The sequence below is a fragment of the Macaca fascicularis genome, chromosome 1 (genome assembly GCF_037993035.2).
Source record: "Macaca fascicularis isolate 582-1 chromosome 1, T2T-MFA8v1.1".
Taxonomy (NCBI): domain Eukaryota; kingdom Metazoa; phylum Chordata; class Mammalia; order Primates; family Cercopithecidae; genus Macaca; species Macaca fascicularis.
In genome coordinates, this window is record NC_088375.1 from 233,652,127 (window position 1) to 233,774,342 (window position 122,216).

General features: G+C 61.0%; 6 protein-coding genes across 52 annotated transcripts; 2 read left to right on the forward strand and 4 right to left on the reverse strand.

Moving 5' to 3' along the window:
- Nucleotides 1-12,251: 12,251 nt before the first annotated feature.
- C1H1orf159 (chromosome 1 C1orf159 homolog) lies at nt 12,252-44,259 on the forward strand. Of its 10 annotated transcripts, none has more exons than XR_012427751.1 (12): nt 12,252-12,292; nt 14,283-14,793; nt 32,696-32,808; nt 33,304-33,397; nt 34,443-34,518; nt 37,785-37,880; nt 38,177-38,242; nt 39,863-40,064; nt 40,192-40,326; nt 41,556-41,581; nt 41,679-41,709; nt 43,049-44,259. XR_012427751.1 is itself a non-coding variant. In XM_074023980.1 (11 exons), the coding sequence occupies exons 4-11, from the start codon at nt 33,326-33,328 to the stop codon at nt 43,144-43,146; spliced, it is 600 nt and encodes a 199-aa protein (XP_073880081.1). In that variant the 5' UTR covers nt 12,252-12,292; nt 14,283-14,793; nt 32,696-32,808; nt 33,304-33,325; the 3' UTR covers nt 43,147-44,259. The 10 variants fall into 10 exon arrangements, 4 of the variants coding, with proteins under 4 accessions (XP_073880081.1, XP_073880073.1, XP_073880075.1 ...); XR_012427749.1 differs by lacking the exon at nt 14,283-14,793 and adding an exon at nt 41,941-42,128 and having other exon boundaries at nt 37,785-38,049; XR_012427752.1 differs by lacking the exon at nt 14,283-14,793 and adding an exon at nt 41,941-42,128.
- Nucleotides 44,260-48,649: 4,390 nt separating this feature from the next.
- On the forward strand, nt 48,650-51,954 carry RNF223 (ring finger protein 223). Its single transcript, XM_045382358.3, has 2 exons — nt 48,650-48,941; nt 50,347-51,954. The coding sequence occupies exon 2, from the start codon at nt 50,356-50,358 to the stop codon at nt 51,103-51,105; it is 750 nt and encodes a 249-aa protein (XP_045238293.2). The 5' UTR covers nt 48,650-48,941; nt 50,347-50,355; the 3' UTR covers nt 51,106-51,954.
- A 790-nt stretch (nt 51,955-52,744) lies between these two features.
- On the reverse strand, nt 52,745-55,701 carry LOC102116832 (tyrosine-protein phosphatase non-receptor type 6-like). The gene is made up of 6 exons (XM_065521315.2): nt 55,648-55,701; nt 54,956-55,051; nt 53,904-54,235; nt 53,732-53,798; nt 53,333-53,430; nt 52,745-53,244 (listed from the first exon to the last, which is right to left on the reverse strand). Exons 1-6 carry the CDS (start codon nt 55,699-55,701, stop codon nt 53,199-53,201), a joined length of 693 nt encoding a protein of 230 aa, XP_065377387.1. The 3' UTR covers nt 52,745-53,198.
- A 220-nt stretch (nt 55,702-55,921) lies between these two features.
- Nucleotides 55,922-66,102, reverse strand: LOC135967647 (tyrosine-protein phosphatase non-receptor type 11-like). Of its 30 annotated transcripts, none has more exons than XR_012427791.1 (7): nt 66,035-66,102; nt 61,492-61,608; nt 57,965-58,111; nt 57,608-57,803; nt 57,422-57,527; nt 56,798-56,911; nt 55,922-56,453 (listed from the first exon to the last, which is right to left on the reverse strand). XR_012427791.1 is itself a non-coding variant. In XM_065531269.2 (4 exons), exons 1-4 carry the CDS (start codon nt 66,046-66,048, stop codon nt 56,279-56,281), a joined length of 288 nt encoding a protein of 95 aa, XP_065387341.1. In that variant the 5' UTR covers nt 66,049-66,102; the 3' UTR covers nt 55,922-56,278. The 30 variants fall into 30 exon arrangements, 1 of the variants encoding a protein (XP_065387341.1); XR_012427776.1 differs by having other exon boundaries at nt 56,535-56,911; XR_012427794.1 differs by lacking the exon at nt 57,965-58,111 and having other exon boundaries at nt 61,492-61,605.
- A 2,942-nt stretch (nt 66,103-69,044) lies between these two features.
- On the reverse strand, nt 69,045-105,068 carry AGRN (agrin). 8 transcript variants are annotated; one of them, XM_005545133.4, is made up of 39 exons: nt 104,818-105,068; nt 102,723-102,984; nt 89,564-89,611; nt 83,860-84,075; nt 83,436-83,660; nt 83,131-83,355; nt 82,484-82,690; nt 81,167-81,385; nt 80,891-81,085; nt 80,600-80,800; nt 80,366-80,514; nt 80,185-80,290; nt 79,329-79,445; nt 79,083-79,247; nt 78,728-78,871; nt 78,516-78,640; nt 78,339-78,444; nt 77,870-78,208; nt 77,646-77,783; nt 77,150-77,277; nt 76,916-77,030; nt 76,708-76,827; nt 76,240-76,593; nt 75,552-75,744; nt 75,164-75,379; nt 74,826-75,055; nt 74,590-74,724; nt 74,297-74,393; nt 74,038-74,202; nt 73,791-73,902; nt 73,585-73,596; nt 73,258-73,374; nt 72,984-73,176; nt 72,815-72,902; nt 72,636-72,659; nt 71,683-71,715; nt 71,198-71,422; nt 70,624-70,727; nt 69,045-70,335 (listed from the first exon to the last, which is right to left on the reverse strand). In XM_005545133.4, exons 1-39 carry the CDS (start codon nt 105,013-105,015, stop codon nt 70,178-70,180), a joined length of 6,204 nt encoding a protein of 2,067 aa, XP_005545190.3. In that variant the 5' UTR covers nt 105,016-105,068; the 3' UTR covers nt 69,045-70,177. The 8 variants fall into 8 exon arrangements, with proteins under 8 accessions (XP_005545190.3, XP_005545191.3, XP_065387345.1 ...); XM_005545134.5 differs by lacking the exon at nt 73,585-73,596; XM_065531273.2 differs by lacking the exon at nt 72,636-72,659.
- Nucleotides 105,069-107,818: 2,750 nt separating this feature from the next.
- ISG15 (ISG15 ubiquitin like modifier) lies at nt 107,819-108,963 on the reverse strand. Of its 2 annotated transcripts, none has more exons than XM_005545139.4 (2): nt 108,891-108,963; nt 107,819-108,372 (listed from the first exon to the last, which is right to left on the reverse strand). In XM_005545139.4, the coding sequence occupies exons 1-2, from the start codon at nt 108,891-108,893 to the stop codon at nt 107,878-107,880; spliced, it is 498 nt and encodes a 165-aa protein (XP_005545196.3). In that variant the 5' UTR covers nt 108,894-108,963; the 3' UTR covers nt 107,819-107,877. The 2 variants fall into 2 exon arrangements, with proteins under 2 accessions (XP_005545196.3, XP_065387368.1); XM_065531296.2 differs by lacking the exon at nt 108,891-108,963 and adding an exon at nt 108,790-108,807.
- Between the last annotated feature and the right edge of the window lie 13,253 nt (nt 108,964-122,216).

The window sequence follows — 122,216 nt, forward strand, 5'->3', positions numbered from 1 at the left end:
GGCAGACACACACCCTCCCTTGTCCCCACCCCACTCCTCTGAGCTCCTGTCTCCACCACGGTCCTCTGAGCTCCTCTGGGTCCCAGGCCTCGAGGCAGACACACACCCTCCCCTGTCCCCGTCCCGGTCCTCTGAGCTCCGGGGCCCACTCCTGTGATGGGGGCGGGCAGCTGTGCTGGGCCCTGAGACCAAGCACTTCCCTGCGGGGTCAAAGGCCACCTCGCTGTCTGAGTGCCACCCTGGGGTGTCTTTCTGTGCCACAGCCCCGGGAGCCGGGAGCTCCTCCAGCACCATGGCCTTCCCTATCGTCTCATCAGCACAGAGAGAGCAGGCACAGGGACTGTCCTGTGCCACACAAGCCAGGCTCCAGCAGCCGGGGCTCCCACCGTCCCCAAACTGAGCTGGGGACCCACAGTCAGAGGCCCCCCTTTCCCCACATCCATCCTGCCTCTGCCAAGTGGACAGACTCCTCGGCCTCCATGGCCGCTCAGGGGCCACCCTGGGGAAAGCCTTCCATGGCCTTCGTCCTGGTGAGCCCTTATTTGTCAAATAAATATTTGCGCAGGGTGGTGCTTGCTGCTCAGGGTCAGGCATTAAATGAGCCTAAAGTCCGAAGAGCCTGCAGCAGCACGGTGGCCCAGGCCAACAACAAGCGAGGGGGAGGCTGGACCAGGGGGCTCTGCCTGACCTGGACGCGTCTTCCAGCACTGAGCTCCTGACTCACATAAACTCTACAAGGCCAAGGGGTTCTCGGGGTTTGGAGAACATGGAGACCCCGGAGCTGATGCGAGGCAGTCACCCCCTGGGTGGGGCAGTGGGTGGTGAAGGGCCACACCCTCAGCCTGTGAGGCTCCTTCCAAAGAGAACCTGCGGTGCCTGCCCTGCCAGTGCCCACGGGGCTGCAGTTTCCAACAGTACAGAGGCCGAGGGAACCTGAGAATGTGAGGTCTCAGAGGCAGCAACCCCACGCCTGTGGCAGCCCCAAGCAGCGAGCAGACTCCGTGCAGGAGGAGGCCCCAACAACGCCCGGAATTCACATGGTTTCCTGCATGAGTTAGGTGCTGCCTTGTAACGAGTGACCCCACACGCAGTGGCTGCAACATAGACGTTTATCACGTTTGCTTCCGGGGCTCAGGAACTCAGACCTGTGGACATAGCAGGAGGCACAATTGTGATGTGGACAGGGCTGTGGTTTGTCAGAGCTCAACTGCAGGGTGTGTGTATGCATAGGTGCATGTTCAGGTATGTGTGCAGGAGTGTGCACAGGTGTGTGCTCAGGTGTGTGTGCAGCCGTGTGCTCAGGCATGTGCTCAGGTGTGTGCTCAGGCGTGTGTGCAGGCGTGTGCTCAGGTGTGTGCTCAGGTGTGTCCTAGGTGTGTGCAGGAGTGTGCTCAGGTGTGTGCAGGCGTGTGCTCAGGTGTGTGCAGGAGTGTGCTCAGGTGTGTGCTCAGGAGTGTGCTCAGGTGTGTGCTCAGGTGTGTGTGCAGGTGTGTGCTCAGGAGTGTGCTCAGCAGTGTGCTCAGGTGTGTGCAGGCGTGTGCTCAGGTGTGTGCTCAGGTGTGTGCGCAGGTGTGTGCAGGAGTGTGCTCAGCTGTATGTGCAGGTGTGTGCTCAGGTGTGCACGCAGGTGTGTGCTCAAGTGTGCGTGCAGGAGTGTGCACAGGTGTGTGCAGGAGTGTGCACAGGTGTGTGCAGGAGTGTGCTCAGGTGTGTGCGCAGGTGTGTGCACAGGTGTGTGTAGGTGTGTGCACAGGTGTGTGCTCAGGAGTGCACGCAGGTGTGTGCTTAGGTGTGTGCTCAGGTGTGAGTGCAGGTGTGCATGCAGGTGTGTGCTCAGGTGTGTGCACAGGTGTGTGCAGGAGTGTGCTCAGCTGTATGTGCAGGTGTGTGCTCAGGTGTGCACGCAGGTGTGTGCTCAAGTGTGCGTGCAGGAGTGTGCACAGGTGTGTGCAGGAGTGTGCACAGGTGTGTGCAGGAGTGTGCTCAGGTGTGTGCGCAGGTGTGTGCACAGGTGTGTGTAGGTGTGTGCACAGGTGTGTGCTCAGGAGTGCACGCAGGTGTGTGCTTAGGTGTGTGCTCAGGTGTGAGTGCAGGTGTGCATGCAGGTGTGTGCTCAGGTGTGTGCACAGGTGTGTGCACAGGTGTGTTTGCAGGAGTGTGCTGAGGTGTGTGCACAGGTGTGTGCAGGTGTATGCTCAGGTGTGTGTGCAGGAGTGTGCTCAGGTGTGTGCTCAGGTGTGTGCAGGTGTATGCTCAGGTGTGTGTGCAGGAGTGTGTGCAGGTGTGTGCAGGTGTGTGCTCAGGTATGTGCAAGTGTATGCTCAGGTGTGTGTGCAGGAGTGCGCAGGTGTATGCTCAGGTGTGTGTGCAGGAGTGTGTGCAGGTGTGTGCAGGTGTGTGCTCAGGTATGTGCAAGTGTATGCTCAGGAGTGTGTGCAGGAGTGTGTGCAGGTGTGTGCCCAGGTGTGTGTACAGGTGTGTGCACAGGTGTGTTTGCAAGAGTGTGCTGAGGTGTGTGCGCAGGTGTGTGCAGGTGTATGCTCAGGTGTGTGTGCAGTAGTGTGCGCAGGTGTGTGCTCAGGTGTGTGCGCAGGTGTGTGCTCAGGTGTGCTCAGGTGGGTGCTCAGGTGTGTGTGCAGGTGTGTGCAGGTGTGTGCAGGTGTGTGCTCAGGTGTGTGCAGGTGTGTGCAGTTGTGTGCAGGTGTGTGCTCAGGTGTGTGCGCAGGTGTGTGCTCAGGTGTGTGCGCAGGTGTGTGCTCAGGTGTGCTCAGGTGTGTGTGCAGGTGTGTGCAGGTGTGTGCACAGGTGTGTGCAGGTGTGTGCACAGGTGTGTGCAAGTGTATGCTCAGGTGTGTGTGCAGGAGTGTGTGCAGGAGTGTGCGCAGGTGTGTGCTCAGGTGTGTGCACAGGTGTGTGCTCAGGTGTGTGCTCAGGTGTGCTCAGGTGTGTGCACAGGTGTGTGCGCAGGTGTGTGCTCAGGTGTGTGCTCAGGTGTGTGCGCAGGTTTGTGCTCAGGTGTGTGCACAGGTGTGTGCGCAGGTGTGTGCTCAGGTGTATGCTCAGGTGTGTGTGCAGGAGTGTGTGCAGGTGTGTGCAGGTGTGTGCACAGGTGTGTGCGCAGGTGTGTGCTCAGGTGTGTGCAGGAGTGTGCGCAGGTGTGTGCTCAGGTGTGTGTGCAGGTGTGTGCTCAGGTGTGTGCTCAGGTGTGCTCAGGTGTGTGCTCAGGTGTGTGCACAGGTGTGTGCGCAGGTGTGTGCTCAGGTGTGTGCGCAGGGTTGTGCTCAGGTGTGTGCACAGGTGTGTGCGCAGGTGTGTGCTCAGGTGTGTGCTCAGGTGTGTGCAAGTGTGTGCTCAGGTGTGTGCTCAGGTGTGTGTGCAGGTGTGTGCTCAGGTGTGTGCTCAGGTGTGCTCAGGTGTGTGCTCAGGTGTGTGCACAGGTGTGTGCGCAGGTGTGTGCTCAGGTGTGTGCGCAGGGTTGTGCTCAGGTGTGTGCACAGGTGTGTGCGCAGGTGTGTGCTCAGGTGTGTGCTCAGGTGTGTGCAAGTGTGTGCTCAGGTGTGTGCTCAGGTGTGTGCACAGGTGTGTGCGCAGGTGTGTGCAGGTGTATGCTCAGGTGTGTGCAAGTGTATGCTCAGGTGTGTGTGCAGGAGTGTGCGCAGGTGTTTGCACAGGTGTGCGCAGGTGTGTGCTCAGGTGTGCGCAGGTGTGTGCGCAGGTGTGTGCAGGTGTGTGTGCAGGTGTATGCTCAGGTGTGTGTGCAGGAGTGTGTGCAGGTGTGTGCAGGTGTGTGCTCAGGTGTGTGTGGCATGAGCTTCCGTACTTGCTCCTGTGCTGCTCACTGTCTAAGGCTGGCACCCAGGGCGAGCCATTCCAGGCGGAGCACATAGGACGCAGCCTTTTCAGCCTCATCTGGAGAGCACCATCCCCACTTCTGCCTTTGTCCACAGGAGAGGGGCTTGCGCGGGGGACCAGCAAGCGCTGCCTGCCGGAGGCCCCGGATGTAGAGCGGCCGCGGCCAGGACCCTCGCCGGGTGGGTTTGGTGTTGCTGTTTTCCTGGAAGCTGCTGCGTCCCATCCGCGGGTTTGCTGGCACCGGTGGTGGGTTCATGGAATGAAGTAGAGCAGTCTTGAGAAGATCTGCATTTTGTTTTAGCTTCATGCAGGCACACGCGGGCGCACACGGCCCTGCGGGGGCCAGGAGAGCAATTGCAGAGAAGGGTGTGCCGAGGCTGCAGAGCTGAGGCCAACAGCAACCCCAGAAGTGTGGGGCTTGTCCTCACGCCACTCCTCAAAGCATTCCTCTTCATCTTCACAGACACAGCTCCGTGTCTGGCAGTTATTTCACCGTTTATATCATATTTAAACTGCATCCTTGCACAACCAAAGCTCTGGCCCGAGTCTGAGTGACTGGCGTCCCTACGGTGAACCAGGGTTTCCTGTGTGGATGCAGGACTTTGGTGCATAGAGAACCCCGTGGGGCAGAGGGGCTGGTGGATGGGGCCCCAGGTGGGTGTCTGGGGTTCGAGGCCGGGGTGACTGCCCCACGATGGCCCCAAGGGTGTTGGTCACAGGCCTCACCTCCCCGCGGGCGAGGGGCCCCCTTTGATTCAGGAGGTAGAATTTGGCACCAGAGGGAGGCGCCATGGGCACGGGAAGACGTCCCCACCTCGCTCAGTGGCTGGCAATAGGAATGGGGGGGCATGAGGCACGGGGGGCCGTCGGGGATGTGAGGAGCACGGCTGGGGTCTGAGCTTCGAGGGGCCTTAGCTTCACTTCCAAGGGAGCTGGCCTCACAGGCCGAGGCAGGGACCCTCTGCCACCCACCCAGCCCGGCGGGGCTGCCTCCCATCAGCTCCGGGGATCCCCCAGATCCCGAGAACCCCTGCTCGGGGTCTCCTGAGGAAGGTCCCAGCCACACTGCCGGACTTCCTGGACAGGAGTCAGAGCAGCTGGGACGGCAATGCCGGTGCAGTGCCCAGGTTGGGCCCGGTGCCCGCGGGGGAGGGATGCCACCTGCAGGCGGGCTCAGGGACCTGGCACTGGGGAGACCAGGGTCCACGGACGCCCCAGCCTGTGCTCCCAGGGCCCCATGACCCAACCCAAGAGTCTCTGCCCGGGTGCCAGGCCCACTGAGGCCACAGCGGAGGGTGGAGGGCGGGGTCCCACGGAGGCCATGGCCGGACAGAGGCCCCCAGCCACCTGCTCAGCCGGGCAGCCGAGCTCCAAAGGCAGCTGTAACTATGGTCATCTCAGCCCTGGCGAGGGCAAGGCTGTCTCACAGCCGCTGGAGGCCCTTTAGCGAGTGCAGGACAGTTTCTGGGGAGGAGATGCCCACCCACACGGAGCGTTCCTGAAGCTCTGAGGAGGGAGCAGCCACAGCCCAGCCCACTGGTCTCCACGTCTCCTGGTCATCCATCAGCCGAGAGCCCAGTGAGCATCAGGGCCAGCAGCTCAGCCTGGGAGGCTCCAGGACCTCAGGGCCGGCACCCCTCTGCCCAGAGCAAGGAAGGCCCCTCCCCACCCACAGAGCAGGCACCACGTGGGGCTGGCCTCACCCCTGGGCCTGCTGTGGCTGCTGTAGGGGCAGGAGTCCCAGAGGAGGCGGGGGGGAATTCCAGGGGGCAACAGGGGGAGAGGTAGCGTGGGCACCAAGAGGGGCTGGGGTGGCCACAGCCCTGTCCTGCACAGGAGAACACAGGGTCTACCGCCACAGACCAGGAGGCTTTGGCCTCCTTGCAGGGCAGCAGTCTGGCTGGGGAGGAGGTAGGGCCGGGAACAGCACTTGCCTCCTCTGATTAGGGGATTAACTGTGTGCTGATAATTGAGCCGCCCCCAGCACCTGCCTGTTTGGAAGCGCTCACACCTCTGCTCACACCTCTGCCCGCTCACACCTCTGCCTGCTCACACCTCTGCCCGCTCACACCTCTGCCCGCTAACACCTCCACCTGCTAACACCTCCACCTGCTAACACCTCTGCCCACTCACACCTCCACCCGCTCACACCTCCGCCCGCTCACACCTGCTCACACCTCCACCCGCTCACACCTCCATCTGCTCACACCTCCACCTGCTAACACCTCCACCCACTCACACCTCTGCCCGCTCACACCTGCTCACACCTCCACCCACTCACATCTCCACCTGCTCACACCTCCACCTGCTAACACCTCCGCCCACTCACACCTCAGCCTGCTCACACCTCCACCCACTCACACCTGCTCACACCTCCACCTGCTCACACCTCCACCTGCTCACACCTCCGCTTGCTCACACCTCCGCCCGCTCACACCTCCACCCGCTCACACCTCCACCTGCTCACACCTCTGCCTGCTCACACTTCTGCCTGCTCACACCTCCACCTGCCTGTTTGGAAGCGCTAACACCTCCACCTGCTCACACCTCCACCTGCTCACACCTCTGCCCGCTCACACCTCTGCTCACACCTCCACCTGCTCACACCTCCCCCCGCTCACACCTCCACCCACTCACACCTCCACCCACTCACACCTCCACCCACTCACACCTGCTCAAACCTCCACCCGCTCACACCTCCACCTGCTAACACCTCTGCCTGCTCACACCTCCGTCCACTCGCACCTGCTCACACCTCCACCCGCTCACACCTCCACCCGCTCACACCTCCACCTGCTCACACCTCTGCCCACTCACACCTCCACCTGCTCATACCTCCGCCTGCTCACACCTCTGCCCGCTCACACTTCCACCTGCTCCTCCCTTGGGCAGGGAGGCCTCTGGGCCCTCCATGTCAGTGTGGGGGGAGGGGTGGACAAGGTGCCAAGACTCTGCACTGCTAGGGGTATGGGGCACCCAGCTGCAGTTCTGAGCCTACCTCGTCCACACACGTCCTGGTGTAGCTGTGTGGGGGCCAAGCCCCTTCCCCGTGAGCTGAAGAACACCCTCCATCAGGGAGGCATGGCCCAGCTGCTGGGAAGAGCAGCCCTTCTGGGAATGGCCTGTGGATAATTGGGGTCCCAGTGCAACGGGAAGCCAGCAAGCTTTGGCACGCCAACCCCAGGGACCGCAGAGAGGTGACGCAACAGAAACTGCACCCCACCGAGGCCTCCAAAACCGAGCCCCACTGAGGCCCCCAAAACCGAGCCTCACTGAGGTCCCCGGGAGCCCTCAGGAGGAGCTGCTGTTTGGCATGGCTGGGAGCTCCACCTCAGTTTCCCCTCTTTCCGAAGTCATCTCTTAGGGGTTGTTTTGTTTGTTTTTGAGACAGAGTCTTGCTCTGTCACCCAGGCTGGAGTGCAGTGGTGTGATCTCGGCTCACTGCAACCTCCACCTCCCGGGTTCAAGAGATTCTTCTGCCTCAGCCTCCCAAGTAGCTGGGATTACAGATGCCCGCCACCACGCCTGGCTAATTTTTGTATTTTTTAGTAGAGACAGGGTTTCACCAGGCTGGTCTCGAACTCCTGACCTCAGGTGATCCGCCTGCTCAGCCTCCCAAAGTGCTGGGATTACAGGCGTGAGTCACCGCGCCCAGCATCATCTAGGGGTTTTGAACTCTTTGTCCAAACAGCCATGTTCTAGAATAAAGGACAAAGTCAAGGCCAAAAGACCGTCAAGCCCAGTCAGGGCCGAGGAGCTCAGGGACCCCCAACCCCAACCCTGCTTCCCCTAGCAGAACGGCAGAAGAAGAAGGCAGTGTCACGACCAGGAGGCATCTGGGCCCACGTGAGTGGTCCAACCTTCTGGACCCCTGGGGCGCCCGCCCCACCCCTGCTCACCGCCGTGATCTGTGATCCAGCTCCACCGTTTTACCCTTTAAGAGCTGTCGAACCAGGCACAGCGAGAGGCAGGCAGGTCGAGCCAGGGAGTTCCAGACCAGTCCGGTCAACACAGCAAGGCTGTCTCTGCTTAAAAAAATGTTTAAGAGGGAATGGTAGACCGTGGAATCACAGAGCATGCACCCTTTGGAGTCAGGGTTTTCTCACCAGCCAAGGCCCTTGAAGTTGTGCGGGTTGCCTACACACGGATGCTACCTCCTTTTTTTTTCTTTTTTTTTTTGAAGATGGAGTCTCATTCTGTGGCCCAAGCTGGAGTGCAGTGGCATGATCTCGGTTCACTGCAATCTCTGTCTCCTGGGTTCAAGTGATTCTCATGCCTCAGCCTCCTGAGTAACTGGAATTACAGGTGTGTGTCACCACACCCAGCTAATTTTTGTATTTTGAACGGAGACGTGTTTTCACCATGGTCGCCAGGCCTGTCTCAAACTCCTGACTTCAAGTGATCCGCCCGCTTCGGCCCTCACGGTGCTGGGATTCCAGGTGTGAGCCACCGCGCCCAGCCGGATCCTGGCCTCTTCACGGTGCTTGCTCCTCAGGCTGTCTGCACGGGGTGGGCTCACCACCCACCTGGGGGGAGAGCGTTGTTTCAGGTGTGGAACTACTAAAATGAAGCTGCCAGCGAGTGTGTGAAGTATTTATTTCTCTGCGATGGACGCCCCAGAATGCGACTGCTGCCTTCCATAGCACCTGCATGTTCCAATTTTTAAGGAACTGCCAAGGGCTCTCTAGGGGCCGCACCACTCCACACCCCCAGCAGTGCATGAGGGACCAGCTGTGGCTGTCAAATCCTGGTCATCTGGACAGACAGTGGCATCTCCTGGTGCTCTGAATCCACAGCCCACTAGCCAACATTGCACACTGTATTTACAAATGCATATGTTCTAACTCCTTTGCAAACACTTTGAATTAACAAAATCTTCCCCACTAAATCACTGGTATACCTCCAGACTCATTAAAAGTATAGTTTATTCCTAAAATCTCTTAAGTTTTTCAAGACCCTACATAAATGTAGTAAGATTCCACTTCAACTACAGAGCCTAAATAATTTCCTCATTTGAACGATGATTCAGCAGCAAAGCCGCCTCTCTCTCAGGACAAGTTCTCTTCAGCACTATGAATGCTGGGCTGGGCACGGCAGCTCACACCTGTGGTCCCAAGGCAGGAGGAGGATCCTTGAGCCCGGGAGGTCGAGGCTGCAGCGAGCTATGATGGCACCGCCACACTCCTGCCTGGACGACAGAGCAAGTCCTCATCTCAAAAACACACCCGCCCCTACAAAACCCCACACATTACAAACATAAAATAGGTTATATTTTAATACAAACAATACTAGTGCACAACTTAGTTCCCCAACCCTCCCATACCGAATTTGAAATCTCCAGGGAGGAAACTCCTGTTCAGGGACACAAACAGCCCAGTCGGCAGAGGTGGGTGCCCTCAGCCCCAAGACGTCTGTGGGGTCTCTGGTGTGATCTGTGGGCACCTGCGACTTACGATGCTTCCCTGTGGCCTTCAGACCTAGCATCCCCGCTATAACCTGAGTATGGCATTCAGCCCAAGCGGCCCTTAGGGTAGTAAACGTCCTTTCTGTTTTAGTCTAGAGATTGTCGTTCAACTTGATGCGACCCTAAGATGTCCTTACGTTTCCACCTGGCCTACTGGAATCCTGCACCCTTTCATGTTCTCGGGAACGTGCACCCCGTGGGGTTCCTCAGGAGACTCCAGGGACATCTCGTGTGGCCTCATCTCCCTTCCCCAGGGAGAGGACTAGCTATCCACTGCCCGCCTGGCAGACGAGGGAATGCCCAGTGCCCAGGCAGCTGCTGTCAGGTTGGCCCAGGCCTGTAGGGGCTCTGCTCCCAGAGGTCGGGTGGGTGCCAGTCTCAGAGCACAGTTTGGCAGGTGCAGGGCGGGCCCTGTTGGGGCCTGCAGCCCAGGCCCAAGGCACACACGCCCATGCACTGCACAGCTTCCTGCAGCCCCAGGGCTTTGCCCTCTTCCCCCTGACAGGGGCCAACGTGTGGAGAGGTGCAGACCACCGTGAGTGATGGAACAAGGGGCGGGGACACTCGTGCACCAAGCTCCAGCATAAGGACGCGGTCACCCAGGGTCACAGTCCCAGGCCAAGCCAAGGGGTAGGGACCTTTTTTTTTTTTTTTTTTTTTTTTTTTTTGAGACGGAGTCTCCCTCAGTGGCCCAGGCTGGAGTGCAGTGGCTGGATCTCAGCTCACTGCAAGCTCCGCCTCCTGGGTTCACGCCATTCTCCTGCCTCAGCCTCCCAAGTAGCTGGGACTACAGGCGCCCGCCACCTCACCCGGCTAGTTTTTTCTATTTTTTAGTAGAGACGGGGTTTCACCGTGTTAGCCAGGATGGTCTCGATCTCCTGACCTCGTGATCCACCCGTCTCGGCCTCCCAAAGTGCTGGGATTACAGGCTTGAGCCACCGCGCCCGGCCGGGGTAGGGACTTGAAACTGACACAGCAGCTTCTGCACCTGTGAAGTGAGCTGGGAAATGCTGGTCTTCAGGAAATAGTCAAGAAAGTGGACGCCAGGCATGGTGGCTCACGCCTGTAATCTCAGCACTTTGGGAGGGCCAGGCGGGAGGACTGCTTGAGCCCAGGAGTTTGTGACCAGCCTGGGCAAAACAGACTCGTCTCTACAAAAAATAAAGAAATATGTGCCAGGCATGGTGGCAAACACCCGTGGTCCCAACTACTCTGGAGGCTGAGGTGGAGGATCACTTGAGCCCAGGAGGTCCGGGCTGCAGTGAGCCTCGATCACACCACTGCATCCAGCCTGGGTGACAGCGTGACACCCTGTCTCAAACACACACACACAAAAAGGAAGTGGAAACACTGGCTCAGCTCCACGATAAGGTGCCGCAGACGACAAGAGCCCGTGGCACAGACTCGACTCCGAGAAGGGGACCGCGACTGTGTCCTCCCCGTGGTCCTCAAACGTCGCCCAGGACAGGTTCCTCTTAATGGGGCCGACACACAGAAGCTGCACATCCGCGGGCGCATGGCCGGAAACCCTGCAGCTGTCAGCGAAGCCCTAGTGCTGGGCGCCCACGCCCAGGCGTCCCACGGCCAGAGGCACTGGTGGTATCAACTCCTCCACAGAGGCCCCGAGGGAACCCTGGGATGGACCCTCAGACAAACATTGTCCTTCTAAAGAGAAGATATAAGCGTGGCTTCCCCACCTGTCCCCAATACTCCTGTTTAGAAAACATCCTCACGCTGTTAAGATGGGAGCTTTATTTCCATTGAAATCTCTGGCATTTAAACTTGGGAGGGAATCCGGAAGCGGCGTCCACCAACGGGGAACAACCCCAGAGAGCACGCAGGGTGGGCCTAGGAGCTCCCGGGAGCCAAGGGAGCTGGAGGGTCTGGGGGTTTGGGGGGTCTGAGGGGTTGGGGGATCTGGGGGGGTCCTAGGGGGTTGGGGGGTCTGGGGAGGTTGGGGGCCCCGGGACACCTGCAGCGCCCCCCAACCCTGTGCGCTGGCCCAGCCAGGAGAGGGCCCGGGGACACCGACAGGACCCAAGCCTTTGATGAGCGGACGGACGCCCCCAGTTCCTTCGGGGAGCTCCTTTAAAGGTGTTCGCCGAAAGCTGCGAGAGCCGCGGGACGCACAAAGCGGTCCTTTTCCTCCGAGGGTGGCTCAGAGGCAGAGTCCCGGAGAAACCCACGCGCCCGGCCTGTGCGGCAGCGACGCCACCCGGACCCCGGGACAGCCGAGACTCACGGGGGAGCGTCCTGAGGCCGCAGGGCCCTGGCCCGTCCGAGATGCGGAGCCCCGGGAGCCCTCCGGGTCCCAGCCGTCCTAGCCCCGCACCCGAGCCGGGGTCTCTCCCGCCGCGCTCCGACCCCGGCAGCCGAGGTCCCAGCACAGGCGCCGGCCGCGGACCTCGGGCGCATTTGGCGGCGGCTCGCGAGGCGCTCGGGGCGCTCCGTGGGTCTGGAGGGCGGGGGCTCCGCGCGCCCGCGGCCAAACCTGGTGCAGACGAAGCCGAAGCCGAAGCCGAAGCCGAAGCCACCGCCCCGGCCGCCCCCAAACGCTCCGCCTCCGCCTAAACCTGCGGAACACTAAGGACGCCGACTGTTGGACCGTCGCCCGGGAGACCCCGACGACGCCCCGCCCCGTCTCCCGGCAACGCCAAGCAGCCGGCGCGCGAGGAATCCTGGGGAATGTAGTCCCTCCCTATCGGGGAGGGTGGCCCGAATCGTACGCCGGGTCTTCCAGGACTACATTTCCCAGGGCGCTCCGCGCCCCGCCCCGGCACCCCACCCACGGCCTCGCGCGACGGTACCACCGGGCGAGGGCGGCTCTCGCGCGGACCTCCGGGAGTTGTAGTTTTCTGTGGGAGCTGCGGGGCCTGGCGCCGGGGCCGGGGCGGAAGAAAGACTACAAGTCCCAGGGGGCGCGGCGCCGCCGCCTGAGGGCGGGGTGTACGAAAGAGAAACTCGGAGGCCGCCCGGGTGAGTGAGGGGCTGGGGGCGGGCGTGAAGGCAGCGGGTGGGGGCGCCGGGGTGCGTCTGGGCGGCTGGGTCGGCGCAGGGAGCGCGAGAGGCAGACAAAGGTCGGCGGCCCCGGCCCGGCCCGAGGGACGCCCCCTGCACGTCCCCCATCGTTCAGCGCGCGGAGAAGCCGTCCGCGCCTGGGCCCGCGTCCTCGTCGCCGCCTCCCAGCAAGCCTGGCCGCGTCCTGTTTGGGAGAGGCGCCCAGGCCGAGCGGGACGCCTGGGGAGGGGAAGGGGCGTCTGAGGAGGGAAGGGGGAGCCCAGGGAGGGGCGGGGAGGGGGTCCCGGGACAGGGGAGGGGGTCCCTGGGGAGGGGAGGGGCTCCCGGGACAGGGGAAGGGGTCCCTGGGGAGGGGACAGGACGGGCCCCCGGGAGAAGAAAGGAGGCGCGCTCGCCTCTCCTTCCCCGCAGCCGGGAGTGGGGGCCCCGGCGGTCCCCGGTGTCCTAGAAGTCGGCCACGATTCGGGTCTTTTTTCCGCGAGGCTTTGGGATTTGTTTTTGTCCGTTTGTCACCTGCAGTAGCCGAGGGCTAGTGGGTGGGCTGTCTTTCAGGAGCGCGTCGTTGCGGTGGCAGCGAGTCGATGTTTGAGTGTAATTTAAGCCCAGGTGTTCGGGTGCATTTGTTACCACGTTTCAAAGCAAACGCGGCTTCTTCCCTGGGAAACTACTTTGTGACTGAATTCTTACCCGCCTCGTCCTGTTAAATTTCAGGATGTCAAACTTGGCACCCTGTTTCTGGTTTTCGTTTTTCTTAGTATTACCACAGTGTGCAGAGAAGGCAGAGCTGCGTCTTCCTCTTTTATTTTTCCGTAGGTTACTGCTCAGGTGGTTTGGTTACATGGGTAAGCTTTTTAGTGGTGATTTTTGAGAGATTTTGGTGAACCCATCACCCGAGCAGTACAAACTGCAACCTATTTGTAGTTTTTTATTCTTCGCCCCCTCCCACCCTTTCCTCCAGAGTCCATTGTATCATTCTTAGGCGTCTTCCCGTTTCCTGATGGCTTAACCTGGGAAACCGTCGTCCTCGCAGAGGGTGCCGGTACCGAGCCCCGGAGTAGGGGCAGCCGCCCGGGATGTTCAGTGAAGAGCCCAATTACTCAGGTTTCCGTTCCCCGTTTGCGTTCAGCCAGGATGCGTCATGGCCACGTTGTTTTTAACATACATGTTTATGAATTATACAGAAACGTTCTTTTCCTGACACACACACATCCTGCTCCCAGTACTCCTCCTAAAAGCCGGTCAGGCAGGTGTCTCCACGCACAGTCACCTCAGCGCTGGGGTCCACGGGCAGCATCCCGGGAACCCCCGAGATACTTCCCAGCCCCTCCCTGCCTTGCCGCTGCTCTCCACCTTAGCTTTGACTTATTGGGTAGCTCATTTAAAGAACAGCTGTAGGTGCTGGGGTGTGAGATCGCTTGAGACCAGCCTGGGCAACATAGGGAGACCCCGTCTCTATAAAAAATACAAAATATTATCCAGGCATGGTGGCAAGCGCCTGTGGCCCGTTAAAGTAGGTTGCTAGTCAGACATGAGCAGGGCAGAAGAGGGCCCCTCTACCAGGGACATTTGGCTGGTCAGTGAAGGCGGCCTTGGCTGGGCGTGGTGGCTCACACCTGTAATCCCAGCACTTTGGGAGGCCGGGGGGGTGGTGGTGGGCGGGTCACAAGGCGAGGAGTTCGAGACCAGTCTGGCCAATATGGTGAAACCCCGTCTCTAATAAAAATACAAAAATTAGCTGGGCGTGGTGGCCTTCGCCTGTAGTCCCAGCTACTCGGGAGACTAAGGCAGGAGGGAATTGCTTGAACCCGGGAGGGGTAGGTTGCAGTGAGCCGAGATCGCGCCATTGCACTGCAGTCTGGGTGACAGAGCGAGACTCTGTCTCAAAAAAGAAGGCCTAGAGGGAGCGTGGGCACAACTCCAGTAAACTCTGCGCATACTTCCTCCCAAGTGCTGGCAGCCGTGCGTGAGGATGGCCTACCCCGAGGGAAGAACTGGGAGAAGTAACACACCCCGGAAGCCTGCCGGTAGAAGACGCGAAGTCAAAGGTCAAACCACGCACTTGATCTCTCAGGTCCCCCGCCTGGCCCTCTTCCAAGGGTGCTTTACTTCCTGTCATTCCTGCTCCAAAGCTTCTTCATCAACTGTTGCTCCTGTTGTAAAACTGCCTGGCTCTCTTCTGCCTCCTGCCGCTCAAATTCTTTCTTCCGAGGAGGGAAGAATTGAGATTCACTGCTGCTAGCGTGCTTTGGTGTCAGAAGTGGGATATGTTCTGCCACTAACAGTCCCAGCTACTCGAGGGACTGAGGCAGGAGGATCACTTGAGCCCCGGAGGTGGAGACTGCAGTGAGCTGAGATCACAACGATGCACTCCAGCCTGTTTCACAAAGAAAAGAAAGAGCCACCGCTTCTCACCACTCCGGCTGAGGATTGTGTGTGCTGAGATGGAGCATGGAGCTCAGGTGAGCCCGCAGAGCTCTGTTACCTGCAGAATGTATCTGAGTCGCGGCCCCAAAGTATGTCAGCGGTGGCCTCAAATCTCGCCGCTTCAGAAGAAAAAATTCGGTGGGGCCGGGCGCGGTGGCTCAAGCCTGTAATCCCAGCCCTTTGGGAGGCCGAGACGGGCGGATCACGAGGTCAGGAGATCGAGACCATCCTGGTTAATACGGTGAAACCCCGTCTCTACTAAAAAGTACAAAAAACTAGCCGAGCGAGGTGGCGGGCGCCTGTAGTCCCAGCTACTCGGGAGGCTGAGGCAGGAGAATGGCGTGAACCCAGGAGGCGGAGCTTGCAGTGAGCTGAGATCTGGCCACTGCACTCCAGCCTGGGCGACAGAGCCAGACTCCGTCTCAAAAAAAAAAAAAAAGAAAAAATTCGGTGGAAGGACATGAGGCAGAAGGAGAGACTGAGGCAAGTTTTAGAGCAGGAGTGAAAGTTGAAGCTTTAGAGCAGGAATGAAAGGAAGTACCCTTGGAAGAGGGCCAGGCTGGCACTGTGAGAGATCAGGTGCGTGGTTTCACCTTTTGACTTAGGGTTTTATACGCTGGCAGGCGTCTAGGGTCTTGCACCCCTTCTTCCCTGATCCTTCCTCAGGGTGGGCTGTCCACCCACGCAGCAGCCTGCTGCACGTGGGAGGGAGCATGCGCGGTGTGGTCACTGGAGGGAGGGAGCATGCCCTGTGTGGTCCCTGGAGGGAGGGAGCATGCCCGGTGTGGTCCCTGGAGGGAGGGAGCATGCGCGGTGTGGTCCCTGGAGGGAGGGAGCATGCGCCGTGTGTTCACTGGTGGGAGGGAGCATGCGCGGTGTGTTCACTGGAGGGAAGGAGCATGCGCCGTGTGCGCCCTGCGGGAGGGAGCGTGCGCGGCGTGGGCCCTGGAGGGAGGGAGCGTGCGCGGCGTGGGCCCTGGAGGGAGGGAGCGTGCGCGGCGTGGGCCCTGGAGGGAGGGAGCGTGCGCGGCGTGGGCCCTGGAGGGAGGGAGCGTGCGCGGCGTGGGCCCTGGAGGGAGGGAGCGTGCGCGGCGTGGGCCCTGGAGGGAGGGAGCGTGCGCGGCGTGGGCCCTGGAGGGAGGGAGCGTGCGCGGCGTGGGCCCTGGAGGGAGGGAGCGTGCGCGGCGTGGGCCCTGGAGGGAGGGAGCGTGCGCGGCGTGGGCCCTGGAGGGAGGGAGCGTGCGTGGTGTGGGCCCTGGAGGGAGGGAGCGTGCGCGTTGTTCCTGGAGGGAAGGAGCGTGCGCCTTGTGTTCACTGGTGGGAGGGAGCATGGGCGGTGTGTTCACTGGCGGGAGGGAGCATGCGCCGTGTGTGCCCTGCCGGAGGGAGACTGCCTCGTGTGCGCCCTGCGGGAGGGAGCATGCGCCGTGTGGTCCTTGGCGGGAGGGAGCATGCTCGGTGTGGTCCCTGGAGGGAGGGAGCATGCGCTTTGTGGTCACTGGTGGGAGGGAGCATGCGCGGTGTGTTCACTGGAGGGAGGGAGCATATGCCGTGTGCGCCCTGCTGGAGGGAGAATGCGCCGTGTGCGCCCTGCGGGAGGGAGCATGCGCCGTGTGTTCACTGGAGTAGTGCCCATGCTCACCTGAGGCGTTCTTCCCTTGCCTGTCAAACGTCCCTGGAAGGTCATAGACCAGTTACATGCCGCCATTTTGCCTCTCAGTGCACACGCTACCAGTTTCGGGTGTTTTCTAGCTATTGGGAGCTGCCTTTCCCTGGCGCTGGCTGCAACCAGTTCTTTTGGAGAGACAGTTAACAGCCACCTGACCATCACCTGATGCTGGCCTGACTTTCCTGGTGGGGGGTGGGCCCGATCCTGCCCTGCTCCACCTACGACAACAGCCCGACTGGGTGTGCTGAGCCCACGGGTAGGTGGGCAGCGTCTACCGTGCACCTCAACAAAGGGGGATGTCTCCTTCACAGCCCATCAAGGGGTTCGCGGTATTTGTTTCTATCAAAGCAGGAGAGGGGATCTTTAGATAGAGAGGCCTGCGTTTAAGGCTCCCAGACAGTTCTCACTGGGCCCTTAAAGCTACATTTCACGTTGGCTCCCTTTGCTTGCTCTGAAGATGACCAGCATTAGCTACACGGGTGCAGCGGAAGCTCCAGCCGGCCCTTGGTGCTGTGTTTACCGGGGTTCGGCAGCGTGAGAAGCCCGCCAGCGGGCCCTCCCGCCTCCCTGTGCAGTGACTGCTGCCGGGAGGCTGGCGTTACGGTGAGCGTGGGTGTGGTCTACCCACTGCCCCAGCCGGTGGTTGCTTTTACAGGGTGGTTTTGCAAGATGATACTTACTTAAAATCACAGTGACCTGAGCCATCATTTTTTCATTGAAACGAATTCTTTTTTGTTGTTGAGACGGGGTCTGGCTCTGTCGCCCAGGTAGAGTGCAGTGGTGCCATCGTGGCTCACTGTAGCCTTGACCTCCGGGGCTCAAGAGAGGCTTTCACCTCAGCCTCCCAAATAGCTGGGACCACGGGTATGTGCCACCAAGCCCAGCTATTTTTTTTTTTTTTTTTTTGGTAGAGATGAGATCTCACTTCCAGGTTGGTCTTGAACTCCTGGGCTCAAGCGATCCTCCCACCTCGGCCTCCCAGAATGCTGGGATTACAGGCCGGAGTCACCACACCTGCCCTGAAACCAGTTCTTCTAAGGGAAAATAAGGGTGGTGAAACAGTGTATAGCACAATTTAAATTCTCACTAACTTTTACATTGACTTGTAGAAATTTTCACCCCATTATGTAGCTTTGTGGCTCCAATGAGATTTTCAAAATAGAAAATGCTTTTATTTAGTTACTGAGGCATAATTTATATGCAGTGAAACACACAGAGCTTGTGTCCAGTTAACTTGTTTTGACAAAGGAGTCACCTGCGTAACCCAGACTCCTGTCGTGATGGAGAATCTGCCTGAGACCCGCGGAGGCCGGCTCGCAGGCTGTTCCAGTGCCTGCCTGCCGCGCAGGACCAGAGCGCTGACTCTGAGTGTTAGGAGTCACATGTGTGGGCGGTTTTGCGTCTGCCACGGTTCACACAGAGAACCGTTTTGGAGTTTCCTCTGAGGCGCTGCACGAGGAACTGCTGTGGGACGCGCTGTTGCGGGCTCGTGGTCTCTGAGGGCGCTCCGGTGGGTTTCCAGCGTCTGAAGACCTTGGGCCTATTTTTGTGCACATGTTTGGTGGGCAGGTGGTGTTTTTCTTGGGAACGTGCCCAGGGGATTCCTTTTCTCTAGCAGTTAAGCAGGCACTGGCCTGAGATGAGCGGAATGGAAACAGTGATGGCTTGCTGCCAGGAGCTGACTGACTCCCTGTTTCCCGGCCATAACTACAGCATCACTGTCGGTAACTTCCTCCTGGTAAGACACCGCTGACCATGGACTGGTTCTGAAGGTCCATAGAGGATGTGACTGGCGTGACTTCCAGGCCCCGCCTCACCTTTGGCCATACAGGGCCTCATTGTCTTACATGTAAATGTCTCACCTCTCAGTGAACATGGGTCCTATGTTACACGCGTGTTTATCCAGTGTACATGCATTAAGACACGCAGGAGAGAGGAGCGCTTGGGCCCAGGAGTTCAAGACCAGCCTGGGAAACAGCAAGGCACCCTTTTTACCAAAAAATAAAAATAAAATTAGCCAGATGTGGTGGCAGGCATGTAGTCCTAGCTACTTGGGAGGCTGAGGCGGGAGAGTTGCTTGAGCCCAGGAGTTCAAGATGGCAGTGAGCTGCGATCGCACCACTGCACTCCAGCCTGGGCAACAGCAAACCCCTGTCTCTAAAAGAAAGAAAGAAAGACATTTTAAAAAGGAAGAAAGGAAAGGAAACTGTTCCCATTAAACACCAACTCCCCGTTCCTCCCTGCCCCTAACCCCTGGTAACCACCATTGTCTTTTCTGTCTCCATGAATTTGACAGACGACCCTGGGAACCTCATGAGTAGAATCATACGGTATTTCTCCTATTGTGATGAGCTGCTTTCACTTAGCATAGTGTTTTCAAGGTTCATCCTTGTTGTAGCATGCATCCAAAGTTTCTTTTCAGGACTATAGAATATTCTACTGTGTGTATAGACCACGTTTGGTTTATCCATTCATCTGTGGGTGGACACTTGCCCCCACCTTTTGGCTGTGGTGAACAATGCTGCTGCAGACGTGGTGGCCGTGGTGGACCATGCTGCAGGCGTGGCCATGGTGGACCATGCTGCAGACGTGCTGGCCGTGGTGGACCATGCTGCAGACGTGGTGGCCGTGGTGGGCCATGCTGCAGACGTGGTGGCCGTGGTGGGCCATGCTGCAGACGTGGTGGCCGTGGTGGGCCATGCTGCAGACGTGGTGGCCGTGGTGGACCATGCTGCAGACGTGGTGGCCGTGGTGGACCATGCTGCAGACGTGGTGGCCGTGGTGGGCCATGCTGCAGACGTGGTGGCCGTGGTGGGCCATGCTGCAGGCGTGGTGGCTGTGGTGAACAGTGCTGCTAAGACATGGTTGTACAGACATCTCTTGGAGTCCTGGTTTTCAGTTCTTTGGGGTGTAGACCCACAAGTAAAGTACCTGGGTCATAGAGTAATTCTGTGTTTAATTCTGTGTGTGTGTTTAGTTTTTGAGAAACTGACATACCGTTTTTCACACCATTTTATATTCTCAGCAGCGTGCACAAGGGTTCCATTCTCTCCGCATGCTTTCGCCAACATTTATTTCTGTATTTTTGGTAATAGCCATTCTCATGGGTATGGAGTAGTATTTCATTTTGGTTTTGGTTTGCATTTCCCTAATAGTTAGTGACGTTAATCGATACTTTTTAATTGAAGATTTAGCCATTTGTATTTAATGCCGATATTAGAGTGTTTGGGTTGGAGTCCCCCATCTTTATGTTCGATTTTATTTTTCCACCTACTTTTCCCTGCTCCTCCTTTTTCCTTCCTTTTTTGTAGGTGAATTGAGTTGTGTTTTTTAATCCAATTTTATCTCTTCTGCTGACTTTTTAGTTCTGCCTCTTTGTGTTGTTTTTTAAGTGGTTCCTCTGGAGATTAAATATGCACGTTTAGCTTATTGTAATCCATCTTTAAAAATATTCCTGTGCTTCACAGAACCTTAGCGAACAGACTCCAGTTACACTCCGTGCTCTCGTCGGCATACATTTCACTTCTAGGTATGCTGGAAAATTCTGCAACACACTTACTATTATTATTTATTTTATTTTATTTATGTATTTTGAGATGGAGTCTTGCTGTGTCGCCCAGGCTGGAGTGCAGTGGTATGATTTCGGCTCACTGCAACCTCCACCTTCCTGGGTTCATGCCATTCTCCTGCCTCAGCCTCCCAAGTAACTGGGAGTACAGGCGCCCGCCACCACGCCCGGCTAATTTTTTTTGTATTTTTAGTAGAGACGGGGTTTCACCGTGTTAGCCAGGATGGTCTTGATCTCCCTACCTCGTGATCCGCCCACCTCAGCCTTCCAAAATGCTGGGATTACAGGCATGAGCCACCGTGCCCGGCCCACACTTATTATTTTTACTTTAGTTAATAGTCTAATATTAAGGATTTATTTATTTTTTAAATCCAATGCGTTTACTTTTTTTTTTTTTGAGATGTCTTGCTCTGTCATCCAGGCTGGGGTGTGGTGGCGCGATCATGGCTCACTACAGCCTCAACCTCCTGGACTCAAGCTATCCTCCCACCTCCCTCCCGCGTAGCTGGGACCACAGGCGAGTGCCAGCGTCTGGCTGATCTCTGTAAAGGTTTCGCCGTGTTGCCCAGGCTGGTCTCAAAACTGCTGCCTTCGATCCTCCAGCCTCAGCCTGCCAAAGTGCTGGAATTCCAAGTGTGAGCCACTGCTCCTGGCCTTTACTTCTTAAATTGAGAATTTCTATACAATTTTACGGTAGTTGGCCAGACATGCTGAACATATTTGCTGAACGTTGCAGTTGAAAACTGTCAGACACCAGTTTATTCTGGAGTCAGAGGGCCTGGCCTGGGCCTATCCGTGCCGCCTACTCACTGTGTGGTCTTGTTCAAGTCTTTTCCTTATCTTTAAAGTGGGGCGATAAGAGGCATCGTTGACATTAGTGAAGACAGATCCCTTTGCGTGGGGTCTGGCACGTGGCAGGTGCTCTGTAAGTGTTGATTGCTGCTGTTGTTGGACAGTGAACAGGTTTACATCCCTTGGAGACCCAGGATCTGTAGCACAAAGAGACTCGTCCTTTCAGCCCGTGCTCTCCACGTTCTGTGCTGCCAAAGCTTTTTTGTCTCCTTTGAGACAGGGCCTCGCTCTGTTGCCCAGGATGGAGTGCAGCTGCATTCCTGGCTCGACCAGCTTGAATGCACCTGCACTGTGGCTTCGAACTCCTGGCCTGAAGCAGTCCCCTCGCATCAGCCTCCCAGGCAGCTGATATTCCAGGTGTGAGCCACCATGTCCAGACCGCAGGCTTGTTACTGCCCAGAGCTGAGCCCCTGGGAAGCAACACCAGTGCCCACCGTCTGGAAACTTTTGGTTTCTGGATACAGAAAGCCATACGATGGGGTTTTTCTTCCAGTGCGAAAGAATAAACTTCTAACAGAGTGACCCTGCCATGGCGCAACTACAACCCTGGACAGAGTATGAGAAACGGCTCCCTGAGGGCTGTGGAGAGGGGCAAATTTTGGAGGCAAGTTTAGACTTGAAGGAAGCAGCCAGCACAGTTTCCTGTTTTTGCATCTTTGCCCTGAGAGCAGCCACAGTCCCCACATGATAGTGTGAGGTGACTAATGCACTGACAGAAAGTCTGCTATCTCGGCCTGGCGCAGTGGCTCATGCCTGTAATCCCAACACTTCAGGAGACTGAGGCAGGCGGATCGTGAGGTCAGGAGTTGGAGACCAGCCTGGCCAACATGGTGAAACCCCGTCTCTACTAAAAATACAAAACATTAGCCAGGCGTGGTGGCGGGCTCCTGTAATCCCAGCTACTCATGAGGCCGAGGCCGGAGAATCGCGTGAGCCTGGGAGGCAGAGGCTTCAGTGAGCTGAGATCTTGCCACCACACTCCAGCCTGGGTGACAGAGCGAGACTCTGTCTCAAAAAAAAAAAAAAGTAAAAAGTCTACTATCTGGCCGGGCAGCTCACTCCTGTAATCCCAGGATTTTGGGAGGCTGAGACGGGAGAATTACTTGAGGCCAGGTGTTCAGGACCAGCCTGGGCAACACAGTGTCTACAAAAGACTAGAACATTACCTGATTCCCAACTATTCAGGAGGCCGGGGTGAGAGGATCGCTGCCACTGCATTCCTGCCCGGGCAACAAGGCAGAATGTGTCTCCGAAAAACAAACAAACAAAAAAGAAAGTACGCTACCTTCCTCGTTCCAGGAGCAGGCAGGGGAAGGAGCGAGGCACCCATAGCCACTCGAAAATGAGAGTAGAAGCCCCAGAAGGAATCAGAGAGGAGGAGTCCTGTGTGTAGATGCCACTCGTTTCTGGCAAACCCCTGACCCCTGCATGCACCCCGTGCCATGCAGTGACCTGAGCCACCCCTCACCGCAGGTGTGACAGCGTTTGCAGTTTGAATCTAATGAAATTAATTGCCTGCTAAGTAGAAACATGGATTCTCTTCAGAGGAATATCTCAGAATCCGGTGTCTCCACAATGTGACGTTTGCAATGTGTGGGATGCAGTTCAAACTAACATATGAAGAGCCGGGAAAATGTGCGCCCTTCTCGAAGGGAAAGACGACAGACATGAATCGTGCTCTGACCTAGCTGCTGGGGTCATCAGAAAAGCACTTTGGAGCAGGCTTAGGGACTGTGCTCAGTGAAGAAAGGGGAAATGCACGCAGAATGAACAAAGTGCCGGAAATCTCAGCAGAGGAAACATGTTTAAATGAGCCAAATGGGAATTTTAGGTTAAACAAATACAAGATCTGGCTGGGCGTGGTAGCTCACACCTGTAATCCCAGCACTTTGGGAGGCCGAGGCAAAGAATCGCTTGAGCCCAGGAGGTGGAGGTTGCAGTGAGCCGAGACTGTGCCACTGCACTCCAGCCTGGGGACAAAAGCGAAACTGTCTCAAAAACAAAAACAACAACAAACAAAAAAACCAAGATCTGAAATTTTATTTTGTTTATTTATTTATTTATTTATTTTATTTTATTTTATTTTTTTTTGAGACAGGGTCTTACTCTGTCACCCAGGCTGGAGTGAAGTGGTGTGATCTCGGCTCACTGCAACTTCCGCCTCCCGGGTTCAAGTGATTCTCCTGCCTCAGCTTCCTGAGTAGCTGGGACTACAGGCACTTGCCACCACGGCCGGCGATTTTTTTTTTTTTTAAGTAGAGAGGGGGTTCACTATGTTGGCCAGGATTGTCTCAAACTCCTGACATCAGGTGATCCACCTGCCTCAGCCTCCCAAAGTGCTGGGATTACAGGTGTGAGCCACTGCACCCAGCCAAGATCTGAAATTTTAAAATTCACCAAATGAATATAACAGAAGAGAAATAACAGAGAAAATAGGCAGAGTCCTCAAAGACAGAGGAATAGAAATTGTCCAATCTGTGAAAAAAAAAAAAAAAAGAGAGAGAGAGGGTGGAAGTGATTGGAGGAAAAAAACAAAACAAAACCATGAACAGAGCCTCAGGGACCTGTAGGGCAATATCGATGAAATGTCTAACACTTCAGGGACCTGTAGGGAGATATGGACATGTCTTAACATGCAGGTAATTACAGAAGTCCAGGAGAGGAGAGGCACAGCTGACAGAAGAAATACTTGAAGAAACAGTAACCAGAAACTTTCAAATTTGGTGAAAGACATAAGTTTATAGTTTTAAGAATCTCAAACAGTATAAATGTGAATAAAACCATACCTGGACCCATCACTTCAAAAATTTTTTTTTTTTTTTTTTTTTGAGATGGAGTTTTGCTCTCGTCGCCCAGGCTGGAGTGCAGTGGTGCGATCTCGGCTCACTGCAACCTCCACCTCCTGGTTCAAGTGATTCTCCTGCCTCAGCCTCCCGTGTAGCTGGGACTATAGGCCCACACCACCACACCCAATTAATTTTTGTATTTTTAGTAGATAACGGGGTTTCTCCTTGTTGGCCAGGCTAGTCTCGAACTCCTGACCTCAGGTGATCCACCTGCTTTGGCCTCCCAACGTGCTGGGATTACAGGTGTGAGCCACCATGCCCAGCCCCAAAACGATTAAAAACTAAAGATTAACTTTTAAAATCTTTTTTTTTTTTTTTTTTTTTTGAGACGGAGTCTCGCTCTGCCGCCCAGGCTGGAGTGCAGTGGCCGGATCTCAGCTCACTGCAAGCTCCGCCTCCCGGGTTCACGCCATTCTCCTGCCTCAGCCTCCCAAGTAGCTGGGACTACAGGCGCCCGCCACCTCGCCCGGCTAGTTTTTTGTATTTTTTAGTAGAGACGGGGTTTCACCGTGTTAACCAGGATGGTCTCGATCTCCTGACCTCGTGATCCGCCCGTCTCGGCCTCCCAAAGTGCTGGGATTACAGGCTTGAGCCACCGCGCCCGGCCTTAACTTTTAAAATCTTGAAAGCAGCCAGAGAAAAATAACAGATCACACACAGCACAGCACTGTCAAGACTGTGAGCTGATTGATAAACCGTGAGCTGACAGACCCTGGGCCGACAGAGCCTGATCCTACAGAGCCTGGGTGGACAGAGCCTGGGCCGACAGAACCTGAGCCGACACAGCCTGAGCCGACACAGCCTGGGCCGACAGAGCCTGGGCGGACAGAGCCTGGGCCGACAGAGCCTGGGCCGACAGACCCTGGGCCGATAGACCGTGAACTGATAGACTGAGTCTGTGAGATTTAAAAAAAAAATTTTTTTTTGATACAGAGTCTCTGGGATTAGCGGCGTGTGCCATCACACCCAGCTAAAAGATACACTTTAAATATAAAAAACACAGGTAGGCTGAAAGTGACTGCAAAAACCACAAACACACACACATATACATATATACATATACACACATATATACACGTGTATGTGTATATATATAATCAGGCTGGAGTGGCTTTTGTTGTTGTTGTTTGAGATGGAGTCTCGCTCTGTCTCCAAGGCTGGAGTACAATGGCTTGATCTCGGCTCACTGCTACCTCCATTTCCTGAGTTGAAGCGATTCTCCCACCTCAGCCTGCCAAGGAGCTGGGACAACAGGCACGCACCACTTTACCCAGCTAATTATTGTATTTTTAGTAGAGATGGGGTTTCACCACATTGGCCAGGCTGGTCTTGAACTCCTGACCTCAAATTACCCGCCTGCCTTGGCCTCCCATATTGCTGGGATTACAGGCATGAGCCACCGCACCCAGCCTGGAGTGGCTATATTTATGTAACACGAAATCAGTTTCAAGATACAGAGTGTTACCAGAGGGAAAGCAGGGGAGGGAAGACATCAGTTATGAATGTGCCTAATAACAGAGCCTCAAAATACATGAAGCAAATCCAACAGAATTAAAGGGAGAAATAGACAATCCCACAATCATAGGAGGAGATTTTAATCTCTCTCTCTCTCCAATTCTTAGAACAGTAGACCAGAAACATCTGAAGACATGGAGGATCTGAATAACGCTATCATCATCTTGACTTAAGTGGTATTTATAGTAACATATCAGGCTGCACGTGGTGGCTCACACTTGTAATTCAGGCACTTTGGGAGACCGAGGCAGGTGGATCACCTGAGGTCAGTAGTTCAAGACCGACCTGGCCAACATGGTGAAACCCCATCTCTACTAAAAACACAAAAATTAGCTGGGTGTGGTGACGGGCACCTGTTATCCCAGCTACTTGGGAGGCTGAGGCAGGAGAATGGCGTGAACCCAGGAGGTGGAGCTTGCAGTGAGCCGAGATCACACCATTGCACTCCAGCCTGGGCAAGAAGAACAAAACTCTTCTCAAAAAAAACAAAAACCAAAAGTTACACATAGTAAATAACCAAAGTGCACATGGTACGTTTTCCAGCACAGACCAACTGCTGTGTCCTAAAACAAGTTCCAACCAATTTTAAAAGAATCATACGGCCAGGCACGGTGGCTCAAGCCTGTAATCCCAGCACTTTGGGAGGCCGAGATGGGCGGATCATGAGGTCAGGAGATCGAGACCATCCTGGCTAACACGGTGAAACCCCGTCTCTACTAAGAAATACAAAAAAAAAAAAAAAAACTAGCCGGGCGCGGTTGTGGGCGCCTGTAGTCCCAGCTACTCGGGAGGCTGAGGCAGGAGAATGGCGTGAACCCGGGAGGCGGAGCTTGCAGTGAGCTGAGATCTGGCCACTGCACTCCAGCCTGGGCTACAGAGCAAGACTCTGTCTCAAAAAAAAAAAAAGAATCATACAAAGTACACTTTCTGAGCACAAAGGAATTAGAAATCAACAACAAATAAAACAGGAAAAACTCAAATGTTTGGAAATGAACCCACTTTTGAATAAACCCTGGGTCAAAGAAGAACTCAAATGGGAAATTAGAGAATATTTCCAGGCTGGGGCCAGGCGCGGTGTCTCACACCTGTAATCCCAGCACTTTGGGAGGTTGAGGCGGGTGGATCACAAGGTCAGGAGTTCAAGACCAGCCTGGCCAGCATGGTGAAACCCCATCTCTACTAAAAATACAAAAAATTAGCTGGGCGTGGTGGCGCACACTTGTAATCCCAGCTACTCGGGAGGCTGGGGCAGAGAACTGCTTAAAAACCCGAGAGGCGGAGCTTGCAGTGAGCCCAGATTGTACCACTGCACTCCAGCCTGGGCGACAGAGCGAGACTCTGTTTAAAAAAAAAAAAAAATTTCCAACTCGGGTGGGGAAAAAACAGAAGAAAATATATTTCCAACTGAATGATAATGAAAATATAACATCAGAATTGCTGATGTAGCTGAAGCAGTACTTAGAACTCTACAGCTGTAAGTGCATATAAAGGCATGAAAGCAGAGACCTGAGATTCACTTCCGGAAGCTAGGAAAAGAAAGAAACCCAAAGCCAAAAAAGGGGGCCAGGCGGCCGAGCGCGGTGGCTCACGCCTGTAATCCCAGCACTTTGGGAGGCCGAGGCGGGTGGATCACGAGGTCAGGAGATCGAGACCATCCTCCTGGCTGACACGGTGAAACCCCGTTTCTACTAAAAATACAAGAAATTAGCCGGGCATGGTGGCGGGCGCCTGTAGTCCCAGCTACTCGGAGGCTGAGGCAGGTGAATGGCGAGAACCCGGGAGGCGGAGCTTGCAGTGAGGCAAGATCGCGCCACCGCACTCCAGCCTGGGCGACAAAGCGAGACTCCGTCTCAAAAAAAAAACAAAAACAAAAAGGGAAATAAAGAAAAATACAGAAATCAATGGCATCACAAGCATGAAAGAAAAAATGGAAAAACTTAACAATATGAAAAGCTGATTTTTTCCCTAAAAGATTGGAAAGATTGACAAACCTCTACCAAGAATGGTCAATTTTAAGAAATGAGAGCCAGGTGAGGTGGGTCACACCTGTAATCCCAGCGCTTTGGGAGGCATAGGCGGGAGGACTGCTTGAACCCAGGAGTTTGAGACCAGGCTGGGAATTATAAGGAGACCCCATCTCTACAAAAAAGAAAAAAAAAAAAAGAATTTAATGAGCTGGGCGTGGTGGCTCGAGCCTGTAGTCCCAGCTACTCAGAAGGCTGAGGTGGGAGGATCGCTTGAGCCCAGGAGGTTGAGGCTGCAGTGAGCTGTGATCGCACCACTGCACTCCAGCCTGGGCGACAGAGAGAGACCTGTCTGAAAAGCAAACAAATAGAAAGATAGGCCGGGCGCAGTGGCTCATGCCTGTAATCCCAGCACTTTGGGAGACCGAGGCAGGAGGATTGTTTGAGCCCAGGAGTTCAAGACCAGCCCTGGCAACATTGTACTTCAGTTTTATTTCATAGTGAGACCCTGTCCCTACAAAAAAAAATCAAAAAATTAGCCAGGTGTGGCAGCACTTGCCTGTGTTCCCAGCTACTTGGGAGGCCGAGGTGGGAGGATGACCTGGGCCTGGGAGACTGAGGCCGTGGTGAGCTGAGGTCACACCACTGTGCTCCAGCCTGGGTGACAGAGGGAGACCATGTTTCAAAATACTAGGTGACTATTATGACCGATTTTAGGCCAGTAAATGTAGCAATTTCAATGCAATGGATAAACTCTTGGAAGAATGTAACTGGTCAAAAGTGATGGAAATCTGCATGGCCCTCTTTCTGTTCAGGAAATTGAATTCATTACCAGAGAACCTACCTACCAAGAAAACTCCTGGCATACATACATGGTTTCCTGGTGAATTCTAGCCAACATTCAAAGAAGAAATCACAATATTCTTACACAATCTTTCAGGAAATAAAAGAGGAGAGGGAATGGGTGCTGTGACTCCTCCCTGTAACCCCAGCACTTTGGGAGGCTGAGGTGGGAGGATCCCTTGATTGCAGGAGTTCAAGGCTGCAGTGAGCTATGACAGCACCACTATACTCCAGCCTGGCAACAGAGTGAGACCCTGTCTCTCTTTAAAAAAGGAGGGCATATTTCCCAGCTGGTTTTATGAGGCAATATAACCCAATACCAAAACCTGACAAAGACATCTAAAAAAAAAAAAAAAAAAAATTATAGACCACTATCCTTCATGAACACAGGCAAAAATCCTTAAGAAGGCCGGGCGCGGTGGCTCAAGCCTGTAATCCCAGCACTTTGGGAGGCCGAGACGGGCGGATCACGAGGTTAGGAGATCGAGACCATCCTGGCTAATACGGTGAAACCCCGTCTCTACTAAAAAAAAAAATACAAAAAACTAGCCGGGCGAGGTGGCGGGCACCTGTAGTCCCAGCTACTCGGGAGGCTGAGGCAGGAGAATGGCGCAAACCCGGGAGGCGGAGCTTGCAGTGAGCTGAGATCCGGCCACTGCACTCCAGCCTGGGTGACAAAGCGAGACTCTATCTCAACAACAACAACAAAAAAATCCTTAAGAAGGTATTGGCAGGTGAAATCCAACAATAGCCTAAGAGGGCAGCACACCTCGGCCAAGCATGGTTTATCCCAGTGATACAAGGTTGTTTTGATTCATAAATCAATCTTTGTCACCACCATGTCACTAGAATAAAGAAGGGAAGGACGAACAGTGAAATAGGTGCAGAAAAGACATTTGGAAACATTTATACCTGTCTTATGATTTTTTAAAATAAACCTCAGCAAACTAAGACTAGAAGGAAACTCCCTGAGTCTGATACACAGACATCTATGACAAACCGACACTAGACATTGTACTTTTAGTGCCGAAATATTGAGCAGTTTATCCCTAAAATCAAGAACAAGGATGACACCCATTCTCACTCTTCTGTCCAACATTATACTCAAAGTCCCAGCCACTGCGATAAGGTAAGAAAAAAGGCAAATTGAAGTCACAAGGATTAGAAAGGAAGAAGTAAAACTGTATTTATTTGTAGATGACATGATTATTTATGTAGAGGACCCTAAGAAAGCTACAGAGAATTGCTAGAACTATTAAGTGAATTTGGCAAGATTCCAGAAATCAAGGTTAATGTGCAAAATTTTATCATTATATAGTAGCAGCAAACTATTGGAAAATGAAATCAGAAATTCCATTCCATTTGTAATAACAAAAAGTAAAATACTTAGTAATTACCTTGATAAAAGATACATAAGACCTGTTCACTGAAAACTATAAACACTGCTGAGACACACTGAAGACGACGTGGAGGGATGAAGAGACAGCATGTCCCTGAAGAAAAGACTCAATCCTGTTCACACCTCAGCTCTCCCGTCAAAATCGCAGTAGGCTTTTTTGTAGGAATTGAAACAATGAGTCTAAAATAGGAAACACATGTGACCTAGAACTGCCAGAGCAATTAAGGAAAGCAGAGCCGATTTCAAAGTTTCTGTTCGAATTACTGCGTCAGTAATCCAGTCAGCCACGGTATCTCTGAAGAGGAGACACACAGGTGAGTGGAACCGAATAGAAAGCCCAGAAATAGACCTCACATCTGTAGTCCAATGATTTTCAATAAAGATATCAACATAATTCCACATGGAAAGAAGTCTTTTTAGCAACTGTTTATATATAAGGAAAGAAATGACGTTTGACCTGCATTTCACCATACACAAAGGTGACTCAAAATGCAAAAACTAAAACCGTAACACTTCTGGAAGAAAGCAGTAAATCTTAGTGACCGTGAGGTCAAGGCAGAGATTTCTTAGGACACAAAAAACAAGAACCACAAAAGGAAAAATGGATGCATTCAATTTTATTAAAACTTTCATTAAAATTAAAAATGTTTGCACTTCAGAAGATGTCCATAAGAAAATGATAAGACGGGGGCCGGGCGCAGTGGCTCAAGCCTGTAATCCCAGCACTTTGGGAGGCCGAAACGGGTGGATCACGAGGTCAGGAGATCGAGACCATCCTGGCGAACACGGTGAAACCCTGTCTCTACTAAAAAATACAAAAAACTAACCGGGCGAGGTGGCGGGCGCCTGTAGTCCCAGCTACTCGGGAGGCTGAGGCAGGAGAATGGCGTGAACCCGGGAGGCGGAGCTTGCAGTGAGCCGAGATTGCGCCACTGCACTCCAGCCCGGGCGACAGAGCGAGACTCCGTCTCAAAAAAGAAAAAAAAATGGTAAGACAAACCACAGGATGGAAGAAAATATTTGCAATACATAAATCTGATGAAGAACATGTGTTTTAGCCGAGCGCGGTGGTGACGCACACCTATAGTCTCAGCTGCTCGGGAGGCTGAGGTAGGAGCATCGCCTGAGCCCCGGAGGTCAAGGCTGCAGTGAGCCACGATGGCGCCACTGCACTCCAGCCTGGGCGACAGAGTGAGGCCCTATCCGCCACCCCACCCCACCCCACCAAAAAAGTGTATGTTACAACTCCACCCGATTAAACAAAATGGGCAGAAGATATGAGCAGACACTTCAGAAAAGAAGATGTATAAGTGGCTAATAAGCACATGGAAAGATGCCATCGTTAGTCTTCGGGGAAATGCAAACAACACAGACTCCCGCATGTGCATGACACCCAGCGTGCACCCGCACTGCCAGTGGGAGGGCAAAGATCCCGCACGTGCATGGCACCCTGTGTGCACCCGCACTGCCAGTGGGAGGGCAAACAGCACAGCCCCTGTGGAAGATGGCTACAGTTTCTCAGAAAGTTAAATGTGCACCTTCCTGTGGGCCAGCCACTCTGCTCCCAAGAGAAATGAAGACAGACGTCCACATGAGGACATGTGCCAGGGCCTCTGCCGCAGCTTCATCCAGTCACCAGGAACTGGGAGCAGCCCAGGCACCCACCGGCAGGCGATGGGTAATGGTGGCGATGTTTGGCCACACGGTGGAAAAATCCTTCGGCTGTGGAAAGGAAGAAAGTGCAGATAAAACAACATGGAAGGATCTGAAGGTCAGTGTGTGCAGCCCCTTTGTATAAGACTCTAGAAGATACGGCTGCAGTCCCGTCAACTCCTGGGCGCTGGGAGCCCAGGCTTTTGGGGGCCGCAGCGAGCGCTGGTAGCTGCGTGGGACCAGGCGCCGTCCCAGTTGTGGTGGCAGCTTCAAGGGGGTGGTCACCCTCACCCGCTTGTGTACTGACATGGATGTGGTTTATTGTATGTAAAGTACACCTCTGTAGAGTTGACTCAATAGCAGATGAAAGTGTTGGTTGAAATCTTGGTCTTCTGGTTGCTGAATCAAAATGATGTTTTGTGACTTAATGTGGTACTCAGGACACCCTTTAACCAGAGAGGGAGCAGAAGGGTCTGTGATGTCTGGAGTTTTCCACCAAGCAGAGGAAGACGGACTCTGCCGGGCAAATGTTAAAGGGACAAAAGGAAAAACAGACTTGATCACACTCTGTGGGTGGGGCGAGCAGCATGTCTGTGACTTTAACACGTTCCATCTGAAGGATTTCACGTCAGAGAGAGGAGGAGCTGAATTAGAGAAAAGCATGCTTTTTTTTTTTTTTTTTTTTGAGATGGAGTTTGCCTTGCACAGGCTGGAGTGCAGTGGTGCAGTCTCGGTTCACTGCAGCCTCCACCCCTGGGCTCAGGTGATCCTTCCACCTCAGCCTCCTGAGTAGCTGGGACCTCAGGCTCCCGCTACCAGGCCCAACTAATTTTAAACTTTTTGTAAACTTTAACGGGGTCTGGCCGTGTTGCCCAGGCTGGTCTCCAACTCCTGAGTTCAAAAATTCCGACCACCCCCACCTCCCAGAGTCCTCCAGCAGGCTCACACCTAGGCAGCCTGGTCAGTTTGTGAGGCCATGACCTGAATCCAGCATGGAGTGGGGGACAGAGTGGAACATCCCTGTGGCAGGGATTGGGTCTGTGTCCTCCAGGGCCTCAGTCTCCCTGCTGCTCACAGCCCTTGTCCAAGGACCCCTGGCCTAGGCCATCAAGAGGAGCTCCACAGGCCTGGCTTGGCCTCAGCCCCTCTCAGGGTAACTTGCCAGGGAGGCCCCTGAGCCAGTGCAGTGATACCACTTGAGGGTTTGTGCGCCTGGCAGGCGTCTCCTCCCTTTACTTAGGAAGGCAGGGCCATGGCGCCAGGTCCTGTGGCTGGCAAGTGCGGGAGAGAGGGGTTTGTGCGGGAGGACCGGTGCCCACTGCGTGCAGCCTGGGCCACTGAGTTCCGTGCTTGCTCCCTGAGCAAAGGCCAGGCCAAGGGCCTGTATCCCAGGCACTCTCACCCGCAGGAGGCCAGCAGGCCAGCTCGGGGGAAATGCTCGTGGAGACAGCCCTGCCAAGGCCCCCACAGCCCAGGGACGGCCCCTCCAGGACGTTCTGCTCGACAGCCAGGGACCAGCAAGGGTGTAGACAGAGGCCCAGACTGGACCCAGACCCCGCACTGTAGGCCACAGCCCACATGGGTTGCCCTCGAGTGACCACGGTCTCACCTGCTGCCTTCATCTGCAGGACTGGGCCCGGGTCTGCACGGCTCAGCTGAACCCATGAGCTCCCAGAGCTAACCCCTGACCACCAGGGCAGGCAAAGGGCTGATGTCGGTATCCCCCATCCTGGAGGGGCAGGTAAGGCCCCGCCTACACCTCGCCCCACCCGTGCCTCCAAAGGCCCCAAGCCCTCCCTCTTTCGTCCCACCTCCATTTGGCCCCGCCCTCTCCATCATGGCCCTGGACCCCTGCCATGGCCCTGCCCCATCTCCATTTGACTCAGCCATCTGCCTCTGCCACAGCCCCACCCACTTCCATTTGGCCCCGCCCTCCTCACCACGGCCCCGCCCTCCTCACCACGGCCCCGCCCTCATCACCACAGCCCCGCCCATCTCCATTTGGCCCCACCCTCCCTGCCTCAGCCCCAGCCCATCTCCACTTAGCCCCACCCTCTGTGCCACAGCCCCACCCACTTCCATTTGGCCCCGCCCTCCCCACCACAGCCCCGCTCATCTCCATTTGGCTCCGCCCTCCTTGCCTCGGCCCGCCCCGCCAACATCTCTGTTTGGCCCCACCCCCGCTGCCCCGGCCCCACCCCATGTCTTTGGCTCTGCGCGCTCCTCACTGTTGCAGGCCTTGCGCATCCGCTCCTGGCATGGCGCTGCGGCACCTCGCCTTCCTGGCTGGCCTTCTGGTGGGAGTTGCGAGCAAGTCCATGGAGAACATGGTAGGTGCCCCCGTCACGTGTCCACGCGGCCTAAGCCAGGGCCTCTGAGGAGGGCGGTGGGCCCTTCCCCTAGGGGTCTAACCCTTCAACCTTCAGGACACTGATGTCCCAGTCCCAGAGGTGCTGACCGGGGCCACTGCTGGGGTCAGAGGGGCCTGTGCCTCGCAGAGGGGAGCCCTGCACTGCCTGCTTGGTGAGCACCTGCTCAGGAATGGCTGGGTCTGGCGGGGCCCCCATGGTGAGGCATCGTGACCCGCACTGGGAGCAGCTCTGCCAGCGGTGACGGCACAGCCCGCCGCACGTTGCTATCCGGGAGTGTAGCTGCAGCGGTTCCCGACTCCCAGTCGGAGTGGTGGGGGGTGGGGACCCCTTGCCAACCTGGCTGGGGCGTTTGAGGGACTGGACCTGGACCTCTCCCTGGCGGTGTGGATTCTCTCCCGTACTCCACCGTCACCCCTGGACGCCCTCACCGTTCACTGCATTCAGGTCACGAGCAACAGCACAGCTGTGATCAACACACAAGCTGAGGGCAGCCTGAGCCCCCCAGGCCTGTCCAGCCTGCCTGTGGTTAAGGAATGGGCCCTCACACACACCGTAAATGCCAGCACCCAGTGCACCTGTGCAGCACCTGGGCACCCAGGCGTGAATTCGTCCCCTGAAATGCCAGCCAGGCCCAGGCACTTCCTCTGTGGGGTCAGGCTGGAAACCTGTGATGGAGGGGTGTCCAGAGAATTGCAGAGAATGTCGGTGGCACTGCCACGGCCTGCGGGTGCCACCTCGTGGGGGTGGTTTACTCTGTTCCAGGCCCAGCTTTTCCTTGGAGACCGCCCACCCAGGGTCCCACAGGGATGTGCACTGTGGCCATGAGTCCCCTCCTTGCTCCCAGGCCCACAGGGGACAGAGGGCCACCCGATGCTGACTCCAGAAGAGGCTGGAGCTGTGGATGTCGAGATGTGCTCACACGGCACCCCTCAGCCACTGCTGCTCTGGGCACGAGCCTGCCTGGCAGGTGCGTCCTGGAGTTTCACTTCTGTGTCCCTTCCAGGCCCAGCTGCCCGAGTGCTGTGTGGATGTGGTGGGCGTCAACGCCAGCTGCCCAGGCGCAAGCCTGTGTGGCCCAGGTAAGCGACTTTGTCCCAAACAGAATCCAGACCAGCCACTGAGCCACTGGCGTGTGTGCCGAGGTCCCTCCCCTCGGTGACAAGGACAGTGCTCATCTGCTCTGCGGGGCCAGGGGGAGTGGATGGGACGGTGAGGACTGCGGAGCTTGGGGAAGGACAGCTGAGCCTCCTTCCTGGCGGGCAGCCTTGAGCATTGGCCCAGTGAGGAGACTGGCCCGGCAGAGGGCTGGGAGCAGAGGCAGGAGCTGAGAACAGAAAGGTGCTGGGGGAAGGGTCTGGGGGAGCGGCCCATGAGCTCAGCCATTCTCATGGGGGCAGTGCTGGCTCTAGAGGCCTTTGGCAAAGCCCGAGACATTTTTGCCTGTCCGTGCTCGGGCAGAGGTGCTGCTGGCCCCTGTACGTGGAGTGGGATGCTGCCAGAGGATGCCTGTGTCAGTGCGCCACGGGCAGGCCCTGTTCATTGGAGGTTCTTGGAGCCTGCAGAAGGGAATACCTGGGGGCAGCTGGACGTCGGGAGGTCGAGGCTGGTGGGGGCAGCCAGTGGGAGCAGCCAGGGGAGGGGAGGACAGAGTGAGAAGGTGCACGGGCCTCTCCTTGGCAGCCCTTGGGGTGGTCTCCAGTGGGGCTGTGGTGGACTTGGGGCTGAGATGTCCAGGCTGTCCCTCCAAGGGCCTTGGCACTCTCATCCTGGGGGTCCAGCCCTCCCATGATGGAAGAACCCAGAGGGGCTGCTCCTGGGGACCCAGGGGCCTTGTGAGGAGGGCATGGCCAAGATGGAGGCTGAGGCAGCCAGTGAGGCTGGGTGTGGGGGTCCGAGGCTGGGCGTGGGGGTCTGAGGCTGGGTGTGGGAGTTGGGGAGGCTGCAGGAAGGCAGTGACATCTGAGGTGCAAGCGGGGTAGGAGGAGGAGGGGGGCACCGCTCTGAGGGAGAACAGAGAGACTGGGAGGAAACTGAGCACCTTGGGGCCCGTCATGCTCTGAGGCTGAAGCCCTGGTGGCCAGGTGGAAACCACCCCACTCACCCCCATGGCAGCAGGAGTGCTGGGGGCTGGCGTCTCCCGTGAGGGATCGTGCACCCCAGGCACTGCGTGGGCGCAGGCAACTATGCAGCAGTCACGGTGCCCATGGAGGGGCCGGGCCAGCGGGTCGTGAGGTCCAAGGGCCGAGGTGGCCCCATGTACGGGCTCAGGGTGGGAACCATCAGGCGCATGTGGAGAGGGGCCAGGCCTCGGTGTTGGATGCACTTCTCCCTGCGTACGGCCCCGCCATTGGCAGCTCATAGAGAAGTCCGGTCACGTGTCTGCTCGGGGAGGCAGTGGGCACTTCTGGGGACAGCGCAGAGCTGGTGTTGGGCTCCCTGCCGTGGACTCCATTCCTCGGCCTCCGGGGCAAGAGACTCTCAGGTCAGAGTGAGCCTCACTGAGGTCCGCCCGAGCCCTGTGCCAGGAAATGCCGGGAGACAGAGGCTACCCCAGCGCTGGGAGAACGCGGCTCCGCCCCGGGAGGACTGAGTGGGTGGGCTTCCATTCTCCCAAGAGGTGCATCCGCGGAGCGGCCCCTGTCACAACCGCGCGGGGCCACCGTGTCGCCACGGCCCGTCCGTATTCAGGTCAGTCTGTGAGGAAGGGTCGAGGCGTGTGGTCCACCCGTGGCCCACACCAGCATCAGCACTGTAGTCAGCATCCAGCGTGTGTCTGCTCAGCTCTGGGCTAAGTGTTGGAGATACTTAGAAAGTCGAGGGGTAAGAGTCAAGTCCTGTCCTTAAAGGCACCCTGGCCGGTGGGCAGAAATGAGGCTTCGGGGCAGCATCGGCCTGGGGTGGGAATGAGGCTTGGTTTTGCAGGATCCCCCAGGAGAGACCCCGGGGAGGGCGCCAGGGTGTGGAGGTGACAGACAGACTGAGGGTCAGGATCAGCTTGGGGCAGGAGGCTGTGCTGCTGGGGGTGGGCCCGTCCTGCCTGGGCCGCTAGAGGGAACACGGCATTCGAGGCAGCGGCTCCAGGCATTGCAGGTGGGGGTCCTGGGGAGGCCGTGGGGGGGTCCTGGGGAGGCCATCGGGGTGTCCTGGGGGAGGCCGTGGGGGGGGTCCTGGGGAGGTTGTGGGGGGTCCTGGGGAGGTTGTGGGGGAGTCCTGGGGGGAGGCCGTGGGGGGGTCCTGGGGAGGCTGTGGGGGGTCCTGGGGAGGCCATCGGGGGGTCCTGGGGGAGGCCGTGGGGGGGTCCTGGGGAGGTTGTGGGGCGTCCTGGGGAGGCCGTGGGGGGGGTCCTGGGGAGGCCGTGGGGGGGTCCTGGGGAGGCCATCGGGGGGTCCTGGGGGAGGCCGTGGGGGGGTCCTGGGGAGGTTGTGGGGCGTCCTGGGGAGGCCGTGGGGGGGGTCCTGGGGAGGCCATCGGGGGGTCCTGGGGGAGGCCGTGGGGGGGTCCTGGGGAGGCTGTGGGGGGTCCTGGGGAGGTCGTGGGGAGGTCGTGGGGGGAGTCCTGGGGGAGGCCGTGGGGGGGTCCTGGGGAGCTTGTGGGGGGGTCCTGGGGGAGGCCATGGGGGGGGTCCTGGGGAGGCCATGGGGGGGTCCTGGGGAGGTTGTGGGGCGTCCTGGGGAGGTTGTGGGGGGGTCCTGGGGGAGGCCGTGGGGGGGTCCTGGGGAGGCCGTGGGGGGGTCCTGGGGAGGTTGTGGGGGGGTCCTGGTGGAGGCCATGTGGAGTCCTGGGGAGGCCGTGAGGGGAGTCCTGGGGAGGCCGTGGGGGGGTCCTGGGGGAGGCCGTGGGGGTGTCCTGGGGGAGGCCGTGGGGGGGTCCTGGGGAGGCCGTGGGGGGTCCTGGGGGAGGCCGTGGGGGGTCCTGGGGGAGGCCGTGGGGGGTCCTGGGGAGGCCGTGGGGGGTCCTGGGGGAGGCCATGGGGCAGGCGTTGCAGTGGGGGTTCTTGAAGAGTCTGTGGGGCGAGGGCTGGGTGGTGGAAGCTGGGCCCAGCCTCCAGTCCTTCAGAGCACAAGCCCCTGCCACAGGCCTGTTAATTCTGGATGCTGCCGCCTACCACTTTCTGGAGCGCGCAGTGTGGAGTGCTCAGGGCCAGGGTGCTCTGTGTGGAGCGCACAGTGTGGAGTGCTCAGGGCCCTGCCACGCTCCCTGGGGGTGTCCTTGTCTACCGTCTGCCCACCCTCCAGAACACGTTCGTGTTAGTGTCCGGAGTGGAAGTTACCAGAGAATCATTCCCAAAGACCGAGCTGGTGTGGATTTCGCGTTGGCTGACATGCCTGTTCTCTGCCCCACACAGGCTGCTACAGGCACTGGAATGCGGACGGGAGCGCCAGCTGTGTCCGCTGCGGGAACGGAACCCTCCCAGCCTACAATGGCTCCGAGTGTAGAAGCTGTAGGTCTGCCCGGCTGCCCCGGCTTCCTTCTCACAGCTCCAGCTGTGGGAGAAACTGTGGGAGTTGCTGTCTGTGTCCCCACCTTGCCCCAGAGCCACTGTCCACTGGGGGAACAGCCCCGGGACCCCCTCTTCTCGAGTCCTCTGGCCCATTTGGGACAGCTCTGTGGTGAGGGCTGCTCCACCCCCTCAGCCCCTTGCCTTCGTATTTCCGGCCTGAGATCCCCTCAGGGTGCTCGTGGGTGTCCCTGTGGGCTGCATGCTCACAGGCTTCCCACGGCTCTGCTCTCCTACAGTCGCTGGCCGGGGTGCGCCATTCCCCATGAACAGAAGCTCAGGGACCCCCGGGCGACCACATCCCGGTAAGTCTCAGCAGGCCATGGCCACCTCTCCCAGTGTCCTGGGGACTGGGGCTGTCAGAGCCAGTGCAGACCCTGACCACTGACGCGGCCACAGCAGGCTCAGGGTCTGCAAAACAGGACCAGAGAAGAGTGCGGCAGCCCCTGCAACTTGGGGTCAGCTGAAGTGGGTGGGTATGTGGGAACGTCACCAGGGCTCCACCACATCTCCAAAGGGCCGTAGTTAGGGGAAGCCATCACGGCCACACCGCACCCTCTCGGGGTCACGCGGCTCACAGCCACACGCTCTCAGGTTCACACTCACAGCTCACGGCCACACCGCACCCTCTCAGGTTCACACTCACAGCTCATGGACACACCACATGCTCTCAGGTTCACACTCACGGCCACACCACATGCTCTCAGGCTCACACTCATGACTCACAGCCACACCGCACACTCTCAGGTTCACACTCACGGCTCACGGCCACACCACACACGCTCAGGTTCACGCTCACGGCTCATGGACACACCACATGCTCTCAGGTTCACACTCACGGCCACACCGCACACTCTCAGGTTCACACTCACGGCTCACGGCCACACCACACACGCTCAGGTTCACGCTCACGGCTCATGGACACACCACATGCTCTCAGGCTCACACGGCCACACCACACACAGTCTCAGGGGCACGCTCACAGCTTGGTCCTGCCTCTGCCTCGCCCCAAACCCACCCCAGCCTGCGGTCACAGTCCCAGGAACCAGGAGGAGCAGGTGCTCTGAGGTCTCTGCTAACCATGCCTAGCAACTCTTCCAGGGTTTGTGGCCCCAGGAGACGCAGACACGCAGGCTGGACAGGAATAGCTGCCACACTGCCTGGGCCTGGGGCCACCAACACCTGATCCTCAGGAGGACACAGGGCCCGTCTCCCAGACGGACTCGTCTCCTGGGCCTCTGAACCCACCTGAGATGTGGGTGTGGCTTGCAGACCCTCATCCTTCAGCAGAGAAGGACGTGCTGGACCTGGGGCCGGGGCTGAGGGCTGTGTTCTGAGACGGCAAAACCCTCATGTCTTTAGAGCATGGACCCGGGCCCTGAGCTGGCCTGCGTCCATTGCTGACCTGAGTGGCGTGCTTTAGGGTAGGGTTGGCCTAGATGGGCTCCTGGCCTCCTGTGGCTCTGTGCTGGGGTCGGAAGGAGCAAGGCCCCCAAGCATGGCAAACACGCCTGTGTCTCCGGGTTGGGAAGTCCCCCACCTAGCATCTCAGAGCACACCCAGCAGCCATCGCCAACTTTCCTGAGCCCCAGGCCAGCAGCCCCGGCCCGTCCTGGCCCAGGCAGGTGGAGGTGAGTGGGGAGGTCCTGGCCCAGGCAGGTGGAGGTGAGTGGGGAGGTCCTGGCCCAGGCAGGTGGAGGTGAGTGGGGAGGTCCTGGCCCAGGCAGGTGGAGGTGAGTGGGGAGGTCCTGGCCCAGGCAGGTGGAGGTGAGTGGGTAGGTCCTGGCCCAGGCAGGTGGAGGTGAGTGGGGAGCAGGAGCACCTGCTGCCAGCTTGAGCCTCTGCCCTGTGTGGGGGCCCCAGGGCCTGTGCTGACTCCCGAGGAAGGAACAAGGCTGAGAATCCCCTGGTCCCCCGGTTTTCAGGGGCAACTGGAATCGGAGAGGCGTTTCTGCAGAGCCTGGCCAGGGCCAGATCCTGTAATGCTCCCAACATCCGAGCTCCTGCGAGAAGCCGAGGCCGGGGCAGGTGGTCACTTTCCCAGACCCTGCAGCCAGATGTCCAGGCATGGCTGAGCCTGCAGGGATGACCCAAGGCCAAGTGCAGAGCCCTCGGCACCCACAGCCGGTCCGTGAGACTCAGGCGTGTTCAGGGAGCAGAGTCTGCCGTGCGCTGGTGGCTCTGGGGGCCAGGCGAGGAGGCAAGAAGCCAGGGCCGCCGTCCTTCCTGCCCGCTCAGCGGTGTCTGTCTGCAGGGGCTCCGCGTGTGGCCGCCTCCCTCTTCCTGGGCACCTTCTTCATCAGCTCCGGACTCATCCTCTCTGTAGCTGGGTTCTTCTACCTCAAGCGCTCCAGTAAACTCCCCAGGGTCTTCTACAGAAGAAGCAAAGGTATCTCCTGGACCAGCGCGTGCCCCACAGGAGGCCACAGGCAGGCGGGACCCAGCTGTGGGGATGGGGTGCCCCAGGGTCTGCCACGTGGCTTTTGGGTCCCGTGAGAAGAGCCGTCACTTCCTGGAAATGGCTGTGTGTGGATTTGATGGTCGAAGCACCAAGGGGCCTTCCTCGTGCCCAGAGCCTCCGCTGGAACCCTCTTCCGGCAGAGGCGGCTCCCGGGGCCCTCAGGGCATGACGAGGGGCGAGTGGAGCGGGGCCAGGTGGCTCTCGGCAGCTTGGACTTGCTGGGACTCCTCTGGCAGCCACGGCCCCTCCCTCCCCTCTCCTGGGGTCAGGGCCGGCCAGGCTGGTGCAGGGCCCACACCCCAGGCTACACCATGCTGTACCCATGGTCACCCCAGGCCTGGGCACTGACCCCTCCCACCGAGAGACCTTGTGGTGCCTGTGGTGGCTTCAGGTGGGGGCGAGTTCTGAGCAGGGTCCATGGTGCCCTCATTGTCCAGGCCGGCCCTTGCGGGGTCCCTGCCAGGCAGATGGTCCAGCCGGCAGATCGGACCCCGAGGTGAGCACTTGGCCAGGCTGTCATAGCCGAGCTGGGGCCTCCTCCCAGGTCTCTGGGCAGCGCCACCTGGCTGCTGTGAGACCCCGTCCACCCCTCTCAACCTCTCTTGGGGTCCCAGGGCTCAGCCTCCAGTCAGGAGCCCGCTGCCAGGGGCTGCTGCACAGCCAGGCACCGAGAGGCCCCGGCCTGCTCAGCGTCTCTGCCTGTGGGCATCCTCGGAGCAGGGCAGGGCTCAGGGCTTGGTCAGCCCTGGTGGCCACGGGACAAGGAGAAGCCAGGTTGACCACGATGCCACGGCACTGCCACCGTGGGGGCACCATGGAGGCAGAAGCCCATGGCCCTGGGGCTCCTCCTGGGAGGGTGGGAGGGCAGCCCTTCCCCTGGGACCCTGGAGCCTAGGGAAGCGCTTCTCATGAGGGTGACTCGTCCCCTCTGCTGAGGCGGGAAGGTGGGTCTGGGGAGAGGGGACTCGCCTGGGGTGCTAGGGAGGCCCCCGCACCCCTGAGTTCCCTGGAGGAATGTGGCACTGCGGGGAGAGGTGGGGTGAGACCAGCCTGACCCCACAGCCCCGGGGGCCTCTGCTGCTCCGCGGACTCCGCACTGGGCTGATGCTGAGGCAGCTCCTCGGCTCCAGGATGACTGTCCGCTTTCTTCCCCACAGCCCCAGCCCTGCAGCCTGGCGAAGCCGTAAGTAACCCGTGTCATCTGGGCTGAGCGTCCCCGGCCGCGTGTGTCTGTGCCGGGCCATCCCAAGTCCTCACTCTGCCTTTCTCTCCTTTTCAAGGCTGCAATGATCCCCCCGCCACAGTCCTCAGGTAACAGCAGCATCTTCCCGTGGGGTTTCCCATCTCTAGGCCAGACCCAGGGTGCTCGTGGGTGTGTCCCCAAACAAATGGGTTTGCCTGGCTCTGGATCTCGGCCGCCCCTGCCCAGGTCCCCAGAGAGACCCACGAGGCTGGGCCAGGGCCGGATTTGGCTGGCACCCCCTGCTCCGGATCTCAGCCAGATCTGGCCAACACACCCTGTCCGCCCCCTTTGATCCCCAGGACTTCCATGCCCTTTCCTGTTCCTGAGACGTGGGGTCTGCAGGAAAGGAGGACCCACCACAGGGCAGACCCCCAATGCCTGCCCCTCCTTCAAGTCCAGCTCCGCCCAAGGACGGACGCAGCTGGCCTCCGCCAGGCCCTCCTGAGCAGCCGTCGCTTCAGTGGCGCTGGGTCAGGTGGACCCAAGGGTCAGCCTGGTTAGGACCCGTTTTATAGGCGGGGCCACAGACACAGAGGCTGAGTGACTGGCCCCCAGCCACAAGCTCTAAGGCCATGAGCAGGGCTCCCCCAGCCTCCGTCCCCTGTGCAGGGGTCTCTCATGGGGGCAGGTGACAGTGCCTTAGGGGACAGACAGTTCTCCATCAAGGCTGGACCTGCCCCGTCCCTAAAGCAGCTGTGTCCGCAAGGGCCCAGCAGACCACAGGGTGCCCAAGTGCCCCGGGCCTGCCAGCTTCAACAGCAGACCTTTAATCTGACTGTCCTAGAGTTCAGAGTCCAAAACCAAGGGGCAGGCGAGGCCACATGCTTCCCGAGGTTCCAGGGGAGGACCCTGCCTGCCTCCCCAGCCCCTGCCCGCTCAGGCATCTGGCCGCGTTGCCCGTCTCTGCCCCCCCGGTCCCACGGTGTGTCCCCTGCCTCTGCATCTATCTCTCTCCGCCTCCCTCTCAGGTGGGCACTGGCCATTGATTCAGGGCCTGCCCCAGGAACCCTGGGCGATCACGCCTGAGACCCTGACGTTAATCCCTTGCAAAGCCCCTTCTAAATAGGGTCACATTTGAGGTCTCGGGGCTGGGGCCTGCTTGTCGCCCCGAGGTACATGGTGCTCTGTGACCCACATCTTTGTCTTCAGGGATAGCCTGGCCCTCGTCCCGGCCCCGGGGCCCAGGGTGTGAACGAGAGGATGCAGCGGCGCAGGAGGAAGCCGGCCCTTTGAGCTCTGAGGGCACCTTCGGGGCAGGGGGCATCTGGGTTCCCATCTGGTCAGCGTAAACAGCCCCGGGCGCCTGTGCCATGCCCGCTCCCGAGAGCCTCCGGTAGGGGCTGAGGCCTGCACTGTCCCTGCTGTCCAGGTCCCACTCTGACCCTGCCTGTCTCTGACCCATTTCAGTACGGAAGCCGCGCTACGTCAGGCGGGAGCGGCCCCTGGACAGGGCCATGGACCCCGCTGCCTTCTCCTCGGCGGAGGCCCGTATCAGCAACGTCTGACCTGGAGGCCGAGACCACGCCATGCGCTTGGCAGCAGGGACCCGGAGGCTGACCCCTTGGCGGGAGCCCGGCACAAAGGGTTGGCATCGCCCAGCGCCTGGGACAGGCCTGGGCACAGCCCTGGCTCTGAGTCCCTCTGTCTCCCAGCGACAGACACCGAGGGGTCCCGGGCCGCCTGAGGCTCCTTCACACCACAGCGGTCGGCTTTATGGGACCAGGAGCAGGCATCCGTGAGACCTCAGAGCATCAGATCGAGGCCCTGGGGGGTCTGGGCCCCCCAGGAAACATGATGAGGCCCCAGCACCTGCAGCCGAGATGCAGGCCTGGCTCAGGCAGCCAAAGCTGGTGTGATCTACGGGGCAGGCACCGCTCTGCCTAGAAAAGCCAGGGGCTCTGCTGCGATGCCCTCCGGAGCCCACGATGGGCAGGACTCCTCCAGCACCACCGCACCAAGACCCCTGAGAACAGTGAGGCCTGTCCTCGTGCCATTGCAGCCGATGCCGGGCCAGTGGGGAGGACGCAGCCTGGGAACCAGCTGCCTGAGACTGGGGCGCCTCTGGGCCGTCCTCCCGTGCGGCAGAGACCCCAAGCACACGGCCACCCATTTCCGGGGATGCAGGATGCTTCCTCTTCATCTCTTTCTGTATCGAAGCAGAAATTCGTGTGCGGGAAAGTCCTCCAGAGCTCTGCAGCCCCGCTCGGACCCCCTGGGCCCCCGGGCCTGGACCCCGTGCCTGGACCCCCTGCCTGGGCCCCGGGCCCGGCTGATCCCTGCCCACGCGGGGCAGCCCACATCTAACCCCCACAAGTCACCGCCTCGCTGGACCTGCCAGGCGGCCCCGGCGCTGTCTGAGTCCCGGGGTCCCTCTGGGGTTCCTGGGAGAAAGGCGCGTTTGTGGCCGCCCCCTGCACGCCAGGCTCGGGCTCCACTGTGGTCTCAGATGCACTGTCTGCTTTAGCATCGGGCCCCCATCTGAGGGGCGGCCTGGCCTTCGGGGCCCCACGCTCCTCTGTGAAGTCCCCTGTGGGTGTCGCCATGGTCCCCGGGACCTGGGCCAGCGGGAACGTGGGGGCGCTGGTGCTGATATAAAGTCAGCGTTCCGAGCTGCCCTCTCCCGTAGCATCCTCTGTTCTCTAAGTGCAGGTCGGGGAGCAAAGCCCCCGCCAGGCTGGCCCACGCACTCACCACCGTGTGCTGGGGACCAGGAGGCGGGACGGGGGTGGAGGAGAGTTGAGCCCCCACCTGCTGCCTGGTTGGGGCCCTGAGAGCTACGAGCACAGGGTGCCCCCACCCCCCGCACCCGCACATTTTCTGCCACAGGCCTATTCCCTGAATACAACCTGTGCAGGTGGGACCTGCGGCCCCCGACCCCCCAGCTCGGACCTGAGGTGGGACAGAGTGCGGACGTGCGTTTCCATGGGCCGGCCGGGCTGCATGGGGCTGTGGACACGGGCCCGGGAGGGCTGCCGGGGGCCATTAGGGGCAACAGTGGGGGCGTGTTTGCTGACGGTGGTGGGCCTGGCCAGAGAGGGCTGAGCTGGGGCAGGACAGGCCTTGAGGGGCAGAGGGCCTGGGCATCAGGACGCCAGAGCGCTGCCCCTGCTCGTAACTGTGCCCCCACCCAGGCAGAAACGTCCCCTGCCTGGAGGGCTGTGTCTTTAGACACCTGCCTCCCTGTCCCTGAAACCCCCAGCCTGAGGTTTGCAGCCAGGGAGCACCTGGGGGAGCATCGGCTCTGCCCTGGGCCCTGGCCCAAGAAGTGTCCTGAGGCTGGGAGGGTCACCTGGTCCTAGGGAGAAAGGGAGGGACTGGACAGCCCAAGGCTACTCTGAGCCCAGCACCGGCAGCCTCACCTGACGGAGAGCAGGGTGAAGGGAAGGATCCAGACTGAGAGGAGTGGGGTGGAGGGAAGGAGACAGGGACGGAGGTGGGGATGGAGGGAAGGAGACCAAGAGTGGGGTGGAGGAAAGGAGCCGGACTGAGAGCGGGGTGGAGGGAAGGAGCCGGATGGAGAGCGAGGTGAAGGGAAGGAGCGGGACCTAGGGGAGTGGGGTGGAGGGAAGGAGACAGGGATGGAGGTGGGGATGGAGGGAAGGAGCCAGATGGAGGGAAGGAGCCGGACCGAGAGCGGGGTGGAGGGAAGGAGCGGGACCGAGAGGAGTGGGGTGGAGGGAAGGAGCCGGACCGAGGACCGAGAGCTGGGTAGAGGGAAGGAGCCAGACTGAGAGGAGCGGGGTGGAGGGAAGGAGTCCACGCCCCGCTGGAAACTCCACTCCTGCATTTGCACCAGGCTGGGCGTCTGGTTTGGAGGATAAAATCAGAAACAGGCACGGACAGCAGGTTCAGCCGGGTAGGCTCTGGAGGCCGGGCCAGACACAGGCACCGTCCCAGCCCACCCTCTGAGTAGCCCCCCAGGTCCCATCTCTCAATTCTGGGTCCCCTTCCTCTCTCCCACCCAGTGGCCCAAACCAAAACCCCAGGGTCCTGCTGCCACCTCCGTATATCCCCCTCAGCTGGCTCCCCGCGTCCCCCACCTGCGCACTTGTGATTGGCCCCTGGTGGGCAGCACGCGGTCAGCCAGGACCTGTGGCAGCGAGGGACGCACCCTCCTCACTAGGTATGGGAGGGACTTACTGGCTGGGCCTAGGGTTGGCCCAGCACGTCCCAGAGCCCTACTCCCCGATACCAGCCTCCCCTCTGCACATCTGGGCTCCTAGGAAAGAAGTCCAGCCCCAGAACCAACAGAGCTGCTGCATTTGAGCCAATGGCCCAGCATGGGGCAGGGTGGGGTGGGGCGAGGCTGGGGGGCCCCAGAGCAGCCCAGGCCCGGAAGGCCCCTCCCCACGCCGGCCACACCGCGTCCCAAGGCCTGGCAGTGCTGGGTCTGACCTGTAATCCAGGGGCCTGGAGGGGAAGGAGTCCCTGAGAGGGCGTGAGGAGACCGAAAGTGAAGGAGGTGAGGGGTCAGGCGCTCACGCCAGCATGCAGGCCTCAAGCATGCACACGTGTGATCACACACACGCCCACAGGCTCACCCAGCTGCCTGCCCACTGGCTGCGATGGAGGGGACCAGGCGGGCCCACCCCATGCCCTGGACACAGCCAGCCAAGCTGCTCCGCTGCCATCCCGAGCCCCCCGAGAGCCCAGCACCCCGACCCCGGCCTGGTCTGAGCTGGGAGAGGTGGAGCTGCTGGCTCCTCTCCTACACAGGGAGGCCTGGCCTGGCCCCGAGACCACACATTCCTCCGGCCTTCCCTCACCTTCGCCGCCAGCACGAGTGTCAGCCGGGAGCCCAGAGTGACCTCAGTGCCCAGATATTCCCAGGAGCTGTCGGGAGGACGTTCCCAGAGCTGCAGGGGCCCGGGCGCTTCCTGGAGGCGGCATGTGACCCGAGTCACGGCCCTCAGGAAGCAGGAGCGTCCAGTGAGCGCTTTCCGGGCTGGGCCTCGCAGTGGCTCCCCACACGGAGTCCCCATAGCCTCCGCCACCCTGGACCCCTTCACAGAGCTCCCATCCCTCCCCAGCTCTGAGCATCCACTCCTCCCTCTCTGAACCCCCAGCCCTCGCCCCACTCTCCGAGCATTCACCCCTCCCTGTCTGAGCTCCGACCCCCTGCTGAGCCCCCCAGCCCCCCACTGAGAGTCCTCATGGGACTGGCAGGGGTCCTGCCCTTCCTGAGCCCAAGCCCCATCATCCTCCTCCTCCACGGGGCATTGCCCGGCCTCTGCAGTCTTGATTCCCACTTCCCAGCATCCCTTGGGCTCCAGGATGCTTACGGCAGCACTAGGGGAGCCTCTGGGTCCTCACTGAGGGGTCAGCGGGCACCTGCGGGGGAGTTGCCTGAGGGCAGCCTGTGGGGTGGCCTGGCCAGCTCTCCCACTAGGGTGGGCCCCTCACTCCCAGCCCCACCCAGTGTGACACCCCCCAGGCTGGTGTGTGCGGTCCCAGCTCAGGTCCAGCCCAGGCCTCACGGCAGGGATGGGGCTGTGGCACCCAGGTCAGACCTGCCCTTGCATGAGGTCCACTGGGCTGGGGGAGAGACGCCTCAGTGAGGTGGGGAGCCAGCAGTTGGACAGCCTGGGGGTGCAGCTCTATACCAGGCCCTCGGGCAAGCAGCAGAGTGTGCAGGGGGGTGGGGGCAGCCCATGCCACTGGCTGCTCCTCTGGGCCTCTCACACCCTCCATCCCAGCCCCCCGGCTCTCATCAGCTCCAGCCCTGGTCTTTGCACAGACCAGTTCTGTAGTCTGCTGGGGCATGTGGACACGGCATGTGTGTGAGAGCGTGTGAACACAGCATGTGTGTGAATGTGTGGACACGGCATGTGTGAGCATCTGGACATGGCATGTGAGAGCGTGTGGACATGGCACGTGTGAGAGCATGTGAACATGGCATGTGCGAGAGTGTGTGGACACAGCACGTGTGTGAATGTGTGGACACAGCATATGTGAGCATCTGAACATGGCATGTGAATGTGGACAGCACATGTGTGAGAACGTGTGGACACAGCATGTGAGCATCTGGACATGGCACAAGTGTGAGCGTGTGGACATGGCACGTGTGTGACAGCATGTGGATATGGCGTGGTGAGTGGACATGGCACGTGTGATAGCATGTGGACGTGTGTGTGAGAGCATGTGGACACAGCATGTGTGAGGGTCTGGACATGGCACATGTGTGAGAGCATGTGGACATGGCATGTGTGTCTGTACATGGCATGTGTGTGAGAGAGTGTGGACACGGCAACTGTGAGAGCGTGTAGACGCATGAGAGCATGTGGACACGGCACGTGTGGGAGCATGTGGACATGGCATATGTGAGCGTCGACATGGCATGTGTGTGAGAACGTGTGGACATGGCACGTGCGGGAGTGTGTGGACACAGCACGTGTGAGAGCGTGTGGACATGGCATGTGTGATTGGACACAGCGTGAGATCGTGGACACGGCACATATGTGAGCATGTGGACACGGGATGAGTTGTGTGGACACGAGGGGCATGTGTGTGACAGCGTGTGGACACACAGCCCATGTGTGAGAACAACTACGTTTGTGTGTGGATGAGGCAGGTGAGCACATGGGTGGGTATGGGCAGGGAGGTGGCAGGAATGGGCTGTGAGGTGAGGCAGCCATGAGCAAAGGGCAGGGGCAGGCTGGGCATAGGTTGTGGGGGGCTCAGGGGAGGGCCCTGCTGGGAGCCCACCTAGGAGCTCGGGGGCCACAGGGACCTGGAACCCGGCGGAGCGGCTTCCAGCGGTTGCTCCAGCCTCCTGGGGCTATAGGGAGACAGGGCTTGGTCCAAGCACACACCCCAACCCAGACCCGCCCAGACAGCAGCGAATGTGCTGACCCCCACCTGGCTCCGACCCTCACCCCACTCCCTGCCCTCCAGCTGCCTGGCCTGCCAAGGAGAGGATGAAGCCAGCCAATCCCTGAGGCTTGTGGCCACACCCTGGGCCAGCACGACCCACAGGGTATAAATAGACCTGCTTGGGAGCCCACACCCGGCAACTCACACCTGCCTCAGACCAGAGCTCTGCGCGGGCGAGGGCACACACGTTCCCTGTGTCCCCACCTGTCTTGGACGCAGCAGAAGCCACACCTGCCAGACCAGTGCCACCGGGACAGCTACTGGTGATTGGCCCCGGGAGGGATACCTGCCAGGTGAAGCACAGGCCGGGCTGGGCCCGGAGACGAGGAAGCAAACTCTGCCAGGGCAGGGCAGCCCAGGGCCTTGGAGCCCAGCCGTGGCCAGTGAGGAGGACCATGCCCAGGACCCGCTGATCCCCGGCCACCAGGTAAGGCCAGCTCAGCCTGTGTTCACCCCTTACCTGCACAGGCTCAGGGTGGGGCACCATCGTGGAGGGGTGGGGCCTGGTGCCAAGGAACCGGTTCTGTGGGGTGCACAGGCCACAGAGCACAGTCCCCAGGTCCCAGTGCCTGGGGCACTCACGGCCTCACCGTGATGGTGCGTGACTCAGATGGTCACAGTGGCCTGTGTCATCCTGCCAGCCTGTCTGGGACTCACTGGCAAGTCATGGGCGGGCCAGGGCAGTGCCAGGAGTCACTTCTGGGGCATCCTCCTGGGCCCCAAGGAGATGCACAGCCAGGCCCTTGAGGCTCACTGTCACCCTTGCCCACTTCCCTCCAGCTGGGACCCCTGCAGGGGATCCTGGGTGCAGGAGAGGGGCGGGAGGTGGAGCCGGGTCCCAGGTCAGCTGAGATGCCCACCTGAGCCACACCCAGGGGCAGAGCAGTGTCCCCCAGTGTCCATCCCCCAGGGCCCCTGCCATGAAGTGGGAGTGGGTCAGGGAGAAGAAACACCCACTCAGTGGGCGGCTGAGGGTGCCCTGACCATCACCTGACCATCAGGCAGTGGGCCCAGAGGGAATGGCTGGGCTTATCCAAGTCCCAGTCCTCCGCCGTGCACATCAGACCCTCAGCAGCCAGACAAGCTGGCCCTGCAGGCCCCAGGTTGTGCCTGACACTCACCTTCCTTGGGCACTGATCCCTGTCCCTGTTGTCCCAAAGCCCCCCGGGGCTCAGCCCGGTCCCCAGACCCAGAGACCCCCACACGCCACCCTCATATAGCTGCCTGCAAATCGGGCCTGCACCGCCCAAGCCAGGCACCCATCCTGGGATCCGAATTCAAACTCACTTCACTTGACTTGGAGCCCCTGGCCTGCCTGAGAGCCATATCCTCCAGGGTCCAGGGCCTGCTGGCTCCCTTGGGGTGGCCCTGGCTGAGTCACCCATGCTCTGGGCAGCCTTTTCCACACTGTGAGTCCCCTGACGTGGGCCCAGCCTTGCAGAGCCCTGACATAAACAGTGACCACTGTGGCTATCGTCATCCTCACCATTATTTCTGCCCAGGCAGAATATTGTCGGCCAGCCAGGTGAGGCAGGGCCGACAGGAGGTGTCTGCCGAGCAGTCGGCGAGACCCCCGTGCACACGGCCTGCATTCCCGGAGACGGCCTGGGGTCCCGTGGGAGGCTCACCCGGTGCAGCCGTGTGATGGGGCGGAGAGGGCAGGATTGCACGTGGGGCAGAATGACCTCCGGGGCACCGAAGGAACTTTCTGGAGTGGCGCACGGGGAACAGAGCCCTTCCCTGGGATCTCCGGGCAAGAGAGGGGAGGGGGAGGTAAAAGACCACCAGAAAGGGGCAGCCTGTGGTTGCTCAGCACGGTCCCTGTCCCACAGCTCCGAGACATGTCGTCCGGCCAGCAGGTGTGGCACACGGCCGTGCCCCCCCATCGCCGGAGCAGCTCCACAGCCTCGATGCCCAGGTCCCCCAGCTCGGCTGGCAGCCCCAGGTCCCCTGGCACCCCTGGCTCGGAGAAGGTGGCCTCCCCCCTGGAGTGCTCCATCTGCTTCTCAGGCTATGACAACATCTTCAAGATGCCCAAGGAGCTCTCCTGCACCCACGTCTTCTGCCTGGAGTGCCTGGCCCGGCTGGCGGCTGCTCAGCCTGTGGGCCGCCCCGGCGGTGAGGCTGTACCTTGCCCCTTCTGCAGGCAGCCCACGACCGTGCCGCCTGCCGGAGCTCCCGCACTGCGCACCAGCCGCCAGTTGCAGGCCCGGATGCCAGCGCATTTGCGGCGCGAGGAGCCCGTGTGGCTGGAGGGCACCAAGCTGTGCTGCCAACCACTGCCCACCACACCTGGCCACAAGCCCAGCTTTGTATGTGTGGACGTGGGTTTGAGCAAGCCTGCCGAGCCGCCCGCACCCGCCCAGGACCCTGCCCCCCGCCGGGGCCGCCTGGCCCGCTGCTGGATGCGCTGCAGGGACTGGAGGCGCATGGCACTGGTCTCTGCCCTGCTGCTGGTGCTCTTCTGCGTGGCACTCTGGCCGGTGCAGTGCGCGATCAAGACTGGGAACCTGCGCTGCCTGCCGCTGCCCCCCCGGCCCCCGGCCCCCACCACAGCCGCCTCCCCCCGCGGGCCTCTGACTGACAACTAGGGCCACCGGCCTTTGCACAGGTCAGCCGCCCTCACCCAGCTCCACGGGTGGGTCCCCCACTGGGGGGCTCAAAGGCGCAGCAGCCACTGGAAGTCGATCCCCGAGGATGCAAAAGGAGCCTGGTGTCTCTGAAGACTCCTTCTGGGCCCCACCAAGACCAGGCTCCATTTAGCTTGTCCACCCCTCACTCTCCAGGCTGGGTCCTCACGGGGTGGACAAGAGGGTCCCCAAAGCCTCCGGGAACCACAGGTTGACCGGGCGCGGTGGCTCATGCCTGTCATCTCAGCACTTTGGGAGGCTGAGGCGGGAGGATCACTTGAGGTCGGGAGTTCAACACCAGCCTGGCCAACGTGGTGAAACCCTGTCTCTACTAAAAATACAAAAATTAGCTGGGCGTTGTGGCAGGCGTCTCTTAGCTACTCGGGAGGCTAAGGCAGGAGAATTGCTTGAACCCAGGGGGTGGAGGTTGTAGTGAGCCAAGATTGCACCACTGCATCCAGCCTGGGTGAAACAGCGGGACCCTATCTCAAATTGAAAAAAACAAAAACAAAAATAAAAAACCAGGCTCCTACAGGAAGCGCCCAGGAGAGAAGCTGGTCAGCGCTCCTGCCACCCACACACAGTGTGACTTGCCTGCCAGGGAAGCCCCTTGCCAAGAAGGAAGGGGCCTTGCCATGCTTCGACTCATGCCGACACGTCCCCCTCAGGGCTGGCCCCACCGTTGGGTGGGGATGCCAGTCTTGCCCTCTGACTGTGGGGAGAGAGTGGAGGCAGGGCAGCCCCCAGTGCAAGGTAACCGCAGAAACCTCCAGCTGCCCTTGTACATTTTAAAATAAATTATTTGTATCCATCTTTGGTAAGAGGGCCTCACCTTGGGTGCGCCTGCTGCAGCCTCAACCCAGATGATACCCTGACAGGATTAGACTCCTGGCAGACACTGGGACAGGTGGGCCCAAGGTTTCAGGGGGTCCAACTCCCAGCCCCTCTGGCTACGGACAGGCTGGGGGTTTCTGGAGTTGGCTGGAGACTCACCGGTGTGAGGCTCCCCGGGGACGCTTGGGGCCTGACCAGGGGGAGGGCGTCAGCTTGGCTCAGAGCCCAGTGGCTGACAAAGGGGGCCTTTCTCTTCCCCATCCCCCACTGTGGCCATACTAGGCCACACCTCCAGGATTTCATGCCCATGGCCCTGCCAGCGTCCCTGACTGGAGAGCCACAGAACCCATGACCCCTGTGGGAACCGAGAAGCAAAGGTAACAGCCGGCAGTCTGCAGATCCACAGACCCTCCGGCAACTCCCGGGCCAGCCTGGCTGGGGAAGGGCAGAGTGCAGCTTCGTGAGGCCTCGGCAGGAGGCTTGCCAACCCCAGCCCTACCCCGTCTGTCATCAGCCCCAGGAATCCTGCACCACCAGGCAGGCACGGCCAGGAGGGCCCAGGCCAGTTCCAGCTCACGCAGGCCTCCTCAGCCTTCTCATCCCTGACCCCAGAGCCCAGATACTTCCTGCTCCAACCAGCTGGGCCTCTGATCCAAGATGGGGAGGGCTCAGGAAGGCCCCACAGAAGCTGACTCCGGCTGTGGGCACCACACCCACCCTTGCCCCAGGTCCCAACAAAGACACAGAAGGGAGAACACAGCACTTCACAGGAAGGCCACAAAGCCGGTGATGTGGGGAGTGCAGCCACGGGTCACAGCGACATCACTCTGTGTCACACACACGGTCATGCCCACGTAGGCCCACACCCTTGTCATCGGCAGGGCCAGGCGCGTGACGCTGCACGGGTGGCCACATGAATATGTCACACCCACCTCACTCCACAAACATCCACCTTGTGACTGATGGGGCCACATCCCAGACCACGGGAGCAGGCAGGGCCGGCAGACGGGAGCTGCGGTGAGGGCAGCCTGGTGTCCTGGCCGCTCAGACCCGCACTGAGTGGCTGAGCTGGTGGCGCACACGGGTTCACACGTGGTCACGGGTGGGCTTCGCTGCCTGCCGCTCCCTCTGCCGCCCCTGGGCCTCCCTGAGCTGGGGACAGCTTGTGGCTCCGTCCCGGACACAGTGCCGGCCCGCGGCTCCGGCCCCACGCGGGCTCCTCAAACACCCGTGGCTCTGCAGGTTCGCGTCCAGGGCTGCGGGGTCCTGCGCGCGGAGCAGCGGCTCAGCCCGGCGCCCCGCACGTCCCAGTCCCTCCCGGAGGACCCCGGCCCGGCCCCGGCTCTCCACTCACACTGCGGGCGCCCGGGGAGACGCGGGCCGGGGGCTGCAACCCGATTCGCGGGGGGCGGTGCCCACTTTTTGGTTCTCGCGCTCCTGGGGCGGCTCGAGCTGTGGGGAGGGGCCGCCGGTCACCATGGCGACGCCCGCGAGGCCCCGCCCCGCAAGGCCCCGCCCCCGCCTGCTCGCGCAGGCGCAGTCGCCCGCCCTGGATGTATCGCTGCAGCGCCAGGTGCACGAGCTTGTCCTGAGCCTCCCTCTGCACCATCCCCGAGCGCTGCCGCCGAACCAGCTGGATAGGGACGTCGATCTCGCGGTCCAGCCCTGGGAACACGCGCGCTTAGGGAGGGGCTACGGATGAGGGGCGGGGCTTGCCGGGCAGGGTGGAGGCACCCAGGGAGGAGGAGCTCACCTGCCTGCGGATGACGTCTGCCAGGATGTCAATCACGATGATGGTGCCGGTGCGTCCGATGCCCGCGCTGAGGACAAACCAGGCGGCCTTCGATGGGAGTGGGGGGCGGGGGCGCCCCGCGCCACCCGATGGCTCCGCCCGCATCGTCCCGCGTGGCCCCGCCCCGCCGCACCTGAAGGGCACCGCCACGGGCCCGGTCCCCCGCTCGCTGCTCTGGGCCCGGTTCACCTCGTCCCGGAAGCCGAGGACGCCGTAGTCCGGCCAGCCGAAGTACTGGAAGTGCCGCGCCCTGTGCGGTGGCTCCTCCGGGCGGAGCAGGCGTTGAGTGCGACCCCCCGGGGGAGATGGGCGGGGGGAGGACGAGGCTGAGGCACAGCTGGGTTTGCCGGGAGTGCCCAGGTGGAGGGACTGCGGGGGCCACGTGGAGCAGGAGGAGGGAGGAAACGGGGAGGGGCGCCGAGATGGCCCCAGGTGGCTCAGGTGCCTGGGGAAGGCAAGAGGAAGCTGGGGCAGGGGAAGCAGGCTGTGAGGACAGTGATTCTATAAGGAAAAACCAAATGCGAGGGCTCCATGGCGGCCTGGGGGACCCCTCACACACACTGGCGGGGGCTGGGGGGAGCAGGAGGGAATCTGCCTGGGACAGAAATGGGCGCCGCTGGTGTGCAACGGAGACCAAAGCTGCAGTTTTGAGAGGTGTGTGGGGGGAGTGGCCGCCAGCCTCGGGCTGAGAATGTGGCCACCTCAGTGACCCCTGTCCAGGCTTGAACTGCACCTCCTGGGTTGAGGGGCGTGGAAGTCCCCAAAGGCGGTGGGGTTGGATGCAGGCAGGTGTGGGGGTCTCCCAGTGCAGGTCCATGGTAGGCACGCTCCCCTGCTGCCAGGCTCACCTGGCCCGGCCGCCACACCTGCAGCTCCTGCACGCAGTAGCCCCGGGCCTGGCCCTCACCCAGGATGCCCACATGCACCCAGCCAAACTCTGGGCCAGTCCCGGAAACACTTGTTCTGGGGGGAGTGGTTCGCATCAGCCTTCCCGGCAGCCCCCCAGCACCCTGCCCCTGCGCCCTGCAGAGATGCAGGCGTGTACGTGCAGCCATGGGGCTCTGTGGGAGCCTCCCCACTCCCACAGCGTCCCACAGGCTCCTTGGCCTGGTCGGGAAGGGCCTTGGGCAGCTGAAGATGCACAGGGTGGGATGGGCACTGGGAGTGCTGGCACCGCGCCCCTACCCGGCCTCGCTCCACCTCCCTGCTGGTGGTGACAATGCCACGCGTGTTCTCCTGGTGCACCACGGCCTGCAGACAGCCCTGCGTGGCAATGTACACCTGCCATGGCCTGGCTCCTCCTCAGGGTCAGTCTGAAAGGGGATGAGGCCAACTGCTGCTGTTTCCAGAGGACAAACAAGTCCATGCAAATGTTATGCAAATATTATGCAAATACTAAGCAAAGGAGCTCTGGTGGCTCAAAAACACTCCTCACTCTAGGCCAGCAAGGGGCTGAGGACCTATGCCCGTCCAGCCTCTCTGAGGACCCCTTGGGGACTGCTGCCCACCCCTCCCCTGGGGACCCTGGTTCTTCCTGGGCCCCCCAGGAGCAATGGGCCCAGGCCCCACCTCCTGCGCACACCCACCCTGATGTAGTCGGCTCCAGGCCCACTGTCATCCTTGTCGAGCAAGATGACTCAGGTGGTGTCAACTGGGAAGGGAGGTGCCGCTCAGTTCTCCAGGGCAGAGCTCGTGGGCCCAACCCTGCCTCTTTGCCTGCAGACCCCGTGGTGAGCAGAGATGGAGGGTCCAGGGTGTGGGAGGGGAAGCCTCAGGTCCGTGGTGGCAGATGCTTGGCTTGCCCCCGACCTTCCCCAGGCCCGACGGGTGACGCCCTGGCCTCTGCCCTCACAGTGATTCTTGGGCTTGTTCTCTACCCTCTGCCCCTCCTTTCCAGGGTACAGGAACCAGCATTCCTGCTGCTGCAGCATCTGGAGGTGATGGAGCCTTCAGTTCACAGCCCAGGCTCCTTCCCAGAGCCCTAGATGGCCAATCCCACCTTGTCCTGTGTGGGCAGAAGAGAACCTAGGTGCTGAGGCAACAGACTGAAGGCACAAACTGTTTCAGTATAATAAAGAAAATAGAGTAAGAATAGTCATAATACAAATTAGATATAGAGATGATCACGGGCAATTATCAATCATTATTATAAACATTATTAATCATTAGCTTTTAATATTACTCCTTGTTGCATTACTAATATAACCTAGGAATAACGGGTGGGTGTAGGGTCAGGTGCTGAAGGGACATTGTGAGAAGTGACGAAGAAGACAAGAGGTGAGCCCTCTGTCACGCCCACGTAAGGGCCGCTTGAGGGCTCCTTGGTCAAGCGATAACGCCAGTGTCTGGGAAGGCACCCGTTACTTAGCAGACCGCGAAAGGGAGTCTCCTTTGCTTGGAGGAGTCAGGGAACGCTCTGCTCCACCAGCTTCTTGTGGGAGGCTGGATATCATCCAGGGCTGCCCGCAGTCATCCGGAGGCCAAAACCCCTCCCTGTGGTGCTGTGCTTCAACGGTCACACTCCTCGTCCACCTTCATGCTCCTCCCGTACTCCTGGTTCCTCTTTGAAGTGCGTAGTAGACAGCGATAGAACACATAGTGAAAGTCTTAAAGCCTTTGATCTCTCTTGTAAGTGCAGAGAAGAAAACGCTGAGGTATGCTGCCTTCGCTCTGCTTCTGATACCTAAAAGGGAAGGGCCCCCTGTCCCGTGATCACGTGACTTGCTTCACCTTGTCAATCACTTAGAAGATTCACCCTCCTTACCCTGCCCCCTTGTCTTGTATCCATTAAATATCAGCGCCCCCAGCCGTTCGGGGCCACGACCGGTCTCCGTGTCTTGATGGCAGTGGTTCCCTGGGCCCAGCTGCTTTCTCTTTATCGCTGTCTTGTGTCTTTATTACAATCTCTCGTCTCCGCACACGGGGAGAACGCCCGCTAAGCCCCGCAGGGCTGGACCCTACAGTCCCGGACCCTGTGCTCCCAGCCCCAGGGGACAGAGTCTGAGGGTCGCAGAGGTCAGGACACACCTCGAACTCCACCCAGAAGCCCTGCCTGGCCTTCCCGCTGGCATCGGTGGCCCTGCTAAGCTCCTGCACACAGCGCTCCAGGCTCCGAGCACTGATCCTTGTGGCCTTGAGGGGCTGCCAGGGAGAGGCCTGCATCTAAGTTCAGGGGGACCCAGGGCCCCGCAGACCCCACAACACTTCAGGGCCCCGCAGACTCCACCACAGCCCCCTGGGGCCCTGCAGACCCCACCACAACCACTGAGAGTCCTACAGACTCCACCACAGCCCCCCGGGGCCCTGCGGCCCCCACCACAGCACCCCCCACCGAGGGCAGCTGCCCCAGGCCCCCCCCCCAAGAATCTGGCCACCCTGGCCCAGCCCCGCACCCCTGCGTCTGGTCACCCTGCCCTGGGCCCTGTGCCCCTGCACGTGGCCACCCTGGCCTGCTCCTGCACCCTCATCGGGTCACGGAGGTCGCCACGTGCCAGGAGGACACACAGAGGGATTTGCAGGTTCTCCTTCCCATGGCCATTCAGGCGCCTGGGGGCTCCCCTGGTAGAGGGTCGTCCCTGACCCCAGTGGACCCCCAGCTGCCTTCCTGGGTGAGGCTGTGCCCTCGGCTCTGGTGCCTGTGCAGGGGCCTACCTGCTTGAGGTGCACCACAGCCCCCGCCTTCTCCATCGTCGGGCTCCACTGGGTCTCCGAGGGTATCCAAGTGCTCCCTGTCTCCCACGTCGTACTTCTCATCTGGCTGTGGGGGCGGCGGTGAGGGGCCTGGCCAAGGCTGCCTGCCCTTCCCAGAGGCCGCCCCAGCCCACCGCCGCCTCCCACCTGGAAGCAAATCAAGATGTGGGTGACCCGTGGCTGGCAGCCCACGCCCTGCGCCTTGTCCCACTCCTGCGTCAGCACTGACAGCGGCAAGTCCCCAGGACTGCTCTGGCTCTCGTGCACCAGGAAGCTGCCCGGACGCCCCTTCTGCAGCAGCAGTTTCTCAGCCTCCTTGCCAGACAAGCTCCCGTGGTACTACCTGGCCCAGGCAAAGGGGAGCTCAGGTGAGGCTGGAGGCCACGGCCTGGCCAGGTGAGGGGGAGAGACCCACACAGATGGGGCAGAAGGCTCAGTGAGACATACGCAGACCTTGGGGTCCAGGCAGCGCCCCCACCCAGGCCCCAGAGCTGCTCTGCCCACCTTTCTGGCCCTTGCCCACCCAGGAGCCTGCAGGAGGCAGGCGGGCGCTGCAGGGGTGGGCGGCCACCAGGTGGCAGCCTGGTCCTCAGCAAGGAGGGGCCGGGCGGCCTCCCCAGACCAGGCCTCCTTCCCTGTAGATGCAGGACCCTGCAGTGGGGAAACCGAGGCTGGAGGAACTGGCTCAGCCCAGGGCAACAGCCAGGAGGGCAGGGATGGGGCCAGGGCAGGCACTGGCTCCCCTGAGTCACCCTGGACTCCAGTGCCTGAGACCTGAAGGAAGGAGGCCTGGGGGAGGCAGGTGCAGGACCCTGCACCCTCTGCTTTGCTGCAGCCATGCCCTGAACCAGTGCTTAGCAGACGCCATCCCTCAGGATGCAGGCACGTGCACTCACACACATGCACACTCACACACGAACACACACAAACACATGCATAAACACACACACACGAACACATGAACACACGACACACGCACACACATGAACACATGAGCACACATAAACACATGCGTACCCAAACACACATGAACACACGAACACACGACCACACACATGAACACACGACACACGAACATGCACACATGCACATGCACGTGTGTGCACCCGAACATACGCACACATATGAACACACACAAACACACACAAACACTTGAACACACGAACACACACATGCGTGCTGACAGACACATGGATGCTGGGCCAGGGCTCACCACTCTGACGTGGGGTCCTGGCAGCCCAGCAGGCACCGGAGCTGCACCCCCAGGCTCTGGCAACACAGTCACAGCCCCGGAAGCCCTGCCTGTCCCCAGGCCCCTCACAGGGCAGGAAAGGGTCCTGCGGAGCCCCTGACTCAATGAGGCCTCCCCAAAGGCCTCTCTAAATAGTTCCTTCCCGCCCAGAGGCCGCCCAGCACCACGTCCAACTCTCACAACCTTCCCAGCGCGTCGGCCCCCTGCACCAAGGCCTTGTGTCCAGGAAGCTGCCCACCGGCCCTCCAGGAGGACCCAGGTGTGAATTGCCCCAGGCCCCCAGCTGAGGACGTCCAGACCCCACAAGGCCTTCAACCAGAGCCTGTCCATGCCCTGACGGACACCATGAAGCCCCCGGGGCTGCTCTCGCTGGGCCTGGCAAGGAAGTTCCCACACTGACCCCTGGAGAGGAACAGCTGCTCCGCCTCCACCCCGCGGACCTCGGGGTGGAGCCACCCGGAGTGGGGAGAGCAGGTCAGTGCCCAGAGGAGGAGTCTGGCCCCACACAAACCTTCCTCACTGTTTCCATGGTAACACCCACGATGGTGGCTTGAGGCCACTGTGCTCAAAGCCAGGAATGGTCACTGGCCAGGGGCTGTGGGGTCCCAGGGACACGGACGGGCTGGAATTCTCCCCCAAGTGGCAGGGCCTGGGGCCAGTGGGGCTCCCTCCTTCTCCACATGCCCCCGAGGCTCTCAGCAGCTCCATCCACTCCACCCTGCAACCTCCACGGCCAGGATCTCGGACTTCCAGCCTCCAGAGCTGAGGGAAGGAGCTGCCTGCCTGCCCAGCTTATGGTCACTGTTTCAGCAACCCAGCTGCCTGACGACAGGTTCTCATCTCCCGGAGGACAGAAGCTGTTCCCCGCACTGCAGCGTCCCAGGTCCGTAACACTGGGACTGAGACACTCGACAGAGGGACGGGGCCGTAACACTGGGACTGAGACACTCGACAGAGGGACGGGGCCGTAACACTGGGACTGAGACACTCGACAGAGGGACGGGGCCGTAACACTGGGGCTGAGACACTCGACAGAGGGACGGGGCCGTAACACTGGGGCTGAGACACTTGACAGAGGGACGGGGCCGTAACACTGGGGCTGAGACACTCGACAGAGGGACGGGGCCGTAACACTGGGACTGAGACACTCGACAGAGGGACGGGTGGGTGCACAGGGAGGGGGGCGAGAGGCCAGCAGATGCCTGTGCAGCCCCAGGGAGCCTCGCTCTGTGTCTCAGGCGGGGCAGGTCAGGAAGCTTGGGGGTGTCACTGAGGAGCTGGACTTTGGCTCTGCAAACCTCGGGGCCCCACGCAGGCAGAGGCTGGTGCTGCCAGCACCTGGAGGGGAGGCTGAGGCTGCAGCCCTGCCCCTTCCTGGTGAACAGCCACCCTGTTCCCAGGACCCTCCTCGTCCACAGCCCCCCACGAGGTCAGGGCTGCCCTGGAGCCCACGTCCGAGATCACAACTGCCCCTTACTTTCGAGGCACAGGACTCCAGAGCCCAGGACTACATTGTACTCGGGTGGCAGCCCCAGAGGCCAGAATGTCAGCAAAAAAGAGTGAGTGACTGAGGGAGGGAGGGAGGGAGGGAGGGGTGGAGGGAAGGAGGGGATGGAGGGAAGCGGGGAGGGAGGGAGGGAAGGGGAGGGAAAGAGGGGCAGAAGGGGGGAAGGAGGGAAGGGGGGCGAGGGAGGGAGGGAAGGGGATAGGAGGGACCCCATCCCCGGCTCCAGCCCACCCTGGCCAGGTCCCTCTCCTGGGGCCCCAGCTCCTCCTCCTCCTTCGGGCCCTGCCTCTACTCCTTGCAGCTCCTGTCCCTCTGCTCCCCTCTGAGCACAGCTTCTCTCGGAAGAAGCATGTACGGCTGTGTGATTTGTAAATGTGAATGAATTAAAATTCATGGCCGGTGCGGTGGCTCACGCCTGAAATCCCAGCACTTCGGGAGGCCGAGGCGGGCAGATCACCTGAGGTCAGGAGTTCGAGACGAGCCTGGCCAACATGGTGAAACCCCGTCTCTACTAAAAACACAAAATTAGCCGGGCGTGATGGTGCCTGTAGTCCCAGCTACTCGGGAGGCTGAGGCAGGAGAATCACGTGAACCTGAGAGGCAGAGGTTGCGGTGAGCCGAGATCGCGCCACCGCACTCCAGCCTGGGCAACAACAGCAAAACTCCGTCTCAAAAAATAAAAATAAATGAAATAATAATAATAAAATTCAGCAACAGCAACTTTGCCGCCACTCAGGAACACTGTGGTGCTGGTCAGCACGGCCAGTCCTCTCCCGTGTCTCCAGAGCTGTGTCCCGCCCTCCAAGCCCACAGAGGACGTGGCTCTCAGGGTCCCCATGGACCTTGGGGCCCAGCCGGTCCTCAGCAGCCTCCAAGGCCATCCGTGCCACCTCCTTCCAACGGCGCCTTCTCCGCGTGGCTGTGCGGAGGCTGCGTTTCCCGGCTTCCCACCTTGCCCTGGCCAGGGCCCTTTGTCCTCCTCCTCCTCGATGGGAGCCCACAGGCCCTGGCTCTTCTGTCTGCGCAGAGCCTCAGCCCGTCCAGCGCCACCTCTGCTCTGAGCTCCAAACTCAGACACCTGGTTTCAGCAGCTTCGTTTGGAAAAAGCAGCACCTCGTTCCCACCATCTTCAAAACCCAAAGCTCCTGGTCTTGTCCCCGCCCCCCACACCCCGTTCTTCATCTTCCCCACGCGGGCAAGGGTGGCGGCCCTGCCTCCGGCCCCCCTTGGCACTCCCCACCGGCTCCGATCCATCAGTTCCTCTCGTCCTACCTTCAAAAGGTGCCCAGAGGCCACACGCAGTGGCTCACGCCTGTAATCCCAGCAGGGTGGATCACGAGGTCAGGAGTTCAAGACCAGTCTGGCCAACATAGTGAAACTCCGTCTCTACTAAAAATACAAAAATTAGCCAGGCGTGGTGGCACACACCTGTAATCCCAGCTACTCTGGAGGCTGAGGCAGGAGAATCGCGTGAACCCGGGCGGGGGCGGAGGTTGCAGTGAGCCGAGATCACGCCACTGCACTAGAGCCTGGGCAACACAGCGAGACTCCATCTCAAAAAAAAAAAAAAAAAAAAGGGTGCCCAGAGCTGACCACTTCTCCCCTGACCGCCTCGGCCTGCCGAGACTATTGGTTCCGTTCTGCCTGACTCTGACCCCACAGCCACGCCACGGCTCTCGGGAAACGCAAAATTCTGTCCACCCGGGCCTGGCCAGCCTGCTGGGCCTGCCCCATGAGGTACGGCACACACCTCCAGAGGGGCCCTCCCGGGCTGGCCCTGCAGCCCCATCCCTGTCCCTGCTTCTGCATTCAGCGCTGATGATGGCAGGCAGCACCCACATTTGCGTTCACTCTCTCCCTGTGTCTTCGCCTCTAGACAAGAGCCCGTGAGGTCAGCCCCCTTCCAGCCTCATGGCGCCCCAGGGCCTGCACACTGGTTCAGGGAGGCTCAGGAGCTCAGATGATCTGTGCAGGGCCACCCAGCAGTGAGCAACACCTCCATCTACACCTGGCCTGTGGGGAAGGGGGGATCGCCCGCCAGGCACGTCCTGGGCACTTGCTGGGCCTGGCACCCTAAGCTCCTTCCCATGAAACTGGCTCCATGGGGGAGCCAGACCTGGGGGCAGTTCCCACTGAGTGGCCATGGGGGAGGCTACCAGGGAAGGCTTCCTGGAGGAGGAGTGCCACGTGGTGACTTCCAGGGCCAGTCACAGGAGAGCAGGTGAGGCCACTGGGAAAGGGTAAGCGCATCCCCGGGCCGGCACTGAAATGCTGCGGGGCCAGGGGAACGGACGGGAACCCAGGAGGCAGCTTCCAGCCCCGGCCTGGGCTGCCCACTCTGCTGAACCACATCCCACACCTGCTGCCCCTCCCCAGCCCCACAGCCTCAGCCTCCACCCCAAGATGGGCGACGCCCAGGGTGTGGAGGCAGGGACAGGGGTGGAGACACAGAGCCGGGGAGGGACCTCATGTGACTCCTCCATCACACTTTCCAACCCCTCCTCCTGCCCGAAAGCCGCCACCAAGTCTGTCGCGTGGAAATCTCCAGGGGCGGGGCCCCGAGGCTGCAGCAGATCACACCACCGCCCCCAGCATCACCGCATCCCCACTCCCCGCTCCCGGCCAGCCCAGTGCAATCCCAGGCTGAGCGTGGGCCTCACACCTGGGCCTGGAGGTGGAGCTGGGTGCCCAGCAGGCGTGGGGGAAGAGGGCGCGGCCCAGGTTCCCAGCTCCCATCCCTCCCTCTCGTGGCGCTGCTCAGGCAGGAGAGGTTTGGAAGGCCTGGACCCTCTCTAGAGGGCCCAGGGTCACCTCTGTGCCGAAGGGGTCCTGGCTCCACGGTGGGCCAGTGGCTCAGCTCTACCCTGGTGACAGGGCCCACAGCGGGAGGGGCGAGGGGACTGGCCGTGGGCAGGACACACTGGGTTTCAGACCCCCAAGGTCCCCCAATAGGTCTAATGACACCAGACAGATGAGGTCACCCAAGAGGTCACCCTGACCCAGACCGGCCACCGGCTGCTGCAGCTCCCTGCATGGCCCTGGTCTTCGTGTCTCATCCGTAGTGGGGACGGCTCCAGCCCTGGGACACTGGGACTCCCCCTGAGGAGAAGTGTGGGTTGCAGGGTTCGTGAATGGCTTGTCAATGTACATACACACACACACACACAGACACATACACACACACACAGACACACACACACACACACACACACATATAAACACACATACACACCCAGTATGGGGGCGGCATACACACACACACACACACACCCGGTATGGGGGCAGCATACACACACATAAACACACACAAACACACACACACACAAACACGCATACACACAAACACACACAAACACACATACACAAATACACACACATACACACACACACACACACCTGGTATGGGGGCAGCATACACACACATAAACACACACACACACACACACACACAAACACGCATACACACAAACACACACATACAAACACACATACACAAATACACACACATACACACACAAAAACACACACGGTATGGGGTGGCATACACACATAAACACACACACACAAACACACACACACGCCTGGTATGGGGCGGCATTACACACACACACACACAAACACACACACACATACACACCCGGTATGGGGGCGGCATACACACACACACACACACACACACACAAACACACATACACACAAACACACATACAAACACACATACACAAATACACACATACACGGTATGGGGTGGCATACACACATAAACACACACACACAAACACACACACACACACATACACACACAAACACACACAAACACACACATATACAAACACACACACATACACACATAAAACACACACATGGTATGGGGGCTGCAAACACACACACACACATATACACCCACAAACACACAAGTACACACACACACCATATGGGGGCTGCTTTCCCCCACGCTGGGGCCTGGCCACACCTGCATCTTGATGGTGCCAGGTGTGCAGACCGGGGAGAGGGTCTCAGAGCACGGGAAGTGCCCGTTCCACCTCCCTCCCTAGAACCTCCAGGTCTCTCCCGCAGCCCCCAGGGCTGACCCCTCAGGACCCAGAGGAACCACAACCAGGGTGGGCTCTGCCCCCGACACCAGCCACAGTCACGATTCCCTCCCCAGCCCCCGAAGCACAGGAAACCCAGGAGCTCGGTGGGTCCACCCCCGAGGGACCCAGGACCCAGACACCATCATTGCCGCAAGACACGCACGGGGCACAACCCTGCCAGCCCCGCCGCGCTGCACAGGAGCCCCAGGGCCGAGTGGTGTCCACAGAGGTGATGCTGACGTGGCAGACCACGAGGAGGGGGCTGGGGGCAGCATGGTGGATCTACCCCGGGATTTGGCTGGGACTGCCCAGGCCTGATAGGGCTGTGGGCAGGGTCTCAGGGGCCAGAGGACTGACAGTCCAAGTGGCCGTCCCAGCGCGGGGCGCGGAGGGGGTGGCCAGGTTGCGGCGGAGTCCAGCCCCGGGCTTTCCCAGGCAGGCCCCGGGTCACAGGCCGATGACAGGCACATGGCTCTCCCTGGGCACCAGCACTCTGCCCAGGGGTCCTGCCAACCAGTGCCTGAAACGGACAGTACACAGGTAGCCGCCTCCTTCCTGGGCTCCAGCTGGACGCCGAACATGACAGGCACGGGGCTTTGGGCGGACAGATTCTCAGTGATCCAACTCAGTCCACTGTTCCCACGCCTGAGAAGCCCAAGACCGTGCTGGAGGCTGCCTGGTCCCCCCACACACCTGGGCCTCTGCCCTAGCGATCCAGGCCCCTGACTGCTGGGGCACTGCTGGGCAGGGTGGGTCAAGGGTCTCTACTTTGGGTTATGGACCTTGAGCTCAGGCTGGGAGAAGACCTGTGAGCCCTGTTGGTTCCTTCATGGACCTGGGGGTCACTCAGGGTCACAGAGCAACTGAGGTGAGCTCCAGGTTCACCAAGCCTCAAGCTCCAGAGGAGGGGCTCTGGGTGCTGCGCCTGGAGCTGGGAAGCGGTGACAAGTGGCTGTCACCTCCGAAGCTCCCGGCTGACCGCCAATGCACGCTGCAGGGTGAGCCTGCATGTGGGCACGCGGAGGGTGCAGGGGTCAAGCAGAAAGGGCAGGAAGTGCCCGGCTGCCGTACACGTACCACCCCCTCTCTGGAGGCAGGAAGCAGGCCCGACCTGCCGCCCGTCCCAGCTCCGACGCACCCCCGGCCCTGAGCCCCGCGACCAGACAGGGATCCACCCTCTACACTGGGCCCCGGGGGGTCTGGAAGGGAAGTGAGTCCTCCAGAGAGAACCGGGTCCTGGTAGGTGGGCAGGCCACGCCTGGGTGGGGAGGGCAGAGGGCTTCACCTCCAGGATCCCCTGGTGTTGCTGCCTCAGTTTCAGGACTAGGAAAAGCGGGGTGCCCCCCAACAGACTGCATCCCCGGTGGCCAAAAAGGGAGTCTGGAGCAGGGCACGGGGTAAGAGGACAGAGGGAGAGGCTGTGCCCGCCACCCGCAAGGCACCTTCCCCCGGGTAGGGGTGCTGCTGACCCTCACCTAGGCCCAACCTCTGCAGCCCTTTCCACCCGCCTGAGTCAGGCCAGGCCTGGCGGGCCAGGGACCAGAGCGTCCCGGCAGGGCCTGAGGGTGGAGGACGGCAGGAGTCCGGGACCCCAGGTCTGAGGGGCGACCCAGCTGGGAGCGCGAGGAGGTCCCGGGTGGCATCTCGCCACGCCCACCCGTCGAGGCCGTAGGCGCTTTTCCTGGGGTCCAGGATTCTGGGCCGCCGCGCGCCAGACTCACCGGCACGAGGCCATGTCTCACCGCGCCGCTCGCGGGCGCACTGGGGCCGCACCTTCCGGCAGCTTCGCGAAGGCCCCGCCCGGGCCCCGCCCCTGAAGCCCCGCCCCGGGCCACGCCCCCGGCTTCCTTAAAGGGTCCCCGCCAGCCAGTCTTGCCGGGCGCCTGGGAGGTTGGGCTGCGGGCGGAAGCTCCGGTCGTCCCCGCTTCAGAGCCGGGTCGCGGGTCGCGGTTCGCGGGTCGCGGACGCTGTTGCCGGCTCCGTCCCGCGCTCCCTTCCAAGACTCTCTGGCTTTTCCGGGGCCGTCTCCTCTGCGGACGGGGGCCGGGGCTCCAGGCTGGCGGGCGTGGCGGGGCGGGGCCCGCGGGACCGGCCCCCCCGGCTGTGCCGCGTCCGCCCCCGCGCAGGTCCCAGCCTCAGGCCCGCCGGTTTCGCGAGTCTGGCTCCCACCGCGGCCGGTCCCGGACGCGGGTGCCTCTCCCTGGCGTGCGCTCAGCTGCCCTCGTTTTCAGGCGTGGCCCGGGCTGCCCTGGGCTTCCGAAGCCTCTCAGACCCGCAGCCTCCAGCCTGGGACCCACCAGCGCCTCTCCGCCCGCGCGGCTTTCCTCCTCTTCACCCCCGGCCACGATGGCGTCGTCACCCTCCAGGTCCCCTTTGAGTCCTCTGGGTCCTGCGCGCTCCGCAGCGGTTGTTCCCCCAAACTCCGTCTCCTGGTTCTGCGCCTCCTCTTCCTCCCCTCCGAGGTCCTCCTCCCTCCTTCATTTCTGGCGTCGGAGCTTTTTCTCCCCTGCTAGGCAACACCCAGCAGGGGCACCTGCGCCAGGCTTCAGCCCAGCCTCTCCCTGCCTGGCACCCCTCGGCCCCCTGGACCCCACTCAGGGGACCCTAGCTTCCCCAGCGCGGCCCTCCCTCCAGACGCATCAGGGCGAGTCCACCCAAAGCTTCGGTGCCTCCAGCTCCATCTCCACCTCCCTGAGCGCCTCTTCTCACCCCCCTCGACCCACCCATTCTCCCTCAAATCCCTCCCTCTGCTCCCCCTGCAGCCGAGCACCCTGTCCCAGCCAGCGGCGTCCTCGTGAATTCTGGTGTTCTCCTGCTTGGAGCCCTCCGGGAGCCTCCCACATCTCATCAGGCAGCGCCCCCAGCCCTCTTCCCCAGGCCCACGCAGCCCCACTGGACCTGCCCTGCCCATCTGCGTCCAGCCCCTGCCGCTCTGATCTGTGGCCTCTGTCCTGCACGCTGGCCTCTGGCCACTCCTACGCCTCCGCTTCTGCTGAAAGCTCCCTTCGTCAAGACACAGGGCCCTGCACACCATCCAATGGACCCACACCACATGCCCCACCTCGCGCCTCCTCACCTGCCCTTCCCCGCACATGCTTGGGGTCTGGGTTTGGGCATGTTTTCCCTGGACCTTTCCGGGAGCCCAAAGTTGGTCTGCCCCCACCCTGGCCCCCCACCGTCAGCGACCTGTGTGTGGCCACCACTCCGGGACTCTGTCCTCCCTGACCCCCAGTGCCTGACACCTGCCAGGCACACAGGGTCGCTCAGCGCATCCCCAGAGGACCGAGTGAGGAAAGGCTCAGAAAACAAACACCCAGACTCGTGGGACCACCTGGGTGTGGAGCTTATGGGCATTATCTTCTTTTTCTTTTTTTTGAAATGGAGTCACGCTCTGTCGCCCACGATGGAGTGCAGTGGCGCGATCTCAGCTCACTGCAACCTCCGCCTCCCGGGTTCAAGCGATTCTCGTGCCTCAGCTTCCCGAGTAGCTGGGATTACAGGCATGCGCCACCACGCTCGGCTAATTTTTGTGTTTTTAGTAGAGATGGGGTTTCACCATGTTGGCCAGGCTGGTCTTGAACTCCTGACCTCAGGTGATCCACCCGCCTTGGCCTCCCAAAGTGCTAGGATTACAAGGTGTGAGCCACCACACCCGGCCTTTTTTTTTTTTAAATCATTAATACAAAATAGAAAAGTACACTTCGTGATTTTTCATAAGAGCCAGCACTTTGCAAAGGCCACCCAGCTGGTCACACACCCCACCCCTTCTTCCCCTGCTTCTCCCCAGGGCTCACATCTGCTGGTGCTGGATGCCAGCTCTTTGTTTTTTAGACAGGTTCTTGCTCTGTCACCCAGGCTGGAGTGCAGTGGTGCAATCACAGCTCACTGCTGCCTCAACCTCCTGGATTCAAGTGATCCTCCTGCCTCAGCCTCCCGAGTAGCTGGAGCTATAGGTGTGTACCACCATGCCTGGCTAATTAAAGAAAATTTTTTGCAGAGATGTGGTCTCACTATGTTGCCCAAGCTGGTCTCAAACTCCTGGCCTCAAGCAATCCTCCAGCCTCAGCCTCCCAAAGTGCTAGGATTACAGGTGTGAGCCACGGCGCCCTTCGCTGAGGTTCAGCCTCTGCAGTGCTCTCACCCACACACTAATTTAGGAAGCAGGTTAGAGGGAGTCCAGGAGCCCAACTACGCTGGGGGTTACAGGCTGCCAGCAGTGCCAAGGGTTGGCGCTGCACATCTGGGCCAGTGAAAAGGCTGCCCAGCAGCCCCACACACCCTGGCTCCCCCCAGGCCCTTCCAGCCCTGGGTGCAGCCTCCTTCCAACCCTGTGCCCTGACACAGACGTGGGCCAATTACGTGTGCAGGCACACACACCCACACGTGCACGCTGGAGAGCCTCCTGCCTCCACGGCCCCGCCCCCCACGGTGCTCCACGTTGTGTGCTCCCCACTCAGGGCCTCATCAGCCACAAGGAGCCCCTGTGCAGGGCCTGGCTCCATCCAGGGCCACCCAAGGAAGCTCCAAGTCTGCGCTCCCACCACAAAGCTGAGCAAGAAGCCGCCAGGCCAGGGCGCTGGTGAGGACGGACACAAGCCAGGCCAGGGCGCTGGTGAGGACGGACACAAGCCAGGCCAGGGCGCTGGTGAGGACGGACACAAGCCAGGCCAGGGCGCTGGTGAGGACGGACACAAGCCAGGCCAGGGCGCTGGTGAGGACGGACACAAGCAATGCTTTCAAAGTTTTCAGACTTTATTTCACAGCGATCGACACAGAAATGTACTAGAGTTAGTAACAGGGCGCCCAGCCTCCCCGCCGCCCGCTTCATTGGGTGCTGCTCCTAGGAGGACTGGGCGAGGGCTGGGGCTGGGGGTGGGGATGGGATGGGGGTGAGGAAGGGATGGGACGTTGCAGTTTAAGGCATTTCTGGCTTCGGAGCCATCCCTGCCACCCCTGCACCTGCCCCTTGACCTTGGTCAGACACTGGCTGGCCCCTGGTCGTTCTGAGACAAGGATGACCGTCACTGATGCTGTGGGGAGGGTTTGCAGTGAGGCAGCCCTCAGCTGCTCTCAGGCGAGACGGGAAAGATGAGACCCACCACTCCAGGGGTCAAATAAAATCAATACACGAAGAACACGGCCGGTGGCCAGACCCAGATACCCAGGCAGGCAGCAGAGGTCAACTGCACCCCACAGTGAGCTCCCCTCGATAGCCCCTGGGGTGTGGCAGAGGGACACAGCCGCATCCAGGGTGGCTGGGCAGGGCCAGCTGAGGGTCAGGGCACCTAGACCGGCCCTGGTCTGGCCTCTGCTTCTCAGCAGCCTGGGGCTGGTTCAGGCAGCACGGGGAGGGACGCAGAGCTGCCCAGCAGTAACATTGTTTCGAAGTCACAGTATTGGCATAGGAGGCCAAGGCAGGGCCCAGAGCACACACAGGAAGGAGCAGCTCAAATGAGGGCTTGGAAAGGCCCTGTGGGGGCACCCAGAGGAAGGGCCCCCTCAGACCTCAGCAGCCCCTTCCTCTCCAGGACGCAAGCCCCACCTGACAGAGCGAGGGTGATTCAGGGGCCGGGGCTGCTTCCTGGCGGGGACACCGTGGGGGAGGCGCAGTGCAAGGGGGGGCTCAGCGCCCTGAGGCAGAGGTGTGTGTCCTGAGGCTGCCATCCATGCCAAGCCCTCCACGCTGCCACCTCGCCTGTCAGTCCCTCGGCACCAGGTCTGTCTGCAGTGCGGCTGCCTGGACGGAAGGGAGGCCGGGCCAGCAGTCCCTCCGGCCAACACTCAGGCAAGAAAATCATATCAAAAAGCGACAAGTTTACAAAAATAGAAAATAATTACAGCGGGCGTGGGGCTCTGGTGCCAGCTCATGGGGCGGGGCAGGGCCGCAGCTCTGGTTTGGCGATGGCGTCCTCCAGTAGGTGCAGCGGGCGCTGGCCCACCACCACGTCCCGCAGGCAGCCCACGAAGCCCGTGCCGTAGGCCTTGGGCAGTGCTGGGCCCACGGGCAGCTCCGGCAGGCCCCCTGCAGCACAGACAGTAGGAGTCACCCGGCTGTGACTCAGTGATGCTGATGGGCAGAGGGACTCACGGGCACCCCAACAAGCAGGTGACCAGCAGGGGGACCACACCTGGGCCCCCGCCTCCTGGCCCCACGGCACTGGGAACTGCAGGGGCTACAGCGGGAGAAGAGAGAGCCCAGCCCACCAACTCACATGCACCCTGACTCAAGGTGGGCCCTGGGGGGTGAAGTCTGTCCCTTGATATTATGAGACCCTTGGGTATCCCTCCCTAGTCTCCCCAAAACACTCACCAAGCCACAGGGCTCCATCAGTGTCCAGCTGCGTGGCACCCAGCGGGGAGGAGCCGGTCACAGGGGCCTCATTACCCACCTGCAGGGAACCTTCCCTCTGCTCCCTGGGGGTACGGGGAGGGGGAGACCATCAGGGCCCAGAGCTCCCTCTGCCTCCTCTAGACTGTAAACCCTGCATCCTTCCTATGCCCTGCAGGTGCCTCAGCCTGGGGGACCCCCCAGGTGTCACCCCTGGGGGCAAGGATGGGCTGGCCTTGACCCCAAGGAGAGCACTAGGAGCCAAGGCGGGGGACATTCCCGCAGCTCAAGCTTTGCTGGAGGTGATGGCCAGGCTCGGACCAGAGCAACCCCCAGCAGGCTCTGGGCAGGGCTGGGATGCCTTTCAGGCCTGGAAGCTGATCACTGCTTCTCCTGCATCTTCTCGGCCCTTCCTCCTCCCACTGGCAGCGACCTCGGCTCAGGCAGCAAGGCTTGTCCTCCCTGACCCCCGGCCATAAGTGGCTGGACACAGCCCAGCTGGGCAAGTGTGGGCAGCCCTCACCACTATTCTCGGCATGCTGGGTTCCCTACTCACCTATGTGCCACGACCCGCAACCAGCGGTTGGTGTTGACGGGCACGGTGGAACGCAGCACCACGGGCTGGGAGCCCAGGTTGTAGCTCAGCTGCAGGTGGCCGTCCACAATGGCCAGTGCCACGTAGTCCGCCCGCTCCGTGGCCTTGCCACTCCAGAGCACCAGCCCCTGCGTGGCCTCGGTGCGCAAGCTCAGTTCAAAATGGTTGCTCTGCAGTGCCTTCTCGCTGGAAGGCAGAGGGCAGGTCAGGGCCTCTAGGAAGGTGGCAACAGGACAGGGTGGGGGAGGTGGGAGGACAAGGGCTCTGGCGGCAGAGGCCACAAGGGCTGGTGACGGGACCCAGGGGTGGCTGGTGGGCAGACACCGACAGTGGGAGGGAGAAGAGGGATGGAGACGGGGGCAGCTTGGCAGAGAGAGATCAGAGAGAGAGGTGCGAGGACAGATGGGCCAGCCGGGGATCTGCAGGCGCTGCTGCCACGTGCTCACCTGTGAAGGGCCCCGGACTCCAGAGTTTCGGGGCTTAGAAGCAGGAAGAGAGGGAGGCAGATGAGCAGGGGACAGGCGCGCCAATGCAAACCCTCCCCAACACTGTGGGCTGCAAGGAGCAGGCGCCCACAGAAGACACACGTGACCTCGAGGATCATAGGCCTGCCCACCAAAGAGCCCCAGCAAGGACACTTAAACATGCATGTGCGGACACGCGAGGGCACAGACACCCACGTGCAGACAGCAGGAGCACGGCCAAGGCTGGGCACAGAGATCAAGGAGGTAGGCGTAGGGTGGCATGAAATGGAGACCAGGGGCTCAGATGCCCCGGTACACACACGCGTCTGTGCATGCATGCAGATCTACACACGGACACACGCACCTGCATGTCCACACACATACACACGTGTACATGAACACACACAGACACACCTGAATGCTCCCCACTTACACCTGTTCACACACACACACATCTACATATACCCCCATATATACACGCACATACACGGACCCATGCACACACAGACACACACAGACACAAAGCTGCATGTCTCCCCCACACACACACATATACATGGGGCCATGCACACACGGCTATATATTCACACACGTACACCTGCACATCCACCCCATATACATAGACACGCACCTACAGACACCTGCATGTTCACACACACGGACGTGCACACGGACACAGACACGCATGCATGTGCGCACACATGTGTGTAGCCTCCGTGGTGGGGGCTGGCTGTGGGGCAACCCTCGGCCTGTGCCCTGGGAGGGGCGACTGCACTTCTGAGGCAGGAAACAGCCTCTTGCCACAAAACAGCGCCGGACCCCCATCCTCCACCACGGGGGACGGACTGGGGGGCTCAGGACTGTGCTCCCCACCAGGAAGGATGGAGGGAGGGGTGGGAGTGAGAGGGAGCAGGCGGGGGCCGAGCTCTACTCACACGGGGATCTCATTGGCCAGTTCGCTTGGAAACAAAGAGACAGACAGTGAGAGGTGGGAGGACAGAGGTGGCAGCGCCGGGCCGCCCCTCCTGGCCTCGGAGCGAAGGCGTGTGGGGGTCTGGTGTCCCGCCCCGAGGGCACAGACGGGACCAGCGGCCAGCAGAGGATGGCACGTTACCTCTCGGTCACAGCGTTGAGGTACTCGACAAAGGTCCGCCCGTCAAAGGCCAGGGTATCCACGTCCCCTGCCGACTTCTCCACCAGCCCTGTGAGACAGGCAGGTGAGGGTGGGCCTCGTGGGCTCTGGGCCCGTCCAGCCTCTACCCCCTGCCCTGTGCCAGGCTCACCGTTCTCGCAGTGTGGCCCTGAGAATCCCCCGGGACACAGGCACACATAGGCAGCCTCCCTCGGGACACAGGAGGCCCCGTTGAGGCAGGGGTGGCCTGAGGCCCGGGTGCAGGGGTGATCTGCGAAGGATGTGACGTCCACCTGCCGCAGCACGTGCTCCGGGGTCAGCAGCTGGCGGCCTCCCAGGGAGACCTGCGGGGCAGAGTCAGAGCCTTGTCCCGCCTGCCACCCCGCCCACCCTGGAGGCCGGTGGGACGCCCCACCCCCACATACCAGCTGGATGGCACCGTTGAAGCCAGAGGACACGGCAGCAGCATGGGCCAGCTTGCTGAAGTCAGGAGCTCCCCCTACATAGAGCGGCTCCTTCAGGTTGAGGACAGTGTGTGGAACCTGCGGGGACAGCGGGTGAGGGGCTGTGCAGAGCCCACCCACGGTGCAGACCCAGGGCCCAGGCAGTTGCACGCACCCTCCTACCCAGCCGCCCATTGCCTATCTAGGGGGCAGTGTTAATCACACAGAAATGGCAGGGTCCTTAGTGGGAAGGAGCTACCCCGGGGGTGGAGGCGCCAGAGATGTGAGCGGATGAGAGGCCGACAGTACCTTACGGGACTTCTGGCCTCCGAAGAGTGGGTGGGGTTGCAGAGCGAGAGCAGAGAGCAGGGAGGCAGAGGAGGCAGAGGACAGGGCAGGCGGCCAAGAGAACAGGACAGAAAAACAGCTCCGTGAGCGCCGGCAGGGGCGGGGCTGCCGCCCGAGGAGGAAGAGCAGGCAGCAGCGGGAGTCCCCTCACAGCCCAGAGCACTCACCGGGGACTCCCCCAACACGCGAGGGCCGTCGCCCACACGCATAGCACCCTTGCGGCCGTTTCGCTCCAGTGAGACCCTGGTCCAGGCTCCCAGGGTGACTGGCTCCTTGCTCCTGGTGAGGAGGGGTCAGTGTGAGTGGGCTCTGGCCGCCACCGGCCGCCTGACCCCCCAGGGCCCGAGCGACCTGTTGGTGCTCCAGCCCCAGGCCAGTGCCCCAGGCCTCCCACAGCCACCCTTGCCGGCCCACCTGATGACCGCCGCCCCCTTGCCCAGGTCGTAGCGGAACTCCAGGCGGCGGTCCTGCAGTGCCAGCGACACGAAGTCTCCCTTGCCGTCCGTCTTTTGCCCGTTGTAGAGCAGAAGGCCACTGGGGCCTCGTGCCAGGAACACGACCTCCAGCGCCATCTTCTCCCTGGGGTCATGGGGAGTTGGGGTGTCTCGCTGTCCTCTCCCCACGGGATAGACAGAGATGGAGGCCGGCCCTTCCCCGCTCCTGCCCCACCGACCCCAGGTCCCGTGCAAACGTGTGCAGGCCTCTCAACTCCAGATGGGAGAAGCCGTTGAAGTCAGCCACGAAGGGCCCAGAGCCGTCCTGCCCCGAGGCTGTAGGGAGAGTCACCAAGGCTTCAGTCCTGACCCCCAGGGCCTCCTGCACCCCATGCCAGCAGCGTGCAGAGCCTAACTCAAAACCCAAACTAGACTGAGCCGCATCCTAACTGCAATGCTACCTAGAACCCGTACCCACCCAAACGTTTGACCCCACCCCTACCCCCTGCCCTGAGAGCTCCACACCCCCGACCTGTCTGACAGAGGGTGCCCCCACGCCCCAGGGGGCACTCGCACTGGGCACCACCCTCGGGCAGCACACGGCAGGGCGCCGCCCCGTGGCAGGGGTTGGGCTGGCAGGGGCTCTTCTCATCGGCACAGGTTGGTCCTGGATGGAGGAAGACAAGACCAAGGTCCCAGGAGGTGTCGGTTGGGTACCGCCCACAGGCCCCGAGGTCCCACTCCCACCCGCCCCAGCCCCACTCTCACCGACGCGGCCGGGCGGGCACTGGCAGTGGAACCTCCCAGCCTCCAGGGCCTGGCACGGGGCCCCGCCACGGCAGGGGTTGGGCAGGCAGGGGTGGCTCCCGCACTCGCCCACGCCGGAGCCTCGGGTGGCAGCCCCCGGCCCAATGCCGAGCTCCAGGAGCTGGTTGTTGACGTCCAGCAAACGGATGCAGCCCCTCAGGCCGGCGCCCACGGAGGTCCGCTCCAGCGCCCTGCCACCAGGAGGGACGCCGGGTCAGGGCTCAGGGGTCACAGGCAAAGCCACCTTGCACACCAGGACCCCAAAGGGCCGGGGCCACACCACCCTCCAGGGGACTCACACAGCAGCCTGGTCCTCCGGTACACCGCCCACAAAGAGATCTGTGTCCAGGTTGAGGCCGTCGGTGCCACTGGGGCTTTCGCCCAGAACGGGGGTCTCACCATCCACCGAGAGGGTGCCCCGGCGCCAATGCCTTGACAGCTCCAGGCGGTGCCACCGGCCCGGCTCTACCGGCACCACACTGGTCAGCACTGCAGGCCCCGAACCGGTGTCAAACCTGAGGGCGAAGCAGGTGCTCAGGACCGTCGCCCGGCCCCGCCCCCCGCCCTGCCCCCTGAGCTACCCCGGCCCTGCCCCCTGCGCTACTCCGGCCACGCCCACTCCCCGCCCACCTGAGCTGCCCCGCCCCGCCCCCTGAGCTACCCCGGCCCCGCCCCCTCCCCGCCCACCTGAGCTGCACGCGGCCATCCAGCAGTGCCAAGGCCAGGAAGTCCTTGCCCCTGGCGTTACCATTGTACAGCAGCAGCCCCTGAAGCTCCAGCGCCCGGAATTCTAGCGCCAGGCGCAGAGTGTGGTAGGCGCGTAGGGTGGGGAAGGCCAGGAAGGAGCGGCCCTCGAAGGCCGGCACAGGGGCACCAAGCGCTGCAAAGGGCAACCGAGAAGGCCAGCTGGAAAAGCTCCGAGGATTCCCCACTTTTATCCCTGAAACCGCCTCCCCGCCTTTTTTGTTTTTGTTTTTTGAGACAGAGTTTCGCTTTTTTCGCCCCGGCTGGAGTGCAATGGTACTATCCTGGCTCACCGCAACCCCCGCTTCCTGGGTTCAAGCGATTCTCCTGCCTCAGCCTCACGAGTAGCTCGGATTACAGGCGCCCGCCACCACGCCCAGCTAATTTTGTATTTTTAGTAGAGACAAGGTTTCTCCCTGTGGGTCAGGCTGGTCTCAAACTCCCAACCTCAGGTGATCTGCCTGCCTCGGCCTCCCAGAGTGCTGGGATTACAGGTGTGAGCCACTTCGCTTGGCCGGAACCCCCCTTAATCCTGCCCCCAACTGAAAGCCTGATGGTGGCTTAGCCCCACCCTCAATCCTTGCCCCAACCCTGCTGCCTCCCTGTCCTCCCCTGCAGTGGACGTCCTTACCCTTCTCACAGGTGGCGCCTCCCCTGCCTGCTGGGCAGCTGCAGGTAAAGCCCCCACCAGAGACCTGGTGCTGGCAGGTGCCCCCGTGGAAGCAGGGCTGAGAGTCACAGGGCTTTGGAGGTTGCTGGGGGGCTAGGGGCCGACGTCCAGGCACACGGCTGGGGGCAGTGGTGGGGGGCCGACGTGTGGTGGGGGCTGCCGTGGTCTTGGCAACAGGCTGGCTTGTGTGACTGGGGTGCAGGGTCCGAGGGGTCACAGCAGAGGACGGCAGGCGGGACGCCGTGGTGGCTCTGGCCGTGGCGACGGCAGCAATGGCTCCTGACGTGACTCCCGTGAAAAACGCAGGAAACCAGTCTGCCAGCACAGGGAGCTGTGAGGGTTTCCTGGGAGCAGGGCCAGGAAGGGGTGGGGGTGTGGGCATGGGCAGAGGAGGGTCAGGCAAGCCGTGGCACGCAGCCTGGCGCTCACCAAAGTCCATAAATCGCACATGCTCCTGCAGTGGCCGCCTCACCCCCAAGGACCGGCGCCTGGACACCTGGATCTGCCGGAGCAGGGCCCGGGCCACGTCGGGTGCCCTGAAGGCTGTGGCTGGGGAGGAGCGAGCTCTGAGCATGGCAGAGCCCCAGGCATTCCCCACCCACTGCCTCCCAGGAAGGGTCCGGGGTGGGGGTCTCACTGGGGTCAAAGTGCACATCCACAATGGCGCGGACGGATTTGCCGGGCCCCAGGTCCCGCAAGCGGACACTCCGAAAATCCTTCTTGACGTCTGAATTCCGGAAGAGGTCGTCCAGCTGTGGCAGGGGGTAGGCAAGGACTTGGGGGGCCGCCCAAGCCGGGCTGCCCTGGTGCTGCTCTGGGTATCTGGGGAGGAGGGCCAGTGGCTGGGCGGGGGCTGCGCCCCCCATCTTACGGTGCTCTCAATACTCCTGGCTGTCTCCCCGAACAGCTCTGACTTGGGGTCCGCCATCTCAGGCGTGTAGAACAGCTCCTGGCCCTCGACGCCCTCCAGCTCCAGGACGCCCTGGAACACCTTGGTGGCTGTGGGGGAGGTGCAGTGAGGCCCTGCCTGGCATCTGCCTGGATCCAGGCTGGCCCGGGCACAGGCCCCAGCAGCAAGCTACACGGGCGCACGGGAAGGTGGATGTTAGTCAGATGGTCATGAGGTTAGTGGGGACCCCAGGGTGGGGCTGGTGTCGGTTACCAGGCAGACTCCTCAGAGCAGTGTGCCACGCCGGCTTGCAACGAGAGAGACGGGTTAGGAGTGGGGTCCCGGGCACGCACGTGTTTGAGGGGGCCGAGTCCCAAGACCATAACCCTGGCACTGACCTGCTGCCCAGGCGAGGGGGCAGCACCCCGGCCGAGCCCAGGCTGGTCCTCACACTCCCCTCGCCCAGCCGTCCACTCACCAGGGCAGTTGGAGCCCTCTGCGTCCAGCGAGGGTGTCTTCCCATCAGAGCAGCAGCCCAAAGGGGAGTTGTAGCAGGAAGCCCTCTCGATGGGTGGCCCAGGGGTTGCCACGCTGCTGCCCTCGAAGGGCTCGAGCCCTGGGGAGACATGCTCTGAGCCCAGGCTCTGGGGCGGAACCTCTCTGTGCCTGCCCGCCCACCCCAAGTCCTTGATCCCTGCTTACCCCCAGAGCCACCCCCACTGGCCTCCTGGTCCCCGCTCAGTTCCTCATCACCACTTCCATCAGCACTGCCAGATTCACCAAAGGCAGACGCCACCAGGCTGGGTGCAGGGGAGGGTGCCGTGGGGGGTACGGTCAGCACGGGCCACACAGTGGTCCTGGGGATGCTGGCGGTGGTCCGAGGTTGTGATGAGTGCAGAGGGGTGGTCTGGCTGTGTGCGGTACTGCTGGGAGCTGGGGGTGGGGCACCAGGGGGAGTCGGCAGTGCCTGGCTGGGAAGGAGCCCTGGGCTGGTCACAGTCACGGAGGCAGATGTCGGGTGAGTGCTGGGAGCAACAGCCTCTGCAAGGAGAGGGAGGTTGGCGGGGGACTGGTTGGGACAGGGTCAGGTGGCTCAAGGCAGGTAGGGCTGGATTTAGGGCAGCGTCAGGCCTTCCTGGTCAGTTCTGGGGCAGTGGCCGTCAGGCCTCACCCTGGCACGGGCCCAGGCTCTGGATGGAGATTTGCAGGCCCTGGCGGCAGGCGATGGTCTTCAGCTGACACTCATTGCCGTACGTGACTCCATCTGACCCACAGACCTGGGGTAGAGAATAAGGGTGCTCAGGGCAAGGCCTCCCCCCCACTCCCCTTCACATTCCACACCCCATACCTTGGTAACATTGGCCTCTGGACAGGTGAGCATTGGGCAGACACAGTGGGCTGAGCCAGACTCCTCCACGCACAGTGCACCGAATTCACAGCGCATCTCCGCACAGGTTGTAGGCGCAGAAGCATCTGGGGCACAGGCACGGGAAACCCCTGTGGCTCGGGTGGCCCCACCCCACACCATGAAGCCCCAGGGTAGTGCTGGCCCTCACTCACCAGCTTCACAGCCCGCGGGGCCCAGGGCACGGCCATCTGGACACTGCCCACACTTGGGTCCAGCCACCCCGGGCTTACAGGAGCACAGCCCAGTCATCTGCTCACAGTCATCCCGCACGGCGCCCTGGGGATCACAGCTGCAGGCTTGGGGGAAATCGGGGAGGACTCTGATGTCTGCAGCTGGACAGGCTTCCCCACCTCCTCCAGAACCTGGTCCCCAACCCTGGCCCTGCCGAGCCCCCAGCCGCCCAGGTGTGGGTCAGGCCAGGGTCTGGGCAGGTGAGAAGGGCACAGTGACAGGGGTGGACAGGTAGGAGGGCATAGCCGGTGGCCAGTCCTGGGCCCTGTCACTCACGTGTACAGCCACTCCGGCCATCGGTGACGATGCCTCGAAAGTTCCAGAAGCCAGGCTCACAGCGATCACACCTGAGGCCCCCCACACCTGGGCGGCAGGAGCACTGGCCTGTGACTGGGTCACAGGTGCCACCGTAGGAGCCATGGGGGTTGCACTGGCAGGCACCTGCAAGGTCAGGGCAGGACAAGGTCACGTGGCCGCACAGCCGCACCAGGCCCGAGGTCAGAGCTGAGCTCAGGTACTCACTGGGACAGCCAGCCAGGCCCACGCCCCGGGCTGCAGTGATATTGTCCTGGCAGCAGCCATAGGGCATCTGGGCACAGTGTGAGGGGGCCACGGGCAGCAGTGGAGCGAAGGTGGGGCCTGCAGGGAAGGGTATGGGACTCAAATTTCATGACTCAGACCCATTTCATGGGTCATCCAGGTGCTGGACACCCACCGTGGGCCCAGCCACTCTGCCTCCACCTACCCCCACCATCACCACTCAGCCCTCCTGATCCCAGCTCCCAGAGGAGCCCTGGAGCCTGGGGCTGAGGACACAGGTGAGGCTCCCACATCGTACACAAGGACATGTCTGTGAATGCAGGTCCAGGAACACATAACACACAGAGCACCCAAAGATCAAGGACACACAGCTCTGTGCACACGCAGACGAGTGTCCTTGCAAACCGAGAAATGTGTGAAGACGTCAGCATGTATTCTCACCCACATTCCTCCAAACCGTACGGTTAACGGTTAACGTCTCCCTGCAGACACACATCTGTGCACGTGCATCACACACACTGGCACAACTTTTACCTAATTAATGTGATACACTGACTGGATGGATATATCCAGAGACTGCCCACTGGGTGGCGCCTCACATGGTTCATGCTGCCTTCCAGCACTGAGGCCTGGCCTGGTGCACGCCCACGATGGAGGGACACACGCCCACACACGCAGCAGCACAAATGTGCACATGCACCAACACTGGACACCGCCCACTTACAACACCACACGTCCACAGGGGCCCACCACGGCACACAGGCACGCCCACATGCCCGACGCGGACACCCAGAGGCCGGCGTGCCTGTGCACAAGACCCAGCGTGGGGCCGGCTCACCTCGGCAGGCTCCCTGTGCCGCTACAGATAGCTCTTGCCGTGACTCACACCTGGCCTTCTTCAGCTCACACTCGGTGCTGTAGGTGACCCCATCTGAGCCGCACACCTAGAGGGTGGTGTCAGTGTGAGCGGCTGCAGCCACGTCCTCGCCGCCCGCCGAGACCAGGGGCGCAGGGCTCACCGGGCCGCCCAGGACACTCTGGCAGCTGAAGTCACAGACACACGGCCCGTCCTCCGAGTCCTCGTCCCAGATGCCACCACGCTGCCGGCACAGCTCCTGCTCACAATCACCGTCCTCCCCAGAGCCAGAGCCTCCGGAGCCACACTCAGCTGCGGGGAAGGGGGGCCGAGTCACCCAAGGGCTTCTTGTCCAAGGCCGGAGCCCAGCAGTTCTCGCCAGCTGTCCCCGGCCTACCCTGCTCGCATGGCCCTGCCCGGGCCTCCTCAATCTGTGTCTGCTGCCGGCAGGAGGCTTCCCGTAGCTCGCAGGCACTGCCATAGGTGACACCGTCACTGCCACACACGGGGCCGGGCGGGGGGTGCTCACACCGGGGACACACACACTGCCCCGCCGAGCACACAGCCCCAAAAGCACACACGGCATCTCCACAGGTCTCTGCAGGAGACAGAGCCAGGCAGGGGTCGGCAGGCCCAGGCTGAGGGAGGCACAGGACCCCGGCCCGCCCAGCCCCACGGCCTCACTCACCGCAGGGTCCAGTCGAGGCCACGTGCAGGCTGATCTGGTGTGTGCAGGCGTGCACATGCAGCATGCACTCGCTGGGGTATGTGTGCCCATCGGAGCCACACACGGGCTGGGCCAAAGCCACGCATTCAGAGGGGCACACGCAGCGCCCGGTCTCGGCCTCACACAGGGCTCCAAAGCGGCACTGCCCGCAGGGGTCTGGAGAGGGGGCTCCATCACCATGGCGACCAGGAACCTCCCTCTCCCCGACCTCCACCAGACCCCTCGTCCGCCACTGACCACAGGGTCCTTTGCGCGCCACCCGGATCTCCCGCCCGAGGGTGCAGGCTGTGGCCTCCAGCTCGCACGTGCTGCCGTATGTGACGCCGTCGCTGCCGCACACAGGATCGTAGAGGCTGGAGCACGCCTGCCGGCACTCACACGCCGCCTGCCCGTTCTTCACAGCACACGTTGCCCCAAATGCACACTGCACCCCGAGGCACGGGGACGGGGCCTGGCCTGGGGAGGACACAGGTGCTCAGTGGGCCCACAAGCACCCCCCGCCAGCTGCAGGCAAAGCCCCCAGCCCCACGCAGCAGTCCCTCTCCCAGGGAGGGGATGGTGGAGGAAGAGAGAACACAGGAGAAGGGCCAGATGCACGGCAGACACGGCAGAGAAAGGGACAGACACGCAGCAGAGGCGAGCGGGACATACACCCAGGAGTCCCCAGTGGCCGTGGGCGGAGCTGCCCCCAAGCTCAGGGCTTCCTGACTGTCCACAGCGGGCTATGGAGGGGCCAAGCTTCCCCAGCCTGCCCAGGCCACGGACCCCCAGGGGACCACCAGCATCCCCAGGACACCCATGCATGTGGGGGGCTCTCTGTGGGTAGGAGGAGCCTGCACCCCTAGTCACGCCCAGGGCTGCACGGGGGAGGAGGTGTCTGTCCACTTGCTCTGAGGACCACAAGGCCAGGCAGCAGCAAGCCCCCCCCCGCCGCACGGGGGCAGACCTCGGGCTGCGGGCTCCCGGCGGGCAGGCACGGCACCTCATCCTGCCAGCAGGTCAGGCTGGAAGACACAAGAGGTGGAGCCGACAGGGAAGGAGAGACCAAGGAGAAGAGACAGACGCAGAGAAAGACCAGAAGATGGGCGAACTGACCAAGACGAACACAGGCAGGCAGAGCCATGGCAGCCATGCCCGCCGGGATACGATGGCCACTGCCTCCCCCTGGCTCTTCAAGTCCTGACACTGACTCCAAAAGGGCTGCCCATGTCCCAAGAGTGAGGACCCTGGTGTCGCGTCCAGCCTGCCCACCCCAGCAGTCTGTGCTTACAGAGTGGGGAGACGCGGACAGGCCAGAGGACTCCCGGGGAGGGCATGGCTGAGGGCAGGGACCAGGGAGCCCACACAAGGCCCTGCCTCTGCCTCACCAGCCCCCAGGTGTCCAGATACCCTCCACACACACAGCCTCCACCCTCCCCAGAGCCTTCCCAGAGGGACCGGCCCACTCCCAGGACCCCAAGAGGAGCATGACGGATGAAGATGGCATGTGATGTCCAGGCAGGAACTGACGCAGGAACAGCCCACCCCGCCTGGCCTCCACCCCGGGGCGCTCACCACACGGGCCCTGGTGCTTGCTGGGGATGGCACGCTGCTGCTGGCACTCAGCCTGCTGGCGCCAGCAATCACTGTCATACGTGTGCCCGTCCTGGGCACACACGGGCCTGTAGGCCCCGTCACAGGTGACACGGTCACAGGAGCAGCGGGGACGGCCACGGCGGGACAGGCACACAGCATTGAAGCGGCAGGGCTCCGGGCACTGGTCTAGGGTGCAGGGGTGAGGGGATCATGGAGAAGCTGGAGCACCCTCCATCCCTGCCCTGGGATGTGCAGGGAGCAGGGGAGCAGGTGGCCCTCCCAGGGGGGAGCCACCCACCTGAAGGCTGGCACTGACCGGAGCCCTCCCCCTAGGGAGCCACCCACCTGGATCCTGGCACTGGCCGGAGCCCTCCCTCAGGGGAGCCACCCACCTCGATCCTGGCACTGGCCGGAGCCCTCCCTCAGGGGAGCCACCCACCTCGATCCTGGCACTGGCCGGAGCCCTCCCTCAGGGGAGCCACCCACCTCGATCCTGGCACTGGCCGGAGCCCTCCCTCAGGGGAGCCACCCACCTCGATCCTGGCACTGGCCGGAGCCCTCCCTCAGGGGAGCCACCCACCTCGATCCTGGCACTGGCCGGAGCCCTCCCTGGGGGAGCCACCCACCTCGACTCTGGCACTGGCCAGAGCGCACTTTCTGCAGGAGGAGACCCCGGGCGGCCCCCGATCTGCCCATGACGCAGTCGTTTTCGTAGGTGACTCCGTCGTCCCCACACACTGGCGCCCGCCGGGCAGGACAGCTCTCGGGCCGTAGGAGCATCTCAGGGCGCCGCGTGCGCGGGTTCACGCGGCAGCTGCGGCTCGGGTCAGGGAGGGCGCCCTGGCAGGGGTCTGGGGGTCGAGGGCAGGAGTCAGGACGCTGTCGCCGCGCGCCCACAGAGGTCGAGCCGTGCGCCCGCCGCCGCGCTCACCACAGGGGCCGTCGAACTTCTTGAAGACGTTCTCCTGGCGGGCGCAGGCGCGGCGCAGGAGCTGGCACTCGCCGGGGTAGTCGGCGCCGTCGCTGCCGCACACGGTCCCCTCGGGGGCGCCACGACAGGTCGCGGGGCACAGGCACGAGGCCGTCAGCCCGTCGGCCGAGCGCGCACAGGTACTGCCGAAGCTGCAAGTCACGTTGGAGCAGGGGTCCCGCGAGCCTGCGGGCAGGGCTTGCCGGTTAGACGAGCCGCCCCCCTCCCCGCCCCGCCCCGCCCCGCCCTCTCCGACCCGCTACGCCCCCCCCGGCCCCGCCCAGCCCCGCTCCTTCCCGCCGGGCCCCGACGCTGCCACAGGCCCCGCCCCCACATCTCCATGGCCCCTCCCAGCCCCGCCCCGCCCCACCCCCGCCCCGCTCACCGCACGGCCCTCGGCTGAGCAGGCGGATGCGGCGTTGCTGGCTGCACTGCGCCCGCTGCAGCTCGCATTCGTTGCTGTAGGTGGAGGCGTCTGAGCCACACACCGGCGCCACCACGCTGGGGCACGGGCCCTTCTTGCAGACGCAGGACGCCCGGCCCGGCCCCTCCGCGTTGGGCTCGCACACGGCGCCGAAGCCGCACAGCATTCCCCGGCACGCTGGGGCGGGTGGGGGAGAAGGTTAAGGGTGCCGGGGCGCCAGTACCCACGTCCACACACCCGCGAGACCTTGCCGTGCTCGCGGCCCGCGCCTTCACCCCCCTGCGCCACATCGGGGGTTCACCATGGACACGGACACGCGTGCATGCGCTCAAAGGACCGGCCCTGCCCCTCGCAGATCCCGCCCGCCGAGGGTTCCCGCTAGCCCCGGGCCTCTCCAGGGGGGAACATTCTCCCCCACCCCGCCCCTGTAGCCGCGGAGAGGGGCGTCTCCTGCAGGGGGCACCTGACTGTTTCTGCGACGGACGAGCACCCACTTCCCACCCACCTCGTGCGCCCCCAGCGAAAAGCAGAGTCGCCTGGAAACCAACTCGGGCACAATCGGTCCAGGCCCCAGTTCTGCTCAGGGGCCCCTTACACATCCGCACCGGAGCACCTCACTGATTCACCCCATGGAGCCCCTTCCCGCGCTGCTGCAGCGTCCAGCACACCTGAGCCCTGCCGCCTCCTGCCTGGGTCGCGCCTGACGGCCCCACGGGGGCGGGGTGTGAGGCCAGGTCACAGCTCTGACCCACCTCTGGCGCCTCCCTGACTGCTCCCTGCACCCAAGATGGGTGGGGGATCTTCTTCCAGCGGCCTCCCTCTCCCCAACTCTTCCCCAGCTTCCCTGGAGAAGCGCAAATTCCTGGCCGCCGCCTCTACTTTAATCTCCTATTCTTCCTGGCCAGCCCCCGACCCGCAGCAGGCCTGTGCCCTTCTGCAGCCTCCCATCGCTCCCTGGGATCCCTGGGACACCCACACGCTCCCTCTTCCCTGGGCGTCCCCCTTGCCCCCCACCTCACCCCTGCATCCTCCAATCCCCTCACTCTCTGTCAAAGTGATCTTCCTTCTTGGGGAGGTGCAGGAACTGTTGCTCATTTTAGTTCTTATTGTTGCAGACCACAGCGCCTGGCACACATCCCATCACCAGACCTCAACGTGGCCAACAAAGCTGCCTCAGGCACGTTAAAACCCAGAGCCCCTTCGGCAGCCCATCCTGAGCACCCCCACCCCCCAGCATGGCCCACCCAGGATCAGGGAAGGGCCCATTAGGGGCTGCAGCTGTCTGGATTTAATAAATGTTTAATTGGGTCCAATTATCATTAATAAGTCATGTCAGAGGGGTGGCTACCACCCATCACTTCCCAGCAGGCTCTCGAAATGGGGCAGGAGGAAACCCCCCCGCCCCGGTCTCCAAGGAGGGTGGGTGCACCGGGAGCTGGAGCCAGCTGTTGCCACGGCAACAGCCCACCCCAGGCTCTGGCACTCTCTGTCTGGGTGTCCCTGCCCCCACCCCAGAAGGCTGAGTGAGGGCCATCAGCCTGCCATCCTTGCAACCTACCCATGCTCCCCACCCCCCATCCCTGTCCTCCTCCCCAAACCTTGGCTGTGCTGCCACCCCTCTTCTGCTGCTCCCCCACCTCAGGTCCTGCAGCCAGGCTACTGAGTTCTACATTACCCACTGTGGGACTGTGGGCAGGTTCTCACCTGCCTGGGCCTCAGTGTCCCCTTCTGTGAATAGGAGCAATAGGACCTACCTCCCAGGATTGTGGGGTTAAATGGGCCAGTATCTGCAAAGCTTAGAGGGTGCCCAGCACACAGCACTCTGTGGCCCGTCTGCTGCCATCATAAGTACAGTCATGAGGGCTGCCATCACCACTGGCCTCCCACCGTCCCGGCTCAAACCAAACTCAAACCACATGCACCCCTGGCCCCTTCACTTCCCTTCTGGCGCCCCTTCACTTCCCTTCTGGCTCCCCTTCCTTCCCCTCAGCACCTCCCTCTCCCTTTGGCCCTGCCATGTCCAAGGCCCTGGGACTCCCAGTCCAAATACAACAGGCACCTGCCGATGCCCGACCAGCTGTTCTCCTGCGCTTCAGCTGGACCTGTGGACTAATGGTTCCCCCCAGGTCCCATCCCCACGGTCAAGGACCCAGTCACCTCCCTACACCTGGGTTCCTGAGTCTTTCTCCCCTTCTGGTCACCTTGGCCCAGCCAGACCTCTCCCAAGGCTCCGACACCACGGCCAAGGGCACTGTTCCTGGATGGCTCCTCATCCACCAGGACCTGCAGCTCCCTCCATAGTCCAGCCCGAGGTCAGTCCTGCTGCGTCCCAAGACAGAGTCTCGGGGAAGAAGGTGATGATGGCAGCTCACCAGGATGAGCCGGGCTGGGCATGGAGGTGCACGGAGAGCAGGCTCTGGGGTGGGAGCCCAGAGATACCTTAGGGACAGGCTCTGAGCGACCAGCTGCTGGACCAATGTGGCAGGGCAGTGGAGAGACTCTGGGTACCTGGGGGGGACCTTGAAGCCAGGCTGAGCACTGGGCCCCCCATCCCCGTCTGGTGTGCAGGGCCAGGTTCTGGCCCCTACCCCTCTGCCTCCAGGGCCTCACAGAGTCCGCTCCTCTTGCGATATGGCCCCAGCTGTGGAGTGGGGGTGGATCTCCCTCACAGCGTCTGATGGTGTGACACTGCCATCCAGCCCAGAGTTTAAAGGTCACAGTGCTGGTCCCTCCCTCCTATCCCCATCCAGGCTGGAAACACAGCTGCCTCTCAAGAGTGAGCTCAGGAATCACCACCTCCGGGAAGCCCCACACCCCATTCTCCACTCACACTGCAGGCTTAGGTGGGGGGCAGCTCCCATCACTGTGCTGAGTCCACCTCACAACTACTTGCTTCCCCACAGGCCTAGGGGATCACAGAGGCTCCACACGAGATCACCTGAAGACAGGTGCACGTGGTGACGGCACACACGCATCTACCCACCAGGCACAGAGCATCGCAGCAGCAAACCCCGAGACGTCAGGCCACTCGTCTCCCCAGCCAGCTGGCAGGAGGAAGGTGAGACATAGCTGAGGCCGCCTGACAAGGCCACATTGCTAGAAATGCCAGCGCTGGGCTCAGATGCATCCGTGGTCCGGTCACCTGCCCACATGGCCCCTCATAGATGCAGGTGACACACCTAGGCCCCTGTGAGCCCTGTGTTCCCGATGGGTCATTTTTGGGGGTCCTGCCACGTCTGTCCTAGCTCCGCCTCCTGCAGGAGCCCCTCCCCGGCCACTCGGCCTCCCCACCCACTCTCCCGCAGCGTGACGGGTCCCCCCACCATGTGTAATGCTGGAGGCGGCAGTGCTTTTTATAGGAGTGGGTATATTTAACTCCCTTCCTGGTCCTGGGTAGGCTGGGGGATGGAGAGGATGCCCCAGCCCTGCTGTGAGCTACGGCCCGTAACTATGACGGCAGTGAGGTAGCACGTGGGTCACGATGGCCTTGGAGTGGAGCCCTCCACGCCACTGACTGTGTGGCAGGGCGGGCTGTGGCTGGGTGCAGGGAGCAGTATGTAAAGAAAAGGAGACACTCCCAGCCTTCTGGGTGTCAGGAGAGGAGGCTGAGGATGCTAAGAGAGGGGACCTCCCACCGGAGCATATCTTTAAATCCAGATGGCTCCAGGCCTGTGGCTCACAGGTGGTGGAAACTCAGTTCTTGCCCTGGCGCTGCCCAGCCCCAGCCACCAGCACAGACCTGTCTCCTCCCCAGGACACAGCCCACTGGGAGGGTTCAGGCCCCTTCCTGCAAGACTCGGGTCCTTCTCTGAGTCCATACCCTCCTGCCCCCAGTCCTGGGGCTACCAGGAGGGAGAGGGTCTTCTAGCACAAGCCAGCTGCTCACCTACCTGCTCTCCCAGCCCATGTCCTGTCAAATGCCTCAGGTCACAAACCGCCCATGGTGCTGTGCTGCCCTGTCCCACAGGGCTCCTGAGTCTCAAGAAGGGGGACAGCAACCCCACTGGGAGGAGCCCCTCAGAGGCCTCAGTCACCTTGGCCATGCAGACCGGTCTCCTCTCCCCACAGTCCAAGAGGAGTCTGGCGCTCTGAGGAGCCTTTGGGATCTCGCAGGAACGTTCTGGGGGGCGGGGGTTGGAGGGCCATCAGGGGCTGGGGGCCAACAGACAGGCTGCAGTGCTAGAACCCAGGGGTAGGACTGGTTTGCACAGCCACCATTCCCCATTCCCACTGCCCAGCTCCTCACCCCAGGCCCAGCGCTGCCCCAGCCCAGAGTCTCTGGGACCAGGAGTTGAGTAGCTCAGTGTGGAAGAACCACTGCCCACTTGCTGGTACGCGGCTTCAGGAGCAAAGCACAGCTGACTACAGGCCACGCCAGCCTGGCCGGCGGCTGAGGAAGCAGAGTGCCTCCATCTCATGCTCTTCAATCCAGCTCTGGTTCCCAGGTGCCCAAACTCCACACTCCCAGGAAAGACCCCACCCTATCTTGCAGACCACTGAGAACCCCAAGCTGCCCCCACCCCTGCCCCCACCTCTCAGCACAGGTGGGTATCACAGGGCCCCCTGCCCAGGCCAGGCCACCTCCTCCAGCCATCATCCCCCACTCCCAAGACCTGGAAAGTGGCCCAGACAATCTATGCAGCCCAAGGCCCTGTCCTCAGGTCACCTCAGGATTTCCCCAGGTCATCCTCCCCACCCCGTGTCCTGATCAGGAAGGCCTCACAGCGCAGCCCTTGCACAGACAGTCCTGCACACGCGACTGAACGCAAGTGAGACCCACTGATGAGGCAGGTGCTGACACAGACAGTCCTGCACACGCGACTGAATGCAAGTGAGACCCACTGATGGGACAGGTGCTGACACAGACAGTCCTGCACACGCGACTGAACCCAAGTGAGACCCACTGATGGGGCAGGTGCTGAGAGAAAACCTGGGTGCTCCCTCCCCACCTGCTGGAGAGGACCCCAGGTTTGGCAAGGGTGTCACCAGCCCTCCTGTCCGTGCTCCCCTGCGGCGCTGACCGCTTCCTCTCTTCCCCTCATACACCCCGATGACAGTAGCCCAAACACCGGCAGCATCCCCAGGAGGACAGGCTCCACCTCACAAAGCAGATCAACAAGGTCAGCCCGCCCCTCCATCACTTGTGCCCCCCCATGACAGCCTGCAGAGTCCCAGGCACAGACTGCGGCCTTCCAGGCCCCTCCCCAGATAGCTGTCACTGATCAGGCCAGGGCCCTTCCCCAGCCCAGCCTCCCCTCTGACCTCCTGTCCACTTCCAGCCTCTGTCCAGCCCCACCCCTTGCTCAACAGGGAGAAGGAAGGACAATGGAGCGGAGCCCCCTGACCAGACTCTGGCCCCACCCCACACATCTGACATCTCCTCACCACCCGTGGGTCCCAGGACTTGTTTCCAATTTTGAGGCTGAGGGGGCTGAGGCCCAGAGAAGTGAGTCGTGCTCCAGTGCCACCAGGCCGGGGCCTCCAGACTGCGAGTTCCCACTGCAGCCTACCGCTGCAGACTCCCAGGACAAACCCAGGTGCCCTTGTCCAGCCTCCTCCGCACTCCAGACACACTCCACACATCTGGGGTGCACACCTCCAAATGGCCCTTGACTCCCAAGCGTGCCACAGCCTATCCAGGTCCCCCAAACTCAGCTCCACTCACCATCAGGAGGCGTCGGAGGCACTGGAGTAAAGTGGATCCCAGGTTTATCTGGAAGAAAACAAACCCCCAAGTTAGGCCCCTCTGAGCAGGCCCCTCCCTGTCCCATCCCTTTGCCCAGCCTGGAAAGGGGCACCCCTGCCCACCCACCTCCCTCCCCTCCCCATGGGATCCAGGCAGGGGTGCCGAAGGGTCCAGCCCTGGCCCCATGGGCTGGCTGAGGCCTGAGACAGAGGCCCTTGCTTTTCTCTGTCCCTACAGCCAAATGGTCATGGCCTGACTCCTATCAGATGGGGCCCCAGCCACAGGGGTGCAGGCAGGCCCCACTGCCCTGGAAGAGTCCACTGCAAGCCCCACCTTAACCCCAGCTGCCGGCTCTCAGTGTAGCCGGGTGCCCCTCCCTCCCCAGCTACCGCAGGAAGTGTTTCTGCAGCTTTGGGAGAGGGCCAGGCCCACTGAGAGCCCAAGGACAGGCCTCCAGGGACCAAGGGGTCCACAGAGTGACCCATCCCATCCCCCTGAAGCTGCCAGCGGCGCCGCCGCCTCCGGCCTCTATGTGCAGGGACTTCGGGTTGGGGCTTGGCCAGTGCGGCGCCCCGCCCGTGGCCACCTACAGTTGTTGAGGAACAGCAGCACCGCGAAGCCGAGCGTGGCTGTGGCCAGCAGGATCAGGCAGGCGTTGCACGGGACCATGAAGCCTCGCACCAGCAGGGAGGCGCCACGCGGCTGCCGGGTGTCCCGCGCCAGCGGCAGCGGAGGCATGGCCCGGGGCTCCGGCTCTGTGCCCCACTCTCAGAGTGTGGGGGCTCCTCACGGGGTGCCCTTTGGCCTCTTCAGGGCTGCTCGCCCCATCCTGGGACCCCTGGGGCGGCGGACCGCAGCTGTGCCCTCAGAGTTCACCCAGTCACAGCCCTGGGGGTGCCAGGTCCCGGCTCCAGCCCTCCAGGCTCATCGTGGGAGGAGTGCAGAATTCTCCCGGAGTAGAAATCCCAAATGTGCGCTCCGAGGCAGGCGGAGGAGGGACGGGGAGCCCGCGGTCACCCTTGCTGCCCACAGCCTCCCCGGGCCGGCCGCCAGCGCTTGGTCTTCCCGGAGCCCCGCAGGCCGGAGAGGCGGTGTGCGCGGCAGGTGCGCGGGGTCCAGGCGCCGAGAGCCTGGGCAGCTCCTGTCCCCGGCAAAGGCGGGAGCGGCGATGGGAGCGGGCAGGCAGGAGGGGCGGCCGCGTCGGGAATGAGAAGAAAGCGCCGCCTGCGGAGGCCGCGCCGGCTCCTGGGCTCCCGGGCTCCCGCCACTGGGCGAGCACCGCCAGCTCCCCTCGTCCTCGCGGGGCTGGGGAGGTGAGTGAGGGGCGAGGGCGCCGCGGAGGGAGGGCGGGAGCAGAGACAAAGGAAGCCGCCTCCGGGGACCCCGGCGTCCGCGGGGAGTTCCAGAGGATCGGGCCGACGCGGAAGGGAGAGCGCTGCACAAAAGGGAACGCCGGGCAGGCGGGGCCGGCGGCAGAGCTGAGGGCGCTCGGCTGGGGTTGGGGCTGGGGCTGGGCCCTGGATGGGGCCGGGACTGGGGCTGGGGTGGCTGAGGCTGGGGTCCGGGGTGGGCCTGAAGGCGCTGGGGCTGGGTCTGGGCCTGGGCCTAGGGGCTCTGAGGCTGAAGCTGGAGCCGGGGCTGGGACTGGGGGCTCTGGGGCTGGGCCGGGGGTGGGACTGGGGCTGGGGGAGCTGAGGCTGGGGCTGGGACTGGGGGCGCTGGGGCTGGGACTGGGGGAGCTGGGGCTGGGACTGGGGGAGCTGGGGCTGGGCCGAGGCTGGGGCTGGGGCTGGGGGCGTTCAACTGGGACCGAGACGGGGTCGGTGGTAGGGCTGGGCCGGGGGAGCAGGGTCGGGTGCTGGAGCGGAGGCGAGTACAGCCGGGGCAGGTCGCGGGAGGAGGAAGCGCCTGGGGAGCAGGAGCTGGGCCGGGCGGGTCCGCGCCCTGCACCCGCTGGGGTGAATCGGAGTCGCCGCAGGGGGGCCCGGGGGGCCGCGTGCGCCCGCGTGTACGCGTCGTCGTGCGTGTGCCCGCGAGTGTTTCTGCGCCCGCGGCCCCACCCTGGCGGGGCGTAGGTGGGGGAGGGCCCCAGGTGCGGGGCGAGCTGGAGGGTGGAGTGAGGTGAGCGGCCCAGAAATCGCCTCGCCCACTTTCCCCTGGGGATTGACAGTGGCTCCTCCAGTCGCCAGCGCCCCCTACTCCCGCGCGGGGCGGAGTCATGCAAATGAGCCCCATGCAAATTGCGGCGGGGACTCCCTGCGGGCCCGCGGGCCTGGAACGCCCCCGAGAGGCCGTTCCAGGAACGTCTGGGCCCTGACGTCACTGAGGCCCGGGGCGGGGGATGGGGGTCTCGGCCCATCTGGGACTCCTGACGCGGTAGTCCGGCGTCCCCACACCCGCCCCCGAAGGTCGCCCCTCTCCCTGTCCGCTGCCCAGTTGGGGGATCCGGGGATCAGCGAGGGGCCCGTCTGGTCCGGTGTGTGCACCACCCCTAGAGTCCATGCCAGGTCCGTCCACCCTGGAGGCCAGAATCCCTCGGGGCGGCACCTCGGTCCCCCGCACACCCCTGGCCACCAGCAGCCTTTGGAAAAGACCCCTGCGCACCCATTACCCTGCCCTCCCCTCTGTCCCTGCAACGACCTACCCCATCCCCCAAGCCCCAGCTCCAGGAAAGCAAGGACCCGGCGCCTGGGCGCTTCTGCTTCGCCAGTCCCCTCCAGCACCGCAGACCAAGCCATCTGCCACACTCACTCTCACCACTCTGCAGACAACAGCTGCCAGCAGTCACCAGTGCCACCGCGTGGTCACACCCAGGTCTCACCTCAGTCCACCCCAGAGGACCCACTGCCCACACCTGCCTTCTTGGAGTCCCACAGTCTGGCCTGTGGGCCCCTTGACCCCATGGCCTCCATCTGGACTCTCCCCAACACCTTCCCTCCGGTGCCCTGTCTCACCCTCCTGGTCAGGCTCTTCCAAGGGCCCCAGCCAAATCCCACCAACCCCACCTTAGCTGGGAAGGTCCTGTCTTGCCAGTTCCCTCTCCTGGGACTCCTTTCCACCCCCCAGCCAGGGACCAGCACCATGCCCCATCACCCAGACAGGAGGCCTCCACATCTCTATGGCCCTGGAACCTGGTGTTCCAATGAAACCTTGCAGGAAAATCCACTCAGCCAAGGGGTCTCACCCACCGCAAGCCACGTCCCATCCAGAGCAGCTGTCAAAGGAACCACTTGGAGACGCACCCCTGCTGGCCTCACCCTCTCCTCAGGGGAGCTCCTACCCCGACCCCCCCCACCCCGCTGGACCTTGGCACTGTCCACACCAGGCTGACAGTGTCCCAGCAGCGCTGACTGTGGGTGCCCTGGGCAGGATCTGACTTTTTATCTCCCCAGCACAGGGTGTGGCCCAGGGATGAGAAAACCCAGCACAGGACTTGTTGTGCAGAGGCAGGTGGTTCACACACATTCCCCATTTCTCACCTCCCAGCTCAGAGTCCCAGGGGCAGTGCCAGGGTCAAACCCAGGCCGTGCTACCAGGTCACACGCCAGACCGCCTGCTGCCACCACCTTCAGCCATGGGATCTCTTGGTGGGCTCTGCAGGAGGAGGACATGCAGGTACCAGGATGTGGGAGCGGCGGGGGAGCCCCAGGTACAGGCTGGCAGAGGGGACCTCAAAGACTGCCTGGGAAGTTTGCCCCCACACAGAGACCCTGGGATCTGCCAGCAAAGGGGGCCCAACAAGCTGAAAGTCACATGGGGGGGCCTGACTGGCCCAGGCCAACACTGGAATGAGGCTTAGGGCCCCTTGGGCTGGCCCAGGGGGAAGAGGAACCAGGCAGGCGGCCTGGCTCCACCCAGCCCCAGTTAGTGTCTGAGCCCCCCACAGAGGCCCAGATGCCTTCAGAAAGACAAAGGGCCATTGAGGCCCCAGGCCCAGCCAGGGAGGGGAGCTCAGGCGACATGAGCTATTTTGGGATCTTCAGACAAAATCATTCAGCTCTGACCAGCCCACGCAGGCTCATGTTCGGGAAAGAGGCAGGCATGAGCCCCCTGGTCCCTGAGCTCACACTCACAGCACCATGCACTGCACACACACACGGCCACACAATGGGTATTCCAGGCCTGCCCAGCACCACACCCGCTCCCTGACCCCCCTCAGCCCCGTTCAGCCCCACTGCCGTCTCCAGCCCCAGCCTCAGTCCTCCCCCCGCACCTGCCCGCATAGACATGGGATGTCCCCCTTCTCCCCCCACCTGCATAGATAGTGGATGTCCCCCCACCTGCCTGCATAGACACTGGATGTCCCCCCACCTGCCTGCATAGACACTGATGGCCCCCCACCTGCCTGCATAGACACTGACGTACCCCCACCTGCCTGCATAGACACTGATGGCCCCCCACCTGCCTGCATAGACACTGGGCATCCCTCCACCTGCCTGCATAGATACTGGGCATCTCCCCACCTCCCTGCATAGACAATGATGGCCCCCCACCTGCCTGCATAGACACTGGATATCCCCCCACCTGCCTGCGTAGACACTGATGTCCCCCCACCTGCCTGCATAGACACTGACGTACCCCCACCTGTCTGCATAGACACTGGGCATCCCCCCACCTGCCTGCATAGACACTGATATCCCCCACCTGCCTGCATAGACACTGACGTCCCCCCACCTGCCTGCATAGACACTGATGACCCCCCCCACCTGCCTGCATAGATACTGGATACTGGATGTCCCCCCACCTGCCTGCATAGACACTGACGTCCCCCCACCTGCCTGCATACACACTGATGACCCCCCACCTGCCTGCATAGACACTAGATGTCCCCTCACCTGCCTGCATAGACACTGGATGTCCCCCCACCTGCCTGCATAGACACTGATGACCTCCCCCCACCTGCCTGCATAAACACTGGGTGTCCCCCCACCTGCCTGCATAGACACTGATGACCCCCCACCTGCCTGCATACACACTGATGACCCCCCACCTGCCTGCATAGACACTAGATGTCCCCTCACCTGCCTGCATAGACACTGATGACCTCCCCCCACCTGCCTGCATAGACACTGGGCGTCCCCCCACCTGCCTGCATAGACACTGGGCGTCCCCCCACCTGCCTGCATAGACACTGACGTCCCCCCACCTGCCTACGTAGATGCTGACGTCCCCCCACCTGCCTGCATACACACTGATGACCGCCTACCTGCCTGCATAGACACTGGATGTCCCCCCCACCTGCCTGCATAGACACTAGATGTCCCCTCACCTGCCTGCATAGACACTAATGTCCCCCCACCTGCCTGCATAGACACTGATGACCCCCCCACCTGCCTGCATAGACACTGATAGCCCCCCACCTGCCTGCATAGACACTGGGCGTCCCCCCAATCTGCCTGCATAGACACTGGGCATCCCCCCAATCTGCCTGCATAGATACTGGATGTCCCCCCACCTGCCTGCATAGACACTGATGACCCCCCCAATCTGCCTGCATAGACACTGATGACCCCCCCACCTGCCTGCATAGACACTGATGACCCCCCACCTGCCTGCATAGACACTGATGGCCCCCCACCTGCCTGCATAGACACTTGGCGTCCCCCCACCTGCCTGGACACTGATGACCCCCCCAATCTGCCTGCATAGACACTGATGACCCCCCCACCTGCCTGCATAGACACTGATGACCCCCCAATCTGCCTGCATAGACACTGATGACCCCCCCCACCTGCCTGCATAGACACTGATGACCCCCCACCTGCCTGCATAGACACTGGGCGTCCCCCCAATCTGCCTGCATAGACACTGGGCGTCCCCCCAATCTGCCTGCATAGACACTGATGACCCCCCCCCACCTGCCTGCATAGACACTGATGGCCCCCCACCTGCCTGCATAGACACTGATGGCCCCCCACCTGCCTGCATAGACACTGGGCATCCCCCCAATCTGCCTGCATAGATACTGGATGTCCCCCCACCTGCCTGCATAGACACTGATGACCCCCCCAATCTGCCTGCATAGACACTGATGACCCCCCCCCACCTGCCTGCATAGACACTGATGACCCCCCACCTGCCTGCATAGACACTGATGGCCCCCCACCTGCCTGCATAGACACTTGGCGTCCCCCCACCTGCCTGGACACTGATGACCCCCCCAATCTGCCTGCATAGACACTGATGACCCCCCCACCTGCCTGCATAGACACTGATGACCCCCCAATCTGCCTGCATAGACACTGATGACCCCCCCCACCTGCCTGCATAGACACTGATGACCCCCCACCTGCCTGCATAGACACTGGGCGTCCCCCCAATCTGCCTGCATAGACACTGGGCGTCCCCCCAATCTGCCTGCATAGACACTGATGACCCCCCCCCACCTGCCTGCATAGACACTGATGGCCCCCCACCTGCCTGCATAGACACTGGGCGTCCCCCCAATCTGCCTGCATAGACACTGGGCATCCCCCCAATCTGCCTGCATAGATACTGGATGTCCCCCCACCTGCCTGCATAGACACTGATGACCTCCCCCCCACCTGCCTGTGTAGACACTAATGTGCCCCTACCTACCCAAATAGATACTGGGCGTCCCACATCTTTGTGCAACATTAATTTTGTCCCTCAACCCCCACCCATACAATGGGAAGGCATGTTCCCCACACACCCACACGTGTTCCTGCGTGGATACAGGCACACTCTGGTTGGGCACCCACAGGTACTTATCCTGCCCTCAGAAGGTGAGGGTTGGGGCCTGGAGAGGGTGGAGCACTGGGGCTCTCTGGCAACTGGCAGGCCCCAGAGGGGCTGGGGCTCAGTTCCTTTGGAAAGGCTGGGCTGAGTATAGGTGCTGTCGGCCCACACACCGCACATGCACGCACACGCGAGCGCTCAGTGCCCCCAGCTCTAACCAAGGAAAACAGAGCTGGCATGGAGTGGTCAGTGCTCACAGGTGCTGCCAGCCAGGTGCAGGGGAGCGTTTCCCCACAGGAGAGGGAATGGCCAGCAGGGGAGACGGCAGCTCCGAGGCAGGAATCAGCTTGCTCCCAGCTGTGGGGTCATGGCAGCTGACGACTGCGTCCCAGACCTGTCTCCTGCCCGTGTCCACAGCCTCTTTCTCCCACCGTTCCCTGCACAGACCTTCACTCCTCAATGCACAGCTGACTCCTGGCTTCCTTGGGAAGCCCTGTGGAGGTGCCAACAGTGAGTGTGTGAATGGGGAAGGTACTGATGATCAAATCAGTGAAGGCCAAGGTGAGCCCTGCTCACACCCCACCCTCCTCTGGGAAGAGAAGGGGGCACAGCCCCTCCCCACCAGCCATCGTCGCCAGGGCCGCAGTCGGCCGGGTGTTTGTGTTTGCGCTTCTCCAGCAGGGGGTGCATGGGAGCCTCCCACCTGCGGACACACAGGGGCTTCTCCTAGGGCCCAGTGCGAGGTGGCCAAGGTGGGCTGCCAAGGGGCAGGGCAGGGAGGCTCAGGCCAGCGACAGAGCCCCCCTCCCGACTTGACCATGCCAGGTCTGACTCCCAGACTGCCCTGCCGCCCCCAGACAGAGCCCCATCTGGGCAGGGGTGGGCATCTATGTCAGCCTCGAGGTTCAGCAGACATGTGAGGGGACTGTGACCCAGGACCCTCTCCTGTCCTCACTGCAGCCCCAAGGGACCCAGCATGCCCCTTCCTCTCAAACCTTCAGAAACCACACTGGTCATCTCAGAGGCAGCACCTGCAGAAGGTCCCGGGCCCTTTGCCAGACACGTGGCAGCCCGCTGGACGCAGCAAACGGAGGGCAGGAGACTGGACAACCAACAGCAAGCTGAGGCAAGACACATGCACAATGACAGAGGCAGAGCCCAGCTCCCAAGGCCCCCAGGACAGGCCAGGGTCACCCACCACCAGCCCCACACCTGCAGCACCGGCCCTGGCTGAGCCCAGGGACACAGGGTGGCAAGAACGATGGCCCGCTAGCAGAGGCTCCAGCCAGAATTCTGAAGTGCACAGACTGGTACATCTGAGGCTGCAGGCACATGCACACACACGCGTGTACAAACACACAAACACGTGCACACACGCAGGCCACACAGCTGGAAGCAGCTGGCTGCCTGTAGGACAGAGCGCGCCCCTTCTCCCACGCCTCTGCTCTGTGGGGGGACTGCAGGAGGAGGGGGCTGGGAGGGGCCATCTCCCTTTCCCAGGTCCCGCTGTGAGCTGCCCCTGGCAGGGGGCCTTCCTCAGAGGAAGTTCCCAGGATCTGCGCTGGGGGGAGAGGCCCCTTCTGGGGAGCTTCCCTCTGTGCTGGAGGCTCCAGTAGAGAACTGCCTCATCCCCTAGATCCCAGCCACCATCTTGCCACAGCCTGGGGGGCACACAGGACTGCTCCGAGCCCCAGTGCAGCCCCCCACAGGCAGGAGGTGCTCGGGCACTGAGCCTCCTCCTCCAGCGGGCGACTGTCCGTGGCACGACACTCAGCCCCGAGCTTCCTCTTTCTTATCTGTGAGGGGAGGTACCTCCTGGGACCCCGGGGTGTCCATCCTCAGGTGGGCGGGCCACCATGGTGTTTACATCTGCAGCCCCAGCCCAGCTGGGCCTCGGGGGGCCCTGGGGAGCCCAGTACAAGTGGGGAGGGGGTGCCAGAACTAGGACTGCAGGGAGGGGTCCGTTCCTGCCCCACCCAGGCCGCTGGTGGGGCTGTGGACTGGGGTCCCACAGGTGGAAGCAAAGCCCTGGGGGTGGGGCGTCTGCTTCTGCAGTTGTTTTCCACTCCCCTGCAGTGATGGGGGCCAGAGTCAAGCCTTCAGGAAGGAAGCTGCACGGGCCTGGCTGGAATGACCTCAGGCCGGACCTGTGGTCCCGAGGCACGGGCACCCCTCTCTAGAGCAGCTCCAACCTGCCTTCTGCAGGCTGTGGGGTTAATGATTCCCTCTCCTGATCTTGCAGGGACAGGAACCTGTCCTCGCCCTAACCTCCTTCTCCCCCACCTCGGCCTGGAGGCTGCAGCAGGTACCATCCCCACCGCCACCCACAGAGGCCCCACCAGAGCGGCTAGTGTGGGAGGGAGCCCAGTTCCAGAACAACCTTCCCTCTCCAGTCTGCAGGAACAATGGAGCCAGGGCTGTTCTCTGGGTGGGGAGTGAGGGGGTGGGGTGGGGTCTGGAAAAAGCCAACAGTTCTTTCCACCAGCTCAGCCCGGCCCTCTCAAAGAGGTCACCTCCCCAGAACTGACCGGCCCAATTCCTCTACCCCTCCCACCACCTTGCTCCCTTTGGTTTCAGCCAGCAAAGCCCCCCCAGGCCAAGGCAGGGGCAAGCCCAGGTGAAGCCGGAGACAGGACAAGTCCATTCACGCAGGAGGGAAGCACCGAGCCCCGACTTCCCACCAGGAGCCCCTGGGTTGGGAGGGACAGAGGTGGGCCCTTCATCTGGCAGACCCCCCTCCCAGCTCCACGAGAGACAGAGGTGGGGCCCCAACTTCCTACCAGGAGCCCCTGGGTGGGGAGAGACAGAGGTGAGTGGGGAGGGGCAGGGGTGAGTGGGGAGGGGCAGGGGTGAGTGGGGAGGGACAGAGGTGAGTGGGGAGGGACAGAGGTGGGCCCTCCCACCCGGCAGACCCCTCCCAGCTGCAGGAGGGAGATTGGGGCAGCAGCCTCAGGCCCAGACCTGCCTGGGGGAGGGCCCGAGAGGGGCTCATGGGGTGGGGGTGGGGGAACCAGGGGGCAGGATGAGAACCTGGAGTCAGGAGGGGGCAGGAGAGGGTGGCAGGAACAGAGAAGCCCCTTCCCCACTCCGAGGGAGAAAGGCAGAGGAGTTGGGGGCAGGAGCTGGGCCCTGGGCAGGAGAGGGGGCTGGGCCCAGCCCTATGGGAGGTCCTCCTGCACCCCAGAAACCTCCCCCATCTCCTAGACTGCCCCACACTGAGGGGAGCCTGGTCTGGGGCTGCTGGGCCCCTCAACCCCAGCACCGATGCTGCCCCCGGGGCCGTGGGACTCTGGGCTTCCCCTAGGACTGCCGTCCTGAGGTCTAGACAGCTGGCCAGGCAGAGAGGAAGGGAGGGCGCGCAGGCCGGAATACAGGCAGGGCCGGGACTAGGCCGCCGGGACCCCGCGCTTCAGAGCTGGGCAGGGCTGGGCTGGGAAGGCGCCAGGCTCACTCCGACCCTGGCCCCCTGCCCTGTCCCTGTGCCAGGCCCCGGCAGGGGCAGACAACACTTCCTTTCTCTGTTCCTGGCTCCTAGCAGGGAGGGATGGGCCCCAGGCGGCCTGGCCGGCCCTCAGCCAGGAGTCCATCCTGGGGGCTTCAGGGAGGCTCTAGGACCAGCCTTCGTGAGGTGGGCTGGGAGGGCATGGGCAGTGCCCAGACAGGACAGGGTGGCAAGGGCCGGAGGAGTCGCCTGCTCAGCCACCAGCCTTGGGCAGCTAGCACTGCGGAGGCCAGACCACTTCCCTGACAAAGCAGGGGCGGGGGACTCCTTCTAGAGGGAGCATGGGCCTCCCCCGCCCAAAGGTGGCGCAGAGGGAGGGACACATACCTGTCTTAGTTATGCCAGGAATGTGGCTCCCTAGGCAGAGAAGGGGGGAGGAGCCTTTCCTGAGGGCTGTCGGCTGGGGGAGGGGCCTCGGCTGGGCAGGGCCAGGAAGACCCGGCAGCAGGGCCAGGTGAGAAACTGAGGAAAGAAGTCCTCGGTAAGGCCGGGCGCGGTGGCTCAAGCCTGTAATCCCAGCACTTTGGGAGGCCGAGATGGGCGGATCACAAGGTCAGGAGATCGAGACCATCCTGGCTAACACGGCGAAACCCCGTCTCTACTAAAAACACAAAAAATTAGCCGGGCGAGGTGGCGGCGCCTGTGGTCCCAGCTACTCGGGGGGCTGAGGCAGGAGAATGGCGGGAACCCGGGAGGCGGAGCTTGCAGTGAGCTGAGATCTGGCCACTGCACTCCAGCCTGGGCGACAGAGCGAGACTCTGTCTCAAAAAAAAAAAAAAGAAGTCCTCGGTAGACCTGAGTCCAGGTGTGGTCCAGCAGCAGGTGCACCTCAGGCGGTGTCCGGGCAGGGGTGGTGAGGGGCGTGGCCTGGGAGGACGTGCCCTCCCTCACCCGGGGAGCGCGGAGGGACCTTGACCCCAGCATGGGGTTCCCCATAAAAGGTGGGACCCAGTGGTCTCAGGGGTAGCTTCCGAAGACTAGGGACTGCTCAGACATCATCCTGTGCCCCGGGAGGTGGGGTCAGAGTCTGACAGGGAGAGGTCAGCTAGCCTCAAGCCCCCTCCATCCATTTGTCCCTTCTCCAGCCAGGTAGCTCCAGGGACCTTGTCCCTCAGGGGTCACCCAGGGCTTCTGGAAGGCATTTACCCTGTCCTGGCACCAGTGCTCCCAGCCCCCCGAGATATCCCTGGTCTGCTTCCAAAGCAGAGCCCCACATGTCCCACTGGAAGCTCCTGGGCTCCCTGGCACCTTCCAGTGGACCCCCCTCCTCATGCTGCTTCCCTCCTGAGGCTCCCCTCGGCCCCTGGCTCATCTGCAAGGCCCCTCCCATGACATTCTTCCCTGGCCCACCCTCCCCTGGCCAGCCCCACCCTCCCCTGGCCAGCCCCACCCCAGGGGGGTTCGGTGGCCACAGCCCCTCCCAGGTGCTCCCCAAACTGCATACTGGCTATGGGTCCCAGGCTCCCCACCTGGAGCTTGTCCCTGAGCGTGACTGTGCACAGCTGGGCCAAGCCACACCCTCCTGGCAGGGGCTCCCCACGGACCCTCCTCCCAGCGCTCGGCTCTGCTCAGCCTGGGCACTCGCTCCAGAGCCAGGGCCTGGCATGCGTAGAGCTGCTTTGCTAAGACGCAGAGCCTCGTTCTGCCAGGGTGACTCTCCTGCCACATGCCCTCTGACCTTACAGCAAGTCCTCGGTTACTAAGTCATGGACCCTCAGGCTAGACCCGCCTGGCTGTGGGGTTAATGATTCCCTGGATAGGAACCTGTCCTCGCCCTAACCTCCTTCTGCAGCCCCTCCCCAGCTCCTGACAGCCTATCCTGACTTCACAATGCCCCATCTTTTCCCCAGACCACAAGTGCCCAGAGGAGGGCCAAGGTTATCGTGTCCTTCCAGTGGAGGACCCAGGGGACCCGCCTCTGTGCTCCACGGCGGCCTGGACCCTGAAGGCAGCTTGGGGGCCACTGACCACAGGCTGGGGAAGAGGCCGCAGCACTCCCTATTTTGGGTGCCGCCCCTCCCCCTGCACAGCCCCCAGAAGGCAAGAGCAGTGGACAGTCTAGAACCCTACAAGGACCCCTCAAGAGCCAGGCTAGCATCAGGGCAGCAGTTTCCTGCGCTTTCCTGCTGGCCAACGGAGCAAATCGAAGAGACAGGAAGTCAGGACCCTTGCCGTTGCCTTGGGGAGGAAGCATTCTCCGGACCCCCCACCGACACATCCCTTCCCAGGCAGCCATGAGGGAGCAGACAGGATGTGGGGGCGACGGGGACCTCCTATATTTTCCCTGCCACATTCCCCAGCCAACAATCTCAGTCCCCAACTGGGACTTGTCCTGGGGGAGCTGTCATGGGACTTCTGCCCCCCCCAGGCTGGGGTCAGGGAGGGCCACTCCTCGGCCATTCGGCAGAGCCATGGGAACAGCCAGCACTCTCGATGGCAAATCACGCACCCTCCAAATCCGCAGAAACCTTCACCACACAGCCTCGCCCTCCCGCCTGACCCCCACGGCAAGGGGTGCTGGATTCATGGGCCCATCTAGACGGAGGTCTGGGCCAACACAGGCGCTGAAACAGCTGGGGACATTCACCTGTCCAGCTTCTCTCTAGAAGGGGCCTCCAGGAGGAAGTGTGGAGAGCTGGGAGGAGAGGAGGAGGCAGGAGGCCATCCGTTTGCAGGGCTGGGACTTGCCTTTGGCCCATCTTTTCGAGGGCCAAAGATGTCTAATGTAAGGGCTTGGAGATGCAGCTGGAGAGCCGGGGAGGGGCAAGCAGAGAATAAGGTGGGACACAGTCAGACCACAGGTCAGTCTACAAGACACCGTGTGCTGCAGCCCCCAGCAGAGCACGAAAGGGCCCCTCACAGCGACCCCTGCAACCTGTCCACCTTGGCCGCTGCCCTGACCCCCAGCGGCCCCCACGTGAGCCCCCCACCACGTACCTTCCACACAGAACTCCACCTCCTCCAGGTTTCGCAGAGTGATCCGCATGAGGCTGGAGTTGAGCATCAGCTCGTTCTTGTGGGCTGGCCACAGGTATGGGGGTGCAGGGTTCACAAAGAAGATCCTGGTGTCCCCAGTGGACACCTGGTTGTCACAGATGAGGGGGTCTCCGAAGCCGCTGATCACCACCTTGTTGCCGCCGTCCAGCAGGCTCTCCCGGGCCACCAGCTCTTTGCCCTTCAAGTACCGCCAGACCCGAACCTGGGATGGACATGGGGGTAGGGTGTCATTAGTCCTCTCCTGGCGAAGGGGCTAGACTGGGGGCTTTAGCTGCTCAGGACAAATGTCCACAGCAGATTCAAGCCCTGGGCAGAGATGTGGGGAGACCTCTGGGTCAGACCGCTGGGCGGAAGCCGGGGGAAGCACACGCTGGCCACCACGGCCCGTGCAGGAACGCTCAGAGATGCGTCACCTGTAAACATGTTCCCTCCCCCAAGTCACCATTTTCAGCCACCCCGGCTCCAGAAACGTCCCTATCAGTTAAGGCTGAATTTGGGAAGGGGGCCCACCTGGCTTGGGGTGCCTGCCTTCCATGTTCCCATCCTCTCCCCACCAGCCCACTGCTCAGGGCCCTGCTCCTGGCAAGCTTGGGCAGTGGAGAAGGGGGACGGGGCTTCAGGGTAAGGGGCCCGCTTGGCTCCTTGCGGCCCTGCGGCTGGGCTGAGATGGCCCTTCCTAGGGCTCCTACAGTCTGTGCAGTCAGGGCAGCCCGTGAACCACGAAATCAAGTTTGGGCAGCGCAGGGTGCCCCACCCTCCACCTTCTCAGCTCCTGGGGCCCTGAGGGCAGCTGCTCTGATGGCTGCCTGTGGTAAAACCTACAGCCGACCTGGTGGCCCTCACAGGGTCAGGGACCCACGCACTCCCCTGAGAACAAAGCCGGGAGAAGAAGCCCCTTCCTCAGGAGATCTGGGGGGCTGGGGCTGCCGGATGGGGGGAGAGACAATGGTTGGCCTGTCCACTGCGCAGCCCCTGCTGGGAGCCTCACGACTGCAGCATCTGCAGGGACCCCCTCCAGTTGCCTAGGCAGACCTCCTCCACGCCCCCCAACAGCAGGCTCCAGGAGGCAGATGACCCAGGCCGGGGGAGGGCCTGGTGGCTTTCATCGCCTTCCCCCACCCCAGCCACACCCAGGAGCAGCCGGGAGGAAGTCGGGAAAATCCTGCAGGGACCTGGCAAAGTGCCCTGGCCGCTGTGGAGGAGACGGGGCCGGCGGGGGAGCCCAGCTGTAGCCCGCACCGGCCAGTCTGAAAGAAACTGCCACCTTCTCCACCTCCATGGAGGGGAAACGAGCCGATTTCTGGTCCCAGGAGGTGGTTTGGGGGGTACAGGGGAGCTGGGTCTGGGTTCCCCGAGCCCTTACCAGAAGATGGTGGGGGGCCCGGCGTACCTACCCCGGGGGCTCCCACAAGCATCTGAAGGAGAAGCCGGGCAAACTTCCCCTCCCCGGGCTGGGGAGCCCCAGTTCCCGCAGGAGCGCGATGGGGCACCGGCCCTGCCCCCAAGCACTCGAGGCCAGGCAACGGCCCCGCCCACTTCTCTGCTCCTGCACGCCCCCCCTCGCCACTGCGGCACCCCCCACCTGTCTCCTGGTTGGGGAGCTCAGGCTGTGAGCCCCTTTCTCTCTCCTGACCACCCCCTCTAGCCCTGGGAAAGGCCTCTGGGGAGGGGGACAAGCGGACCCCAGGCCCAGCCCCCGCTCCCCGCCCGGGCAAAGGCCCCTCGCCCCAGGCCCCTCTCCTTCTCCTTGGCCGGTGGGGAGGGCGTGAGGCAGCCGCAGTCCCGGGGCGAGGTGCACTTGTCTCTGCGAGGAGGGAGGGGGCGGCGGGCGGAGGACGGCGGCGGCTCAGCAACTTTCCCCGGCGCCCGCGAGTTTCCCGGGACCTGGCGACCCCCCCTCCCGGGGCTTGGCGGTCGCCAAGGGAGCCGGAGCGGGGGCTGCGGAGCGACCGGAGCTGGTTCCCACGGCCTGGGGCGGGGGTCCCGGCGGGGCGGCCGGCGTCGCGAGGGGAGGCCAGGGTCAGGGTGGGCGCACCTTGCAGGAGTACGTGTGCTGCACCGGGTCCACGTTGAGGATCTCCTCCACCGTCCCCGTGAGCACCACGTTCGCCTCCTCCTCGCGCCGCTCCAGCGCGCGCTCCGGGCACGTCCCGCCGGCTCCGGGCAGGACGCACGCGGCCACCACCAGCAGCAGCAGCGGCCGCAGCGGGCCCGGGCGGGACGGGCCGGCCATGGCGCAGGCGAGAGGCGGCGGAGGAGCGCGCGGGCCGCGCCGGGGACGGGACTGGACAGGACGGGACGCGGCTCCGGAGGCGGCGGAGCGCGGGCGGGCGGGCGGGCGGGGGCGGGGCCCCGGCGGCGCCCCTCCCCCTCCCTCCTCCCCGCCCCCACCCCTCCCCGCGGCCTCCTCCTCCCCCTCCCTCCCCCCTCCCCCGGCCCGCCCGGAGCCCTGCGACCCGCGCCGGCCGCGAACAAAGCCCCGGGACGCGGCGCCCCGCGCGGCGGTGGGGCGCGGAGGGGGCGGCCCGGGAGGGGCGGGGAGGGAAGGGGGGGTCTGGATCCCGCAGGCGCCCCTCCCCCGCCGCGGCCCCCCGGAAGTGCGGCTGCACCCGAGTTAATGCCTAATCTGGAGGAGACGTGACGGGACTGCCGAGGGGTTCCGGGCGGCGCCGAGCCGGGCGGCGGTGCTTACAGGCCGCCGGGAGGGTCCCCAGACCCGGGCCCGATACCGCCCCGCAGGCTGCGCCCCTCCCGCGCGGGGCCGGACACGGAGGCTCGGCCCGGCCAGGACCCCCGGGGCTGCAGCGAGGGGGCGGGTCCCGGCGCCAGGGCGGGCGCTGATTGGCCAGCATGGCCCGCGGCCCCGCCCATTCCAGTCCCGCCCCCAGGCCCCGCCGCGGGGAGGTGCGCGCCCCCTTCCGTCCCGAGGCTGCAAGCGCGGGTCCCGCCACGCCCCCTCCCAGCTCCGGGCCGGGCGCCTCTGAAGCTTGGCCTGGCTGGGTGCAGGGGGAAACTGAGGACTGGAGGGCCCAAGTGAGAGCCTGGCCTAGCTGAAGATTGAGAGGAGGGAGCGGAGGCCCTCTTTGTCCCCTCAGAACTGTGACTAGGCCGAGCGTGGTGACTCACGCCTGTAATCCCAGCATTTTGGGAGGCCGAGGCAGGTGGATCATGTGAGGTCAGGAGTTTGAGACCAGCCTGGCCAACATGGTGAAACCCCATCTCCACTAAAAATACAAAAATTAGGCCGGGTACAGGGGCTCACACTTGTACTCCTAGCACTTTGGAAGGCCAAAGCGGATGGATCAGGAGGTCAGGAATTCGAGACCAGCCTGGCCAATAGAGTGAAACACTGTCTGTACTAAAAATACAAAAAAAAGTTAGCTGGGCATGGTGGCAGGCACCAGTAATCCCAACTACTCAGGAGGCTGAGGCAGGAGAATCACTTGAACTCGGGAGGCGGAAGTTGCGGTGAGCCGAGATCGCGCCACTGCACTCCAGCTTGAGCAACAGAGCGAGACTCTATTTCAAAAAAAAAAAAAAAAAGGACAGGCGCCGGGCTCACACCTGTAATCCCAGCGCTTTGGGAGGCCGAGACAGGAGGATCACGAGGTCAGGAGATCGAGACCATCCTGGCTAACACAGTGAAACCCCGTCTCTACTAAAAATGCAAAAAAATTAGTCGGCCCTTGTGGCGGGCACCTGTAGTCCCAGCTACTCTGGAGGCTGAGGCAGGAGAATGGCGTGAACTCGGGAGGCGGAGCTTGCAGTGAGCCGAGATGGCGCCACTGCACTCCAGCCTGGGCGACAGAGTGACTCCGTCTCAAAAAAAAAAAAATTAAAAAATAAATAAATAAAAAGGACTGGGCCTGTAGTGCCCCCCCTCACCCCAAGCTAGCTATGGATCTCTGGACCAGAAGCCATGAGGGAGGCCCCGCCCTGCTCTGCCCCCGTTGGGAGTTCAGGAGAGGCCCCTGGCTCAGTGCTTCACTCACCCATTGTGTCACGGGGGTGAGGTGGGGACCCAGACACAAGGCTGGAGCCAGGACAGCCCCTGCTGGGCACACGTGGGCACACAGTGGTCCTGGTGCAGCCAGACTGGGATCTCCCCACCTGGATATGGACCCCCACAGATGAGGGGGGACTCTGCGTCTCCAGCTGGATCCTCCAGAGGGCTCTGAAAGCTGAGGTCCAAGTGCCCAGAGTCTGGACTCTGCGTGTCCCTCCATGCCCCATCCTCGCTGCGTCCTGGCCAACAGTTGGCTTCTGGGAGGCTCATTTAGCAAATTGGAGTAGGAGAGCTAGAGAAGGGTGCACCGTTGGGGGACGGGTGTAGCTTGTACTGAATTGGGTGCCCCCAACCTGGGACAAGCTCTTCTTCCTGGATGGTGTCAGCCTCAACTCCAGGCGCCCCCACTGCTGGCCACGGCCCCTCATTCACGCAGAGCCTTGAGGGGATGTGCTTAGCCACCCAGGCTGTCTTCTACAGCTGGCCCCAGTGGTGATGTGAGCACTCAGGACCTGTCTCTATCCCTCCCTCGCCCAGCCCAGGCAGGTGGAGCAGGCTGTGCAGGCTGGGCTAGGGACAGCTGAGGCCCCCAGCCCCCAGTTCCTATGGAGAGCCTGCCTCACAGCCCACTGGGCAGGCCCCAAGGACTCACCCCTCACCGCTTCCAGGGGCCCACTGGGAGCCTCCCCCGTAGCCTTTTGATTTGAGCAGGCTGGTCCCTGCCTAAGCTGTCTGCTGTCCCAGATGGAGGATGGGCAGGATGGGCTCCAGCAACTGTGTCTCTTTTTCTTTCCCTAGAAGTTAATTTCCCAAAGGGTGGGGAGAGCTGTCTTACTTCAGTTTGGTAGGGAGGAAGCTCCGTATTTTGATCCCTCGAGGCTGTAACTGCAAACCCTTATCCTTTCACTTGGCAACCAGGCCTGGTCACCAGGATGGACCCTGGGATCTCCCTCCTGACTCCTCCCGCCACTTCACTAGGGGTCTGAGGCGGACGCTGGAGGAGGGTCATGTGCAGACACAGAGGCAGCCATTTCTCTTTACAACATTTATTTCCAGCCCTTGATCTTGCTCGAATGCTGGTGGAGGCCCTTAGCTCTGCCCGCCAGGCTCTGTGCCGCCTCCCCGCAGGCGCAGATTCATGAACACGGTGCTCAGGGGCTTGAGGCCGTACTCCCCCAGCGGGAGCTGATTCTCCAGGGGCTTCCCCTCGAAGGTCAGCCAGAACAGGTCGTCCTGCACACCCTCCTGCCGGCTCACTTGCTGCTTCAGGTGGGCCACAGTCTGCGTCAGCTGTACCTCGTAGGTGCTGCTCCGGCCCTTGTCGTTCCTCACCAGGATGCTCAGAGGTTCATCGCACTTGTCCACCACCAGCAGGACCGTGCTGCCGGGGCCCAGGCCCTGGTTGGCAAGGGGAACCCTGTCCTGCAGGGTGGCGCCGCTGGGGTGGACAGCCAGACGCTGCTGGAAGGCGTGCACGCCGATCTTCTGGGCGATCTTTGCCTTCAGCTCTGACACCGACATGGAGTTGCTCAGGGACACCTGGAACTCGTTGCCCCCCAGCATCTTCACCTTCAGGTCCCAGCTCTGCAGACATTACACAGGCTCAGAGGCTGCCGCACCAGTCCCAGGCCCACGACACACAAGGCCCTGGCTGCTGGGCGAGCTCCTGTGCCCAGGGACAGTGCTTCCTCCTGTTTGTCCTCTACATCCCATCAGCAGGGACCCCAGGCACAGAAGGCACTGAGGGGTCATTACTAGAAGGCCAGCTGCCCACAGCCATCCGTGGCCTCCCTTTACCTGCTAGGGTGCCCCTCTGTGCCCACCCTGAGGATCTCAGGGGTGACCTGCTTTCAGGAGCACACTTAGAACCTGGCCGAGCTCTAAGCAGCTCTGCTCTCCCTGCAACCCTGGGAGACCTTGGCTGGGGGAGGGAGCTGAAAATTGACTGGCACAGAGGCCTGCCCCCCCCCCCCGAGCCCCCACCTGTGACATCTCCCTTACCATGGCTGTGGGCTGTGGGCCACGGGTTGGGGGAGACAAAAATTGACTGGCACAGAGGCCCCCCCCACCCAACACACACACACCTGTGACATCTCCCTTACCATGGCTGTGGGCTGTGGGACGCGGCACGAGCTCCTGTACTGGCAAAGATGAGTTCACTGCCTCTCAACTGCCGGCTCCTGCAGGCAGCAGCCAGCCCTGTTATAAGCCTGAGCCACACACGTCAGGGGGCGTTGCCGCGCGAGCCTGCTCCGGTGGCCAAGTTTCGGTTTCCTTTTCCCCAGGCATGCCCCAGAGTGAGCAGAAGAAACAAAACAGAATGGCCGAAAGACGGGGAAAAGCAGAAGGGGGTGGGCAGGGTCTCAAAGGCACTGTCAGGGCCGGGGACTCAGGACGGCGGACGGCATCCCCACCCCCACCCAACACCCTGGAAACACCTAAATATCGAGCATTCCAGGTCCTTCACAAGATGCACTAAAGCTGGTTGAATGCCGTGGCTCACTCCTGTAATCCCAGCACTTTGGGAGGCCGAGGTGGGCGGATCACCTGAGGTCGGGAGTTTGAGAGCAGCCTGACCCACACAGAGAAACCCCGTTTCTACTAAAAATACAAAATTAGCCAGGTTTGGTGGCGCATGCCTGTAATCCCAGCCACTTGGGAAGGTTGAGGCAGGAGAATCGCTTGAACCTGGGAGGTGGAGGTTGCGGTGAGCCGAGATCGCGCCATTGCGCTCCAGCCTGGGCAACAAGAGTGAAACTGTTAAAAAAAAAAAAAATGCGCTAAAGCCTTCACATGAACGAATGGTTTCATTTTCCATTTACCAACTTGCAAACAGTAAACATGGAAAACACCTCTATGGTTAATTCAGAAACAAAACCTCCAAACTCCCCAGAGATGACAACACTTGGTTTAGGGCAGTATTTGCCCAGGTTTGGTGTTTTTTGTTGTTTTTGTTTTTTTGAGACAGGGTCTCACTCTGTCGCCCAGGCTGGAGTGCAGAGGTGCAATCTCAGCTCACCGCAGCCTCCACCTCCCTGGCTAAAGGGATCCCCTTACGTCAGCCTCCCACGTAGCTGGGACCACAGGGGTCCGGCTACTTTTTTGTATTTTTAGTAGAGATGGGGGTCTCCCCATGTTGCCCAGGCTGGTCTCGAACTCCTGGGCTCAAGTGATCCACCTGCCTCGGCCTCTGCAAGTGCTGGGATTACAGGTGTGAGCCACTGCGCCTGGGCCTCAGACTGTTTTTTAATAAAAGAGACCTATCTTGTATTTTCTACAAAAATGAACTCTGGGACACTACTGAGAAAGTGAAAAGACAATCCACGGAATGGGAAGAAATATTTGCAAATTATCTATCTGATGAGGGCACAGCATCCAGGACATATAGAGAACTCCTACAACTCAATTAAAAAAAAAAAAAAAGGCAACTCAATTTTCAAATGGCCAAAAGACTTCAATAGACATTTCTCCAATGACATAGCAACGGCTGTAAAGCAATGCTCAACATCATGATTTGGGGAAATGCAAATCAAAACCCCAGTGAGATGCTATTTCCTACTAGTATGACTGCAATAATAAAAATAAAGGACAGGCCGGGCACGGTGGCTTATGCCTGTAATCCCAGCACTTTGGGAGGCTGAGGCGGGCAGATCACCTAAGGTCAGGAGTTCAAGACCAGCCTGGCCAACATTTTTAGTAGAAACCCCACCTATACTAAAAATACAAAAATTAGCCGTGCGTGGTAGCACACGCCTGTAATCCCAGCTACTTGGGAGACTGAGGTGGGAGAATCCCTTGAACCCAGGAGGCAGCGATTGTAGTGAGCCAAGATTGCGCCAATGCACTCCAGCCTGGGCAAGACAGTCTCAAAAAATAATATAAAATAAACATAAAGGACAGTAACAAGCATTGGAGAATACACACAGAAGTTGGAGTGAGTCCTGGTACGTGCATTGCTGTTGAGAATGTAAACCGTGTGGCCACTGTGACGCTCAAAACGTCAAACAGAATTATCGGTAACCCAATAATTCCACTCCTAGGCATGTGTGCAAAAGAATTGAGAATAGGTGTTCAAATATTTGTATACAAATGTTCATGGCAGCACAGTTTACAATAAACAAGTAGTGGAAACGGAGCACACGTCCATCAGTGATGGACGGAATATTACGCAGCCGTGAAAAGGACTGAGGCACTGATTCGTGTGAAAGAACCTCGAGAACATTATGCTGAGTGGAAAGAGCCAGACGCGAAGGCCACAGAGTGTTGGTTCCATTCACTGCAGGGGAACGACCAGAACTGGCAGATCCACAGCCACAGGACACCGACCCCGTTACCGGGGGCCAGGAAGGGGGAGTGGGGGGTGATTGCTCCAGAGCCACAAGCCCCTTTGGGGGTGCTAATGCTTCAGAACTCCACAGAGGTGATGGTTGGACAACGTGGTAAATAACTAAACGCCACTGGATTACATTCTTTAAAATGGTTGGTTTTATGTTATATGAATTTCACATCAATAAAAAGCAAAGGTGAAAAGGCCTCACCATACTTTCACCATTTTGTAACCCGCTTCATTCATGCAACAGTGTATCATAAACATCGATCCAGGCCAGGCAGCTCATGCCTATAATCCCAGCATTTTGGGAGGCTGAGGTGGGCGGATCATTTGAGGTCAGGAGTTTGAGACCAGCCCGGGCAACAGGGTGAAACCCTGTCCCTGCAATACATTAAAAAATTGGCCGGGCGTGGTGGCTGCCACCTGTAGTCCCAGCTACTTGGGAGGCTGAGGTGGGGGGATCACTTCAACCCGGGAGGTGGAGCTTGCAGTGAGCTGTGATCGCACCGCCGCACTCCAGCCTGGGTGACAGAGCGAGACCCTGTCTCAAAGCCAAACCAAACCCAAGCAAAACAAACAAAAAACCCAGGATTTTCTATTTCTTTTTATCATTTTAGATGCCCTATTAAACATGGTATATGTTTTCTGAACATGGTATATGTTTTCTGATTTCCTTTTTTTTTTTTTTTCTGAGACGGAGTCTTGCTCTGTCGCCCAGGCTGGAGTGCAGTGGCGCAATCTCAGCTCACTGCAAGCTCTGCCTCCTGGGTTCCCGCCATTCTCCTGCCTCAGCCTCCCAAGTAGCTGGGACGACAGGCGCTGCCACCGCGCCCGGCTAATTTTTGTATTTTTAGTAGAGAAAAGGTTTCACAGTGTTAGCCAGGATGGTCTGGATCTCCTGACCTCATGATCCGCCCGCCTTGGCCTCCCAAAGTGCTGGGATTACAGGTGTGAGCCACCGCGCCCGGCCCCCGTTTCTTGATTTCTTAATGCTGACATACGGTGCTAGAATCTTCCTTTTCTTTTGGTTACTCCATCCCATCTCTGCCAGTTGTCTTCCTGCTTCGACAGAACCAACCCAAGGCACAGGCACCGAGGAAGGCGACCAGACCTGCAGTCACTTGCTTTAGTTCCCTGGGGTTGCTGAAGAAAGTACCACAACCTGGGTGTTAAACTGCACACCACAGAAATGTGTTTTCTCATAGTTCTACAGGCCAAAAGCCCAAAATTCATGTGGACTAAATGACCAAGATTATCAGCCCAGGATGGTCCTGATCTCCTGACCTCATGATCCGCCCGCCTCAGCCTCCCAAAATGCTGGGATTACAGGCGTGAGCCACCTGGCCCGGGCAGATTAACTGGCTCTTTAAAGTCTGATTCATTCTTTCTACTTTCTTTGAAAATGGGTGATTTCCTAGTAAAAATACACATTAACAAAATGTACTCTAAAATAAGGAAAATTTAAATACACCAATTAGCATAGAAAAGCTTGGAGTGACCCTTAGAGATCCTCCATTGAAAAAGGACCCCAGGGGCCGGGCGCGGTGGCTCACGCCTGTAATCCCAACACCTTGGGAGGACAAGGCGGGCAGATCACTTGAGGTCAGGAGTTTGAGAGCAGCCTTGCCAACATGGTGAAACCCCACCTCTACTAAAAACACACAAAAAATTACCCGGGCATCATGGTGCCCACCTGTAGTCCCAGCTACTTCGGAGACTGAGGCAGGAGAATCACTTGAGTCCAGGAAGGGGAGGTTGCAGTGAGCAGAGATCGTGCCACTACACCCTAGCCTGGGCAACAGAGTGAGACTGTGTCTCAAAAAAAAGAAAAAAGAAAGAAAAAAGAAAAATACCGCAGGGCCGGGCGCAGTAGCTCACACCTGTAATCCCAGCACTTTGGGGAGGCTGAGGCTGGTGGATCACTTGAGGTCAGGAGTTCGAGACAAGCCTGACCAATATGGTGAAACCCCGTCTCTACTAAAAATACAAAATTAGCCACATGCCTGTAATCCCAGCTACTCAGGAGGCTGAGGCAGAACTGCTTGAACCCGGGAGGCAGAGGTTGCGGTGAGTCGAGATTGCGCCACTGCACCCCAGCCTGGGCGACAGAGCAAAACTCTGTCTCAACAAAAAAGAAAAGAAAAAATATATTCCCAATAAAACATGTTCAACTCTCCAGATCGTGGTGACATTTCCAGCTTGATATGGTCACATGGTTGTGACCTTCAGCATAAATATGTGTGCCATCCCGCGTGCAATTCCTTACAGACCCGGCTCGGCTCTTCTCCAGCGTCTCCTTTGGGAGTTGTACCTGATTTTATTACCAGTTTTCCTCTGAATCCACTGGGGAATGGGACGATTTTGCTTTTGTTTCTTGGCCAGGAGTCACTTAATCCTAAAGTCTGGTGAGAAAACACAGCGAGAAGCAGAGTCAAGCACAGATGATGGTAATGGCAGAGCAGGGAAGGGAAGGTAGGGGAGGGGGTTCAAGCTTTTATCGTTACAGGACCTCCTGTGTCTCTATCATGCTTTGTTCCATGATCTTTGTTAATCTGTTAATGACATTGTTAGTATGTCTACACCGGCCGGGCGCGGTGGCTCACGCCTGTAATCCCAGCACTTTGGGAGGCCGAGGCGGGTGGATCACGAGGTCAGGAGATCGAGACCATCCTCCTGGCTGACACGGTGAAACCCCGTCTCTACTAAAAATACAAAAAATTACCCGGGCGTTGTCGCCGGCGCCTGTAGTCCCAGCTACTCGAGAGGCTGAGGCAGGAGAATGGCGTGAACCCGGGAGGCGGAGCTTGCAGTGAGCTGAGATCCGGCCACTGCACTCCAGCCTGGGCGACAGAGTGAGACTCCGTCTCAAAAAAAAAAAAAAAAAAGTCTATACCTGCTTCCTTTTACTTAATATTTGTGTGGTACGCTTCTTTCCATTGCTTGATGTTGAAACTTCCTGTGTCTTCAGGTTTCAGGTGATTCTTGTCTCTGGAAGCCACACAGAGCCAGGTTTTTGTTTTCCTTTCTTTCTTTTTTTTTTTTTTGAGATGGAGTTTCACTCTTGTTGCCCAGGCTGGAGTGCAGTGGTGCGATCTTGGCTCACTGCAACCTCTGCCTCCCGGGTTCAAACAATTTTCCTGCCTCAGCCTCCCGAGTAGCTGGGACTACAGGCACCTGCCACCACGCCCCTGCTAATTTTTTGTATTTTTAGTAGAGACAGGGTTTCACTGTGTTGGCCAGGCTGGTCTTCAACTCCTGATCTCAGGCGATCCACCTGCCTCAGCCTCCCAAAGTGCTGGGATTACAGGCGTGAGCCACCGCACCTGACGTTTTGTTTCATTTTTATTTTTTTATTTTTTATTTTTGAGATGCAGTCTCGCTGTGTCACCCAAGCTGGAGTGCAGTGGCACGATCTCGGCTCACTGCAAGCTCTGCCTCCAGGGTTCACGCCATTCTCCTGCTGCAGCCTCCCAAGTAGCTGGGACTACAGGCATCTGCCACCACACCCGGCGAATTTTGTTGTATTTTTAGTAGAGATGGGGTTTCACCGTGTTAGCCAGGATGGTCGTTTCATTTTTATTTTTGAGACACGGTCTTGCTCTGTCGCCCAGGCTGGAGTGCAGTGTCGCAATCTCAGCTCACTGCAACCTCTGCCTCCTGCGTTCAAGCAATTCTTGTGCCTCAGCCTCCCAAGTAGCTGGGACTGCAGGCGCACGCAACCATGCCTGGCTTTTTTTTTTTAGAGGTGGGGTCTCACTATGTTGCCCAGGCTGGTCTCAAACTCCTGGGCTCAAGCAATCCCTGGCTTCCTCCCAAAGTGCTGAAATTACAGATGTGAGCCACTGTGCCCTGCCTGATTGTTTCTTTGTTTGTTTGTTTTTTACCAGCCTGATAATCTTGGTCATTTAGTCCACATGAATTTTGGGCTTTTGGCCTGTAGAACTATGAGAAAACACATTTCTGTGGTGTGCAGTTTAACACTTAGTTTGTGGTACTTTGTTCAGCAACCCCAGGGAACTAAAGCAAGTGACTGCAGGTCTGGTCGCCTTCCTCGGTGCCTGTGCCTTGGGTTGGTTCTGTCAAAGCAGGAAGACAACTGGCAGAGATGGGATGGAGTAACCAAAAGAAAAGGAAGGGCCGGACGCGCTGGCTCAAGCCTGTAATCCCAGCACTTTGGGAGGCCGAGATGGGCGGATCATGAGGTCAGGAGATCGAGACCATCCTGGCTAACACGGTGAAACCCCATCTCTACTAAAAATACAAAAAATTAGCCGGGTGCGGTGGCGGCGCCTGTAGTCCCAGCTACACAGGAGGCTGAGGCAGGAGAATGGCATGAACCCGGGAGGCAGAGCTTGCAGTGAGCCAAGATCATGCCACCGCACTCCAGCCTGGGTGACAAAGCGAGACTCCATCTCAAAAAAAAAGAAAAAAAAAAAGAAAAAGAAAAGGAAGATTCTAGCACAGTACGTCAGCATTAAGAAATCAGGAAACAGGGGCCAGGTGCAGTGGCTCACACCTGTAAACCCAGCACTTTGGGAGGCCGAGGTGGGCAGATCCCGAGGTCAGGAGATCGAGACCATCCTGGTTAACAGAGTGAAACCCCTTCTCTACTAAAAAGTACAAAAAACTAGCCAGGCTTGGTGACGGGCGCCTGTAGTCCCAGGTACTCGGGAGGCTGAGGCAGGAGAATGGTGTGAACCCGGGAGGCGGAGCTTGCAGTGAGCCAAGATTGTGCCACTGCATTCCAGCCTGGGCGACAGAGCAAGACTCCGTCTCAAAAAAAAAAAAATTATTATTTTTTGGCTGCATGCAGTGGCTCACGCCTGTAATCCCAGCACTTTGGGAGGCCGAGGTGGGTGGATCACCTGAGGACAGGAGTTCGAGACTGGCCTGGCCAACATGGTAAAACCCCGTCTCTACGAAAAATACAAAAATTAGCTGGGTGTGGTGGCACGCACCTGTAGTTCCAGCTACTCGGGAGGCTGAGGCAGGAGAAATGCTTGAACCCAGGAGGCAGCAGTTGCAGCGAGCTGAGATCTCACCATTGCACTCCAGCCTGGGCAATAGACCAAGGCTCAAAAAAAGAAAATTATTTTTTGAGACAGGGTCTTGTCCTATCACCTCGGCTAGAGTGCAGTGATGTGATTATGGTTCACTGCAGCCATCTGGGCTCAAGTGATCCTCCCCCATTGGCCTTCCAAAGAACTGGGACGACAGGCATGAGCCACTGTGTCCAGCTTTGATTTTATTTTTAAGCCCTTTAACTATCTGGCAACAACAAAAATCGTCCCAAGACTGGCCCTCACCACTTATACCTGTGTGCCCTGGTCCAGACCACAGTAGCCCTTCATGCGGGTTTCTGTGGACACGTCCGGGTGGTCCTGCTCCAGTGCTGACCCCACAGCCTGCTTTTCACCCAGTCGCCAGGTTGATCCGCACAAAACCTCCCATGGCTCTCCTTACCTCTCAGGGCGACCTGCCAGGCCTTGGTTCCCGCATTGTGGCCTCTGGCCCCTCCCGGTGTCCCCTCCGGTCACCCCACACCTGCCCCCCATCCCAGGCTCTTGGCTCCAACGCCTGGGCCTCTGGGCCATGCCTGGCACACACATGCACACTCTCACCCCAGCCCTTGAGACCCGTCCTCAGCCCTCCATCCTCCACACATGCCCCACCATCCTCCATCCTCTAACAACCTCTGCCGGGATCTTTCTCTCTCACCAGAATGTTAGTTCGCTGCTACACCTGCCTTGTATGTTTAATAAAACTAAATTGTAAAATGGAAACATGTGCTGAATCTTAAGTTCCCAAAAATTCTGATTTTTTCCCCCTTTCTTTTTTTTTAAATAGCAATGGGGTCTCACTAGATGCGACCACTTGCCCAGGGTGGTCTTGAACTCCTGGGCTCAAGTGATCCTCCCGCCTCGGCCTCATTCTGATTTCTTAATAAATTCAATAATATCCTTCAGTCTTTCTCCTTAAATGATAAACCTAAATGGTTTGTTTGAGACGGAGTCTCACTCTGTCGCCAGGCTGCAGTGCAGTGGCATGATCTCAGCTCACTGCAACCTCTGCCTCCCGGGTTCAAGTGATTCTCCTGCCTCAGCCTCCCGAGTAGCTGGGATTACAGGCTCCCACCACCACCCCCAGCTAATCTTTGCATTTTTAGTAGAGAGAGAGTTTCACTATGTTGGCCAGGCTGGTCTCCAACTCCTGACCTCAGGTGATCTGCCCACCCCGGCCTCCCGAAATGCTGGGATTACAGGTGTGAGCCACTGTGCTTGGAGATAAACCTAAATGTTTTATTCAGTGTGCATTTGAATTTAGAATCTTGAGGCGCATCTGATAAAACACTCCCAAGTGTTAAAACTCTTGAGTCTAATTTTTTACAATTTGAATTAGGTGTGATTGACACAGAGCAAGTTACATCTATTTAATGTGTAATTTAATGAGCTCTGACGTAGGCACCTGGCAACCCGTCAACCACCGGTTTTTGTGCTTCGTCACGTCTCTACGTAATCCTCACCCGCGAAGGATCACGACAAAGCTCCCTGCAGAGCCAGGGTGAGCTCAGGGGGTGAGCCCCATCAGGGTCCGAGGCCTGGGCCAGGTGCAGGGCTGACTTGGGGCCCTGGACTTGGCTGTTGCAGGGGTCTGGCCTCACAGAGGCCAGAGGACGGGGCTCATCCATCTGGAGGAGTCTACCAGCCTTTGCACACATTCAAATCTAGACCCTTCCCCGCCTTCCCGTCTGGTCAGTCACCACTCCTCAGCCACCGCCCTGGATGACATCTGATTGACTCATGGCTCCTGCTCACACGTGGCCTGTGGTCAGAGCTCGAAGGTCACTCCGACAACAGGGCTGGGCCTCCGCCTGGTCCCGCTGGACAGGATGAGCTGGGAAACCCCACAGGTGTGCCATAGCACTCTGAGAAAGTCACACCGAGTCTGTGATTCCCTGTGGCCTTTCCTAAGAAGCATGGATTGCTGACGTCCGAGGCTGGGCTGATCACACAGGCAACCCCTCCCCTCCAGGTCCCACGAGGAGGAGCCTCACCCTGTCTCTCCACCTGGGACCAGGAAGGCCGAGCTGCCACCACCTGCCCTGGGTCACAGTCTCACAGTCCTGGATCCCATCTTACCGGGCTGGAGCCTCCCCACACACTTGGCAGGCATGTCACCCCCCAGCTGCAGCCCCATGTAAGAGCCTCCTGGGAAAACAGGGCAGAGGGTCCCATTCTACACAGCAGGCCCAGTGGGCCATTTACAGCCGCCTGGTGTCTGGTGGGCTTGGCCGCGGGGAGAGGGTGTGCAGGTTAGAAGCATGGCTCTGGCTGTGTCAGGGAGGACACAGTGGAGAGGCAGGCCCATGACCAGGCAGGGCTGCTGTTCCAGCCAGGGGGAGGCACCCAGCTGGTGAGGGGTCGCGGGAAGGTGGAGCCTGGCGCGCTGGACAAGAGGGACCCTCTTAGACCCAGAGGACCTGGCAGGGGATGCAGGAGCTGCACACCTTTGGGGAGCAGGGGACCCAGAAGCCCCGAGCCGGACACCCGACCCCACACGGCCACGGGCAGGGCCCCCGCGCTGGGCCACGCATGCCTCACCTCCTGGTGTGGTCACCGGGTGCGAGGTCAACCCACAGCCGCGTTCAGAAAACTCCAACCCACTGGAGACCCAGGCCCAGCTGTCCTGGGGGCACTGCTGCAGGGAGCGAGGGCTTGGCCATACCAGGCTCCCTAAAGTCTCTGCCACTAAATGACACTTTCGTTCTTGCCTTCCCAGAGCCAGCAGGGCAGAAAAACCCAGGGGGTTCATCAGGTCCTGCAAGGGGAGGGCAGAGGCAGGTGGTGGAGGGGGGGGGGTCAGTGCATTTTTTGACTCCTCTGGAATCTGGCTGCTGTGACCTGCTTTGGCCGAGGGAATGTGGTGGAGATTTCACTATGTGCGTCTGGACCTCGGCCTCAAGAGACCCCAGGCTTCCACTTTACCCTCCTGGAACGCTGGCCGTGTGCCATGTGTTAGGAGGAAGCTGACGGAGGGTGGGGAGGATTCCAGGCTGCACGGCTCTGGCAGAGCGCCCGGCAGCCGAGGGACAGCAGCCCCGGGTGTCCAGCGTGATGCCACGTGGGCCCTTCCCAGCCAGCTAACCTTGGCCCAGGGCCGCAGCCTGTGTGAGGCCCCAGGAAGCCGCTGGCACTGCCCTGATCCCCGCTCTGAGAAAAGAATAGGCAGGTGGTGCTTAAGCCACCAAGAAGTCAGGATTCCACACGGGCTGTGGTCTGCCCACGTGAATGGGAGGGAGGGAGGGTGAGGGGCAGACACAATGGCCGGCCAGATAGGCTTCCCTTGATAAGGAGAGGAGAACAGACAGAGGGGATGAGGAAGCCGCAGACGCAGGCCGTGCACAAAGACTGCAGATCTCAGGGCTGCTCGACAGCAGAGCTGGGAGCTGGGAGGCGGGCAGAGAGAGTGAAGAGGCTGGAGTGTAGAGGGGTGCAGTTGGGAGAAAGGACCCAGTGGGGTAAGTGGGGAGGGGACAGGACCCCTGAAGGAGAGGAAGTCAAAGTTGGAGAACTGCCGGTGTGGATTTTGAAGGCATGGCTGGGAGAGTGACAGGGAGCAGGTGTCCCCTCCTGCAGGAAAGGGGTGCCAATGACTTCAGCGTGGTGAGGTCTGGTCACAAAGCAGAGGTGGTTTTCATGGAAAAGGAAAGCAGTCTGGGAGTGCCAGTGAGGAAGGACAAGGGCACCGACCTCGTCCTGGTGCAGCGGAGAGAAAAGCAGCACCTGCCGGGAGCAGGAACGGGCTGGGAGGGCATCCCAGACAGGCAGGGTGGGCAGGAGACACCAGCACCATCCCGCCTGGGGACACAGCTCCCACCGCTGCTGAGAAGGCGTGCAGGTGGGGTGGGAGTGGCACCAGCGTGGTGCTCCTGCTTCTGCCTGAGTCCTAGTCTCTCTCCTGCAGCCTGGATTCCTGCGGCCCTGGCCTTCTATCACTGCAATCTCAGCAAGCACCCAGGAACAGCTCTGCGCCTGCCTCGGCTCTCCAGGAGGGAAACTCACGCCGGCTCCAGCCTTGGTTCCTCGGTGGCTTTGGTCCCAGCTGCCTGAGTGCACAGCCCGCTGCCCTTGGCAGGAGTTGAGGACCACGCTGATGACTGCCTGCAGGGGGTGGCTACAGGTCTCTGATGTCAGGAGCCGGCGTGTGAGGGGGATGCTGAGGGCCATGGCGAGATGGTAGCTGCCACCTTCAGGTCAGAGGTTGGGAGGGGAGGTCACGGCCAGCACCTCGTAGGCCCTTTGGGGACACTGGCTGGGGTCATGGAGTGCGGCCACAGTGGCCTGATGTGAGGAGACCCCCCCACGAGGCTGAGGCCCCACAGGTCCAGCCTAGAAGACACCCTGGTTTTCCCCACAGGCTCCCCACTGACGTGTGAATGTCCTCATCAGTCACCCCCCTTAGCTAACACGGGGCCATGCAGACGCCCCGGGGCCACTCGCCATTTGGAGCTTGACCCACTCAGGGCCAGGAGGCTGGCTGGATTTCAGCGGCTCCCAAGAAGCACCTGTTAGATGGGGAGGGGGGTGGGGAACCCGCTGAGCCTCTGCCTCTGTGGGAGACAGGAAGGGATCCCGGAGGGAGGGAGCAGGGGTAAGGAGGGAAGGGTCACTCTCCCTGGGTCAGGGCCCCCGCCCACCTCCACTATTCCAGTCTTGAGTGCCGCACCACAGATGACCCCAAAACAGCATGCTCAGCAACCACCCTACTGTACGCAGACGGTCTTGGAACAGGGCACGCTGCGACCTCGGCTGGAAGCTGCTCAGGAGTCTGGAATCCGATGCTCGTTCCTCCACCGGGCCTCTCCTTGAGGCCAGGGTGGGCTCCCTCCCAGCACCGCAGCTGGCTTCCAAGAGTGACTGTCCCAGGACAGTGAGGTGCGCGTGGCGTCTTCCAAGTCAGCCTCAGAAGTCATGTCTCGCCAAACTCCCCATTCTTCCTGGCTGAGGCTGTCACAGAGTCTCATGTAGAAGGCATTTCAAGGTACGGGGATGGGAGATACTGTCACAGCCATCTCTGAAAAACGCAACCTGCCTCCAACCCCGGGAGTCACCATCCCCTGCTGCAGCCCAGGGTCCACCCCCACACTCGGAGCAAGGGAACCCCAAGGCCCTCAGGAACCCTGAGGCCCCTACCACAAATCAAGGCCAGATTCGAGAGGCAGGGAGGGGACTGTCACAGGCCAAGGGCACAGACCCCGAGAGACAGACACACAAACGGGAGCTGTCCTGTGGCCAAGATGGTGGGAGGAACACAGGCCCCGGAGACCCTGAAGTGGGCTCCCTGGCGGGGGCGGGGGTCTCTTCCTTTCCAGCAGAGCAGAGGCAAGTGCAGGTGGCCCCTCCTGCCTCTGCTCAGCGAGGATCCTGCCTGCTGCCCAGGGGCAGGAACCCTGGCAGATGGGCACCAGTGCTCACTATGAGTTGGACACCATCAGTGGCTTTATTATTTTTTTTATTTTTATTTTATTTCTTTTTTTTTGAGACAGAGTCTCGCTCTGTCGCCCAGGCTGGAGTGCAGTGGCGCAATCTCGGCTCACTGCAAGCTCCGCCTCCCGGGTTCACGCCATTCTCCTGCCTCAGCCTCCTGAGTAGCTGGGACTACAGGCGCCCGCCACCGTGCCCGGCTAATTTTTTGTATTTTTAGTAGAAACGGGGTTTCACCGTGGTCTCGATCTCCTGACCTTGTGATCCGCCCGCCTTGGCCTCCCAAAGTGCTGGGATTACAGGCGTGAGCCACCGCGCCCGGCTCATCAGTGGCTTTAAAAGTAGAATCTCCTGGCCAGGCGCGGTGGCTAACACCTGTAATGCCAGCACTTTGGGAAGCTGAGGCGGGTGGATCACCTGAGGTGGGGAGTTTGAGACCAGCCTGACCAACATGGAGAAACCACATCTCTACTAAAAATACAAAAATTAGCCGGATGTGGCGGCACATGCCTGTAATCCCAGCTACTCCAGAGGCTGAGGCAGGAGAATTGCTTGAATCCGGGAGGCAGTGCTGTGGTGAGCCGAGATTGCGCCACTGCACTCCAGCCTGAGCA

Coding starts and splice junctions, on each gene's coding strand:
- LOC135967647 (XM_065531269.2), bottom strand. Junction 56,912..57,421: donor CTGTGGTGCACCTCAAGCAG/GTAGGCCCCTGC, acceptor TCTCCCTGGCAG/CCCCTCAAGGCCACAAGGAT. Junction 56,333..56,797: donor GCTTCTGGGTGGAGTTCGAG/GTGTGTCCTGAC, acceptor CGCACTTCAAAG/AGGAACCAGGAGTACGGGAG.
- RNF223 (XM_045382358.3), top strand. CDS start 50,356: ATGTCGTCCGGCCAGCAGGTGTGGCACACGGCCGTGCCCCCCCATCGC.
- C1H1orf159 (XM_074023972.1), top strand. CDS start 34,468: ATGTGGTGGGCGTCAACGCCAGCTGCCCAGGCGCAAGCCTGTGTGGCC. Junction 41,582..41,678: donor CCCTGCAGCCTGGCGAAGCC/GTAAGTAACCCG, acceptor CTCCTTTTCAAG/GCTGCAATGATCCCCCCGCC. Junction 41,710..41,940: donor CCCCCCGCCACAGTCCTCAG/GTAACAGCAGCA, acceptor TTTGATCCCCAG/GACTTCCATGCCCTTTCCTG.
- LOC102116832 (XM_065521315.2), bottom strand. CDS start 55,701: ATGCTGCAGCAGCAGGAATGCTGGTTCCTGTACCCTGGAAAGGAGGGG. Junction 55,052..55,647: donor CTGGAAAGGAGGGGCAGAGG/GTAGAGAACAAG, acceptor AGGCCATGGCAG/GTGTACATTGCCACGCAGGG. Junction 53,799..53,903: donor CCCGTGGCGGTGCCCTTCAG/GTGCGGCGGGGC, acceptor GTTTGTCCTCAG/CGCGGGCATCGGACGCACCG.
- AGRN (XM_005545133.4), bottom strand. CDS start 105,015: ATGGCCGGCCCGTCCCGCCCGGGCCCGCTGCGGCCGCTGCTGCTGCTG. Junction 81,086..81,166: donor GGCGCGCAAAGGACCCTGTG/GTCAGTGGCGGA, acceptor CCCCCTCTCCAG/ACCCCTGCGGGCAGTGCCGC. Junction 72,903..72,983: donor AGGGCCACACTGCGAGAACG/GTGAGCCTGGCA, acceptor CCTGTCTCACAG/GGCTGGTGGAGAAGTCGGCA.